General features: G+C 34.5%; 2 protein-coding genes and 1 long non-coding RNA gene across 6 annotated transcripts in view; 2 read left to right on the top strand and 1 right to left on the bottom strand.

Annotated features, from left to right (window-relative positions):
• Positions 1-8,640, top strand: part of LOC145690999 (uncharacterized) — a 10,652-nt gene extending 2,012 nt beyond the window's left edge. The window contains exons 1-2 of one of the 4 annotated variants that reach the window (XM_081766475.1): positions 1-1,764; positions 4,004-8,640. The exon at positions 1-1,764 is cut by the window's left edge and continues 1,036 nt beyond it. In XM_081766475.1, coding sequence (XP_081622601.1) covers positions 5,772-7,181 — 1,410 coding nt within the window. In that variant the 5' untranslated portion in view covers positions 1-1,764; positions 4,004-5,771 and the 3' untranslated portion in view covers positions 7,182-8,640. Of the gene's footprint in view, positions 1,765-2,957; positions 3,932-4,003 lie in introns of those variants that run through there. The other 3 variants (XM_081766474.1, XM_081766476.1, XM_081766477.1) reach the window with 3 other exon arrangements.
• Positions 8,641-79,442: 70,802 nt separating this feature from the next.
• Positions 79,443-96,727, bottom strand: LOC145690998 (uncharacterized). The gene is made up of 3 exons (XR_014132317.1): positions 96,631-96,727; positions 85,065-85,202; positions 79,443-80,384 (listed from the first exon to the last, which is right to left on the bottom strand). It is a non-coding gene; the product is annotated as an uncharacterized LOC145690998 (long non-coding RNA).
• Positions 96,728-102,835: 6,108 nt separating this feature from the next.
• Positions 102,836-138,134, top strand: LOC145690997 (uncharacterized). The gene is made up of 2 exons (XM_081766473.1): positions 102,836-103,458; positions 137,340-138,134. The coding sequence occupies exons 1-2, from the start codon at positions 103,094-103,096 to the stop codon at positions 137,350-137,352; spliced, it is 378 nt and encodes a 125-aa protein (XP_081622599.1). The 5' UTR covers positions 102,836-103,093; the 3' UTR covers positions 137,353-138,134.
• Positions 138,135-144,179: the final 6,045 nt, after the last annotated feature.

The raw sequence follows: 144,179 nt of genomic DNA, 5'->3' as shown, positions 1-144,179 counted from the left end.
AAAAAAACGGTAAAGAAGAAAGTAATACTGAAACCATGGGAGTGAACCTATTTGAGCTGATGGATGTTGATTGGAATCCAGCAATATCAAGATTAAGACGACAAGCGCATATCACGTGTTGTCCAAGGTCTTTGTAGATTGTTTGGCTTTAAGAACGAAATCAGACACTTGACTCCTTTGTTTTCTTTTTAAAAAAGTCCAGCCATCCACGTCATAAATCACGTCCATCTGATTGCGTTTTCCACACCATACGTGTCCCCTTTCGCCTTGACATAAACAAAATACATTCTCATGTATACACCCTTTCTATCAACGTTGAGTTTATTATTAGTTTAACGTCCTTTTCAGTAGCGTGCCTATATGAGACAGAACCCACTGATTAACGTGGAATCCAAACCACATGAGCTCCTGCCGGGAATCGAACGCGGGTCTCCTATGCCAAAGGCCTGTACACTAACTGCTTAGCCACGAAATAGCTCTTCCTATTAACGTATTTACTCTCCAAAATACTAGGTTTCTTTAATGCCACTTGTGTATAGTCAGGTGCTCCGATAGCACCCGGAAATGTGTATTGTTCTTGCCACTCTGCCTTTGCTGTTTGTATATTACGCACACTTCAGGAAACAATCCTATTTCAGGTAGTCATAGACAGTACTTTTAGCTACACCAGAATCCCCTGACATTCCGACCTGGAATCCCGGATGACTCACGTAACGCAAGAAAACCAAGGGCACCGATTTCTCTGTAAATTTGGGGGGGAGGGCATTCAGATGCAGAAGGTATATATATATCAGGATTTTAAGAAAAATTGCACTCTAATTATGCCAAATATTGTATATTCATAAATACAATAGGGGGCCCACATGAGCTCTGGGGGCCCCGGGCCCCCACAGGATCGGCACCCTTGAAGAAAACCCGCATCTTTTCATCATTTCGTAGCCCACCACCCCGAATTTCGGTTGATCCTCCTTAAAAAATGTTGTGCTAATCACTACATTTTCTTTCATAAACTTATAATGCTTTTTGTAATCTCCATTTCTATGCAGCTTATAAGTTTTTCTACGTAGTAAAACAATCATATACTCTGCCATATTTCGCACGGAGTCACCTATTTAGCTTGCTCCACAAATTTGGAGAAGTTACTAGCATCACAGAGGAGTCTTTGATTTTTATTGATATCAAACGCGGAGTAGTTACTTGGCTCGAGAATAGAGGTGTGGTTACTTCAAAAGGGCGGGGCTTCACCAATGCGAGTAATTACTTCAAAATTGGGCGTAATGAGTAACTTCTCCGTTTTATTGATATCACCCATTTAAACGTGAAATGTGATATATTGGAACAAAAACTACGGACGTTTGTGGTTTTACTCAGGATCTAGATCGAATGAGTCTAGCCTCACTTTTCCAGAGAGCTTCGAAAGACATTAATAAAATACAACATAAAAGTAAAATTCAAACCAACAATGGATGTTCAGTAATTGTACAGGTCCATACATAAATTCATTTTATGCTCATTTTTTTTTTAAAGAAAGTAGTCGTTTGGATTTTCAGCAATCATTTCCAGGGTATGGACGTCCATTTCTCCATACAGGTTCAGTTTAGGTGCTTAGAGCACGTACACGATAGAAGGATTGTTGTACAAATGACATGTGCTAGAAGGCCGGTAGAAGAACAAGGTTGCTATGTAACTTAGGGAAGGGTGGAGGATGTTGGTCGTACTGGAAGCAAAGGAACGCGATGGTTACGATAAAGCGTGTCACCGAAGGTAAATATAGGCTTACCGGTAAACAAGGATATCGCAAAACACTGTATATAGTATAGACATACATATCTTGCGTGTTGAATATATATTTGTACGTTCCTAAATATCTTATAAGTAACTTCCTGAAATGTTTTCATTGCTTGCATTGCTTTTTTAAAACGGAACAAGAAAAATTAGTTTGTTTAACTTATTTTTTTTTTTGTTTAAACTAGGGTTTTTGGTTTAAAAAATTTGCTCTAGGTATTTATATGACATATGGACAGAAATGTGTGTGTTTCGATTTGGTGTAGAGATGAGTAAATTCCCGGGATGATTTCCAAAATAAGAATTTTTCCGGGAATTTATGTACAATCACAAAGAAAAGTGCAATCAATTACTATATTAAGATTTCGAAGTTAAATTCGTTTTTTATCACAGTATATTAACTTGTCTTCAGGGAATTCTTTAAAATATATATATTCTGAGCGGTACTATATTGCTTTATTAATATTTTATTTTGTTTAGATAATACGCATACATGTATATTTACTTACAATGTGCTGTATGAAAGTAAACATGTGTAAAAAATGGTATAGCAACTCCACATATCTTTACACTGCTAAACAGTTTAAATTTATATGTAAGTGGATTTTCTATACTTAACTCTACTACTGATATTATAAATTAAATTTTTAAATGTTATATACAAATTAGATTGGGTAACTGCCTTAAGATACATGTCTCACCAATTTATCAACATTTGGGCATACGCATTTATGTTTACAAAATTTGCAAGACACTATTTATCTTTATAATTTAGCACGTAACATTGCCATACACGACCTTTCTTCCTACCTATTTCTCGAAATTTCATACATTTATTCACATGTAACAGAAGTCCGAATACCTCTTCAGAAATAAGAGCCAGATAGAAGTGACAGTCCAAGGTCTATTATTAACGGTGGTTCAGAGTTTATTAATAGTAGTTCATCTCTATTTCTACATAATTCTACTTTAATGTACAAAATGGTTTCTCTTCATCATTTTAAAATTAGTACTTTACTAATTATGGCTATTGTTTAGCATTGGGGGGCCAGCTTTTGCACCGACTTTATTGCGATATTCTATTCCGAAGCGGTTGTTTTATGGCTTCAAATGATAGTTTCAGCTTCCTGTCTCTTATAATGTGATCCTTATTTTTTTTCTTTTTTTTTCAGTTTTTGGTATTCAGATTGTAGCATTTATCTTCACACGCCACTTTTCACTTTTAACCTTAGAAAACGATAATGACGGACAATGCTAATAATACTTGAGGAACATTGTTTGGAAAAAATCATGTAAAACTAGATTTCAAACCTAGTAGAGAATTTTGATTTCTCCGAATGGCATTACACCAGGTTATGAGAAATTTAAATCCCATCGTTTTAGCACAAAGATACATTTACTAGTAATATTCTAAGGGTGACGAAGGTGCAAATGCTTGTCCACATTACTAGACCGTGAAATTCTTGACTCATGATATCATGTTTTCAAAAAAAAAAAAATAAAAATAAAAAATAAAATAATAATAATAATAATAATAAATAAATAAAAATAAATAAACAAAAATAAAAATTACAAAAAATTGAAAGCTCTATGCTTCTCAAATGTATTTATTTAGTAAGTAGGATTAAATATTATCAAATGTAACCATGTAGCTATATATTAATAAACGCAAAGATTGTAATATCTATTAAACTATTAGTCTATAATAGAAACGCAGCTAAATTTTTTAGACTGATTGAAATGATGTATTTTTTTTTCTTGGAAAAATTCAAAAGTTGTTATACCCTTCGTTTGTTTCTTTGTCGTGATAGTGAGGATTTTTTGTAGCTGTAATTGCTACAACTTGTTGCGATTGTTACATTTTCTGACACAAAAATTGAGGATATATAAATATTTTTAGTGACAACGGATCACTAATTTCATTTATATAATGAAATGTTTATTCGACAAAGCACAAAATATGTATGTTTGTATGTACTTGAGTTAACTCTGATATCGTGTATAGAAGTGATTGTACAAATTGACATGTTAAAAGGAATTTACGTTCTTTTATTTTGAGCATAGGGAGATATGGAAACTCCTCGATAGTTCTCGGTTATATATTTGTACAAAATGTCATGTTAATAGAAGAAAAATATGAAATACAATGAACAATTCATTTCTTAGTTTGTCCTTATTAATTACCTTCATTCACACTTGTTTATTGAATTTGTTACAGGCGCTATAACGAATTTGCTCTTCACAACGAAGCGAACACTTTTATTACATTAGTAGAAACTTTTTCTCATTCCGATGAGAAATCTCATACTTCGAAACAGTTTGGCAATAGAGCTACTCGATCACCTTTGTCAATACAGATGCTAACACATAAAAGTGGAAAGCGTCTTACGTACCCAAAGAGAGATAAACGTTATAGTCAAAGATCAACTTTGTCAAGCGGTAAGTCAATACATACAGCTGAGGAATCTCACATCCGCGGAGAGTTTGGAAAGTTCTTTAGTGTACGTTCAAGTTTGGATCCACATATTTTAACCCAAACAAAAACAATACTGCTCACATGTAAAGAGTGTGGAAGGCATTTCATAAACGTTCAAATTTGGCTAAACACATGCTAATCCATAATGGAGATAAATCTCTCACATGCCAGGAGTGTGGTAGAGCATTTATTCAACGTTCTCACCTTGCAAAACACACGTTAATACATACAGGTGAAAAACCCCATATTTGCACAGAGTGTGGAAGAGGGTTTGTGTTACGTTCAAATTTAACTAGACACAATCTAGTCCATACAGGAGAAAAACCTCATACATGCCTAGAGTGTGGAAAGAGATTTAATCGACGTTCAAATTTGGCTACACACATGTTAATCCACACAGGGGAAAAAACTAAAAAATGCCAAGAGTGTGGGAAGGAATTTTCTCGACGTTCATATCTCGCTGTACACATGTTAATTCATACAAGAGAAAAACCTCACGCATGCCAAGAGTGTGGAAAAAGATTTACCCAATGTTCAAATTTGGCTGCACACATGTTAATCCATACAGGAGCAAAACCTCACACATGCCAAGAGTGTAGGAAGGGATTTACTCGACGTTCAGATTTGTCTAGACACATGTTAATCCACACAGGGGAAAAACCTTACAAATGCCATGAGTGTGGAAAGGGATTTACTCAACGTTCACATTTGGCTGCACATATGTTAATCCATGCTGGAGAAAAATCTCTGACATGCCTAGAGTGTAAGAAGGGATTTACTCTTCGTTCAAATTTGTCTAGACACATGCTAATCCACACACGGAAAAATGCTTACAAATTCTGAGAATGTGGTAAGCGCTTCTGTGTACGCTCAAAATTTACTACGCGCACGTTAATCCAGACAAAAAAAAATGTCACATGCCAACAGTGGGACTGGTATTTAGTGTAGGGTTAAGTATGCTGCTGACATGTTAGTCCATACTGGACAAAAACCTCATGCATGCGATGAGTGTTATAACAAAATACTTTGGTTTGAGTAATATTTACCTGTACCTTGGGCAGAAAGTACTCATACATGTGCACTATACTTAGTAGAACGTTAATTTCATATTAACAAAAGAAGAATGTTTTTAATATATGTAAGATTATTATTATGGGATAGTTGTTGATATGAACATGTTTTATGGTTACCTAGTCAGTGAGTTTGTGTACTTAACAGTTTTAAGAAAAGGATACTATAAGTTATATCAAATAATAAACCAGTTTAACACCGTTTATAGACGTTGTCATTTTAATTAAAAAGGTGAGATTAATGGTATTTAAATATCGAAGCTAATATTTTAATGCCAAAGAAATACTACCACTTCGAATTTTTATCTCAGCAAACGAACCAGGTTTACGACTATCATTTTGATAAGTCGTTATAAAAATTTTGGTTTACCTCACCCGGGATCTTGTAAATTCAATTCCCGAAGAAGAGTAAGGTTGAATTTACTTTTATACTACAGTTAATGAATACGAACTTAACCATATTGCGAAGTGGTAAAGTAATCATAAGAAAAATGGACAACGAAACAATGCAGCAGGAATCAAATACTAGTGACAGCGATGAGACTAGTGTAACACCAGGTTTGACATGGGAGGATCGAATCTTGTTAGCTTTACAGCGACAATTAATGCAGATGTCAACCGAGATAAAGAAGCAAAATGAAGAATTAAAGCAGACCATAGAACAGAAGTTCAACGAATTTAACAAGACCATGGAACAGATGTTCAACGAATCTAACCAGACCATGGAACAGAAGTTCAACGAATCTAACAAGACCATGGAACAGAAGATAGAACTGAAGTTTGACGAAGCTAACAAGCAATATGAAGAAAGTTGTCCGAAGAGTACTGATGAGCGAAACGTAGATGGTGCGACGACACAGCACGTCATGGATAGGAACTATCACTCAACAAAAACAAGGAATGAGAAAAAGAAGGTAAAATTAAGTGTTAAAATGAGTGAGATTCGAGCTATGAGCAAATTCAGTGGTAAGTGTAATGAGAATGCTACTTCTTTCTTAGAGAAATTCCAAGACGAATGCAATATAATGTGTATCGATCGATCACAATATATGAAATTAATACCCCATGTATTACTCCCACCTTGTTCCTTATGGTTTAAAGCAATACGTGATCACATTAGTTCATATGAGGAATTCAAAGCGGCATTGATCGCAAATTATGAAAATGACTTTTTGCTGGCAAATAGAGATGCCACCCTTAGAAATCAACACTTCAATCCTCGATTGCACAAATCTATTGTAGAGTTTGTTGCAAATGTCTACAACGAATTAAAGGTTGTTAATCCATTACAATCGGAAGCGAGAATAATAGCATCGATTCGAAATTTGCTTCCATTTAAATTGCAACAGATCTTATTTTCCACACAGTGTATGAGTTTCAGCCATTTATTGATGCTTGTCCAATGCTACGAAACTCAATACCATGCCATGAATCCACAATCAGGAATAGGTAAAAATAAGAATAATTCAGATCATTTGGTGCCTGTTCGGAATTTAAATATCCGAAGTGTGAATAATACGAAACCTAACCTAAGCCGAATATACTCTAGCAATCCGAATGAGCAAAATAGACAAGGTTATGTAGGGAATCCGCCTAACCTAATTAATCGTAACAATTCATATGTTAGACCATATAGTCAAAATAGGTTTAAAAATCGACGTAATATATGGCGAAATTCCAGAAATACAGCGAACTACGTGGATAGACGTAATTGGAGATCAAGAGATGGGACTTCATACCAAAATCAGAATCACGATGAAAGACATGTACAACATAATGTAGAACCTAATCATGATTGCGCAGTACAGTGTACTTTATTAGAACCGTATGCCAGTTCGAATGTAACCTGATTACCGTTAATGAAATTAGGTTAAGTTCATATCAGTTATAGATTCTTGTAAATTTTTAAGTTTATGTGTTAATATCAATAATGAAAACGATTCTTAAAAATACTTGAAACGCTTAAGTAGAGTTTTAGGTAGACTGGAAAATTAATTTTCAAATGATTTTTATTCTTTCTTGTTAATATGAGGAATTATAATTCGATTTATAATTAATTAAAAGCAAAGATTATTTATATTAGATTGATTTGTGTTGAAAACTTAATTGTCAAAGATTATGTTAAGAAGAAGATCTATTTTATAAAACTAATTATTCAACGACTACCTTGTAGGAAATTCTTCTTTATTATAACATCTTAGTGCTACGATGTATACCTTTAAATGCAACATCTAACTTATTTATTATATAATGCGCTCTGGCTATTTGCAACCCACGTTTGTCCTTTACGATTTTTGAAATCGCAACCTGCGACGATGTTTTTAATAAGAAAATGTATTAATAATATAGTGGATAATAATAAAATAAATATAATTAATGTAATTAAAGATAAATATTGATGAAATGAAAGATTTGTTATGAATGTATTTATATATATATATGTGTGTATATGTGAAATGTAATGAATAGATATACAAGGTGCGATCAAAATATGATGGACATATGTAATGTATGAACATTAATGTAAACGGACCAGTGGTTCTTGAAGATAAAAGCCAAGCCAACTCATGACTTTTATATTCAGTCCCTTCGTGGAGCGACATTTTTATATAACAAAATACTTTGGTTTGAGTAATATTTACCTGTACCTTGGGCAGAAAGTACTCATACATGTGCACTATACTTAGTAGAACGTTAATTTCATATTAACAAAAGAAGAATGTTTTTAATATATGTAAGATTATTATTATGGGATAGTTGTTGATATGAACATGTTTTATGGTTACCTAGTCAGTGAGTTTGTGTACTTAACAGTTTTAAGAAAAGGATACTATAAGTTATATCAAATAATAAACCAGTTTAACACCGTTTATAGACGTTGTCATTTTAATTAAAAAGGTGAGATTAATGGTATTTAAATATCGAAGCTAATATTTTAATGCCAAAGAAATACTACCACTTCGAATTTTTATCTCAGCAAACGAACCAGGTTTACGACTATCATTTTGATAAGTCGTTATAGTGTGGAAAGGGATTTAGTCTACTACAGACGGCGAGAACTATTTGGTAGTTACGTCAGCGCTCTCAGTTGCAAGCCTACCAACTTACGCTTTCACAAATCTTGCTTATATGGCACACTAAACGCTTCACACGTCACGTCGTAACTGCAGTTTAAAATAATGCTGGTAGCAAACTAGGGAGAATTTAGATAACAATGTATTTGTATTTATATAATACTAGTAAATGCGTATATTGTTATGACAAAGAAAGAAAAAAATAAGATTACGCTAATAATTATTAGAATATCTTAAAATGTACGCAAGAAATTATAACAATAAACGTAAAAATATTTTACTCCGAATTTTAGTCTATGATTGGTGAGCACTCGAAATCGTCTGAATAGTCACTACTAGTTCCAGGTCCGTCTTCTCAATCACTATCTGTTAAAGAACTATCGAGATCTGAATGGCTTCCAACATTCACAATTAAATTGTCAACCTCTCCGTCCATAAGACAGTCCCTTTCCCAGTAAAACTGTTCCCATTTACGCGAATTTTCAACAGCCATCTTAGGCCCGTATCCAGGGGGGTCTAGGGGGACCGCCCCTTAATTTTTGCGGCCCCCTAAAATTTTCACGGTAGGTTTGCAAATGAACTATAATATGGTTGGATCGTGCTCCCCCTAACTTCAGCCGGCATATCTACCGGGGGTCTAGAATCTACATTTCTTTGTCTTTTTTTGTATATTTGGTTTTGCTTTACCGGGTGTTACGATGGGTTGTCCTGTATTTACACTTTTCTCCTCTTTGACAATTTGCCACACGGATCTCTCACTGACACATGTTGCTCGGGAGGTTTTACGAAGACAGATTTATTTTTGTTTGCTGCAAACAAATTGTAAACATTAAAAATAATGTCTCTTCAATCACTATGCAACGGCTTGTCCTTCTTTATGGGACTATCACCCATTCTTATACATAAAATTTCAAGAAATAAAACCAAACAAAGAATCGGCAACTCTCAAGTCACCACACACTGTATAGCCCTATACAAAGAAGAGACATGCTTTTCAGTTCATTTCATTTCGCTTTTGTTTTCTGGTTTGTTTGTGTTCCTGGAAGCAATGTTCTTGTGTCCTATCGGTAAATCTTATATTCTACGAAGATATTCACTATCCCCCACGCTCTGTTTCCGCGACCAGGAAACACGTTCACATATCATCCTCTAACTCAAAGACCGTGATAGGTAGAGATATGGAAATTTCTTTAAAATAAACGTTGGACTTCCCTTCCCATTTCGTCCACAGCATGCTTGTGTCTATCTTCAACAAAACAAAATTTGTAGCATGTTGAAAAATGAATATTGTAAGAACAGAATAAGGCATAAATGGCTATCATTTAAAATTATTTTCCACATATTTATAATATAATATTCAAATATAAAATAACCATATTCTTCACGAAAGTTATATAAATATAATAGCAAAAAATGTGGCATTTATGTCTCCTCGAACTCCAGTTATCGTTATACAAAGATGACAAGTATATTTGTTAGAAACGAATCTGCCATATTCAGTTCATTTCCTTTCGCTTTCTTGTTGTAGAGAACGGAGCTTGCTTTTAAGTTGGTATTGCTATTCGCGCATTTTCTCTTCCCTGGGATTGGACGTAGGACGAAGCATCTGCTTTAACCAGTGGGATGGCATTTGAGCAATACCGGTGTCAATGTCACTGCCAGGATAATTCTCGGGACTGTATCAAGATTCGCTACGTACATGTAAATCCATAGAAGAGCAGATACTCACATGTGCCAAGAATGCGTAGAAAGATTTAGTCATCTTACACACCTTGTAACACACATGTTATCGCAAGTGATGGACAAATTTTCGGGAATATTCCCAAAAATGAGGATTTTCCAGGAATTTGTTATCAAAAAGACAATTGCATTCTATTACTACGTTATGATTTCAAAATTAAATTTGTTTTTATATCACAGTGTATTATTACTGTTGTCTCCAGAGGAGTCTTTAAAATGTATATTCTTAACGACGTTTTGTTATTTTACTAATATTTTATTGTATTAATTGAGTACGCAAAAATGGATATTTATTTACAATATGTTCTATGAAAGCAAATATGTTTCAAAAATGGTGTAGTAAGTCCACATACTTTTAAACCGCTAAACAGTTTAGATGTACATCTAAGTTGATTTTCTAAACTTGGCTCTACTACTGATATTATAAACATATAAAATTTTAAATGCTATACACAAATAAGTTTAGGTAAGAAGACACATTCCCAACATTTTTTCAATGTTTGCGCATAAATATATATGTTCGCAGAGTTGCAATGTTCATATGGAAGAGAAGTTCGAGTATCTCTCCAGAAATTCAAGTTTAAGAGAGGAGACAGACGTTTATCACTAACGGTGGTTCAGGGTTTATTAATAGTACTTCATCTCTATTTGTACATAATTGTACTCAGGGCTGAGCGCTAACCACCATCCCTTTGATTATTGGACTCTTGCGCTTCCCAATTGGCCGCGGGGACGATGAATAAATCGTCGCTATTAGAGAGATATATTCTTGGGGTCTTTCTAATTTGGCTAATTTCGATGCTCTTCTAACTTTATATATTCGACAATAACCATTTAGGATCAGATACTATCCGCTCGCCTTTTAATTTTATAACAAAATTATGCATGTCTCTACGTTCTTAAATATTCACTTTCAAATGATCGGCGACAACGACACCTAAAAAATACAATTCTTTATCCCTAACTATGCAAATAATTAACTATTCACAAATGTGTGAAAAGTTCATCTGAATTTGTATTCATCAGTTATGTCATTTCTTTCTTCTAATTTTATTTTCCAAATTTGATGCATTCTTTTTCAAAGCGATTGTGTACTAGGACAGAAATTGGAGTACAAAGCGCGATAAACCGTTGCATGTTACTGCGCATGAGCAAATGCAAACAGCTGACTGCCATTCGTGCGTCGCAGCAGATATCAATTATTTGCCATATATATGCGAAAAAGTCTGCACCTAAAGAAAGTAACTCCAAACATGAAAAATATATGTTCCAACTAACGACATAAAAACAAATTATTACAGTGCGAAATTAAGCCAGGTACATAAATGCAACACTTGTGGTACATATTTTCAAATACCAAGTAGGTGAAACAAACACCTAAAACTTTAGGTAACTGAACAACATATGTAGCTTATGAATACCATATGTACCAAGTGTCCGACACCTAAAAAGTAGATGAGAGATCTAAATGTCACATGTCTAGCACATTTTGTGCTGTGACGGCTGTAGCAGAACACTCGCCTCCAGCAGGAAAACCTTTGCGGTCAGGGCTATATAATTTGTTATACTAAATATTAATTACAAAAATATGCCATGGTCTTATAAAAATCTTTAATGCAAGATGTCAAAAGTTGCCATTTTTGCCATATTACATAGGGGTTGAAAGGTGTGAAATTCAACCACTCTCTCTTTTTTATATAGCTCTGCAATGGTTAAAAAAGTGTGCTAGTAGCCTCTAATAATAGTCTGATATAGTTTTGTTAAATATGTTCGCAGTCTGTTCATGTGCAATTGGAACCGGAACTGGCATTGTAACCGAAATTAGAACTATACATACGCCTCCAATTGCTCCGTAAACCATGTATGCATTTTTTTAAAAAAAATTTACGTCTCATGGGTATGCAAAATAGGCTAAATAAGGCGGTAATACTTAAAAGTGGGAATAAGACCCACGCATACCCCAGTGAGTTGAAGTGCAATTGAAACCAGAAGTGGTCCTGGAACCGGATTAGGAATTGGCAGTGAACCACTGAGCCAACGTTCTGCCCCAGATTTATGGCGTTATTATTATTTTATTTCTGCTTCATTATGTTAAATAAGGTTCCATAGTCTCTTTTTTCACACCAAAACAAGTGATCGTAAATTGTGAACGACATTGTATGTTATTTTTGCATAGTATTTTATAAAAATTGAAAAACTCCGCCGTTGATATCTTACTCGTTTTTATATGTTCGTATTCTGTTGCTGGTCCTGTGTATTGTCGGAACCGGAACTGGAGTCGGATTGGAACTTTACTTTTTCTGTACATATGTGTAACTTCTACTAAATTGAAACTAATTTTACTGCGCATCCACCATCAAGTGCTCCGTAAACTGTATATATGTGTGTGTTAATATCTGATTCACTGTTTTCTTACTAGAAGAGTGAACGAGTAATACGGGCAAATAATGGATGTAATTTAGGTCATAGTCTTTTATAATGATTGAAAAAATTGCTCGTGACAGTTTACAAATATGTCACCGCTTCTAAATTGGTTGTAATTTCTGCATTTTCTGGTATCCTTTCTAGATCGGATGTAGGAATATGTGTTTATTGTATCCATCTCTAGGGTTGCGAAATATGTCATAGGTTTCTGCACGTTGTCATAGCTGCTGCTGCTACTGTATTCAACTGGAACCGGAGGTTTGAGTTGGAACTACATTTTTTTAGCATCCGAGTAATTTCTACTAAATTGGAACTGCGCATTCGCCACCCAGTGCTCCGTAAACCATGTGTTTGTGTGTGACCCTAATTGCAATTTTTAAATTTTACGTTCCACGTTTATGCCCGATAACTAATAGGACGACACGCGAAGTGAGAGCGAACCGCTGACAAACCGCAGATATTATATTTTAAAATCTCTGCTATTATGTTCCCATAGTTTCTTTCCACACCAAAAACGAGTAATATATATAGGCATTGTATGTGATTTAGCGAATGAAAAAGTTATCGTAAAAGGCTATAAAGATTAAATGTGTTATAAAAGTGTGTATGCCTCGTAAACTATAATGTCTAGATAAAAATAAGTATGATATTCATAGTCAGCATGATCGAAAACCCCTATATGACGAGCTTCATCTAAATCCGTTAAGAGTGTCATAAAGAAGACGTATTTTACGTAAACTACAAGACCTAGGTAAAATTAAAATGATATTCGTAATCAGAATGTTTGAATAGAATAGAATAGAATATTTTATTGTCATTGAGCTTTACAAGCAATAGACAACGTCCGAATGAAATATACATAGCTATAGATACAGATATATATATAAAATAATCATTACATACAGACAATCAGTTATTGGTTAATATTATTATGAACAATCTAATAATATTTGAAATAAAATGATACAGCAAACTAGGACACAATGTCTTGACATTCAATAAACTCTTGAATCGAGTAAAATGGATTCGTTATTAACCAGTCATATAACTTTTTCTTAAAAACCTTAAATGGCAGCTGTTGTATGGAGGATGTTAGTTTATTAAATAGCTTTGGTCCTATAACTAAATAACTATTTTTGATCTTCGATAATCTAGTGAAGGGTATATCAATTTTCTTACACAATCTAGTATTATATGTATGTACTTCATCTCTGAGTGTCATATTTGCCAGGTTTTGCTTAGTGTAAAGTAGCACTTGATAAATATATACATTAACTACTGTCATTATCTTAAGCCTGATAAATAGTGGTTTGCAGTGTTCTTTATCATGTGTTCCAACAATAATCCTGATGGCTTTCTTTTGCAAAACTAGAACATCATGTGCTTGGCTACTGTTACCCCAAAGCAAAATCCCATATCCAATTATGCTGTGGAAAAATGCAAAATATGAATTCCTCAGATACTCATATGGAACTGTATCTTTCAATTTTCTTAACAGAAAGAGCACTCGGGAGAGCTTTGTACATACATATTTGACATGTTGTTCCCAGGTTAGTTGGCTGTCTATACGTATACCAAGAAATTTAACCTCAGATGCATCATAGTTTCCTCTATCATTGCAGTGATTGAGACTAAAGGTTACTTTTTTTGTTTTATCTTGATTTAGCACAAAACCATTTCTTTTAAACCAGGTCGCTGCCTCTCTTAATGCAGCTTGAGCTTCTATATACACTTCTTCAAAGCTTGTATTTATGTTAAGTAGCGTAGTGTCATCCGCGTATAGAATTGATGTGGTGTTAGTATTTAGAGGCAAATCATTTATCATTATTAAAAATAGTACCGGACCCAGAACAGAACCCTGCGGTACCCCATATTTCACTTCTAAGATGTTTGAATGCATGTTGTTAACACTGACTATCTGTTTACGTTCCTTTAAATTGGATTTTAGAAAGTTTAAACTGCTACTGTGGAATCCGTAATACGCTAACTTATCACATAGAATTTTATGATCTACACAATCAAATGCTTTACTTAAATCGCAGAATGTAGCTAGAGCAAAACCCTTATTTTCAAAAACTTCATATATTTTTTTCGTTAGTGATTCTACTGCATCAATTGTGGATTTCCCAGATCTGAATCCAAATTGAGCTTCTAGAATTATGTTTTGCTCAGTCATATATTTATATAGCTGATCTTTAACAATAGTTTCCATAATTTTAGAAAAAACTGGAATAAGGGATATTGGACGGTAATTAGATGAACACGATCGATCTCCCGTTTTGTGTATAGGAATAACTTTTGCTATTTTAAGTGCTTTAGGAAAAAAAAACCTTGAGAGAAACATTTATTGAAGCATATTGCAAGGGGTTGCGCAATTTGATTAATGATAGCTTTTATAAGGTTGTTCGATATGTCAAATATATCCTTACTGTCAGAAGTTTTCATTTTTTTTACTACCTTTATGACATCATCAGGGCTAACATGGTTAATAACAAAAGAACTATTAAATGGACTATGTTGACTTAAATACTGATACATATTTACATTAGTATCTGCATTGTTTTTCTTGATTTCCTCTACGGAAGTAACAAAATACGTGTTAAGAGTATCAGGCGACAGCGTAACATTATTTTTGTTATTATTATTACTATTGCTTACCTTGTTGATTATCTTCCATGCAGTTTTGCATTTATTTGATGCTAATTCAATGCAATTTTCATTGTATGTTGCTTTCGCTACCTTTATTGCAGATTTATATTTACTCCTTTGAGACTTATAAATATCACTGGATTCACTAGTCATTTTATTCTTATATATATTATAATACTGCATTACTTTAGCTTTCATAGCAGAGAGTTCTGGGGTATACCACGTTCTTTTACCTAACTATGTTTTCTTTGATGAATTATATCGGACCACCCTTTTAGGCACACACATATCAAACATATTTAGAAACTTTGTTAAAAAAAGATCAAGTGTATTGCTGGCATTTAAATTATCATACTTAATGTTTACTTGCCAGTTTATACACGATAATTGTTGAATGAAACTTTGCAAATTAGTTTCTGTGATGGGCCTAGTTGCTATAAGTTCGGTGGTGGGAAAACTAAAGTTGCAGGATTCTACTTTTGTTGTACTTAGATTGACTAGCAGGGCATCATGATCTGAGAAAGGAAATTGACATACATTACTGGTTAAATATTTCGTTTTTACATTGGTAAATGCATTATCTAAGCACGCTTTGCCTCTTGTCGGTTTACGATTAACCACTTGAAGATTATGTTGTCTGAGTAGATTAAGTAACTCATGGACAGTTCGTTTGTCAGTAGTCACATCCTTATATACCTAGTTTCATCGAACCCTAGGTTAAAATTGGAATAACAAGAGTGTATCCCACATAACTGTAAGACCTATGTAAAAATGAATATATTCGTAATCAGCATGTTCTAAAACCTCTATATGCAGAGATCCATCCAAATCGGTTAAATTAGTTATAAAAGGGTGTATTTCACTTAACTGTAAGAACTAGGGGAAAAAACTAATCAGCATGTTAGAAAAACCCTATATATTGAGTTTTTGCAAATTGGTTAACTTCGGAAATCTGTATATACCGAGTTTTATACTAATAGTTTAAAATTGTTATAAAAGTGCGTATTCCACATAAACTTTAAGGTACAATAATATCTACTCCGCCGTAAATATCATTTACCGCAACTGAAACAGTAGTCGAAATCAGAACTGTAACGTTTCTGCCCTTGCGTGTTATTTTTTTTTACAAAATCGGAACTTCAATTTTATTAGCCAAACGCTACCAACTGCTCCGGGAACCATGTGTGTGAGTGTGTTTGTTTGTTTTAATGTCTGCTTCACTCTTCTCGTAAAAATTGAACGAGTAAAACGGATAGGATTTTCTATGTTATTTAGGGGCCGGTTCTGCATATGGTATTAGCCTTTCTAGACTAAAAGTTGGAATATGTGTTTCGTAATCTGTTGTTGATCTGCCCTAAATTTTCTTGCGTAATCTTAAAAAGGTTGTTGTGCTCTTAGACGGGTGCAGCTTCTCCTGTGTTGTCTATTCGGACCCGAAACTTGTAGTCCAGCTTGAGTCGGAATAGTTCGCTCATGCATTTCCAAGTGCTCCGTATACCAAGTATGTGTGTGTGTGTGATCTGGAAAGGAAAACACAAGCAAGCAGGGAGCGCACCACTGCTCTAATGTGTTCATTAGGAGTTGGAATATGTGTTCATAGTTCTATGTTGTAGACTTTGTAGTCTGCTGCTGCTGCTGTGTTCCATAAGATCAAGGAGTGGGAGTTGGAACTGTAGGCCTACTTTTTCTCCGCATGCGTGTAATTGCTACTAAATTGGAAGTGCGCATGCGTAATCAAGTGCGTGTGGGGGGGTGATTGTATGTAAGAATGAAATATAGGTCAGAGTGTTTTATAATGGTTCAAAAAAGTGATCGTAACAGACTATTCGTTGCGTAGTCTGCTCCGGAGGAACCGGTACCAGTACTGGAACTTAAGGCGGAAGCAAAGTCGGAACAGGAACCGGAACAGTTTGTCCATCGCTACCAACTTCTCCCTGAACCAACTATGTATGTGTTCATGAGCTGGAAAGGAAACCACACGCAAGCGGAGTGCGAACCGCTGCTCTACCATGTTCAATAGAAGTTGTAATATGTGTTCATAGTCCTATGTAGTAGCCTTTGTAGTCTGTGATCATAGTCTTCTATGTCTGTGTTCAATCAGAACCGGAAGTGCATGATGGAACTTAATTTCTACTACATTAGAAGTGCGCATGAGCAACCAATGTGTGTACTTTGTTATTTAGGGAAAGAAAAATAAGTCAGCCTTTTATAAGGGTTGAAAAAAGTGGTCGTAAGAGGCCATTTGTTACGCGTAGTCTGCTCCGGAACCGGAACTGATGTTGGAACAGGATCCGGAACAGTTTGCGCATGCGCTACCGAGTGCTCCAAAAACCAAGTGTGTTGCGTATGTGACAGAAAGAGAGAGCTGGAACGTTATGCCGGCAAGGCTAAAGGCAAATCGCACGCAGGTAGGGAGCGATTCACTGCTCTATTATGTTCAATAGGAGTTGGAATATGTGTTCATTATCTTACGCTGTAGCTTTTGTAGTCTGCTGCTGCTGCTGTGTTCAATCGGAACCGGAAGTTGAGACTGTATTTTTTCCTTGCATGTGTGTAATGTCTACTAAGTTGGGAATGCGCATGCGCAACCAAGTAGGTGTACTATTTCTTTAGGGAAGGAAAAATAGGTCATAGTCTTCAGTGTCGTAAGGGTTGAAAAAAGGTGGTCGTAACAGGCTACTGGTACTAGAACTTGAGTCGGAAAAGGTGTCGGAGCATGAATCGGAACCGGAATAGTTTAAATATGCGCAGTAGGTCAAAAAACATTACTAAGTGTGACCACAATCCAAAGTTTCTCGAATTCGAAATAGGGCCTTTTGAAATTTGGGTTTCTCGCGAACGTAAACATCTCTAGCTTGAAGTTATGCACTTTTCCCCACAGGTCTATATGAACTTTTTTCTCTTATTTTGATATGATGAATTACCTCTTACAATTTGTCGGTATAGTTTACTAACAGCCTCTGTGTGTATATATATACCAAAGTGATAACTATATGAAGTGATGTGAGTGAGAAGAAAGGCAACATACAATCAGGACACTGGCTGATAATCGTGACAGACCAAGAATGATTTTTACTTTGCAGTGAATAACAGATGTTTATTACTTTTTGACTTACGGCGAATACGGTGTTTAAGTAAGTACAATGCAGTGCCATGAATGCCATTTCACACTTATTCGTTATAGCTTAAAAATGCAAGTTGACAGTGAGAAAGCCCAAGGAATGTTAGTAGATATATACGGTTACTTATATATTATGGTGAATATATAAAGGATGAATATTTATGTGGCTGGTGATTTAAAAAAAAAATTATATAGGCCTACACTATAGCATCATCGAAGTGCGAAATGAATAGTGTCATCAAGGTTTACAGGGTGTTAGGACGTAAGATGATAGTGCGTCGTGACCTCGGTCTTATGGTACAATATCTAATAACGTAGAATGGCCCTTATAAATGCGCGTTCAATTCTACGGAGTAAGAAACTTCGAGATGACACAATAGGAGTGTAAATCAACTAGATCTTACTCTAACCATATTGGATGTGTAAACTCATACGATGTGATAAGGTAGGAACGTGCCTCTCCAAGGCAGCGAATTTCTGATAGAATATTGACTGTGTGCATGTTCAGGCAGTGTGTCATACATTAAGATACTTCGTATGAATACCATATACGTACAACGTATTGTCAATTTTTTTAGCCCGACTTACACAAACTAAGAGCTTGAGTAGGCGGATCCGATCTTTCCAGTTGGACTAGTTTCTTAATGAGATGTGGAGTCCAGGTGACGCAAAGGTATTTGATGCCAGGACAGGTGTACGATCTACGTGAAGGTTTCATCAATTCTGATTTTTGTATGAGTACATGCCCTACCGGGTAGGAAAATAATAGCCTGTGTTTTAGTATGATCAATTCTTAATCACCATATGTTAGGGTAGGAAACGAATGCGTCATTTGTTTTTTGTTTTATTTTTCATGGTCTTGTGATGGACTGCGCTATATGGACCATTGGAAAATGGCAGGTATCGTCAGCGTTCTGAAATATGGTTGTGGTTGGTGAGTGTGTTAAGGCTGACTACGTACAATAGGTATGAAATTGGAGGCAGTGAGATGTGCCAGATTGTGGGAAGAATTGAAGAAAGAGGGTTCAGTTAATAAGGATAGAAGGTAAGTGGCCTAATAAGTAAGAATAGATGAGTCGAATATAGAAACATGATAGATGATATTTACGGAGTTTACAGAGTAAACCAGGCTACTAGACTTTCTCAAAAGTACCTCCTAGACCAAAGACTGCCAGATAGGAAGTAAAACCTTTATATTACTGAATACAAACAGTTACGACTAGTCATCATTATTGATTCAATATACTAAAATGAGGCCAGGAAATTTCTTGATGAATATGAGTAGGTTATGAATTTAAACTGGGTATGCATCTGGACTACTAGGAATCGTTCAATATTTTTCAAAGTAAATTGGTGAGTTGAACAGGACTGGTAGATGTTTTTTCTTTGTATTACATTGGCAACACTGATTCACTCAATGTATCGGTTTTCTCAGTACCTTCCTATTATTTAACATTACACATATGTTTTTTAAAAAAAAGATAATGCTTTATACATGTCCGTGTCCCACAGACACTCCTTTCCTGTAAGCGAAGAAAATAGCGTTTCCTGTTAAGGGTTAATTATTGTTTTCTAAAGAATGGTTACTAGATGACAGAGATATAGATGGAGGTTTATTGAATATTGTAAGCGCTGCAATGCTTGATCCATGTCAGTGATGACACTGTATTATAATGATAATGAACAAAGGATATGGCATGGCGGAATCTGTGCGGGTAAGCTGATGGAATTTTCGAAATTATTTACTAAGATGTGTTCACTTCTAAGTACGGCAAAAGTTTGAATACAATAGTGTTTCTTATATGCAACAATATAATTATGTATAATCCTAAGATATTGGCAATAGATCCGAAGAGCTTATATATGCTGGTACATACTTGTGATATGCCCTACGAGATGCGGATAAGAAATGTGTGTAATGTGGGGGAATTTTAATTTATTCAACTAAATTTATGTTGCTGCAATAGAATGCTTTACAGCACCTTGAATGGATTCAGTATAAGCAGTGATTATGTGACCAATATCGTAGTATGTAGTACGAATTAGCAGTGATTCAACTGCAGTATCAAGATCAATACGATATTGCTCCCAATTAGCTCCTTTGTGACAGAAAATTTTCTATGGAAGTAGCTTAGGTTGAGGCTCAGGAAAATAATTAAATGCATATTTAATAGGTCCATCATCACTACCTAGAAATTATGTATACTCTACGCGAGAGATTTCGATGTGTGATAAGATTAGGGGTAGTATTGATGACGGAGCGTATAGGCTTTTGTGGAACTCTCTAACTACTCCAATGTGAAGAAAGACGGGAAAGTTATTTTGTCACCTGTGACTTGTTACGAATATTTGGGTCCACATTGTAGGGGAGACCGGGGCTTGTTGTGACAGGGGCAGGTTGTGACAGTTATACACGATCTGACGACGCTGATTGACGCCTACAGTCACGAATTCACAGTCTATTGTTTCCCATCAGTGTGAGTCGCGCCGAGCCAGAGCAAAGAAGAATGTTGGTTTTGTAGAGGTCTTGATCTATATTTGAAAGTAAGTTTGATTTCTGTTTTCTTCAATATAAAATAGTTGGAAATATTAATGGTATTTTCTAAAAACTAAGGCAACTATAATACGCATTTAAACGGTTTTGTTTCTTAGTAAATTAAAACTGAGATACTAAATTGCCAATAAAAGGCAAATAAATACCCATTGGGGTTAGTTGTGACAAACTGCTAGGGGTAAATTGTGACAAATGTCACAACTGACCCTGCAGAAAACCAGACAACGGAAGTTTATTGTCTAATTAATTTTATTAATTTTACATAAGGCATATTATTAAGGTTTTGTTAGAAAGTAAATACGTTATTAGTATTGGGAAAAAATTTCCGATTTCTAACGCATAAAATCATTAGCACAATGTTGATTGTATATGCATCAATGTTTGCAGATTTAGACTGGTTTCTTTTGCATATGTCTCTTGTGGATGAGTGTACTCAAGGGATCCCGGGTTCGATTCCCGGTGGAGACACAAATGGTTCGGATCCCACCTTAGTTTTAGATCCATCCTTAGGACGTCATCACCATCCCATGGAAAAGAAAGGCAAACCGCCATGGGTTCACCATGCCCAGATACTATGAATCAAAGACTGGCCTTTGGACAGAACATCACATCATCATTAACAATAACATCCTTTTCCATGTAATTTGCAGCAATTTGAATTTGCATTTTAATGTTTGCCTCAATCTTTCAGGTTGAAGATGGTACGAACATATAAGAGAAGGAGAAAGACCAGATACCAATTGAAGTGCACATAGATGCAGCACGAGCATACCACGAAAACAAGGGATCTTCAAGACAAGTGCAGCACAATATGAGGACAGTCATTGTACAGATTCTACAAGAAGCAGTTTGTTGCAGGTAATTACAACCTAGGACTAAGCTTAATTTGCATGGAGAAGAGATTCGACCGACTTAGATTTCATGGTAAAGGTCCTACTGGAAGTATTGCAGGAAATAATCCATCAGGTTGGATGGCAGGAGACCTGTTTGTGCTATTCATGGAGCATTTTGTCAAACATACAGGCAGTTCTCTTCAACATCGTGACTTTTTGTTGTTTGATAACCATGAATCTCATATCTCAGTGCAGGTAATCAATTATGCCAAGAAAAATGGTGTTATTCTTCTGTCATACCCACCTGAAACGTCCCATAAGCTGCAACCCTGGACAGAGGAGTATATTCTTCATTTAAAAAGTTAGTTGCAAATGGAATGGATGCATGGATGGAAAACAATCCTGGGTGTGGATTTTGTATCTATGACATTCCGACTATTGTGAAAACGGCATTTCCTCTTAGTGTAAATCCATCTAATATTCCTAATGCATTCAGAATAACTGGTATATATCCCTTTAATAGAGACATTTTTACAGATGATGATTTTTTGGAACCGCAGGTAACTGATCGTTACATTGAAGAAGATGATCACATTATAAAGTTGAACTGCACTAGGACGTACTTCGCTATCACATCACTCAAGTTCAACAACATCCTCATCCTCAACGAACTTTTCAGGTCATAATGAAGAATAAGGACCAACTAACATTAAACAACCAAAAGGGAAAACATCATTAAAAAGACAAGAATACTTTTATCCAAGATGTGAAATACAGTAATTAATGAACTGAAATGAAAGTAATATTGGCCATGATATACGAGTAAGGAAAAGACATAAATGTGTTCTTAGAAACGTTCAAAGTAAATTTACAAATACTTATTGAAGATATACTACTCTTCTTTTACGTTTTAACGAACTAATAAGTAAACAAACAAAAGAAATGAATGAAGAACGAATGTCTTGCTCTCGAAAAAAATATAACAAATAAATGAAAAATAAATGTTTACACAAAAATAACACACTAGTACTTCATGTAGTCACCTCCAGAGTCAGTAACTTCTTGAAGTCTGGAGGGAATACTAGATACAAGTCTCGAGCAATATGACGTTGTGTCAGGTAAGTGTTGCCACAGTTCCGTAAGTTGTTTTTGAAGAAACGTTTTGCCTCTGTCGTCACTTCTCTCTTTCCATTCTTGCACCGTCTAGGCCCACAAATGTTCAATTGGGTTCAAGTCTGGGGATAGAGGGGTCCACTCTATACAAATTAACTCCGGATGTTCACTTAGCCACTCTCGTGTTTGCCGGGAAGTGCAAACAACACTGTTGTTATGCATAAATATATACTCTTCCTGTTCGGGGAAGTTTCTTTCTAAGAACGGTAACAATGTATTTTCGAAGATATTAACGTAAACAGTGCTGTTCATTCTCTCGGGCACTGCAACCAAATCTACAGGACCAGCAGCCATCATGTATCCACAAAAGTGTGCTAATATTCGTTCTGAACAAGAAGTACTGATATTTTGTTCAGCATTCCTGGTTCAGCGTGGTCTATACAATATAACTCTGCCTTGCTGGTTAGACTTGAAAACTTTCTCGTCGGTCCAGATGACTAAGTCTCAATATGACAGAGGTTGGGTTGTGTTCTCTCTCCCATTCCATTCGTCTGGTCTTTTGCGTTTCAGTCAGAAGAGTCTTCCTAGCGGGTCTTGAACAGTGGAGAGCTGCCCCCAATAATCTTCTTATTGTTTCGTGAGAACAATTATATTCCATGGCTTTGTCCAAAAGGATCGACGCGTGGCGTAGAGGTTTATTGATTGCTTCTGTAACTAACGTTTGCTCTTGAGCTGCAGTTGTCGCTTTAGGCCTGTCACTTCTTGACCGAGACCTGAACCATTCACCACCTTCTTTATGTCTATGAATCCATTTCTTGGCTGTTTTCTTGTCACAGCACAGATTCCTAGCGATGTGAGGCAGAGTTTGTCCCACTGTTGCTCGGTCTATGATTTCTCCTCGCAGAGCAACAGACAGTACTCCACAGCCCTTGTAACGAGGCATTTTGACAACCTGTTAGAAATTTGAATTCTGACTTGTATGAATAATGTCGGTAAAGTGTATCTTCCTGTTTCTACTGCACATGCACCAGTGAATTTTTATGAAACTCATAAATAATCATGATAATTGCTTAATATTTACGAACTAATACGTAATAGAGCCTATATAAACAACACATATCATTCGTCAAAGTAAAGAATACAGTTAACACAAAAAAATTTCAATACACATATTGCACCAGGCCAATATAGGCTTAAACTTCAGGTAACACAAAGTAAATTTCATACTGTAATGAAAGGTGTAAGATGAAACACGCTTACTACAATCGTAACTGCTTACAATAGTCGAGTGGATGCCCTCCCCGCTGATCTAGTGGCTTGCACTTGCCACTTTTGTGTAAGGGCTCCCGGGTTTGATTCCCAGTGGGAGAGCCTTTGAAATTTTAACTTTCCTCGATGTTTCTGTGCTCATGTCCCTTTCGTTTTAGGTTACTGGTAAAGCAAATTAAACAAGTAAAAAGTGAATAAAATTAACAAGTAACTAGTAACAAGTAGATAAAAAAAGTGGATTAAGACATTGGACTGTAGATTTTCGAGGCACCACTCAAGGGTATTTCGAATCTCACCAGACTAAAATTTTCGTTTTATTTCTTCTTGACGTTTCTATCTGTGTTCCTGTTGGAATCGATTAAATATAATTTCGTAATACGCTAAAATATACGTAATATTTCGAATTCTTAACCTCTTATTATTACATTTTTTAACCTTAGTTGGGAAGAAGGAGGAAAAATGAAAGTACAAACATTTACAATAAATTACTTAACATTTAGTGACATTGTAATAGTGGGTATTTCTGAAAACGTATAGTGAACCAAAAATATATTTAGTAGGTCACATGTCTATATTATTCTATTCTAACTTAAAAGTTACAGTTCAGGCAGTGACGTATCGAAGTCATGGGACTAAGGTGTTGCAAGCCCTCTCATTGCAATTTTTGTATTCTATTGAGATAAAAAATATTTATACTACGATTTATCAATTCCAAAGTGTAGAAGATGTGGCTGGATATTGTATATTATCATTCAAGAGATATAACAAAAGGAAGGGACTTCGTAAAACCTTCACGCCTCCCCAGAAGGAGGAAGCGCGCCTCCAGGTTGAGAACTACTGCTTGCGAGCGAAACATTCTAACAATCTGTTAGCATTTCCTTCTTCGCCTTCTCTCTGTACTGCGCATGCACCAGTCAACTTTCATGAAAGATAATACATAGCCTTGATACTTTCTATAGTATTTATGAAAGAACGTGTAATAGAATCTATATCAACAACATACATCATTCGTCAAAGTAATCAATAACGTGTTCATAAAATAAATTAATGGACATATTACATAAAAGTAAATTAGGCTTAAATTTTAACCAATAGAAAATACATGCTATTCTGTAACAAGAACTGCTACTCGAAGCCATTGCTACAATCACTAGTTGCTATCATGGCCAAGTGGTCTAAGGCGACCCTTTTTGTAAAACACCCTAAGAGCTTAGTTCGAGTCCCAGAGAGTCCAACGCATTTTTTCTTTCTCTTTTTACGAGTTCTCAATGTTTCTGTCTGTATTCCTGTCAGATTCGATTAAATAGAATTTGGAATAGAGACCAGTATGTATGATAAATGATAATTTATTTGTGAGTCTCCACTCGTCTAATATACATTTTCGAGAGTTTTATTTTGGAAGTGTATATAATATGGAATAGTGAAAATAGTAAAGTAAAAAATATTCTTATAAATATAGGTTAATTAATTGGAGTTGACCATGGCTTTCATTTCAGGATTATATAGAGATGAGTTACTTTCAAGTGCAATGCGAAAAAAAGTGAGTTTTAATCAAACACAAAATTGTAACTTACAGGATAACTTTTACGTGATTACTATTATATTTTTTATGTTTTTATTATAATTCTGTATAAGTTATGATACTACTATTTCAAAATGTGGAACGAGAAAGAATTGTAATATTATATTCGGTTACGAAAAGCTTTTAAGCTGTGATAATTTCAGGGAGTAATCTGAGGAAGAATTTGAGACCCTTCTGAAGCTAAAAAATTTCTGCCTTCGGGACCTATCTTCGATCATGCTTAATGTGGATTACCAGTGAGTATACCCATCACCCTATTAAAATTCCCCCGAGGATAATTTTCTCAAATCACCACTGTTTATAATTAGTTTTTTGTTACAAATCAGAGGATAATAATGGGAAAGCATACTTTATATTTTGTTTTCAGATATGGATTTTAGTTTTGCAATTAATATATTGTTCCGTCTTAACCGAATTTGAAACAAAAGAAGTTTCCAATGAGTTACTCAAATAAATGTTTTCCGCCTCCAAATGAAAATAGGAAGACACTTAGAAAAACTTATTATCGGGTTTTAACACACAAACATATGATTGATAGAGTATCGACCTAAACCACTCGACCATTATGCATGCTTTTACAGGCTTTCTTTTAACTTTTGTGAAAGAAGTTTACTGTTCCATACTCGCTTTTGTTTATTGCGATACGACTATGAGTTCTCAGTGAATATTTGGACGTCACAGCTCTTGTAATGTATAAAAGTGTTTGTAGAATAAATCACATTCAATTTTACGTCCTAGTAACATACGTAAATCAGATTGAATTCATGAAATGATTGAGGTTGAAGTGAGCGCCTTACCTCAGGTAACTGCAGTTAGTGTCTGATGAAGAACACGTTACGTTTTCGAAACTGTTACACTGGAATTTAGTTTTTAATAAACAAGTGTTTATATTCTGGTCAGAAGTGTTTATTATATCTTGAAGTTCTTAACAGTGCTTCTTATATTGGAGTCTTTGTAGATAGACTGCTCCAGAATATTTATTTTCTTAACATATTGAATAAGATTGTAATACGAGTGATATCAATTTTTTTTATACTTGTTTGTATATCAATTATTGTTGTGATTATAAAAGGCATTATAAAAGCATAATACTTTTACTAAAATAAATACTTTAAAAAAATAAGATTATTTTAACCTAGTGGAAGAAAATATATACTGAACCTATTTAGTTTACATAGATATATGAGCATATAATATTTAACCATTATATTACATTACACCCAATGATTGAGTGACACCTCATGAACTTCTTTCTTCCTGCGCTCCACTTTTCTTTTCTCTGAATTTAAGAAAATGGGAAAATTAATTCCAGGTATAACCAACATCACAACGATAAATTAAAATCAGATTATGAGCTTGCTGCTAAGTTTCTTTATGTATAATTTTAAAGAGTAAAAATTACGTGACTGGGACCGGGATCGAACCTAGGACCTTCTGACTTTAAACTGTACAAACGAAACTCAAAGCTTTACAAAGTTAAAATTTCAAATTCCAAATTGAACTAAAATTACAAAATGTATTATTATTGCAATATGTTTACTTAAGCATAATGAAAGATTAAAAACTTAAAATAGCATGTTTGAAAAAAAAGCCATTTCTTCTATACAATATGAAGAATGTGTTGACATAAATAAATATACAACGTTATAAAATCATGCCAGGTGAGTGAAAAAAAAAAGAAAAATAAACCGTACCATGAAAAACAGTTGAAGAACGCCTGATCTTAAGTTTTTCCTCTTCTGACAAACTAGAATTAGATATTATAGTTGTTGGAAGAGAGGTGAAAAATATGTATAAAACCAAGAAGAGATTCGAAGTTTTCTACCGTCAAATAAAAAACGAGCCACCAGGAAGGGAAAAATACCCTCTGAAACGTATCATAAGTTGGTGCAACACTGCATGCTTTCCACTAATCTAATATCTTCAGTGTTCTTGCAGTAATCAACCTCCAAAGCACCCATAAAATCATTCTAATTATAATGTTTATATGTAATTCCTAGACTTTGGATCTTAAAGTCCCAGAAAGTGTACATTAGAATTTTAGAGAAGTGCTTTTGAGGGAGTTATTTTAACACTTCGTAAGAAATTGCACAATTCAAACTTTGCCTTCCCAGAATTTCTTAATGAATTTCAAGCTAACAATTATTATAAGGAATGAAAAAAATCGTTATATCGTTAATGGTAGGTGAAATCTGGTGCAGCATAAAAGAATATTTACTAGCCTATAAAGCTTAGCCTATTTACTTTTCTAGAACTACATGGAATATATTTTTATTGAAAAAGTCCTATATTTGATATAGTGTAGATCGTGACATCATCATTTCACGGTCTGAGATGACACTGAGAAAGAAATATTTTGACTTCTGTTTATTGACCAAACCCACCACAAATTACAAAGTAACATAACGCTTGGAGGGAGTGTTATCATTGTGATGTGGAAAACAGATTTACCATAAAAGTTTACGATTTTTATTTAGTGTGTTAAGAAATAATTTCGACATCAAAAGCATTTAAGCCATTTAGAAACGTGAAGGATTTTAAAATCAAATTTAGGATATTTTAGATCCTAATATCCAAATTAGTACGTTTTATGTTTAGAAAATTAGTATATTTTTATTCATATGAATTTTAAATGTAAAAAAAATACAAAATTTTTATATTAACTATAAAGGAATAAAAATAGAACCAAATTTAATAACCAAAACCCCATCTGCATTTTTCAAACCTTTTTCAGTTTCTTCTGGTTTCCCTGCCTGAAACCCATTTCCTTGACTTTCCAGAATATGGACACCATACATTTTAAGAACTCGTATTTCCCAAAATTATCAACATATCGGAACCAAATTTTACAAAACATGGGTATTCGCAACACCTTATTTCGGTGAAAATCAAAATCATCTATTAAAAAAGTTCAAAATGGTGGCCGTTAAATCTTTTCGATTCGCAATCCCGAACAAATCAAAATCTAATTTAGAACAAAAGTGAGTATTACCAATACCTTAGTTTACAATCAACATCAGCATTCTGAAAAAAAAAAAAAAAACAGCAGCAGTTTCAGGCTTTCTGAAAAATCTGTTTCCGGTAGCCTTGGGCCACAAAATGTACTTTCTTTTCATACTTTATTTAGTTCAAGCAGATCACTTCAGATATATATAGTTGTACTAGTTTCAAGACAATTGCTGCAAATTGTGATTAAGATATGTAGAAAAATTCTGAAACTAGTGAGGTACAATTCAGAATATAAACTGCTTGGGATTTAAAGACTATTAAAGCATACGAAACACAATGTCTCATTCCGATTACATTTAGGCAGAACCTGGAAATAACAATGCAAAACATCTTCTAAACGTCACAGGTGATCACTCCATGAATGCAACCGGAGTGGTAGATTGTGTTTTCTGTTTTAATAATATTAAATCGCAAGCAGTTAATATTTTGACCTTACCTCGATCACTAGTTTCAGAATTTTGATACATATTTTAGCCTTATACCAAATTTGCAACAAACAATACCTTCTAAATTTGCTACAAACATTACCTTCTAAATTTGCTACAAACATGACCTTCTAAATTTGCTACAAACATTACTTTCTAAATTTGCTACAAACATTACTTTCTAAATTTGCTACAAACATTACCTTCTAAATTTGAAACAAACATTACCTTCTAAATTTGAAACAAACATCACCTTATAAATTTGCAACAAATCTTACTTTATAAGTTTGCGGCAAACATTACCTGATACATTTGCAGCAAACATGATCTTGCGATCGTGAAAACACTTTCTGCAATATTGCTGCAAACCTTTTAATATTTTCACCAAATTTATCAGCTCATTTTCGGAAATTTTGTCAAAGAAAATTTGCACAAAATATTTGCAGCAAAGTCCTGGCAAACTTTCTTGCTGTGCAGTCGCAAACATTTCGTTTGTATTGGCAAATGTTTTCGTTTTCTGAGGCAACTTTGCTGCAAACTCAGCCAGCGTCAACTTCGTTATTTGCATTGAACTTTCGGCAAATTTTCCCATTTGAAAAGGCAAGTTTTTTGCAAACTTTTTAGTTTGACTTTGCAAATTTTTAAACATTTTTAAAACATTTTCTGTGCTATCTGGGTAGGTACCCACTCGGCATTTGTCGGGTATGATAGCCACCTGGGATTGATCTCAGGCCCGCCTGAACGTAACGAGATCGTACTCCTGGGTGTTTCCAGGGTTTTTCCTCATTGAGACCAAGATTGTTGGGATGATAGCTTCAAAATGTAGGCCCTGGACGCTATCGTCCCTCATCATTAACTTCGTTACTTCGGAATTCTCTATTTCATCCATTAATTTGCTATTCTGTACATCTTCCTTCTGTTACATAACATCCTGCCAACGTTGTTTCCGAATTTACTTTCGTCATGAATTTAGTCAAGTTCTACTTACGATATGTCTCACCATCAGTATGAGCTTGTGATCCATACTACAGTTCTTCCTGTCAGCTCATTACATATCATATTTCTCTCCCAGCAACTCAGCTTACGTAGCAGCCATGTTACCAAATGTCATTAACTGTTGCCTAAGAACGTGGTTGAATATTGAGCACTTCTTTCAACTCAAGCAAAATCGAACCTTTTTACTATTTCGCATTATGAACCTGCCACTCAATAGAAGAATGCCCGAGACACCACTGATTTTGAAAATTGCATTTGGTTTCCGTATATGCACTTTTGTGCGTTGCTGTAACTTCAATTATTTAAACACCTCTGGTTCAATCCCAGCTCGCACCGAGTGAACATTGTGGTGGACAAACATCGTGTGAGTGGGTTTTCTCGGAGTCCTCCTGTTTTACCCCGCTTTCTTGATTCTAGCATTCCATTCATTTCTCATTATCACCGTCTCCTTTAGCCTAGCCGGAATAATAGTGGGACGCAAAGCTTAAAGATTATATTTCATTTCGATTGTTTACTTTTTGAGTTGCACGTGCGTAAAACATCGTATTAACCTATTCATGAGCTGTAGCTGTCAAACGGGAAGAAATATGCCAAAGTGTTTCCTCTCAAAGTTGTTCAAAATGTAGCGATTGTTTCGATGAAGGCAAAATCAACTGCTGTTTTCATTTAAAGTTCTGAAGATGCCCCCGGTAGAAATATCCCTAGACGCCCCTGATACGTATGTATAATTAAACCTCCACTAACATATAGTTCCATAGTATTATGGGTCAGATCCTGGACGAAAGACGAACTAAATTCACAGACACTCAGATGGGTATGGACCCCCTCCGTAACACGATACTAAGATGCTATATTACTCTTCACAACGTACAGGAACTATTCTAAATTCAGATATACTTAACACAGAAAACTTCGCGTTTCTACAAAACTTGACAGACAATTTCGATTTGGGTGTGTTTTTTTTCTGACAGAAAACATAACTGGTTTGTTTCACTTCCAGTGGCATAAGAAGGCACTCCACTATCAGTTTGGAATGCAGTGTAAAGCAAAAAAGAAAAGAATCTTGATAGTAAAACATAATTGTATCTGATAAGGAGGAAAATGCACAGTTTACAGTTTGTATTGTGTATGATTATTTCATGGCAAAAATAAGTACGTAATAGAAAATCACAAGTATTTGTTTTGTTACGTTATTGCAGTTTAAAAAACGATATTTCTCTTTTCATGGAAACTCTGACAAATTTTGATTAAGTCTGCCATACCTTCCGTAAAAACGGGACGTACCGATTTTGGATCTAGTGTCCTGCTTCCCCGGGACGGGCAAATATTCCGCAATTTAGTTTCTGCTCTCAATCAGTGTTTCAATGATGAAGAATAAAGATTGTGGTTGTGGTACTCACAGACACCTGAATAGTTTTAAAACTAGTATACGATAAATTGAAAAACAGCACGCATATATTCCTGAAGCTTTAGTATGTTCTGAACTGCCCACAATAAAGGTGAAAAATAGGTAACATCATAATATATTGAGTTTAAAAATTAAATCTCTATTGAAGGATATGTATGGATCTGACGAACCACCTAAAGATAGTTTTTTGTTCTTATGTCGACACTTTGTACAGTGTATCGTATGATTATCTAATTTCATGGGGAAATCAGTTTTCAGATCTTGGAACATTAACTTGATGTATTTTGAAATCAGAGTTTGAATGGCCAAGATCAAATATTGAAGCAAGTCTTGATAATTAATAGAAAACGTAGATAGTATGGAAATTGATAGTACAATACTCTTTAACAAGTTTTTTATTTAAGGTATTGTAGCAAAAGAGTTAAATAAGTGGATTAGCTCAAATGTCAAAGCACACGATTCATAGGTGGCTGTGTTCAGTATCCCTAAGGAAAGATTTATAAATGTAACAGTTCCCTTAAAAGTGTCGAGTTTTTTCTCTGCATTCTAGAGTCAAATGCAGGACTAAAACAAAAAAAAAGTATTTTTTCTAAACTGAACCACTTCTCGTCAAGTGAGAAAACAAATATTTTAGAATCCATCACAGCAAATGCTTTAATTTTGAAGCAAAACTTGCACTTTGCATGCACTAAAATATATGATCAATTCCTCTGCAATAAAAATCTATGAAGAGGTCTATTCTAGTGATAAATACAAGTACGTTGAAGGATTCCTTGTTTCTTATATAAACAATATGTGCTAAAAAAATCATTTTACATACAATTGAAACTTCCATGTTACTTTTACTCTTCTTAGTAAATTACATTGAAATATGGTACGTTATCAAAATCGATATTCTTATATTTCTTGATTGTTGTCATGAATATTTGATACAACAAGATCTCACGTTCAGTGTTTAAGAAAATAATATTACATTTCGTACAATATATGAATACAAATCTATGTACTAGACCTTATTTTCTTTCTGTGTATACCCTATTTTTACTTTTTCTTATTTATTTTTGTAATAACAACACTTAATTTTGTTGCGTCATTGTAGAATGCACATGATTAGGTCTGTGTGGGACATTGAAGGTGCATGTTTTTCTTTCGTCTGCTAAATTCTTCAATAACATTATTTGAATAGCATATCCAGATGAAGAAATCTCACGTAAATGCAAATCATTCACAGGAGTTCCGCAGAAATGTAAAGTTTCCGAGAACAGTACAGATTATTCGTTACTTCCTTGTATCTATTTCAAATTATGCAGTCAAAATGTTTCCAAAAAATGTAGTGTTGAAAAATTGAGGAGAGGGGTCAAAGGTGTCCCGTATTCTTCTGGAGAAAAATATGGTAGGCTTAATTTTGATCCATGTTGCTCTTTTCCTAGTTTTGCCTCTGTATTCTTCTGTAGCTGTATTCCAAATTTTTGAATTTTTTAAAAATATCTCCGATAAATAATTCTACATCGAATTATTCAGCCACGCTTGCTGGAGCCAGATTGTCGCTCACCTGCATTCAACAATGGCAGCCTGTGTACCATCAAGCGCAAAAATCTGCAGCAGTACTGGGGATCAACTTGCGATATTGGAGCGAACATTTGTGTCCTTCTGTGACCATTATCTCTCATGTATATCGCACAAAGCTACTTAATGTCCCGTCTAATGACTTACGCATTGTGTTGAGCTGAAGGTTTGGAATTTAAATCTTTCCTTAAGCAAGAAATTGGGAAAACTTAATATTTCTGGATATTATACCTAAGTTACCCTTTTCCTAAAAGGAAATGAAATTGACTTCATGACTAAAACATGAAGTCCGTCCTTCCTTTCTTCCTTGACAAAACACTTACAATCTAGTACAATAATTCTGCACGACACATATTGAAATTATGGTTGAGCACAGTGTGAGTAAGTGGAAGCTAGTGCAGTTTTTGATTGACCATAGCATGGTAGAAAATCACACAATATATCTCAAACAATTGGCAATCCTATTATAAACATTTACAAATAAGGACCTCGATGTTTTATTTTCGTGTAATGTTATTGCCTGTGATGAGCTATTGGACAAACGAAGGACACATACATTTTTAGAGGGTCGGCTGTTTTTCATACAATAAATGATAGTTTTATTATGTTTGACTTATATTACAGCAGAGTGTGTGTTTTGTTTCTGTTTTCGTACAAATAAAACTTATTTCAAGTAAAAATTACAACTAACAAGTAAAGTTTTACCTTTCTTTTTTTTTTCTAACTAATGTTGATCCAACGCAAAGCAAACAGGTCGACTAACTCTACTATTATTGTTTGCTAGACACAATGAAAATTCTCTTTTCAGTTGAATTGGATTTACAATGTTGCTAACTCTTCAAAAAACAACGTTGCCTATTCTTACTGTTTAAAATTAACAATCATAACAAAGAACTAGCCTATAACTAAAATTTAGCGGGAAAAGCGCTAAATTGGAAAACAGAATATACTTGCATACCCAGACGCTCAAAGAAGAAAGCTTGAGCCACATAGCAAATGTATGCAATAATACAATTTTCTGACATGATATTGGTTATGATACTGACGTATAAAATTTCATATACAGGATGCTTTAAGATTATAGGAGTTTGAGTAGAGAGCCTTGATGACAATCAGGGGGCAGGAGTAGTCACCAGGTTCGCTCGTCTCCTTGCCCCTCTGGCGTCGTCCCTCCTGCAAGTTGCAGTTATACTGATTTAACCCCTTCGGTTCCTACGGCTACATTTGTGGAAGCACATTAACCTTCCGTGGTCACTCTGGGGTCTGACAGACCCCAGATGAATTATTTTTTATTCTGATTTTTTTCTGTTGTTTTTTTGAAAAGTTTTCCATCCAAGTAAATTCAATTGGTAACACTGCCTGTTGCTATGGCTTGTAAACTGCGTCCATTGCGAGCTTTGTGCTATACAAGACGCTTGTAAAGAGTGTTTGGGATCCAACGCACCCCAGTGTGACCGGCGCGTAAACGTTTCCTTCTTTTATTCGCTTTTTAATTCCACCTGTTTTCCTTTATTTCTGACATTTCTATTCATGAAATATGGCTCAGAGTAACTTTAAAATAGATGAAATACTTGAACTTTCGCTTGACAATAATGACAGTGGTATACAAGATTTTTGTATTTTTTTTTTTTTTTTTTGAAGTACAAGGGCCAAAGCGTTGACCTCTTCAGGACCAATTGCTCGAATGGTGAGCCAGCAATTTAAACCTCCGTAGTTCGGCTCCTCATTAACGTAGAAGGATAATTTAGGTGTCTGTCTCTTCAGGAAGGATAACCCTTTCCAATGGCGTGCGTTTCATTCACATAAAGGTCTCACTATAAAGAGGTAGGGGAACAAATTGAATGCTTTTGTTCCCCTCTCCCTCAGCATTTAGAGGAGAAACTCTCTCCCCAAAGGAGATACAAGCATAAAAAGTGGCATCAAAAAAGATAAATGAACATACTAACTAGTGATACCATGTGTATAGCCGTTCGGCTTGCGAGGGGGAATCAGAGACATATTGAATTTACCCTTTTTCCAGTATAAATTTTTATAAAAGTAAAACATATTACCTGAAAATTGTGGGATGCTGCCAACACTATTATTAGCAATACGTCAAAGAATAATATCACATGTACGCCAGACATTCGGAACAATCATATAAAAAATGAAAAGATGAAGATACAATAGCAAGGGAAAAAAAAATTCGGAACAACGTACCTATGAGAATCATCCTGTATATATTTATATATAGTCGTCTACCCTGACTTTGGCAACCCTAGCGACGTCCCTAATTGTCACAGAGATGAGAAGAATACCTCGTTGAAAAACTTATGGGACACAGATTCTAACGAGGTAACTTTTGTGCCTCCCGTGCCCAACCCGTGAATGAAGAAGAATGTAAAAATCGAAAAAAATACACTTTTTCGAAGTTTGTACAGCTATGGCAACACCAGGATCCGAAATCCCGGGGGGACGGGAGGAATTCCCCCCCTACCAAAATTGTTATGCTTGCATTTCCCACCACCAAAATCTGTAGGGGGGACACCTTAATAGTAGACTAGAGGGAGAGATGGAAAGCAAATTTCATAAATGAATAAAAATTTTAAAAAATATAATCATGGTCACAGCTTCTAAAATAAATCTGTAGCTTATCTATGAAACAGATTTAATTGTCTTATAGGCTGTAAGGGGTTTGTTGCTTGCAATTAAGATATACACATAAAACTGTGGCAACTGTGGCTAGGTTTATTGCTGATCAGTTGCGTGCAGAATTGGTAAAACTTCTCAAACAAACAGATTGTTTTTCAATTTCAGTGGATGAATCCACACACAGGTTTGCAGATAAGCACTTGCTGTTATATGTGGCATATGTGGGTGAAGAAAAAACTCCTTGTTTTATTTATTTATTTATAAATTAGTGCCATTTGAAAATGCCGATGCAAAATTCTTGAAAAGAAAATTATTCAAGTATTTTCCGAAGGTAGCATAGATTTTTTAAATCTTAAAGAAACGTTTGTTGGATTTGCTTCGCAGGGGCTGCAACGTTCACCGGGAGAAATGAAGTGTTGCCGCTTGAATTAGAAGAAGTGTCAATCCATGCCTAATTAGCGTACACTGCATAGCTTATCGAATGGATCTTGTTTCTGAAAGAGATTGTGGGGTTGCGAATGCTGTTCACAACTTTTAATATTTGTTAGACGAACTTTACAAAGTGTTCAGTAAGCCAACTGCAGCTGAAAAAAACTTTTTAAGTATCGCATTAGTCACAGATGCTGCAAGACTGCTAACAATAAAAAGAAATATGTTTTACATACGTAGGATTTCAAATGAAAGGGACGCATTACTGACAGTCTTGACAGATTTTTCTTGTACAATGTAATTTCTACTTTCGAAGCGTGAAAATATTGACCACTTCATTAAAGACCGCTCTAAACTTTGTGGTATTTGAAAAAAAAAACTTTCGGAGAAAAAAAATATATTCCTAGGTATCCTGGATATTGCGTTCATTCTGTCTATTATTAGTAAAACGATGCAAAAGGAGTCAGTTTCGTACAATGAAATAGAGAAAATAAATTCAATCCACAATCTCAGCTCTGAGAGAAATGCATGTGAAAGATTATGTCTACCTCAGTCTTTGTAAAGGAAAGCATTTAGTGCACTGCTGAAACCATCTGATACAAGGAGTGATAATAGTGAGTTTGATCAAATAAGGAGTCAGGGTTTAGTAGACAAAGTGGAAAGCATATTTCCTTCAAATAATGTACTAAATGTTTTATAGTGTTTGAAAATAAAGATCGTAATAGCATGAGTTGTTCACACGGTAACGTAGACGTATATAAAGCAGCTCAACTGTTGGAATTGTTGCAGTATCAGAATGGAAAGAGTACAAGTCAAGTTCTACGTTGGTAAATGACTTTCCAGTTCTTAAAACCTTAACGCCAAAGTTCGCTCAGTGCCATTATCAACTGCTGCCTGTGAATGTGGATTCAGTGATGGTGATAATATTAAAAATTCCGAAAGAAACCGTATGTTGGCGAGTACCTTCCAATCTTTATTGACAATAATTAAACTTAATGGATCTGGTTTGAAATTCTGGGATGCTGTTATTGTGATTGATACGTGGCTTTCACCTGGATAACAAATGTCCAACTCACGTTACACACGGAAACAAAAAGTGAAGAGAAGTTTAATTATTCTCTAACGTAAGATCACTGGCGCAAAATCCCGGAGGGATAAGGGGGACATGTTCCTCCAATCTTGGAGCTGGGCGACTGTCCCACAATAAACCGATTTGAAATGTCCTTTTTGCGAAAAACATGTATTTTTGTGTCCGATTCCCACAAAGGAAAGTGAGATGAAATTGATGTCCCTCCAGAATAAGCCTCAAATCTGCCCGCCTCCCAATGTTGAAGACACCTCTGCTCTCTGATCTTCCACAGGACTGCTTTTCAACTTCACAAATATTTCGAGCATTGCTTAACAATAAAAGAAAAAGAAACGTTCTTACTTGTTTCCCCCAACGTTGAAGACAGTTTTGCGCCGCTGCGTGAGATACGTTATTGCAAACTATATTTTACGTTTATAAATACATTACCACAATCAATCAATACTCGTATTATTGTGGCTCTCCCCGCTGGTCTAGTGGCTAGCACGTGCGACTTACAAAATCTTGAACGACTACGGTGTTTAGAATTCCACATCTAATAGCGTCGCTGCTGAAAAGGGAAGTTAAACTTATATCAGCAAATCAATCATATTATTGTGCTTGTGTTTTCATCTTATAAGTTAACGATCTACAAATACCCGCCAAGGCTAAGCAAGACGGTCACGATGAGGAGGGTTAAGAACGTGGAAGGAAAAAGGAGGACCCCGAGAAACCCCACACACAGTATTGATATACCACAAGCAGAGCCTGGCGCCAGCTAGGACCCATCCAGGTATGCCACACAACTGAAGTGAGCGCTATACCGCTGAGGAAACCCGGCTTTTCGTTGTGCTTTCAAGTACTTGTATTGAAATCATATCTGTTATTTATAATATAGTCTATTGTTGTTAATAATACAATATAGATACGTAGTATTATTTGGACTTACATAGGTGACTGGATATCTGAACGATCAAACTGAAACACTAAATACTTAGGGAAGAAACAGTAATTTCATAAAAGTAATAAAAACTTTACTCCGGCTCTATAGCTCATGGGGATATATGACTCGCAAGGTGGAGAATTTCAACTATGTAAGTCTAATGATTGGTTAGCACATCAATTCTCAGGTGTTATTATTTCTGAATTTAGATCTCATATTGCTATTTTCGTGAATGAGGTCCTCAATATATGGTAAACACAAGGGGACTGTACTGCCACGGGAGTCTAATCCTGCACCATCCGCACCGAAGTGCAGTAGATATTGAATGCAGTAGATAAGTTTACCAATTAGGTGAAAAGAATAAATAACATTATGAAAGTATTTTAAATAACAATAACGACTTGTTCTAACATTTATTATTATTATCATTATTACTATTAGTAATAATAATAATAAAAATAATAAATATAATAATAACAATAATAATCATAATCATATAATGACAATAGCAATCATAATTAAAAAAAAACTTGTAAATAATAACAAGAAAGGTAGGCAATAGCTGACTAAATTTATCCACTAAAATGACGTCGTAGTGCAGAGTTATATGCAGATTGAGAATTAAATAAGTCAATGGGTGTATGCGACATCTCGTTGTATTAGTTTAGGAAGCCGGTAGAACAGAGAACGTTGAACTATTGAAAGTCTAGATCGTATTATGTGTTACGGTTTTCTCTGAAGGGAATTCGGAAATACGTCTATAACATAATAATAAATAGAATACCACCAGCAGTGCACCCCGGAATATTTTTCTGAAGAAACGACTGATCTGCATTCGTATGGTGAATTGAACATCAATACATCCCACCGCCGTAACTTAGATTTTTTTCGGGAGGAGGGTAGTAAGCATTAATATTTGTGCCCACTAGAAAAACATCGCGTGGGCCCTCCCTCAAAATTCGAAAATAGCCCCTTTTTTCATCTTTCTCTTCTTCTTTGTGGGCCTCCCGGAGCCTGTGGACCCTCCTGCACGGCAAGGTCTGCGGGGCCGATAGTTATCCTTCTGGGCCTGTTCCATACATGACAAATTAATTCAGGGGCAAAATTGACATATCTCAAAGACGTACGAATAAATAAAACTTCTAGGGCTACTACTAATAGGGAGTATTTTTAACTGAAATTGTCCCACGACTCATTTTTGTTTGTGCTGTTTTGTTTATGTAATATAGTGAACCTGTTTGATACTTCATTTATAATTTCATGTTCGTATCGTATATGGATTAAAAATATTTGTCTTCAATTGGATCCCCCTCGAGCGGCGGGAAGCTACCCTGGGGAGAAATTGCCCTCCTGCCCCCCACAGGTTAAGACCCTAATAGAATCCACTATTTATGAACATTGTTTCTAGCATTTTCATTTTATTTAGTGAAGGTATAACTAACACTACAATTTTTCTCTTTCTACATTACTCAAACATTATTTCTTGCTTTTCACATGAGTGAAAAAAGTTTCCTGATAAATGTTGTGTGCTGCTGCGAAGACTACATTTAAGGTGTTTGTGTCGGTTTATATGTGGCGCAAGCACGTACGTTGAACAATAATCACGTTGCTGTGAGGGCGGACAGGCTATTGTATACAGGATCAAACTTCTGAATTCCATTTCATAGTTATATAAAAAGGAAGAAAAGCAACACCTACAGGTTTCTTTCTTTTGTTTTTCCTATCTCTGCGTAGCATTTAATCATGACTGAATCAGTGAAAGACTTCAGCGTCTTTTAAGGCAAGATCTGCATACAGAGGCCAATTAACCAGAATAAACACCTTTGTTGAGGCTTTTGATCCAAATGAAGGGAGAAGCCGCGGGTGCTCAGAGATAGAATGGGGTCCCTGGTTCGATCCCAACTCGCACCATATAAACTTTGTGGTGGACAAACACCGTGTGCATGTTTCTCTCGGGGTTCTTCCACTTTCTTCATTCCACCATTTCATTCATTTCTCACCATCATCGTCTCCTTTAGCCTAACCGGCATAAGCGTAGGACGTAAAACTCAAAGATTTCCAAATGAAGGCACTATCGAAGAAATGTGTGCACGCTTAAAACATCTAAATAGCATCTTGTCAAACAGGAGGAGGTGCAAGATACTATTGAGACTAATCAAATTGAACCCGGAGCACAAGAAAACGTCCATGCAGTGATTGAAAATACTGTGTATACTGTATATTTCTTTAGAGACCTCAATACAAGCACTTGTTTAAAAGCATGAAAATAAATTCTACTGTTCCGCAAAATTTGATCCGCCATATTGGATCCACTATTTTGAAGATTTCAGTTTTGATAAGAAGTACGTGATCAGTGAGGTCAAAAACAACAGCATGCCCATTTTTGTACACTCTGAAAGTGATTTTGAATTTTGGGCACGTTTTTAGCATTTCGTAGCACTGTGCGTTTTCGCAACACAAGGACAGCTCTTTAAAAACAGTACTGTACTGCGAAAATTAGTACGTCTGGTCACCCTATGCTAGTCAGACCAATTTCGTAACAGAGAATTTGGTGCAATAATTGAAATTCAAACAGTATAGACAATATACTCCAATTCGAGGTATAAATCAAGCAATATCTAATAGAAAGTCCTCTGTGACATTCATATGTTAACACATTTTCATTGAATATAAATTGTTCAGTTTTCCTTCATATTAGCGGTAGTAAAGTTGGGGTGAATGCCGTAGTAAAGTGGAGGTGAACATAGGTTTATAGAATTTTAACAACGGCAAAAAAAAAAAAAAAAAAAAAAAAACGCAATTACAAACACATGGCGACCATGACAGGACAAAATAATCAATCTTCGGATGTAATTGTGCCCGAAGATACTACAAATTTACTTGGTAAACCCGACAGTATTTAGAACATATATTCTAGTGTTTGCGTATAGAATCCAGAGTTTGAGTCACGTAGTATATGTAGCAGACTAGTTAAATTTAATTTCCTTGGAAATTGTTCAAACTTGTGAAAAAGGAAAGAGAAAATAATAAGCAGGCTTTAAATAACATAAAGTAAATTTAATTACTATAGAAATATTACTAGTATAAGTTTTTCGTAAGACATTAAAATATAACATTTTTATCTTTGTTCGCAAAACTTTTCTCCCGTCAACTTCCAATATTACGCAGAGATGAATACACACCAATCAGCTGATCACAGCCGAACACACACCAATATAGACATAACCTTCTGTTTGCACCTTTATTTATACTTATGCTAAGAATATTGTGAGGAAATAATTATAGGATACGTGTTAAGATATGTTAAAATAATTTAATAAGTTTTGAGAAGTGTCAAAAAAGAGAAGGTTTTGTGCAATTGAAATAATGACACATTAGTTTCAGAAAGTTGTTTGTTTACACTTTGTTGTTGAAGTTAGGCGTTCGTATTTTTCACTTTTATATTGTGAATTACTTGTTTGTAACTTAAAGAAATATAGAGAGTAGAATTACATTAGAACAAATTCAAGTATTGTTAGAGAAACAGTCTGCTAAATTAGAGCAGAAACTAGAAAATAACAGTGAACCTTTAGAACATAAAATTGAAAGCAATAGAGAATGAGTAGATGAATTAATAGGTGATGCAAACAGTCAATAACAGAATCAGCAAATGAATGTAGACAGTGCATATCCAAATTAGCGAAAGAGTGGACGTAGAATTGAGTTGAATTAGAAAGTAGACTTGATGAGTACGAAAGTATTGTAGTACGATTACTGATTACTGAATTCAATGATACGATTACTGAAATACGTTTGGAATTAGCTAGATTAACCAAACGCGTTGTATCACTTAGCGAAGAATATAGTAAAAGTGTTGGGCAATTACAGGCATCCATACAAGCGGTAGAGATAGAGTGTAGGCAGACCACCGAGGCCCAACAGCGTGATATTGATACTTTGAAAGAGGAAGTGCAAAAGGTAAAAGGCCAATTAGAGAAAATAGAAGGACACCAGGTACTCACAGACAGAAAATGCGAGATTGTTAGTTTTTGTATGAATAGACAGGAAAGTGCCGTACGCGAATTAAACGGATATGTAAAGGAACTCAAGGAAAAGACAGGTGAGATAGGTGAAGAAGTACAAGGGCAACGGCAAATTCTAAAACTTAACAGTGAACGGTCAGATGGAACCGAACAAACCTTAGAAAGTTTCAGTGAACACCATAAAGCTACTGTTGAAATGATAATGGAGCATTTTGAGAAATTGCCCGCTGTTATCGTAAAATCCGAACATGATCAAGATATTACTCAGGAAATGCTATAGATTAGAGAGAGTAAATCGTGAATTATTAGTACGACAGGAACATATTGATAAATTGCGACAATTGGATATTGATACACGTACGTCAACACGTAATGAGAATCAGTTCGATCATGAGTACCACGGCTCACAATATCAAAGTGAAGGTTTCGAATCCGACGGCCTCTAGTGTGTTTATGAATATGTAATATTTGGCATAATTTGAATGAAATTAGTCGTAACATCCTCATATATATATATATATATATATATATATATATATATATATATATATACAGTGTGCGAATTAGATAATCTATATTGGGGGGGATAAAATTAGGCCAACAGGACAAAGTCTGAAGGTTCAAATTTCAAAATCAGACAATAAATGCCTTACCCCCCATATATATATGTGTGTGTGTGTGTGACATCTGTAATAAATAAGAGATTTATTAATTTAATAAATCTACCGACAATAACTATGCACACATATATTGTCTGACATACACACACCCCACTAAACCGTTCAGGATGTGTTTAAATGGTGTACTCCCTCCTGTGCCCGTAGCTCTCTAAGGTTTATTTAGTTAATAATTCGGCCCGAGCGATAGCCATGATCACAAGCATATGTTAATTTTTCCACTCATATTGAAAGCTTCCCCTTTGCGTTATTACATACAGGTTGCGAAAAAAAATCTACTTCAGTCTTTCGAAAACCACTAAAATTATCAGTTAAACCGGACATTTTTTTTTAAAAAAAAAGAACATCTAGATATTAACTTATCAAATAAGAAATGTATTGTTAGTGGTCCTGATTTCTGACATCAAGGTCAAATCGAAGGCCAAATATTTAAAATCTTTGAATTCAAATTTGTGCTTCTACTTCCTAAAGCTGTGCTCATCACGACTTTTTTCTCCAAATATCGATTCCGTGATGGGGCACAGGATGTCAACACTTAAAATTATGTTACTGTTAGGTTGCAGATGAGTTGATTCACTATGGGCTACGTTATTCAAATAAAGTAAAACATTACATTGAAGTTTTTCAGATAACATTATTAGTGTGGACAGCAAACTGTACAATGAAAAGATGAAAAATGAAGGGTTAACTCGCTCCAGTTGAAATGCTTATACAGGCACGGACAATGACACGAAGAACCAGTAGTATTAACAAATGCTGAAACAAATCTTCAATTATGCGCTTATTTACCTAAAAATCACCTTCACTAACATGTCTGCTCACTAGGAGCGTATCCCCAGGGGTACGTTAACATATACTTACGAGAGAATACCTATATCGCAGATTTTGAGTACAGTTTCAACAGTTCATTTCCGTAAACTGTAAAAGGCAGTGATTACTATGCTAATTATCACAAATTAAATGCAACTCTTGAGTTGCATACACACAACCTACTAGGGAATGAAGACCATGTGCTAACAAAGCGTACACTGGAAATTGAAATAACATGTTATAACAAAAATCAAAATAAGATGGTGGAAGAAGGTATTTGTTTACTTCTTCTTGGCGAACCGCTAAAAACATTTATAAATTGATATGTAGCTTTCTTATACGCAATTAGTACATTCAAATTCACAAACGATGACGAACTGAAAGGTACGAAGGTACAGTTGCAAGTAACAACCGTAGTCATAATAATATAGTTCAACTAAACAACGTTGAAAATAGTGGGTAATTAGGTGGTAAGTAGAAATTACCAAAACTGAATAGTTTACATCGATCATTTCGAAATACAGCTAGAAGATTAAACTTACAAGAAATGACAAAATCAGTGAAATTTGGAGTTATACTGAGCATAGTTTGGGGGGGGAAGCGAGCATCCCCGGTGGGGATACTTCAGCTGACTTCTTTGGGAGGGATCAAAATGTGATTGAGGTGGAGAATCCCCCTTATCCCCCCCGGTAATTTGCACCCTGTATATATATATATATATATATATATATACCTTCTGCGTGTGAGTGCCCCCTCCAAATATACAGAGAAATGGGCGCCCTTGCGTAGTACTATATACCTAGGTACTTCCTAGAATTACAGAAGGTTATTCGCTTTATACCCACCCATTTTCGGTTCGGTGCTGCCACCTGGTGTATCATACTGGAATTATGGTCTCCTTACAAGGGCAGTATTTGTCTGACCTCGTATACTAGCAGATAAAGTTAAAGATGCTTTAATCATGGAATCTGGAAAGTCCTCAAAACTGTCCCTTCTCTTCTTTGAGACATTTGTTAGATATTTATGACCCCGTTACCTGAAAATAAACGATGCTACTTCCCTCTATTGTCCCTTTATTTTATCTTCCATTTATTGCTTTTTTTAAATGCAGAATTTTGTTCAGTTTATGAAAGGTTACGGAAGTACGGCAACATTGAAGAGAATGACATCGCACGTGCTGCTTAAAATCAGCCCTGGGTTGTGTGGTGGCAAATGTGTAGTGTTTGGGGCAAGAGATCTCTAAGTTTGTCTCCAATAGTTACAGTAGGTGCGTGAGTGATGGTACCCACACAGCAATGAAATATTTTCAAAACGTTTCTAAAACGTACCATCATTTTCCTTCAGAAAATGTATCCTACTTCCCTTAAGGAAATATATTCCATATGTTGTTGAAAACATTTTCCAAATAATACTGAAAATATTTTCGCAATATACTTAAAAACGTTGTAGAAATATTTTATACGCCGTTAGAAAAGTTTTTCAAAGAATGTTTTCTGTACCATTTCCACACATTACTGAAAATGTATTTGAAACGTTTTATACAATGTTAACGGAATGGTTTTTAAAATGTTTCGCATGGAATATTTTAAAATCATTTGCCAATAACACTGAAAATCATTTGTCTAAAATAAAGAATTTTTTTCTAAATATTTTTACAATGTATTGGGTACTTAGTTGAAATGTTTTCTGAAGATTTCTAATCTATTTTTAACAAAAATTAATGTTCTGTAAAATAATAATTTTAAAATATTTTCCACTCATACCAAAAAATATTTTCTATACATGACAAAAAATATTTAGTGAATATTTTCTGTACATCACAGAAAATATTTAGAGAACATTTTCTGTGCATGACAGAAAATATTTAGAGAACATTTTCTGTGCATGACAGAAAATATTTAGAGAATATTTTCTGTACATGACAAAATATTTAGAAAACATTTTCTGTACATGACAAAATATTTAGAGAGTATTTTCTGTACAAGACAGAAAATATTTAGAGAATATTAGGTAGACATATAAAAAACATTTTCAAATTAGTTTCCTTGGTGTTTTGTAACAGTAGAAAACGTTTAGAAAATATTAAACTAGTTTCAGATATGAATTTGTGCTAAGAAAGAAAATATTTACGATTCATTTTTCAAATAGCAATTGATATGTTTTTGATTTGTTATTGTATGTAGTTTCAGAACGTACTTAAAATACTTTCTAACGAATTCTGGTTTTCACATAGAATATTTTAAATTCTTTCTGAATATTTTTTCGTCATTACCACGATAACACCTACAGTTTGAAATACATTTCTTTCTTCAGAACTGAAGGAAATGCATACTGAACAGTTTTCCAACTCTTGTGTGTTAAAATATCTGGATTTCATTTTTACGAATTGATGGGGTGGTAGAAGTCTGTGTATGAAGAAACCGGTTTAGAACACCCGGAAACTTCTATCATCACATAAATTTGTGGAAATAAATTCTAGTGTTCTAACTTATAGGTTGAACAAAGAAATGCATTTCAAACTGTAGATGTTATGGTGGTAATGAAGGAAAAATATTCAGAAAGAATTTAAAATATTTCTCTGCGAAAAGCAGAATATGTTAAAAAATATTTTAAATACGTTCTGAAACTACATACAATAACAAATCGAAAACATATCAATTTTTGAAAAATAAATCGTAAATATTTTCTTTGTTAGCACAAATTCGTCTGAAACAAGTTTAATATTTTCTTAACATTTGCTACTGCTACAAAACACCAAGAAAAGTAATTTGAAAATGTTTTTGTTATGTCTACTTTATATTCTCTGAATATTTTCTATCATGTACAGAAAATATTTTCTAAATATTTTGTCATGTATCCGGGATCCCTTAATATTACAAGGCGATACCACAGGGGGCACTGTGCAGTATAAATGGAGAAAAATAAATTATCTCGGACACACTACATTATATCAATGCCAATATTCATTGAAAAATGATATGGAGGAACAATAACAATCGGAACAAATCACATGCATTTTGTGAAAAGTATTCTTAATGGAACTCCTAAAAAAATACTATAGTACAGTTTCTTACAAAAGTATTAAAAATATACGAAACTTACAAACACGTGTATATAGTGAGTTTTTCTTATAAAGAATCACTGTAAAAGGTGATCATATCATCATGAAACCATTTTATTGCACCATCACTCTTAACACAAGGACGACAGTAGGGGTGGGATGGGGATTCTGCGCCACCTCATCATTTCCAATAACAATCTAGCACACCATCAATAATAATAGCGCACTCCTAATAACAATAGCGCATCCCCTACCTCCAAATAACTTCTAAACTACCCCTAATAGTTTCTACCGCACTCCCTATTTCCCAAATAACTTCTATCACCATATCAAATAACTTCTATCTTACTCATAATAACTTCTAATGCATTCTATCACTAAATCTATTTACAAAAAATCACTAAATCTGGTTACAAAAAAGTCACTAAATCTAGTTACAAAAAATCACTAAATTTGGTTATAACCGGTTTTGACTTCAGAAATCATTAAATTTGGTTACAAAAATCACTAAATCTAGTTATAAAAATCACTAAATTTAGTAAAATAAAATTACAAAACACTTTTATGATTTTACCATAAAAGTTAACTAAATTCTACATAATTACATAATACTTACAAATTAGTATATTGATTGTTACAAGTTCGGATACTGATAATGGAATCTTCTGCTAACCTAGTTCTCTATAGGAAACAATGACTTCTTAAACTCTGTCCACTGATCATAATTCAAACTGAATAGACAGCCGTTAATATCAAAAACCACTTGAACTTCGGTCTGCACATTTTTCACAATTACATTGAAATTATTAGTAAGTATAAATTTCTTTTGAGGATCCATTCTATTCACTCCATTTTTTACTTCTGACGACATATTTTTGATCATTTTTATTATTCTTAGGATTCACATACAGAACTCAACAGTTGGATAATTATCTTTTAAACCAGTATATTTGATTTTTATTCCATCTTTAACGATCTCATCAATCATTTTATCTGTTAAGTGTTTTGTAAATCTAGGTGGAAGAAATACCTTAAACTCCTCACACTCAACCAAAATGCTCTTTCCAAACTTAGTTTTAATCTTTTCCATTTTCACAATCTTATATTCTGTATTTAATTCTAATTCTCTTAATCCAATAACCTGTTTTTGTTCAAGACTTCCAAGTTTATTTAAAAGTTCAATATGACTCGCCATCGTATTTATTATATTAAATTTTTTAAAAATCAGTTTCTAATAGCCTCGAATTTCGTTAAGTATGTCATTGATTCTGTTAACAATATCTCTTATATTTTCATCTGTTAATTCACCATTCATGAGCTTAATTACATTAAGCTCATCTTTAAACAGCCGAATTCGATTCACCATATTTTTATAATATTCTTTCTTTGAAGCTATATTAAACCGTGTTGGTAGACCAGTGATAACAGCAGAAGCCGAAGCAAATGCAGTTGTAATAATTGAATACACTGTAACAGGAATAAATACATTGATGAACCCTGTAGAAGCTGATAATAGAATTGATAACGTAATAAGAGTAATATAAACACATTTTATTCTCTTGAACTTCCTTTTGTTTTTCATTAATAACTTCTCAAGATTTAATATAGTATCTTCAATTAACACAATTAAATTCTCACGTGGAGTGTTATCTGGAATAGTCATTTTATTAAATAAGTTTTTATGATAATATCATAAAAACACTTACAAACCAAACTAATCTAATAAACATATAATTGGTTTATATCTTCTCAATTATTTTTTCTTTCTCAACATCATACTCTAAATTTTTCTTACCAATCATAACAACATAGCAAATTGTTTTATCTGGTACATCGCTTTCAAAATTAACAGTCAGTTTCAAATTAGTTCTATCACTTACAGTTACTGATTTATGCTTGCTTGTGTTAATTACGAACATCGGCCTATTTTCTAAAAATTCCTTAGGATAATAAAACATCTCAGTATTTCCAATTGTAGCTCGCTTATATACCGTATACATTTCATAAACTTTCAAATACTTATGTTTTGCAAAATCTAAGTTTAAAGATTCTAATGGGAAAGATTCATTTCTAGAATTACGAAAATGGATATTCTGAACTTTACAATGATCAAAATAGCTTGAATCTCTTTCTTGATTATCATTTCTATCAGTTTGGAAAAAGGCAATTACAAAATTAGGCATATCAAATTCACTTGAGTTAAATTGTGTGGTTAAATCGAATTCTAAATATTTACCACTAACTGATTTCTGTAAACATTGATACGTGTTGAATGAAATAGGAATCTTACCTTCTTTTAACATATTAGATCTTAACAAGGTGGCATAGTTAGGTTCATAATTAACAATAGGCATTCTTAACTCCATATTTGTAATCTTAAGTTTACCTGGTTGTGGTTGATCATTCTCAAATGTTCCATCCTGCTTTTTTGTTTTCCAAATAGCAAATGCATTATCATCAGAACCACTTCTTTTAAATGTATATTTCAAACCTCCTTTCCACATAATATCTTTAAAATCTGAACAAAATCCTGGCAAAAGTCTGAGCAAAAACACTATTTCTTCATCTGTTCTTGCCCACGTAATTCCTTCCCATCCACATTCATCATAGTGATTTGCCTCTGGTTTTGAAATCGTACATGTGTTTACAGCTGTTGAAGTTAAACCAGGATAATCAATAATATCCAATATCTGTCCATGCTTACTAATTTGAATTTGAGAAAACAAATGTGGGAAGAAATTATTAATAAGTCTAATATTTTGACCAGTAGTATATTCCCCATCACCATCTCTACCTCTAATTTCAAAAGTTACATAAATATCAGCATAATAAGGATGTATAAAGCCATCACCCACGTCAATATCAAATTCAATAGACCTGTTTGGCTTATTTAAATTCTCGATTGTTTTTTGATTAGGTTTAAAGGATTGTAATTCATATGATTCTATCTTATCCATATTTATTATAAAAATATTTATAATCGTTTTATGAATTAAGCTCATAAATTAAACCCATAAAACTTAAATATAACTTCTCCAAATATCCTTATTCTTATTCACCTGACTAATAATTTCTGAAAAACTATACCCATCTGTAAACATTTTTAACACTGTAATGCATAAATGTCCACAAATTACCTCGTTAAAATGTTGTATACGGCTGCTATTGTACTCTATATTATGACCAAGATATTTTATGAGTGTTTTTGGTGGATTACCTCCAAATGAATCAAACACATACTTTCTATTTCCTTTTTTCCAATAACAAATCCAATGCGTTCCTATATTTTTAGACGTATCAAAATTAACAATACCACACTTATTCTTCCTTGGTTGTTTAGGTAATTCATCACTCATAAATACACCTCTAAAGTTTCTTAAGTTTTTTAACAATTTGTATTAGATCTAAATTACTTAAAGGTTTAATTTCTTCTTTTTCTTTACTGTTTTGGAGTTTACGTTTTTTGAAAGCTTACCACCTTGTTTTTCTTCCATTGCTAAGTTATGTCGCTTTTGTTCCTCTAATTCCATTTTATTCTTTTTTGCATCATCTACAGTCTTAGCAATAGCAGCCGCACCTCCAGCAACAGAACCTAGAGCACCTGTTAAAGCTAATATCGTTGGAATAGTAAATATAAAACCACCATAATGAACTTTATTATCATTTGCCTTCATTTCTTTGTTTATTTTCTTAAGTTGTGGTATAGAAAGAGATAGAGACATACATTGTCCTTTACTTAGTTTTGCCTCCTTTTGTTTGAGTTGTTTGTTAGTTAAAATGTGATCTATATTTAATTGTTTAACCCGGCAATTCCCATAGCGTTATTTATAAAGATTAAACGTTCTCGCAAATAAAAGTTTTTATTTAGGTACTCCTTAATACATATTTCGTATTATTTTGAGAAACTCATACCCCGGTACCACGGTACCATGGTGTCACCTACAGGTGACAGTGGGCAATACGTGTACAAACTGACACCATGCGTAAACTTAATGAGAGTGGAAGTTTTATTGTAAGTATATATGGTTTTCGTGTATATATTTTGAATGCAACAAAAATTCAACCTATATAAGAGATTAAACACACATTACAACAAATATCCAGGATAAATTGAGGTTCAAAACCAAAGCAGTTCATGAAACAGTTTGAACGCCATCAAACTGAGAGTTTGTTTGCCTTTTCTGCCAATCTTGCGTTCAGACTTGAAAAAAAAAATCATCGATTGGCATTATGGAACTTATACCAGCAATGCTGATGTAACCCAACCTCGCACCTTCCACACATTATTCTAGTTCTCTTGTGGCAGAAACCGCATCTTCTTTGGGGACAATCCACAAGGTCGTGATCTTCAACACTTATACTATTTCGCTGCTCCAATGAAACTCTCGATGAAACAGGTGATGCACACACAACAATTTTCTTAGCACGTTTCCCATATTTTTGGCAACAGGCTTGCACTACTGCTCTCCTGAAATCACAATATGTAATTCGACTCCCAGTGGTTGTGGTTCTAAATATTAGCCAAGCATTCTGGCACGCTGCGTCGATTCCGAAAGCAAACAGAGGGAACCACCACTTTTTACCCCGGTAACCTATGCGCATACGGTGAACATTTTCGTCAAACCTATCTACCCCTCCTATGTATCTGTTATATTTTTGTATAACTGACGGGCATTCAATTTGATTCTTTCTTCTTTTCGATTCGATCATTCCTATTCTATCAACTTTCGAAATTGGGAGTGGTGAGTGACAGTTAGATAATTAGTCACTACACTATTATCATTCCACTTGACAATCGTAATGTCTTTGGTGCACTTGAAAGACATGGATCCTCGATTCATTTTCTTTAGCAGATGTGTGTCTTCGACAGGACATTTCTGAGTTCTGTTTTCCCTAATATTCTCTGTTCCACCAGTTACGGTTTGAAAGTTCTGTTAGAAGGGGCAACGATGTAAAGAAGTTGTCAAAATACAGATTATAAGGACCTAATTCACTAGGAAGACGTGATTCCATCTCGAGTACAACAGCAACTCCCAAACCGAATTCGTCTTGCTTGGGTAAATGAGCAGATTTAGATACTTGATAAGGCTCAAATATGATCAGGAGTAGTAGAAAATGGATCGATCTGGAACAGACCTGAGCCAACTTAGGACAACTCACAAGCCCCCGAGAAAATGATCACCGTGCACCGTGAGCCCACGGCCTTTTACGACCTCCATTTTAGGGGTGAATTTATTCCCTTTTATGACCACTTTTTAGGGGGTGTATTCGTTCTCTTTTACGAGCACATTTTAGGGGGTGTACTCGTTCCCTTTTATGAGCATATTTTTCAACTCCTATGTTAATTACGAACACATAGAAGAACAGATAACACATAACACTACGTAACACACAGCAGAACAGATATCAGATAAGAATATGAAACATAGAAGGGGTGTATTCATTCTCTTTTACGACCTCCATTTTAGGGGTGAACTCATTCCCTTTTTTCAACCCTTATTTTAACATAGGAGATAACACATAAGATTACGAACGCATAAAAGAGAAGATAACACATAAGAGTACGTAACACACATCAGAGCAGATAATACATAGCACAGCTAATAAAAGAACATGGCTTATTTTCAACCCCTATTTTAACATAACAGAAATTACACTGAGACATGAACACACAACAGAACAGGTAATACATAGCACAGTTAATAAAAGAACATGGATTATTTTCCAACCCCTATTTTAACATGACAGTGAATACGAAACATAGTGAAGATTAGATAACACATAAGAGTACATAACACAACAAGGGTGTATTCGTTCTCTTTTATGAGCATATTTTCCAACCCCTATTTCAACATGCCAGAGACTACGAAACATGGCGGACATAGCACAAGGGGTGTATTCATTTTCTCCACCTCTAATTGAACATAGCAGAAATTACACTGAGAGTACGTAACACACAACATCCTCCATTTTAAGGGTGGACTCGTTTTCCAACCCCTATTTTAAGACAATGAATACCTATGTAACATAGCGATTGGATACGCTCTTTGAACCGATTTGGATAAAACTAGGCATATGGGGGTTTTCGACCATGCTGAGTACGAATATCATACCATTTTAGGGGTGAATTCGTTTTCAACCCCTATTTTAACATAACAGAAATGACATAAGAATACGTAACATAGCAGTGGGCCTATTTTTCCACCCCTATTTGAGCATAGTCCATTTTTAGGGTGAACTCGTTTTCAACCCCTATTTCAACATGACATAGACTACGAAACATAGCAGAGGTGAACACACAGCAGATACATAAGACTTGTTCCACCCTATTTGAATCCATGGTCTTTTAGGGGGGTGAACTCGTTCCCTTTTCCAACCCCTATTTTAACATAACAGAGAATACACTGAGACTATGAACACACAGCACAACAGATAATACATAGCTACGGAGGGAGGGTGAACTCGTTCTCATTTTTCAACCCTTATTTGAACATAACAGATAATACATTCGAACCCTATAGCAAAGATTCTAACCTATATTTGAACATAACAGAGATGATTATTTAAAGAATGCGAAACTTCCGTGTTTTGTTATCAGTTACATAATAACTTCCGCCATATGTAGATAATTCTCATTACGTCATTCATCCTGATTTGAAAAAACATTGACCTAGTTTTCTCTTTAACAGACAATAACTTGTCGTCATTCAACGATAGGAATCCCTGAACGTAATGTAATCAATCACAAAGGTATAAAAAAAAAGAGGGGAATTCCCGAGGATGACTCATACTATTGCGCAACATGACGTAATACTGTCAGACAGGTATAAAAGACTGACCGACATGTTTTTTTGTAATCACTTCATGTTTACCGTGTGAAGCGTAAAGTTCAGATATTTTTTGTGTGTGTGCGTTTATATTATTAGTGTGGTTTATTAATAGTGTGGTTTTGTTTTCTTTTGTAAGTAAGACATTTTATAATAATACTATTAATATTATATTATAAAAACTCAGTTCAAAATTATTATAGTAACTTTGAAGAGTTAGTTTAAAAAAAAATGGCAACAAAAAAGGTTAAATCAAATATTATCAATTCTGATACTCTATTTAATAATAATTTAAAAAAAATTATTTTAAAATGTGATACTGATTTAAATGAGGATAGTGGATGTTTTTTAAATAATAAAAGAAAAGACTGTTTAGATATATTACAACAAGAACAAATTAAGACATCGTTTAAAGTAAATTTTTCTTTGGGTACAACTTTTGTAAAACCAGTAGATTTAGAAACATGTAGATTCTTTGTAAATAGTGGTAACGAAATTATTTTACCGAGTACAGATTTGAATTCTATAATAGAAAAATTATTTAATAAAATTTTAGTTGAACAAGAAAATAGGGCTATTAAGAAATCAGGGTGGTCTTTATGTTCTGAACCAAACCATCACTTAGAAATTAAAATCAGTAAATATGATCCGCTTTCCGCTTCTTCTTTTATAAAATTACCTCAATGGATTTTATCCAAAAAGAAATGTGTTATAAATATTCAAAATAATGATAATAGATGTTTTATGTACTGCATTCTAGCTGCGTTGCATCCAGTAAAAGAACAACCAAATCGTGTGAATAATTACAAACAATATAGTAATACTTTATTACCATTATTTAAAAAAACCAATATACAATTTCCCGTCGAAGTAGAACACATAAGCAAATTTGAACATATGTATAATTCCGTATTTCCTAACGAACAAATTTCCATTAATATATATGGCATTAACTATGATCATGAAACTATTTTCCCATTACATATAAGCGAAAACACAGCTGTAGGTAAACATATTGATTTACTGTATTGTGAAGAAAATTGCAATAGTCATTATTGTCTTATAAAAAATATCAATGCGTTATTGAAGAGTCATAAAGAGAAAACTTATGTAAAATTGCCTCAATGGATTTTATCCACAAAATGTGTTTTAAATATTCAAAATAACGATAATAGAAGTTTTATGTATAGTATTCTAGCTGCATTGCATCCCGCAAAAGAACATCCAAATCGTGTGAATAATTACATACAATATAGTAATACTTTATTACCGTTATTTGAAAAATTTCCAGTCGAAATAGCACACATAAGCAAATTTGAACATATGTATAATTCCGTATTTCCTAAAGAACAAATTTCCATTAATATATATGGCATTAATTACGATCATGAAACTATTTTCCCATTACATATAAGCGAAAACACAGCTGTAGGTAAACATATTGATTTATTATATTTAAACTCTCATTATTGTCTAATAAAAAATATCAATGCGTTATTGAAGAGTCATATAAAATTGCCTCAATGGATTTTATCCACAAAATGTGTTTTAAATATTCAAAATAACGATAATAGAAGTTTTATGTATAGTATTCTAGCTGCATTGCATCCCACAAAAGATAACCCACATCGTGTGAATAATTACATACAATATAGTAATACTTTATTACCGTTATTTGAAAAATTTCCAGTCGAAATAGCACACATAAGCAAATTTGAACATATGTATAATTCCGTATTTCCTAAAGAACAAATTTCCATTAATATATATGGCATTAATTATGATCATGAAACTATTTTCCCATTACATATAAGCGAAAACACAGCTGTAGGTAAACATATTGATTTATTATATTTAAACTCTCATTATTGTTTAATTACAAATTTAAATGGTTTAGTCAGACATCAGTTAGGTACTCATCAAACATTTATTTGTAGACGATGTTTAATATCTTTTTATAACAAATCAAAATTAGATGAACATGACAAATTATGTAAAGAACACACTCCAACCAAAATTAACATGCCGAAACAAGGAGAAGTTTTAAAATTTCGAAAATTGAAATTGTTATTACAGAATGATGTGATAATAATTGCAGATATGGAAAGTTTATTAAAACCTATAAATAAACAAAGTGGATCTCATACAGTACAAATTCACCAACATATACCATGCAGTTTTGGTTATATTGTATGTTGGAGTAACAACTATATGAAATCAGATTTAGTTATTTATCGGGGAGAAAATGTATCGATGAAGTTTATGTCTGCTATGGAGAATGAATTAAGAAAAATCATAAACATATTAGATCAAGAAAAACCATTAATACCATTAACTAGTTCTCAGTTACAGGAGTTTAACCTATCCACTGAATGCTCAGTTTGTGATAGTAAATATACGAGTGACAATAGAAAAGTTAAACATCATAACCATTTAACTGGTCAATTTATTGCCACGGTGTGCAACAAGTGTAATTTACAAATTAAGCGTCAAAGTAATTTTATCCCTGTCTTCTTCCATAATTTGTCTGGGTATGATGCACATTTATTTGTGAAAGAATTAGGTTGCACCCCGGGAAATATTTTTGTAATTGCTGAAAGCACTGAGAAATACATAACATTCTCTAAGCACTTTAATTTTAATGGTAGACCTATCGAGTTACGTTTTGTAGACTTATTTAAATTCCTACCGTATAGTCTCGAAAATTTGGTGTCAAAATTAAAACCTGAGCAATTTGTCTACACAAAGCAATATTTTTCCGATGAAAAGTTTCCTTTAATTCTCCGTAAGGGAATTTATTTTTATGAATACATAACAAATTTAGATACATTTAAAGAAACTGAATTTCCTGGAAGAGAGGCGTTTAGTAGCAAATTGAATGGAACACAAATTTCCGAGACTGATTATCAATATGCAAAACTGATTTGGCGTGTGTTTAAATGTGAAAATTTAGGGGACTACCACGATCTATATTTAAAATGTGATGTACTTCTCACAGCAGATGTGTTGGAGAATTTTAGAAAGACATGTTTAAATGCTTTTTGTATTGATCCGATTAATTGTTTTACTGCACCTGGGTTGGCATGGCAAGCCATGTTATATAGAACAAAAATTGAACTTGAACTTTTATCAGATATCAATATGTATATGTTTGTAGAAAAATCGATTCGCGGAGGTATTACTCAAGCTGTGTTAAGGTATGCCAAAGCTAATAATCCTTACGTACATGATTTTGATGCGGAAAAAGAAAAATCTTATTTACTGTATATTGACATGAACAATCTGTACGGACTATCAATGATTGACTATTTACCATATGGTGGTTTTCGGTGGGAGGATAAAATTGACAACTGGCAAGACAAACATAAAATTATCAATTGGCCCACGGATAGTGAATGGGGATTTTTTCTAGAAGTGGATTTAGAGTATCCAACTGATTTACACGAATACCATTCTGATTTTCCGTGTGCTCCAACTAATGAAGTTCCATCGAATGGTAAATATTCAAAATTACTATTGACACTTAAACCGAAATCGAATTATATCTTGCATTATAGAGTATTACAATTTTATCTAAAACAAGGTTTAATATTGGTAAAAGTACATAAAATATTATGGTTTCGTCAATCTAAATGGCTTGCATCTTATATTCAAGAAAATACTCAACGCCGTGCAAATGCTACAATTGAATTTGAAAAAGATTTCTATAAGTTATTAAATAATTCGGTATACGGAAAGACAATGGAGAATGTACGAAAACGAATTGATATAAAATTAATTAACAATGAAAAAAAGTGTAAAAAATTAGTAGCGCAAAATCAGTTTGAAAATTGGGTAAAATTGGCTGATAATTTGGCATTGTTTCATATGGTAAAAAAATCGGTAACCCTTAATAAACCAATTTACGTAGGAGCGACAGTTTTAGAATTATCAAAATTAGCAATGTATGAATTCCATTATAATATAATGAAACCGCGATATGGAGATAAAATTAGAATTGCATATATGGATACTGACTCTTTCATTTACCAAATTAAAACTAACAATATTTATAACGATATAAAAGATATGAATGAGTATTTTGACACCTCAAATTATCCTGAAAATAATTCTTTATATAGCATAAAAAATAAACACGTTTTGGGTAAAATGAAAGACGAATTAGGTGGAGTTCCTATGATTGAATATGTTGGGTTACGAGCAAAAAATTATGCTATAAAAACTGGTGAAAATAAAGAATTGAAAAAATGTAAAGGGATCAAGAAAAATATAGTTAAAGAACAAATTACGTTTGACGATTATAAATCATGTATATTTAAAAACGAAACGATCTATAAAACACAATTTGAAATTAAAAGTAAATACCATAATTTAACAACAAATCAGGTAAGAAAATTAGCATTAGATCCGTATGATGACAAAAGAAAAATTTTAAATTGTAATATACACACTGTTCCTTGGGGGTATAATAATAATAAAGATGTAAAATGTACGATTTGTATATTGTAAATACGATATAATTTTTTTTTGGGTATATTAGTATTTAAAAAAAAATGTCACAATCAGTTCGAGAACAAATAGTTGCAGAATTACATAAAAGTGCAAGACGAAACTATCCTCGAATACCCGTTATAACGAAAGGGATTCATGATTTATGGCAAGCTGATTTAGTTGAAATGAACAGTGGAAAATTGAAAGGTCTAGCAAAAATTAATCGAAATTTCAAATATTTATTAACTGTGATAGATACATTTTCTAAATATGCTTGGGCTATTCCTGTGAAAAATAAAACTGGGAAAGAAATTACACAAGCATTTATAACAGTACTGAGAAAAGCAAACAAAAGCCCTAAATTTTTACAAACTGACAGGGGTCGAGAATTTTATAACTCAGAGTTTCAGAAGGCGATGAACCAAAATAACATTAAACATTATTCCACGTACAGTGATGTGAAAGCAAGTATTATTGAAAGATTTAATAGATCGTTACGTAACATAATGTGGAGAAAATTTACACTGCAGGGAAATTATAAATGGATTGGCATTCTGCCAGAATTACTACATAAATATAATAATACTATTCATTCCACTATTAAAATGAAACCTATCGACGCTGTTAAAAAAGAAAATGAAAAACATCTATTGACAAACATCTATTGCAAAAAGTTTTCTGTGATAAAAAGAAAAAGTAAATTTAAGATAGGTGAATATGTAAGAATTAGTAAACTTAAGCGTCCTGGTTTTGATAGAGGTTTTACACGCAATTGGAGTACAGAAATTTTTCGAATTGCTAAAGTTTTCTTCACTAATCCTCCGACATATCACTTAGTAGACTCAAATAATAAACCTATTGAGGGAAGATTTTACGGACACGAATTACAATTAACGAAATTTCCAAACACATATTTAATTGAAAAAGTGTTGCGAAAGAAAAATAGTAAGGCCTATGTGAAATGGTTAGGTCTGCCAAAAAGTGAAAATTCTTGGATCGATTTAAAACATACTATATTGTAAAAAAAAGAGAAGTCAAGAATTTATAGGTGAAGCATGTCGTCACAATATCTGTAATAGAGATGGAATGGAAAATTCCTTTTACATGTATGGTAGCAGGTCCTACAGGATGTGGAAAATCATATTTTGTTAAAACATTTCTTGACCATTATAGCAAGTTATTTAAAAATATTGTATGGTGTTATGGTGAATGGCAACCGTTGTATGATACTATTTCAAACTGTACGTTTAAAGAAGGTTTACCTCAAAATAATGAATTTCAAGCACACGAGGGTCCACATCTTGTCATTATAGATGATTTAATGCGTGAGTGTGACCATCGGATTGTAGATATATTTACTAAGGGTAGCCATCATAGAAATATAAGTGTAATATTTATCACACAGAATATTTTCCATCAACAAAAAGGAATGCGGGATATTTCGTTAAATTGTCATTATATTGTTTGTTTTAAAAATCCTAGAGACCAAGCTCAAATTAATTATCTCGCACGACAATTGTATCCAGGTAATACAAAATTTATTCAAGAAGCATATCAAGATGCAACTCGAATTGCTCATGGTTATTTACTCTTTGATTTAAAACAAAATACTCCTGATGAGCAGCGAGTTCGAACAAATATCTTTCCAACAGATTCTTTTAATTATGTTTATGTACCTGTAAAAAAATAATAATTGTAATATGGTTTATATTCTAACAACTATTTGTGCTTTAATAGCCGTAAAAAATGATTAGTAAGGAAAATGCACTTTTGTTAAAACTTTTAGCAAAGTCAAAACCGAAAGCACGTAAGGCAATTTTACAAAATGCAGATCCTGATTTAATTCGCTCTATTTGTGAATGTTCCTATAACGTATTACAGGGAAATGTTCCATTAAATAAAACAGAGATAAATAAGCTAAAAAAATATAAAAAGGAACTGAGATATTTGGTGAAAAAAGGTCCGTCATTAAAACAGAAGAAAAAACGAATAATTATACAAAAAGGTGGTTTTCTTACTGCTTTGCTTGCACCTATTATTGGAGGTATACTATCTAGTTTAATTAAATAATTATGCAAAACGCACAAAAACTTATTTTAATCACACCAGAAAAATTACATCATTATCAAACGATATTTAATCTTGATGATGAAATGAAAGAAATTTTAAATAATAAAAGTTTAAATGTAGAAGATAAATGGACAAAATATAGAGAAGTCTTACAAAAATATTTAAATATAATTCAAAAACCGGCAGCAGTTACAACAACAGCAACTACCACTACTACTACCGAGGAAGAACAAGGGGACGAGGATGAGGAGGATGATGATGAAATAATATCTACTCTCCCTGAAATTTGTAAACGTAAAGCGAGACCTTTATTACGTAAATTGAAACAAAATCCAAATATTCAATGGGACGATAATGGAAATGTGAATATTAATAATAAATTAATTCCAGGTGCAAATATAGTGGATTTGATATCCGATTTTGTTAGATGTCGTAAGAAAAATATTTCAGTTGCTGGCTGGAAACCTTTTGCTACATTATTAGCAAAAGCCAATATACCTTTAGAGTACATTGGTAATCCTCAACGAATAGATTATATTAGAAAACTAACAGAAGAAGACGAAGAAGACGAAGAAGAAGATGGTCCTCCACCCCGTAAACGCAAATGGTGTACTTATAAGCAATAATAATAATAATAATCTATTGTTATCTATTGATATTTTTAAGTATATAGAAAGAAAGAAAGAAAGATGAATGAGCCCTATCTCAATTACTACATACACCAAGCAGGAAGTGATTATAACGTGTATAGAGGTGCACCATATCAAGAAGGTTATGGCATTGGTAGTTTTCTAGGAGGTTTATTTCGTACTGTATTTCCTTTATTAAAACAAGGTGCAAAAACTGTTGGTAAAGAATTGATACGTACAGGAATTAATGTAGCAGGAGATGTACTAGATAATAATAGACCTATTGAAGAGTCTTTACAAGATCGATGGCAAGAAGCCAAAACAAATTTAAAAAACAAAGCTCAAAATAAATTAAATCAGGTGTTGGAAGGATCTGGAAGAAGAAAAAGAAAGAACGTTCATTTTAGTGGTGGTGCTGGTGTGAAACGGATAAAAAGATCCAAAGATATCTTTGATTGATTAATTATGGAGCAAAGTGATAGTTTTTATCTCACACTTCCTAGCAATAGTTCTATGAAATATTTTCCTCAAAATACTCTTGCTTGTTATACTACTAAATTATATCAACCTATTGTACTGGAGAAAGGAGTGTGGGAAACAGCTGTTGTTGAAGTGCATTATACAAGTTCATTTCAGAATGTTTCCAAATATACAAATAATATTTATTATCGTCTCATGAATACAGAAAGCTGGAACATAACTAAAATCTTACCAGGACACTATTATAATGTTGATGATATTCTATCTCAAATTAATCATAAAAGTGATATATTAAATTTACAATTAAAAGTCAAAGCATCAGTGAAACGAATTGAGGTTAATAGAGTAATAAAAGATCAAGAGAAGCATATAGAAGTACGCCTATCTCCTGAACTAGCCCGAATACTAGGTTTTGATCATATTCAACAAGAAGATATTGCAGTTGTTCATCATGCTCGTTATCCACCTGATTTACAAAAAGCGCTACCTACACTTATGTATATTTACAGTGATATTGTAGAACCACAAATGGTGGGTGACACCGTAGCTCCATTGTTACGTATTATAAATACAAATATTACAGAGCATGGTATTAATAATGTACATATTTTTGATAATCCTCATTATGTCACTGTGCAACGTAAACAATTTGATCAAATTATTATTGATTTAAGAGATAGTACAGGTAATCCACTTCCTTTCCAATATGGTAGTGTATGTGTAAAATTACATTTTCGTAGACGTAATACGGTATTGTAAATTTTACCATGTGTGAATATAATAGTAAGAAAAGAGAAAAAAGACAAAAATGCAGTGTGAGTGTATGAAATCAGAATTAGATTTATTTGCTGGTTTACCCACTCAAACCAGTATTATAGGTAATAAAATAGTTCCATATAAACCTGTGGCTTCATTAGCTGATAATGCACCAATAGAATTTGTAGTCCCCGGTCATGGGGATGACTATATTGACTTACCGCACACAATGTTATATGTTAAAGGTAAAATTACTAAATCAGATGGTTCTAATTTAACTTCTGCCGATAAGAAAATCGGCCCTGTAAATGATTTTCTCAATGCAATGGTCAGTGAATTGCAAGTATATTTAAATAATCAACTTATTTCCTACTCTTCACATACATATCCATATCGATCGTATATTGAAAAACTACTAAATTATAATGCTGAAGCTAAATCAACGCATCTTCAAACATCAATGTGGTTTAAAGATACTGCAGGGCATATGGACAGTGTGGCTGATGCTAATGTAGGATTTAAACAACGTTTTCTTCTCACTGCTTTAAGTCAGTCATTTGAATTATTGGGTTATATTCATGCTGATATTTTCAATCAGGAGAAATTTTTACTGAATGGTGTACAATTGCGTATTAAACTAATTCCAGCTAAACCTACATTTTGTCTAATGGGCGACGCAGATGCTGATGGAAAAGTTGTAATTACAGATGCAACATTGCTTGTGAAAAAGGTTGATGTATCACCGGCCGTTAAAATAGCACAAAATAAAGTATTACAAAATCCTAAATTTAGAGTAAAATATCCTATAACAAAAGTGCAAGTGAAGACTGAAACTCTGCCACAAGGAATTATGGATAGTACACTTCCAGATCTATTTTCAGGCCTAGTGCCTAAACGTATTATTATTGGTTTTGTTACTAATACTGCTTTTAATGGTAATTATCAAACAAATCCATTCAATTTTCAACATTTTAGTATGTCATTTTTTACATTGTATGTTGATGGAAATCCAGTCCCCTTCAAACCATTACAAACGGATTTTGATAATAATCTATATGTACAAGCATATTCTACGTTATTTACAGGTTCAGGTATTTATTATTCTAATCAAGGTAATGATATTTCACGTGCTGAATATCCTAATGGTTATACTCTACTGGTGTTTGATTTAACTCCTGATTCAAGCGCAAGTGCTGCATTTCATACTAGTCCACAACGGCAAGGAAGTGTACGTTTAGAGGTTCATTTTAAAGAAGCACTGCCATCTCCTGTAACAACAATTATTTATGGTGAATTCTCTTCAGAATTAGAAATTGATTTTCAGAGAAAAATATATATTAATTAAAGAAAGAAAATGTTAAATACAATTGAGCTTTATGAAGCATTACAACAAAATTTGCCTAAAGATCATTTTATTGGTGTGTATGCTGCTGATGAGTTACCTTTGTTTATTCATACATTTCCAGCCGCTATAATTATAAACACTGATTCTAGTGATAAGCCTGGTGAACATTGGGTTGCTGTTTATATATCTAATATGTGTGTGGGAGAGTATTTCGATAGCTATGGTATACCTCCCTATATACAACATCATATAAGGTTTTTAAAACGAAACTGTCTGTATTATACATGGAATAATAGACGTATTCAAGGTGATTTATCTCAATTTTGTGGACATTACTGTTTCCTATATTTAGCATGTCGTGCATCTGGTTATTCGATGCAGGATTTTTTAAACAAATTCTCACTCACTACTATTGATGCTAATGATATTATGCTTCATTCATTTATGAGAGTATGATGATGATGTTATTTTTTTAAACTCCGCCATTTCCGGTCCCAAGCCCTGGATGAGAAAGGAGGAGGGTTGGGGGTCTTGCTACCCCCGTAAAAGAAAATATGCTCATAAAAGAGAACGAATACACCCTTGTTGTGTTATGTACTCTTATGTGTTATCTAATCTTCACTATGTTTCGTAGTCACTGTCATGTTAAAATAGGGGTTGGAAAATAATCCATGCTCTTTTATTAACTGTGCTATGTTCAACTGCTGTGTGTTCGTAATCGAGTCCACCCCTATTCTCTGCTATGTTCGTTATGTTCACCCCTGCTATGTTTCGTAGTCTCTGTCTGATGTGCTATGTAGTCTGATGCTAAGGGGTTGAAAAAATGTGCTCATAAAAGAGAACGATTTCACCCCTGGCTCTGTCTGATGTGCTATGTTATAATAGGGGTTGAAAAATATGCTCATAAAAGGGAATGAATACACCCCCTAAAATGGAGGTCGTAAAAGACCGTGTGTAATTTCTGCTATGTTAAAATAGGGGTTGGAAAATAAGCCATGTTCTTTTATTAGCTGTGCTATGTATTATCTGTTCTGCTGTGTGTTCATAATCTCAGTGTAATTTGTGCTATGGTAAAATAGGGGTTGGAAAATAAGCCATGTTCTTTTATTAGCTGTGCTATGTATTATCTGTTCTGCTGTATGTTACGTAGTGTTATGTGTTATCTTCTCTTCTATGTGTTCGTAATTTCTGCTATATTAAAATAGGGGTTGGAAAATAAGCCATGTTCTTTTATTAACTGTGCTATGTATTATCTGTTCTGCTGTGTGTTACGTAGTGTTATGTGTTATCTGTTCTTCTATGTGTTCGTAATTAACATAGGAGTTGAAAAATATGCTCATAAAAGGGAATGAGTTCACCCCCTAAAATGGAGGTCGTAAAAGAGAACGAGGTCACCCCCTTAAAAGTGCTCATAAAAGGGAACGAATTCACCCCTAAAATGGAGGTCGTAAAAGGCCGTGGTCTCACGGTGCAAGGTGGTCATTTTCTCAGTGGCTTGTGAGTTGTCCTAAGTTGGCTCAGGTCTGTTCCAGATCGATCCATTTTCTACTACTATCAGGTATCACTCGCGTGTAGCAGCAGACCACACTTTGTAACCAAAGCGCAAAGGCTTGCCATGGATATGCTGTTTGGTGCCATGGCGACCAAAATAAGGAATCATGGTTTCATCTATAGATATATGAGAGGAACTTACTTTTTTGAAATTATCAGTAAATTTCTTATTTAGAATTGTAAAATATGCCCTAACTTTGCCAAATTTGTCATTTTCTGGAAGATTTAGGTTGTTTGACAGATGAACATACTTTTGAATTTCAAAAATTCGATTTCTTCTCATACTAGTTTCAACCATCTTGTGAGTATCAGCCTTGATTTCCCACAACTTACGTAAGTATTTTGGTGTCAGATAACCTGTTAAAAGCAGAATCGCAATATAAATCCTAATCTCATCTGTTGTTACGTCGAGTGCGTGATTGTTTTGTGAAGCATATCTATTTGACATCTCACAAATGTGTTCAATAACTTCATTAGAAAAAAAATTAAAAGCACTCCGTTGGAGAAATTATCAAGTCCTTGTTATGAGAAACGACTTCATCTTTGTCTCCCCGTCCACATTGGTTTCTGAATACCTCCTGTCTTCCGGACCACTCTCTACGTTCAGAGATAAAACTGGAATATTTAGTCACTGATTTACTCGTTTGCTTCCCTTTCTTGTAAGGTACATCACCACTATTATAAACACTTTTCTCCCTGTCAGCATATTTTGTGTGTTCATCTTCAACTTCTTGTGAAGTAATGTTTACTTCAACAGAAGACCTCAAAATCCTTGGCGGTAGTCGATTCATATCAGCCACATCTTCATCTCCGCTGTCTTCTTCAGTGTTATAGTCATCTTCAGGAGGAATTAGAACTATTTCTTTTAGGTCAAGATCAGATTCGTTTTCTTCCAAACAGTCGAGAATTTCATGGAGCTTCAAGCTGAAAAAAGAGAGATTTTTTGAATAAAGTAATCTTGGAATCACTGTAACAAACAGTTATTTTGTATAAAATAGCAGTGAATTCGAATCTCTAAAATTCCAAAATAATATGAAATGGCTGTGGGATAAGTAATATTCTCGCTCTACAAAAGGTGCATATTCCTTGCAAGAAAATTCTGCACCGAATGAAAACTAAATTTATTAATTTATTGGCGGTAAATATGACTAAATTTTTTCTACCAATGTAGAAGGTAACTAAGTGTGTATTTACTTCTGTACAAGGAACAAAATATCACCAAACAGCAATCTTGACTTCTTATCTTTTATCACATAAGTAGACTAACTTTAGACTAACTTTACCTAACACAAATAGTAATATAGAAAGTGGGCCCTTTTTTTACCCTTTCTATTGCCACAAGTGAATAAGTTACGTACATCTCTCTCTCTTTCTCTTCCCCCCTCTCTCTCTCACACACGGGCGTATTCACACACATACACAGACACACAAAAGCACAATATTCCAGGTTATACAATAGTAATACCTATTACATTCTTCAATACAAAAACTAGCTCTATATCCCAGTGTCACCTGTAGGTGACAACGGAAATTCAACTGGTCATAAGATAAATTAGAGTTTAGATTTCTTTTCTACAAAACAAATATTATCACTAACTGGTACTTGAAAAAAAATACTATAACATTTTTATTACACCCACTCACCTTCTGTGACTGGTAGAAGCGTCATTTCGGGCACACCTGCTCATCTTGCTAACATTCGGTGACGCCATTCTGGAAACATCAATGCAGAAGTTTCCACTATATGGCTTTAGAGTTCTAGTGCCACTCATTTGTTTGTTTAAGGACAGTTCTTCACCATTTAACAATCGAAACTAAGTTTCAAGAAAAAGAAATTAAATTACATGCATCCAAAGTAGTGCCACCTGTAGGTGACACTGGGAACTGCCGGGTTAAGTTCCTGATTAGGAATCGTAAATGTAAAACCTTTTAACTGCATATTTATTATATAAATTAAAAGCTTTTTATGAAAAAATTCCTAAAAAAGTACATATAAACCTAAATCTAAAAAATACTCATAAACCTAAATCTAAAAAATACTTATAAACCAAATCTTACTTTCATTACTTATAAACCTAAACCAAATCTTACTTTTGTATTCATCATTAAAGCAGTTCCAAGAGCAGGTAGTTTTTCAGTTATTAAATTAGCATCTTTAGCAAAAACTCTTTCCCAAGCTTTATTTTCTAATTCCTTATCTGCAATGTGTCTTGATTCTGTATCTTTATTATCCCTATAGTATATATCATGTTCTTTACAAGCCTCATCTAATTTGTTAATACCTTCATCACCTCTTTCTAATCTTTCTTGAAGATTTGTACCCGGACCACAATATTGAAATCCTGGAATATGCAACTCAAATGGAAGTTTATTAATCAAATCATTTACTAATCCTTTTCCATACTTTTCACTATTCCAAAATTTTGGTGGCAGCGTATTCAATATCTTTATCAAATAACCTATACCTTTTGGATCATTAGGTATAAATTGTGCAAGTTTAGAATTAATCATATCCATAATACCTACTTTCTCATTATAAAAGTTATCATTTCCAGATTTTTCTTCCCCATCAATAACAATCAAGCGATCAATCAGTTTTCTCACATCATCCATCCATACGTATTCTTTTGATAATTCGTTATATACCTTTATTCCTTCTCCAGATTTTGGTGTCTTTTTTAAAGGTGTTGTTGGTTTTATATATTCATCCCAAATAGGTTTGATAATCTCTTTATATTTTTTACCATTACTAGATTTTTGTTTTCTTGTACTTGGATCATTATTATGAAATGCAACACTAGAATCAATTACTATTTGTTTATATTTTTCTAGATCATCATCATTATAATTTGTTGGATTATGTTTTGTCAATAATTCCCATAAACCTTCTGTTCCTGTATAATGTCGATTATTAATAACTAAATCATCACCATGAATTTTAACTTCCGCATTTCCTATCATATGTTTAATTTTCCCATCTTCATCATATGGTTGTATTCCAAAACTTTTATCATCTCTAGTTGCATAATATCTTGAGGCAATATTACCAAAATGAGTTGTTGCTAAAGATTCTATTCCTTCTACTTTATATTTAATTTGTTTTTTCATGTGTTTTTTTCTTCTGTTATAGGCGTATCACTTTCATTTATAGAACTATCATACATAGGTGGTGTTTCTAATAAGCTTGAATCCACTCTAGCACTTTTATGTACAACTGGAACTAACTCTTGAATTATATTTTTATTTTCTTCTTCTACTTTTGATATATCTTGCCCTAAATCTTTAATTGCATCAATAACATGCTGATCTTGTTCTTTAAATTTTTCATACTTACTTCGATTACTTTGTTTAATTTCCTTAAATCTTTTAATAAGTTCTTCTTTTAACTTAATATACTTCTTAGCTTTATTAAAACTAACTAACTAACTAACTCTATGGCCTATGGAACCCGGAGGTTCAGTGCCGCGTTCACAAAAGCTCTCCACTGACTTCTATCCTTAGCTAATTGCATCCAGTTTCTACTTTGTATTCCTATCTCTGCGAGAACATCCATTTATTATATAAAGAAAAAAAATAAAAACATAACATAACATAACATAACATAATATATACGTTCACCTGCATTCATATACGTTTAGTTTACACTTTTAGAAATTCTTTAATTTTATTTCTATATTTACCATTATTCACCTTCCTAGTCATATCTATTGTTAAGAAACCATGTTCTTCACTCCAACACTTGCTACATAATAATTGTAATTTTTCAAACGACATATCAGATGCAACAAATTCATCATATATATGTTTTAAATTTACATTGTCCTGTCTAAATATACAAAGAAAGTTTAAGTTGTCCCTAATTAATTGTTTTGGCACTTTAGAATATGTTTGTCCAAGATAGAAACAGTTCAAACCCTTATGACGACCTCGAGTAAAATATTCTCTAACGTGGTTTTGTTCTTCTAAAATGAAATCATCAAATACTACCACAGAATAGTCCTCACATTCATCTAATAGAATAATCTCTTCATTGTTTCCTTTTATTATTGCTATTGTGTCTTTAATATTATGTTCTATATCTCGAAAAAGTTGTATTAAGTGTTGGTATTTAGGTTGATTTAAACTTTTAGAATATATATACACATTTGCATATTTTAACCATTTAGGTGCTAACAAAAAATTATCAATCATTAACGTCGTTTTACCACAACCACTAGGCCCAACTATTAAACATCTTATATCATCAGGTAACAACTCTCCATTCCTCTTACTCTTCGCCGTTTCTTCTGTTAACCTTACTTTAATATCCCAATTATCCATATTAGTTATTTATTATATAATAAATGAAGGTATTTAATTTAAATGGTTATTCATCTGTATTAAACATGTCATTGCATTACCCATTTGAAAACGATTTAGAAGTAGCTGTTGCAGGATTTTACACAACATACTTAACTCCAAACATTACAGAAAAAAATAATAAATTAACGTTTTGCACTTAAGAACCTGAAGTTACAAGACAAGCCATAGTTCAACCTGGTCAATATAGTTTAAAAGAATTAAAAGAATATATTAAATCAAACCTTCCATTCTACACTGATGAATTCAAAGATACTTTTGAAATTACGGAAGACAGGAAGAGAAATAGAGTTAAAATATTTAGTGAGGTTTGTGATATAACCTTAGATACCATTAATTCTGTATTAGGTTTTAGTGATAAAAACTTGGCTAATAACAGAACATATTGGAGATAAACCACCAAGGTTTCATCCGTTTGATACTATAAATATTCACTGTGATTTAGCAGAAGGTATGATTTTAAAACACAATGATACAACACACAACGAAACAGACTTAATTGCAACATTTAGAACAAATGCAGAGTTTAGAGAACCAATTATATATGAACCTAATGAAAAGATATTTTTCCCAATACATCACAATAAATTTAATAATTTCAAAGTTTCAATTAAAGATGAGAATGGTGATTTGATTGATTTTGGTGGAGCTCGTATAACTGTTCTCCTTGCTGTTAAATAACTCAAATTATTATATAATAAATATGGATATTTTTGGTAATACTAAAAGGAGGACTACAAACCTCAATCATGTAAATGAAGTTTTTACATCAAATATAACATGGGTTGATTTCAAAAACAAAAGACTTGTTAATGTAGATGATGCAATTGACCAACTTTACAACAGCTAGATTTAATAAATAGTAATGTTAATAGTAAATTGGAAGGTGATAAAAACAAATTTGAAGATGTATTAAAAACATTACAAGACACATATATAAAGAAAGATGATTTTCAAAAGATTAGGATGGATACTACTAAATTGATTATGCAGAAAGAAACTATACCACTAATATGTCGATTGAGAGTTAAAAATGTTAAGGAACCAATCTTTAGAATATTTAATCTCTCTAATGGTTACAAATTTCTATATAATGGGAAAATAATGCACATGGAATTAAATTTGGATAAATACTTTCTAGAGATATATTTAGGTGATACTTTGATTGAAAATTTACCTGTAAACATTAAAAAGGATGATATAATTATGTTTCAAGCAAATAAGAATTCAGCTATGGAAGAAGGGCAACCATTGCAAGTTATTATGTATATAGAAAGAGAACTTTCATAAAACCATTTGCTATATTCAATCTATATAATAACATTCTAATTCAATCTATATAACAACATTCTAAATTGAATTATACAGATGAATTATAAATTGTTATATAGATTGAATTATTGTTCGAATTATAGATTAAGTTATAGAATGTTATATTGATTAAATTATATAGATGAACAGTGTTTGAATTGTAGAAGTTATTATATAGATTGATTATAGATTGAAGTTCATGATCAATTATAGTATTAATCAACAACAGCATTAATTATAGTATTAATCATCAAATACCGACACCTGTTAATTATAGTATTAATCATCAAATATCAACACCCGTTAATTATAGTATTAATCATCAAATATCGACAACAGCATCAAACAAACATATGCTTAAATTATAGTTTGAATTAGGCTAATCTTTAGAATTATATTGTTAGTTGAATTATAGTCTGAATTAGGTTGATCTTTAGAATGATGTTGTTAGTTGATATAGTGTTTCAATTATAGATTGAGGTTAATAATTTTCCATATAATAAATAATGATGATGTATTGTGTTAAGTGTAAGAAATCAAGAGATACAAAAATAGATAACATTAGAGTAGAACAAACAAAGAATGGAAGATATGTTAAGAAAGATAAATGTGTTGTATGTGGTACTAATAAATCCCAATTCATTAAAAACCCCGATTGACTATATGAAGGTGAAGGTATTACAGAAGACATTATAGAAGAAATTCATAAACCATCTAGAAAAAATTATCCTAGGTTAAGTGTTATTGTTAAAGGTATAGATTTATGGCAAGCAGATCTTGTGGAAATGGATAGTGGTGTGTTAAAAGGTGTTTCAAAATTAAATAAAGGTTATAAGTATTTGCTAACGATTATAGATGTGTTTTCAAAATATGCATTTGCTGTTCCTGTTAAAGATAAGAGTGGTAAGAATGTTACAGAAGCATTTGAATCAGTGTTAAAAGTAAGAAAACCTAATAATTTACAAACTGATCAAGGTAAAGAGTTTTACAATAAAGAATTTGAAGATTTGATGGGAAAAAACAATATCAATCATTACTCAACATATAGTGGTAAAAAAGCTTCTGTTGTTGAAAGATTTAACAAAACACTTAAACAAAATATGTGGAAGTAATTTAGTGTTCAAGGTAATTATAAGTGGTTAAAAATATTGCAAGGTTTAGTTGAGGAATATAATAACAAAGTACATAGAACAATTGGTGTGAAACCTGTAGAAGTGAATAAGAAAAATGAGCATGTGATATTGAATAAAGTGTATAAGAAAGAATATAAACGTGTTAAACCTAAATACAAATTAGGTGATCATGTTCGTATAAGTAAAATTAAAGGATTGTTTGACAAAGGATATACACCTAATTGGTCAACAGAAGTGTTTGTTATTAATGAGGTTATACCATCTAATCCACCAACATATAAAATTAAAGATTTAAACAATGAAGAAGTTAAAGGAAGATTTTATGAACCAGAATTATTGAAAACTAAATATAAGGATGAGTATTTGGTTGAAAAAATATTAAGAAAGAAAGGTAATAAAGTGTTTGTTAAATGGTTAGGGTTTGATAATTCACATAATAGTTGGATAGATAAAGAAAATGTTGTAGTGTAAATTTAATGTGTTTAATTTTTATGAATATTTTCATACAAGGTAATAAAGTGTTTGTTAAATAATTAGGGTTTATTAAATGGTTAGGGTTTAATAATTTACATAATAATTAAATAATTAGGGTTTATTAAATGGTTAGGGTTTAATAATTTGCATAATATAATATTATAAATGTTGCAGTGTAATTTAATGTGCTTAACTTTTATAAATATTTTCATAAAAGGTAATAAAGTGTTTATTAAATGGTTAGGGTTTAATAATTTGCATAATAATAAATAATTTGCATTAATAATTAAATAAATAATTTGCATAATAATTAAATAAATAATTTGCATTAATAATTAAATAAATAATTTGCATAATAATTAAATAAATAATTTGCATAATAATTAAATAATTAGAGTTTATTAAATGGTTAGGGTTTAATAATTTGCATAATAATTAAATAAATAAAAATAATATAACATTATAAATGTTGTAATGTAATTTAATTTGTTTAAACATGAAAAATATTATGAAAATGAATTAAAAAATCTGGTGAATATAAAAAACGATACAGTGTTTCTTCATATAAGGTGTTATTATATGGAAAAACACTGTATCATTTTTTTTATGTCGACATTAACAGCTGTATTAGAAAAATAAGTTGCTAATGTTGGTATAAAAATATTATGAAAATGAATTAAAAAATTTAGTGAATATAAAATTACGATACAGTGTTTTTCCATATAAAATGAGTATGAATAATGTTAATTTTACTGGTGAGGAGATGAAGGAGATGTCAATTACAAAACTAAAAATGTCATGTAAAGTCAATGTCAAATATGTAAAGTCAAGAAAATCCGCGGCTATAGTTATTTAAATAAGAGTGAATTAATCAAAAAAATCGAACAATACCAAAATTAACCAGATGAATTGAAAGTTATATACACAATGAAAGTTGATGAACTAAAAAAACATTGTAAAAGGAAGGGGATAAAAGGTTACTCTAAATTAAGAAAGGCTGAACTTATTGACCGTATTATAAAATATGAAGATGAACAAAACAGATCACAAATTAGAAACATATTTCCATTTAAAGATGTTTTTGAAGAATCCAAACCACAACGAATACCAATTAAAGTAGAAACAAAGGAAACAGCAATACAGAAACGATTACAAACTATCACAATTGAAAACATAGGAGGATATAAAGACCCAGTGAAGTTTTTAAATATAAGTGGGAAAGTAGTTATTAACAAAATCAAGGAAGAATTAAAGCACCATCCATTAAAAGTCAACCTTCTATTCATTTGTGATTATATTAAAGAGAAAGAAGTACAAGAACGCAATTTTAAAACTATGAATGAAAGAATATTACAATCAACTGACTTAGATGAATATATGACCAATGCTAAACAAAAACTATGTAGAGAGATGGAGGAATTTCAAGGAAGAGGTTCAAGATGGTCATTACATCAAATTAAATATTTAGAAATCAGATTAAATAAATATGTACCATTACGAGCTTCTTCCTATATTGACCTTCCTAAACCAATTAAAGATAAAAAAGCAGTGATTAATGTTCAAAATAAAGATAATAAATGTTTCTTATATCCTATTGCATGTTATTTAAAACCTATAGATCACCAATCACATCCTCAACGGCCTTCAAACTATACAGAAATTGTGGATGAATTACAAGAGAAATATTGTAAGGGTATTGAATTTCCTGTACAATTAAAAGATATAGTAAAGTTTGAAGAAAGAAGTAACATATCCATTAACGTGTATACCTATGATGATGAATATAATATATACCCACTTCAAATCACAAAAAATAAGCAGGATAAACACATCAATTTATTATATGTAAAAGATGAAAATAATGATCACTTTTGTTGGATAAAGGATTTATCAAGATTAATAAGAAGTCAAGTAACAAAGCATAAGGAAAAATTATACTTTTGTGATAGGTGTTTAACAAGACATTTTAGAAATGAGATACAATTACAAGAACATGAACTATATTGTAAGGAGCATGAATCTGTTAGAATAGAACTTCCAAAACCATATGACAATCAAATACAGTTCCAAATTATAATAGATCATTTAGAGTATCATTTGCGATATATGCCGATTTTGAATGTTTATGTAAAATGGAAGTAGACCATAATTGTTCTAAAACTGTGAAGTATCAAAAGCATTTACCAATGAGTTTCTGTTATTATATTAAATACTCAAATGGTGTGTATAAACGTCCTGTTAGTTATATTGGTTTAGATGCTGCAAAGGTGTTTGTGGAGAAGTTAAAACAAGAAGCAATAGAAATAAAGGAAATATATAACAAAAAAGTTAAAATGAATGGTCTAACTAAAGATGAAGAAAATAGATATAATAATTCCAATAGTTGTCATATATGTGACAGAAACTTGAATGATTTACCACCAGCAATTGAAAAACAAATAAATATGTTAAATAAGAAAATACAATTCGCTAAAAATAATGATGGCATGATTGAAAAGTTAGAAGAATGGAAACATGAATTAGGAAAATGTTTAAAGGATATAAATAAAAATAAGGCAAAAGTAAGAGATCATGATCATTTAACTGGGAAATTTAGAGGTGCAGCTCACAGTTATTGTAACTTAAGCTATCGAAATCCTAATTTTATTCCAGTATTTATTCACAACTTAAGTGGTTATGATACTCACCTGTTTGTTAAAGAACTTGCTTATGATAAGAATGAAATAAAACTAATTGCAAATAATGAGGAAAAATATATAACATACTCAAAATATGTGAAGGTTGATAAAAAGAATGGAATTAATTTACGATTTCTAGATTCATTTAGGTTTATGCCAAGGAGTTTAGCAGAACTAGCAAATAACCTTACAAAAGAACAATATAGAGAAACGTCAAAGTATTTCCCTAATGATTTATTAGATTTAGTAATTAAAAAAGGTGTGTACCCATATGATTATATTGACTCAATTGAAAGATTAGAAGAAGCAAAACTGCCTTCAAAAGAAATGTTCTTTAATAAACTTACTAACACCCACATCAGTGATGAAGATTAAGAGCATGCGGAAAATGTTTAGAAGTTATTCAATATTAAAAATCTAGGTGAATATACAGAACTTTATAACAAGACAGATGTATTAATATTAGCTGATATATTTGAAAGTTTTAGAGATGTGTGTTTAAAAGCATATGGTTTAGATCCTGCTTGGTATTTCACTGCTCCTGGTTTATCGTGGGATTCAATGTTAAAGATGACTAAGATCAAACTAGAAATGTTAACTGACTATGACAAAATATTAATGATAGAAAAAGGTATAAGAGGTGGAATTTCACAATGTAGTAAAAGATATGTAGAAGCAAATAATAAGTATATGAAAAATTATAACAAAGACGAACCTTCAAAGTATTTAGCTTATCTAGATGCAAATAATTTATATGGATGGGCTATGAGTCAGTACATGCCTTACAAAGACTTTAAATGGGTTCAACCTTACATAAACATAATGAATGTTCCAGATGATTCAGAAACTGGCTACATATTAGAAGTTGATTTAGAATATCCAGAATACTTACATGATAAACATACAGATCTACCATTAGCTCCAGAAAATATGTGTCCACCAGGATCGAAACATTCAAAATTATTAACAACGCTTTACAATAAAGAAAGATATGTTATTCACTACAGAAACTTAAAACTATATATGTCACTTGGGATGATATTAAAGAAAATTCACAGAGTATTGGAGTTCAAGCAATCAAACTAGTTAAAGGAATATATTGATCTAAATACAAATATGAGAACAAAAGCTAAGAATGATTTCGAGAAAGATTTTTTAAGTTAATGAACAATAGCGTATTTGGTAAAACAATGGAAAACATTAGAAAGAGGCCATCTATTACCTTAGAATGTGATCCAATGAGGGTGGAAAAGTTAATAGCGAAACCGAACTTTGATTATAGAACAATATTTACTGAAGATTTGTGTGCGATACATATGAAAAAAGAAAAATTGACCTTCAACAAACCTATATATGTTGGTATGAGTGTGCTAGATTTGTCAAAACTATTAATGTATGACTTCCATTACAACATTATGAAACCTAAATATGATATTGATATAGGGTTATGTTATATGGATACTGATAGTTTTATATATGAAATTAATACAGATGATTTCTACAAAGACTTAAAAGAAATGGTTGATCTATTTGACACAAGTGAATATGGAAAGGATAATCAATATGGAATACCATTAGTAAACAAAAAAGTATTAGGAAAGATGAAGGATGAAAACAATGGTAAAATAATGACAGAATTTATTGGGTTAAGATCAAAGATGTATGCCTTTAAAGTTGAAAATAAAGAGAAGAAAAAAGCAAAAGGAATAACAAAATGTGTAGTATCAAAAGAGTTACAATTTGATGATTATAAGCAAACCCTATTCAATGATGTGAAAACATACAAAAATATAAATCTAATTCGAAGTTGTAAGCATGATGTATATACTATAGCTGTAAATAAGTTAGCATTAGATTCGAATGATGATAAAAGATATATACTAGAGGGTGGTATAAGTACATTAGCTTGGGGGCATTATAAGATATAGTTAAAATGTATTTATGTGTAGTTTAGTTTTAGGTCATATTTAATTAACTTTTATATATAGTTTAGTTTAGTTTTAGGTCATATTTAATTAACTTTTATGTATAGTTTAGTTTAGTTTTAGGTCATATTTAATTAACTTTTATGTATAGTTTAGTTTAGTTTTAGGTCATATTTAATTAACTTTTATGTATAGTTTAGTTTTAGGTAAAATTTAATTAACTTTTATGTATAGTTTAGTTTTAGGTAAAATTTAATTAACTTTTATGTATAGTTTAGTTTTAGGTAAAATTTAATTAACTTTTATGTATAGTTTAGTTTAGTTTTAGGTCATATTTAATTAACTTTTATGTATAGTTTAGTTTTAGGTAAAATTTAATTAACTTTTATGTATAGTTTAGTTTTAGGTACAATTTAATTAACTTTTATGTATAGTTTAGTTTAGTTTTAGGTCATATTTAATTAACTTTTATGTGTGGTGTAGTTGATAGGTGTTAGTGAGTAATTATGTATAGTTTAGTTTTAGGTAAAATTTATATTTTTAAGTCATAAAAGTTGTTTTTGTAATTTTATCCTTAGACATAGGCAACCAGTAACGTGTTAGAAAAAAAATTATAAGAAAATAGAAACCATTTACCGTTTGAATTATCAAAATCGGATAATATTTGATGGTTACAGCAAGTTCAAAATTTCGGGAATTTTTTACGGGTTTATTTTTGAGTTTTCGGGAAAATGTTATTCTTTAAAAAAGTCTTAAAATTTTATTTTAATTATGGTACAATTTTTATTTTTTCGATTTGTTGAAATTTTGTGGAGATATTGAAAAAGAGAAAAGTATCCTTTGGGTTATGCAACCATTTATGCATTTTAAAAAAATTGGTTATGTTATTAGTATTCATTTACCGTTTGAATTTTTGAAATCGGTTAATTAGGAGCCGAGGAATTAATTAATAACGTTATTTGGGGGTAAAACTATCAGTGTTGCCAACTCATTTTTAACAATTATCATATTTATTAGTAGTGGGGTGAATTCATCCCTATATGTTTTAAAGCGATATCTTGAAAAATTAAAATCCTGGAACGTTCCGAAAAAAATATATTGGATTGGATACACTGCATGGTAAAACATTAGTTTCGTTGGCGGGTTTATTTAAACAGTTTCTCGTTCATGCTAGCTAAGTAACACGGAAAGTTTTTTAATTTGCATAGTTGAAGTTGTCCGTTCAAAAATTTTCTTGAGGAATAACCTTGAATCAAGAAATCGAAGACAGACACTCCGGCAAAGGTTTCATCTGGGTTAATGCTGGCGGAGTTGCTTATAAAAAGAAAGAAAATATGTTGCTACCTCTCTCAAGCAAACTGAATTGTAAATGTGTGTGTGTGGACAAACCTTCTGTGCTGTGTTGGGTTGTATAAATACAGGCGGCAAAATGCTAAATTCGTTATTTTTTATCCGATTTTGATAATTCAAACAGCATTTAAAAGAGTATGTATCAGAGTTTAAAACGCAATTGTTCATTCTTGTTAAATGTTGTTAGATTTAGTGATTTTTTGTTTTTGTAACTAGATTTAATGATTTTTTGTAACCAAATTTAGTGATTTTTTGAAGTCAAAACCGGTTATAATCAGATTTTGTAACTAGATTTAGTGATTTTTGAAGTCAAAACCGGTTATAACTAGATTTTGTAACTAGATTTAGTGATTTTGTAACTAGATTTAGTGATTTTGTAACTAGATTTAGTGACTTTTTTGTAACCAGATTTAGTGATTTTTTGTAACTAGATTTAGTGATAGAATGCATTAGAAGTTATTATGAGTAAGATAGAAGTTATTTGGTATGGTGATAGAAGTTATTTGGGAAATAGGGAGTGCGGTAGAAATTATTAGGGGTAGTTTAGAAGTTATTTGGAGGTAGGGGGATGCGCTATTGTTATTAGGAGTGCGCTATTATTATTGATGGTGTGCTAGATTGTTATTGGAAATGATGAGGTGGCGCAGAATCCCCATCCCACCCCTACTGACGACGTGGACCACTCAGATGTTCACAGTCGAGGTGTCTTAATTGTGCTCTTCGTTGTACGTTTTACACAACACTAAAACAGCTATTGTAGTGCGTAGAATAAATGACAGAGCACAAGAAAGACATCCCAGGTATCAACATGTAAGTGGTTCATGTCGTTCTTGTGTTAAAAGTCATGATGAAATAACTCGAGTATAAAGAAATCAGCTCTACTAAGTTAAAGTACATAATTACAAAAGGAAAGAAACTGCAAGAATGGACTAAGATTTGAACCTGTAATTTCAACTTACCGTGTCGATGCATTAACCACTAGGCTACTCACTGTTTCCGAATAGTCATTCATTCTACCACTCCTGAAGTCAGTGCTCAAGCAACCAGACCGCATTGACTATACAGCAACTTGTGAAGTACTTGGGCAACCAGTGTCTATACTACAGAACCCCACTGGTGGTAAGATTTATACATGATAAATGGGGAAAATAACTTATTTTATATCATGTAAATATTTAATGCGATATACAATCGATTATTTCCTTGAGTTATCGTATATAATAGAGAAATTATCCTTAAAATGATCTAAATTCCACCATCCTACATTAATTATGATTACATTACAAACCGAAAGCCAAATAAAGGAATGAACCTTTAAAAGAGAATACATAAAATAAAATCCTGTAGATTTATTGAGAATAATTACAGTAATAATTACTTAATTTTACATTAAGTATACATTTGTAGTACACAATATATTTAATGTGAATACATAAACAAAAAGTCTATATTAATTTAACTCTACTAATTGCATACCGTACATTATAATAGTTTGAAAAGTATATACACCTCATCAGTGTATCAATTTTAACAAGTGTTATATAACATTTAAAAAAAGCACTTACTTTGTAAGAAAAGCTCGAACAGAGTTGCACCTTACAAACTCTTCCCCACACCCTAGTATTGTAGCTCAGAAGATGACTGTACCAATCACCCAAAACCAAGCAGCAGAATCATGCGTTTACTTACGTCTCCCCTCCCCTCAACACATACAAAATAAGTTAAACTATTTCTTGAAAAGTCCTCTGTCACCTTCATCTAAGAATATATTTAACGATACGAAGTAGGTATATTATACATTACTTTAGAATCTGAAGTGTGATTTAACTGCCATAAATTAAAACACAGCATAATATGCACGCAAATTAGCTTAAATGAGTACCATACACATCACACGAAGCGAGCTACGCCAATAAAAAAAATCACAGTCAAATAAGAATTAATTAGATCTTCAGTCTAGATTTTTAAATTGATGTTAGGTTGACGCTATGAATTTTGGGCTTCCTACACTAAATGTCTCTATGCCAAACTCTCTCTATATAAAACGTTTTTCGCCGAATCTGCAAATTAAGCAAGCCGCGCGCTAATGATGGGAGGCTGATAGTTCATCACACAGGAAGACACTTTGAAATGCTAGGTGAGTCACAACACTTTCTTCCTTTTTCTGGGATTCATCCTTACTTACGGTCAAATTTGGTACCGTCTATGTAGTACCTGTGTGCGGCGTATCTTGAAATCATCTCGGTTGATAGCCTCCAAACACAGTGGACTCCTAAAATAAAGCAATTGTTGTAAAATTACTATTTGTAGCATGTGTGGCAAAATTTAAAAACGAAAGATATCTTACAAGGAAGGGTCACGCAATGGCTCCGCTGAGATTCGAACGAGACAATTATGTTTGCATTTGATATGTTATAACTAGATGAATCCCAAAGTTATACGTGCCACCGGGCGGAATATCGTGAGTTACAACATATTTTGTAATGTAAGAACTACAAAAAATTACCTGGCAGAATAGTTTGAACCGAGTCATTTGTTCGGAAACGGTTGGGTAAGTGGAAAACTCGGATAATACGTATTCCATCATTTCCAAGTACACACTTTTTTCGGATAAAAAAGTTTGCCCCAGGGTCCCAGACGGGGTCCAACTCAAAATTTTCAAATGGCAAGGGGTGTTAAGTAGCACATCGTTTGAAAGCTGTTGTAAAATGAAAGAAAATGCAGCAAGTCTCGACTCTCCACGACAACCCTGTGCAAAATGGCGGAGGGTCAAAGTGTAAACAAAAACTTAATTGAAAAGTCCATGGTCACCCCTATAAATCTTAAACGGTAAGAGAAATGTGAAAACAGGAAAGGAAGTGTGGCACTATTTTCAAAGTAGAACAATTTAAGTGAAAACGTCTTGTCCCAGGTGGTGTCCAACTAAAAAGTTTCAAACGGTAAGAGAGGCAGAACATCGTTTGAAAGCTCTTGTTAAGTGAAAGAAGATGGAGGACATCTCGACTTTCTACGACAACCCTGTCCAAAATTGCGGCGGGTCAAAATGTAAATAAAAGCTTAATTGAAAATCTATGGCCACGTTGAATCCAAGATGGTTGCTTAAAACCTATATCGAAAGGATAAGCATACCAAACTGCTGAAGCTAGGGAAGCTAAATTTGGCATTAATGTTGATTAGTACAGTAGGTGACGAAAATATGCGAAATGTTTAAAAACGCGACATCTTGAGTTCAAAATGCCGCACTATGTATCGAACGCATGTCCAGCTCACACTAGTGTTGGAGAAGCCAAATGTGGTATTTGCGTTTATGGTTAACAGTAGGTATCCACAAAATATTAAAGAGTATAATCTGTAATCCAATATGGCTGTCAGCGTAAAAAATGAGTTCGTATATAAATATGTTATTTCTTGGAATACTGTGACCAAACCAAAGAAGTTTGACGCAGCTCGATGTACTAAAATGACTTACACATGATTTAGTACTACTCGCCAATCTTGTTTTTTTTTTTTTGTATATTTGGTATTGCTTGAAGTATTGCGATCAAACCAACGTATGCCATGCAAATATAACCATCACGAATACGTTGCAATAGAGCCCCAACCTACTGGTCCAGCAAGTCCTTTATGCATGAACTATGTATGACAAAATTAGAAAAAAATACTCGAAGATATTCAACTTTTGTTTAGCAGTATGAGTAGGAAGTGAGAGTTGTGTGTTCATCGCATATTCGTTATATTCAAGTAAATGATGTCGAGAGAACCGTGACGAACGTGCATTAAGAACAAAACGTATGTGTTGTTACCGAATTAAAGAATAGTTGCAGTGAATCAAAATTCAATTCTTCCTTACTCTTCCTATTGTTTCTAAATACATAATAGAGAAAAATACGTACTGTTATGAATGACATAGATTTTAAGCGGCCATCTTGGATTCAAGGTGGCCATAGTTGTTTAATTAAGCTTTTGTTTACATTTTGACCCACCATAATTTTGGACAGTGTTGTCGTAAAAAGTCGAGACTTGCTCCATCTGCTTTTATTTAACAAGATCTTGCAAACGATGAGATACTTTACCCATCTTGCCATTTGAAATTTTTTAGTTGGACCCCACCTGGGACCCTGGAACAAGAGGTTTTAACTTAAATTGTTGTACTTTGAAAATAATGCCACACTCCCTTTCCTATTTTCACATTTGTCTCACCGTTTAAGATTTATCGGGGTGACCATGGACTTTTCAATAACGTTTTTGTTTACACTTTGATCCTCCGCCATTTTACACAGGGTCGTCGTAGAGAGTCGAGACTTGCTGCATTTTCTTTCACTTTACAACAGCTTTCAAACGATGCGCTGCTTAACACTCCTTCCATTTGAAAATTTTGAGTTGGACCCCGTCTGGGACCCTGGGGCAAACTTTTTTATCCGAAAAAAGTGTGTACTTGGAAATGATGGGATACGTATTGTACGAGTTTTCCACTTACAAAACCGTTTCCGAACAAATGACTCGGTTCAAACTATTCTGTCAGATAATTTTTTGTAGTTTTTACATTACAAAATATGTTGTAACTCACGATATACCGCCCGGTGGCACGTATAACTTTGGGATTCATCTAGTTACAACATATCAAATGCAAACATAATTGTCTCGTTCGGATCTCAGCGGAGCCACTGCGTGACTCTTCCTTCTCAAAATCAAGGTTAAGTCAAACGAAGCGTTTTATGCGTTTTTTTTAAAATATATATATATATATATATATATATCATACCTCAGGCTATCCAAAACACTAAAACATTGTTTCCTATACTTTTGAAAGTTATATACTAAATATCTTAATAACTGTCACTCAAATTTGGTACGCTGAATAAAGTTATAGTGTAGATATAGAATTCAAACTATGATCCAAACTTAAAATAATGACATTACGGAACACAATAAACCTAACTTAGGATGAAAATGGAAACTGTAGATGCATGAGTATTACTGAACGAAGGAAGAAAAGTAACTCAGCTGGGTTACGAGTTTGACAGAGTTCATACACAGAAATCATTCGGTGGTTTATATTTCCAGCTTCGACTTAAGAGATAAAGAAGATAAACTCACTTTAAAAAGTTAAAAAGAAAAAAAAACTTTTAAAAGATTTAATTTATTCTGAATTTTTGTTCAGTATTTGTAAATAAATAATGTAGAAAACCGACACAGAGCTTGCCCGCTGGACTCTGGCGCCCTAATCCCAACTCCGCTATTTGCATGCCTGCCATAAAATAATAGAGATATAAACTTTTTTTAAAAAGTGCAGATTTAACGATACTTACAGTATGGCGCTAAATTTGTCGTACAAAAGCAGAGGACTGTTTCCTAAGAGTAAAACAAACAAAAAAGTTCCAATAAACTTAGGGCGAAAAGCCCACCGTTCACGTGTTATAGGCTGCCGAAAACATGGAAAAAAATAAATTCTAAAGGTCCACAGTTCCAAAACTATGGGACCTACCAAAGTCGGGTCAAGACTTCACTTAGGAACTAGTATGTGCTCTATCTAAAAATAAATGTTTTAGAATCCTAAGGAATCACCCCTCTGCTTTCGTACACCGAATTTAGCACCATACTGTATAAATTAATAAGGTAGAACTATATGTGGTCCTTCTCACTATGCTCACTTATATATATCTTAAAGTAGTGATAAATAACACCAGCCCTCTGCTCCTATGCCACCCTGTGATACCGGAGCAGGACGTTTGGACGCAAAGCCGTATATCTAAATAGGTTAATCTACTTAAACGGGTTATAATGCATTTCATAAATAGAAACCGGATGATTAAGTACTAAAAGCCTTAAAAATAGGTACTAATATCACTAAAACTAAAACTGAAAAAAGTTGCACAACCTAAAACTAAGAAGTTCGGAAAGGTTAAATTTGATGCAAATTTTCTTTAAAATGTCATCTTCAAAACTCTAAATTTTCGTTACGTTATAGTCCTATGGCAAACAGTCACTAAAAGTCTCAGTTGCAACAAATGCTTAATTTAGTTCTATTTTTGTATAATGCAGAAAAAATGGGTCTAATTATTTTGTTTTTAGAATGATATATCCTAATTTCAGGAAAATCGGAGACAATGACCTGCAGAACTTTTTTTTTCAGCATGAATCTATATTGGGCTAAAATAAAATTTGCTGTAGGCATCCTACAACACCCCAAAGTAAACTTCTGTGAAGTTATCTTTACAATATCTCTAACGTAAAAGATATTCATAACTTCATAGCAATTCATAACACTGCATTACTGCTTATTAGTACGTATTTGCAACACAGATAATTGGAAAGGAAACAACAGTGAAACAAGAAGTAAACAGTGAAATCTAATATACCTATTGAATAATTTACTTTGTATTATGTTACAATTACCATGACGGAATTATGGGCCAAATCCAGCATTATTTTGCAATGTCAACAGTTTCAAAATTCTGCACGGCGAATTCTTCATCAGCTTGAATATATTTTCTTCTTTCAGTTTAGTTGATTTTAAGTTTAACGTCCCGTAAACAGCGAGGCTATACAAAACGTGAACCTACGGATTAACGTGAAATCCGAACCACGACGTGAGCTCTCGTCGGGAATTTTCTCCTTTTCTTGGGCGGATCGTCTTCTCGAAGCATTGCCTCGTGTCCTGCTTCTCTTTTTTCCTTCGAAATGCATCAATAAAGCGCCAAATCAACCAATGTCGTTCCTTTACGTTCGATATATTATAAAGAACAAAAGTTTGTTTATTTTGGGGTGTCATTGGCTGCCTACAGTAAATTTTATTTGACCCATTCTTCCTATTTAAATGTATAGTTAGTGCCTAATTCTATGAAAGTTTATTAATATCATAGTCTCAACTTTCTATTAATACAATAGTCTCAGCTATATGATTTAATGGGCATATCGACCCATAATAATAAAACATTCAATAAATACTCACTTTCTGAACTACCAAATACATAGCATAAAGAACACCATTTTCATTCCAAAACCAGCTCGTATTCATTTTTTCTGATCTCTTGGAACAGGTCAATACTTAATAAACATTTCTTATGTTTTGTACCACGTGTTTAATAATCTATTATAGAAAAAGAAAATGCAAAAAATTAAAATATGTACAGAATTTTACAAATTTTAACTCACATCTTTATAGTAACTAAAAATTAAAGAGAAACTTAAGTTGTTTATAACTTAAATTAGATGTCCTTATTAGATATCTGGTGCCTTCCATTTCAATTCAGGCAAAAAAATAAATAAAAAATAAAATTGTACCATCACCATCTCAGATATTGTTCAAACTTTTATTTATAGGAACTAGACATGTTTTAACTTTGGGACTTTTTTTTTTTTTGGTCGAAAAAAAAATCCCGCCAAGTAATGGGCCATCAAGGATGGGGAGTACAATTCATGAATTGTATAAAACATGGAAAATTGTCAAATTCGGAGCTTCACAATTCAGCTATGGAGACATGTAGAGTTATAATTCTTGTTTTGGTATGTACATAGGGATATGAATAAACTATATTTTATTACAGTTTGGTTTGCGCATGTGTATCTTTTTGTACATAAATTAACAAATGAACGTAAGTTTATGTGAAAAGTCGAAGTTTGTGCTTTTTTTGAGCACTTCCGGTGGTAAGGGCCGTGGTAAGGGTCTCTGCGACGTATTGAGGAGAGGGGGGGATAAGAATATGGCAACATGGCAAAACGAAAAACAGATTCACAGTATTAAACCTGCAGAAGAAAAATGAAAATGAAATGAAATCTTTGTTTTACGTCCCACAATTATGCCGGTTAGGCTAAAGGAGACGGTGATGATGACTAATGAATGAAATGGTGGAATGAAGAAAGTGGGAGGAAACGGGAGAACCCCTAGAAAACCCACGCACACGGTGTTTGTCCACCAGAAAGTTCACTTGGCGGTGGCTGGGATCGAACCCAGGACCCCAAGCACCAGAGGTGAACGCTCTACCACTGAGCCACCGCGGCCCCTAAACCTGCAGAAGAATTCGTGAGTATAGTGCAAGTACCAACTCCGGGTATTACTCTCGTCTTGTCGCCAAGAACCGAATTCGGCAATTAAACAAAAAAGTGGGAAAGTGTGCGGTATTTACCGAAGTCATCTTTCGCTTTTATTGCAGTAACGGGTCATCATGGACTAACTTCACGCTTTTCCCAAAATCGAGCTTCTGCAATTCAAAGTGTAGATTTAAGAAATCTGCAAAAATGAACTTTTGTTACATACAAATATGACCACCAGTGATGGATAGCAGAAATATTATCAATAAATCATAAATTACATGAAATTGAAGTGTTCTTTGTGTTTCCAGGAGGCGCGGTGGCTCAGTGGTAGAGCGTTCACCTCCGGTGCTTGGGGTCCTTGATTCGATCCCAGCTCGCGCCGTGTGGACTTCGTGGTGGACAAATACCGTGCTCGTGGGCTTTCTAGTGGTTCTCCAGTTTCCTCCCACTTTCTTCATTCCACCATTTCACTCATTTCTCATAATCACCGTCTCCTTTAGCCTAATCGGCATAAACGTGGGACGTAAAACTCCAATATTTCATTTCATTTTTTTTCTTTGTTTCCACATGGTTCTTCAACAGGGTACATGTTTCCAGAAGAGAATAAGAGAAGTGAATATATGTGTTTTGTGACTATCGACAACGTGCTACGAGTTGTGTGACTATCAACAACACCTATTGGAGCATCTGAAATGGTTGCATGCTATTAGCGAAGAAGACACTAAGCAAGCAAATAATTACTGCAGTGTGGAAAAAATCAGTGAAACTTTGTTTCCGAAAACCATTGTAAGTAAGTTTAAAATTTGTTTCTTAATCGTAATTTTCATCTGAGGTTACACCGGTTTAAGAAAACGGAGGAGGAGCAGGGGAGGCTCATCATATTATTTCAGAGAGCCTTTTTGATCAAAATAATAAAATGGAGCCAGGAAAAACATGTATCCTTTATTTAACGAATGTGAACCACAAACATCATCAAATTGTTGCACATTCATTGTTTTCAGTGTTGCCAACGGTGATATTAAAGTTAATGAAACTTCGCTAACTTCAAGAGGCTGTAGTTCATTCATGAAGCATTGGTCGAGAATGCTATTTGGTGTGTTTATTATTCATGTAAAGTCGAACAATTTGACAACATTTCAGGATTTTAAATTTTGGTAATTTCGAAAAAGGTGATTTTTGAAAATTTGACGGTTTCTCGAATTTTTTGCGACAAAACGGTTGCACACAGAAGCAATACAATTTTTTTTTTCGAGAAGCGGGTAACTAGGTCTTACCAACCGTAAAATAGAATTTTGAAATTCGAACCGCAAGTGCTCGAAAAAAATCGCAAACTTCGACTTTTCAGATAAACTGACGTTCATTTGTTAACTTATGTACCAACAGATATACATGCGCAAACCAAACTATAATAAAATATATTTTATTTACATCCCTATGTACAGTCATGTCCAAAATGATTGTCGCATATCTATAACCGTCTCCTTGTAAGAATATAATTTGAGAATGATTTTGCAGGGTACTATTGATACTGATACTACATGTATAATCGGGAAATGTATAGTCGTAGTAAATTTCAGAGGAAAAGCATTACAAACACGAAAATTAGAATGAGTAAAACAAAATGTTGCTAAATGGACAAGAAAGTTTCATTGTTCTTATTTACTGCTCCTTTGACATGAAATTTGCCACATACATGTCTTTCCCGATTATACACATACTAACATTATAAGAAATACCGGAAGAATTCGTTATCAAATTATATTCCTAAAACAACATATTTATAGACATGCGACAATAATTTTGGTCACGAGTGTACATACCACAACAAGAATTATAACTCTTTCCATAGCTGAATGGTGAGGCTACGAAGTTTACGATTTTCCATGTCCTCTAAAATTCGTAAATTGTACTTCCCGTTTTGATGGCCCATTACTTGGCGGGAAAATCTTTTCCGACAACACAAAAAATACGGGTCATTGAAAAAACATGTCTAGTTGCTATAAAAAAAGTTTCAAAAATATCTGAGATGGTGATGGTACTTTTTTTTTTGGCTGATTTGAATTGGAAGGCATCAAACAATTATGTTATTTATATGTTGATTCAGTTTGCAATAGCAATCTACATGTAACTAGGCCTATATATCGGAACCTTACATCTAATATAATATTTATCATAGGTAGAAATACGTAATACGTAATGCATAGTACTCCGTAACGAAGGTATTATGAACTCAAGCCATTATGTAAAGTGATTATGCAGAACCACAGGAGTGAAGTAAAGCTATATTAGATGTAAGGCATAGTTGTATGGGATATAAATTTTTTGCACTACCCTCGGTTACGTGCATATCCACCGTCGCTGACATGCCCGCTCCATACGGAATGACAGTGTGAATATAAGTAATCACTGTCAGTGCACACTGCACAGCATATTGAAATGAATCTTGAGTAACAGTGAAAGCATTGTATATGTTAGTGGGGTTAAGTTCCAAAGTTGGTCGTCCGTATCTAGTAAAATTTTGAAAATTTACCGGCAAGAAATAAATTTGCTTGTTCGTGTGCTTCATAATGTATAAGTAAAGCGAAAGTTGTGTTTATTTTCTTATATAAACGGTGTTAAACATAGAACTATTTGGCAAGCGGAGGGAACTACTTGGCGCAAGGTTACTTCATGGTAGGATTATGGGAATGTAATGAGCACTTGTTTTTGAAAACATTGCTGGTGCTAATCAGGAAAAGCCATTAAAAGTAAGTAAAAGTCATGGCTTAAAAAACCTAAAAATAAATTGTAGAGAATGTGGTAAGCAAATAACTATAAAGAAACGTGGAGAAAGTTATATTGTTTACTGCAACGGTAAGTGACAGCAATTGAACAAGGCAGCAATTTTCTAGAACACAGGCCCCTCTTCCCATTTAGCTGTAATAAAAACAGAAAACAACATGCCCTGCGGGGCACTAACCCGTCTCCACTCGCTAACGGTCACTCGGCATTATTATGTGAATTAAATGTAAAACTTTGGTAAAGAAAGGAACCAATTATTACACTTTTAGCCAAAACCTAGGTGGACGACCAACTTCGGAATAACTGCCTGTTAGTGTGCTATTCCACTATCATCGTTTATGCGCATAACCCACGTCGGCTTGTGTATAGCCCGCTCCCCCCAGTTCTTTGTTACCGGAAGGTCCAGAAGGACGTAAAAAACACAAAATTTACAGGAGAAATGAATGATGCAAGTACTTAGACGTAACATAACGTAACCAAATCTAACATAACCTAACATAAACTAACCTAAGCTAACCTGAACTAACCTAAACCTACCTAACATTATAGAAATAAGCGAAATTCTATCAATTTTTGGAAAATTATGCGGGACCGCTACACTAATTTAACATAAACTAACCGAACCTAACCTAAACTAAACTAACCTAAGCTAGCCTAAACTAACATAACCTACTCTAAACTAACCGAATGTGAACAGAAATTACCAAAATTGTAACATTTCTTTTAGAGAAAAGACCTGGACCCCTTCTGCTAAACATAGGCCCTATTCCTACTACTACTACTACTTACATCGAGAACAGAACCCAACCAACCCGTACGGGGCTTCTAACCCGTTCCTACTGCTAGTACTACTACTACTATTGCTACTAACTACCACTACTGATACTACTGCTGCTGTTGCTGCTACTACTACTACTACCGCTACTACTACTATTACTACTAAAGCTTCCTTACCACAAGATTTACATCTTTATAACATACGATTCCGATTCATTATGAACTAATATGAATCGTTAGAATCACTATGATTCGTTAAAAATCACTGGGGGGAGCGGGCTATACTCAATCCCCCACGTCGCTGACGCGCCTGCTCCCAACGGACGCACCCTCGTCACTCGGGTTTTCGTGCTGCACTCCTGGCCTGTCTCAGTTAGATAGCACTTGTGCTTTTCAGTGGCCACCTAGCACAAACTGGTTTGTGTTTTATGTATGAGTTAATTTACAACGCTCGCTCCAGCAGGTATACTCACTCAGAAAGGAGAAATTACACATTAATAATTTTATGAAAATGGATCAAAACTTACCTAACCTTAAGCTCTGCCGTGTCGTGACAAAACGCTGTAACTTTGGCGGAGAAGTTTTGCGAAAATGAGCCGTAAAGTTTTCAACCGAAAATGTGATCTGTATCGTGTAGAACCAGTGTAACTAGGCAATAATGATCAGGGCCATTCCATCGTCACGGGCAGGACATTTACACGACATTTTTGATGCTTTAAAGTTGTATATTTCTAAAAGTACAACATAAATTCTGCTAATTGTATGATATATGAGCAGTACAGACTTAGGAGTATATGTAGCTGATGTTTTCAGCATTTTTTTCTGTTTAGAGTAGAAAATATTAATTCCTAAATGTCTGTCACGGGTGGGGACAAAAAAGAGAAGTGACTTTCGACACACCAAGTGAATGTTACAAAACTCTGTGAATTCTTAGCTCAAAATGTTTTTATTTAAACGGAAATGTATAAATGATGAAATTTTAAAACAAACTTCACATAATAGAAATTTGCCAAATATTTATTTAATGAATAAACTAAACTTTACTGTGTCACGGGCAGGACACATGGTTGTCACGGGCAGGACACCGTGTGAATCAACACACAACATCTCAATAAGAATGATTTCAAAAATGAAATAAAATGGAAAATAAGTTAATTTCTGCTGTTCTGTTATAGCATTTTACATAAATAATTATATTTACTTCAGTTGAGGCTCGCTTTTACCACATAAAAATAATAATATGCCGTACAATTGTTTCTCACCACCTACACTTTAGGAAATGGTTTTATTTGCCCATTTACACCCACCTTGTCGGGAAATTCGTACAAAACACTGTCTAACAGTATATAAAATAGGTGCTGGTATCCAGTGCCCGTGCCGTGGAAAATCAGCGCCCGGGGCGAGAGTATACGACGCGTCGCGACGGCGCCCCCGTAAATATGAGATCGACAGACCAGCCGCAAAGCGTTACTATGGTTGGCGCGATGCGTAAGAAAATTTTCAAAAATAAACTCTGCTTTTCGTTGATTTTGAGCACTTTTTAATACTTGTTTTCCTTCCATTATATATATATATATATATATATATATATATATATATATATATATATATATATATATATATATATATATATATATATATAATTTTTTCCTCCTGAATTTTGCGCCCCCTTACTTTGACGCCCGGGGCCGTAACCACGCTCGCCCCCCTCCCCCCTGGGGCACAGCACTGCTGGTATCAAAGGTATTATTTGATCGAAATGCACGTAAGACACCTCTTCAACAGTCTTGAAAATTTTACCGCAATCGCTTACGGTCTTCATACGAATTTCCTTGAGTTCTTCGTCCTCTTTTACTGGGCTTTGTGCGATAGTTGCATGTCTATGTTTTCTTTTTCTGTCCACTAGAGAAAAATTCCATCAACAAAAATGTTTATTGTGTTATATCTTCAACAGCTGGTCTAACACAAGCCTTGTTAACATGCACAAGCCTTGTAAGTCGTCCCTCAGGATACCTTCATGGCTTTTGGAGTCACCATTTTCAGAATCTGAATAAAAGTCTGTTAGAAATTTAAAGATTTTATACGGATGAAGCTCTAATTTAAAAGTTCGACGAACTACCAAATTTTCACTGTCAAATTGCAGGAATAACTGTTTTGATTGGAGACATTCAATTGACAAGAGCATTTTCCCGTCTTTTATTCAAAACGTCTTTTTTTTTTCAATTTCTGCTGATGATAGTAGTAAAACAGATATATTTTGAAACGAAGAGTTTAAAGCTGCTACGAAATTAGCAGCACATTCTACAATTACTTTGTTTTGTTTCACAAAGTTCCATACTGGCCGTTTTGTACGTACTTCAATCCCATCTACTGCTCCCTTGAAACGAACAGAAAGGTGACACTAATGATAATATTTATATGACATTTATTTTAAGTTAAAACATCATACTGACAGTAATACATAATCCTCTATTTAAGTAAATAATGTTCATGCTTAGAAAACTTTATTTTAGTACACATGGAATAATTTTCTATCGTGAATAACCAATGTACACAAACTATCCCACGAGTGGCATGCCCACTGTCACGGGCAGGACAAGTTTTCAAATTGAAATAAATCGAAATATATTGTTAGCATTAGTCCAAAATTTGGTAAATGTGAAGTACACGTGAAAATTGTTACTTCTACTAAGTACGAACCACATTCACAAATTTAGTAATTCAGTACAATAACTTTTGGTAGTTTTCTGTCACGGGCAGGACACTCAAGTTGACGTTTATATCTTTAATGATATTATAAACAATTTTTATCCTGTAAACACTATTTCAACTGCAGCTTGTAGCAAAAAGAAGCATCTTGAATAGCTTGAAGTTACTTCAGCCAAACATGCACAATATACCGTAAAATGTTGCAGATAACAAGAATAAAAATTTTCCTCCCAGCTGACATGTTACAAATTCACAACTCAGACTTAAAATTTTACGTGAATAACTAACTAACTAACTAACTCTATGGCCTACGGAACCCGGAGGTTCAGTGCCGCGTTCACAAAAGCTCTCCACTGACTTCTATCCTTAGCTAATTGCATCCAGTTTCTACTTTGTATTCCTATCTCTGCGAGATCCATCTTAATATTATCCTCCCATCTGCGCCTAGGTCTTCCTAATGGTCGTTTTCCTATGGGTCTACCAGTCAAGACTTTGAAAGCGTTTCTACTTTCTTCCATTCTAGCTACATGACCTGCCCACCTAAGCCTCCTAGACTTGACGACCCTAACAATGTTGGGCAAACCGTATAAACTATGTAGTTCCTCGTTATGAAGCTTCCGCCATTCCCCATTCTCGTTCCTCTTGGGTCCGAATATTCTTCTCAGGATCCTGTTCTCAAATACTTTCAGTCTATGTTCTTCCCTCAGAGTAAGCGACCATGTTTCGCAACCATACAGAACAACAGGCATGATTATCGTTTTATATATTTTAAGCTTCAAATTCCTCGACAGAATTCGCGACGACAAGAGATTTTGAACCGAATATTAACACGAATTCCCTGCTTTTAGTCGACATTTAATTTCTTCGTGAATATGATTTTCGTCTGTTAATATTGATCCTAAATATTTGAAAGTATCCACTTTATCAAAAGTATTATTTAATATTTTAACGCCTTCACAATTTGCAGTATTACGGTCCCGACGCACTTCCATGTATTTAGTTTTCTCTGCATTTACTTCTAAACCCATGTCCCTGCAAGCGTTTAATAAGCTCTCTGCATTTATTTCTACTGTTCTCCTATCATCCCCTATTAAATTCACATCATCAGCATATGCCATAACCTGGTGAATGCCGTTCAACTCTAGGCCCTGGTTGCTATCTTTGATTTTCCTTATGGCGTATTCCAGCACAAAGTTAAATAATAATGGCGACAACGCATCTCCTTGTTTCAGACCATTTTCGACGTGGAAGCTCGTGGACAAAAATTTTCCTACCCGGACTTTACTTTGGGATTCACTTAAACATATCTTAAATAATCTAATTAGCTTTCTCGGTATTCCAAGTTCTGTAAGAACGTTGTATAATGTTTCTCTCCTAACCGAGTCGTAAGCCTTTCTAAAATCAATAAATAGTTGATGTACCGGGGTATTGTATTCCCACTTCTTTTCGAGTATTTGGCGAATGGTAAATATTTGGTCGATAGTTGATCGATTTCGTCTAAATCCGCACTGATAATCTCCAATAATTTCATCTGCGTATGGGGTCAATCTTGCTAACAGAATATTTGAAAGGATTTTATAGGATGTTGACAGAAGAGAAATGCCTCGATAATTATTACAGTCAGTTTTGTCGCCTTTCTTGTGAATTGGAACAATGATTGACTCTTTCCACTCTTGTGGCAATTCTTCCTTGTTCCAGATAAGGAGAATGAGTTTGTGTATCTTGTTCCACAATTTTTCGCCTCCAGCTAAAATTAACTCAGCCGGAATTTCATCTACACCCGGAGATTTGTGTTTCTTTAATTTCTTTATAGCGGCTTCCACTTCTATTCGATTAGGTTCTGGAATATACGGTTCTGCGGTGTGTATCTCCTTTTCTCCACGCACATTAGTTTTTGGCTGCGTGTTCAGCAAATCGTCAAAGAAATCTTTCCATCTATTTAAGAGGCTATCCGTATCAGTGAGAACTGTTCCGTCAGGTTTCTTTAAAATATAAGCACGAGGTTGATAGCCTTTCTTAAATTCGCTGATCCCCTTATACATGTCCCGAATATTTTTATTTTTACTATTATCTTCAAGTTCCATAATTTTAGCTTTCAAAAAATCCCGTTTCTTTGTTCTAAAAGTTTTGGAAGTTTCCCGCCTGATATCTGCGAAATTTTGTGTAGTTATTTCATTCGGATTTTGTAGCCACCGTAATTTTGCCTGTTTTCTCTTCTCTGCTAGTTTAATGCATTCTTGGTCGAACCATGGTTTGTTCCTACGTATTTCCGCGTGTCCCAATTTTTCTATTGCTGAACTTTTAATGCTATCTCTAATTTCAATCCAAGTATCTTCAACACTAGTGCACTCCGAGTCTTCTAAAACCGAGAATCTATTCGAAACTTCAACCTGGTATTCCTCTCTTACCTGGCTCTCTTCTAATTTCTTTAAATTAAATCTCTCCGTTTTCGGACATTGAGTATTACCTTTATTCAACGATAATCTCTCCCGTATTATCGCTGCTACCAGGTAGTGATCAGTGTCACAATCAGCCCCTCTAAACGACCGGACGTCAATTATGCTAGATTGTCTTCTTCTATCTACTAAAACGTGATCAATTTGATTATGTGTTTTTCCGTCTGGTGATGTCCAAGTGTATTTATGAACGTCGCGATGTGGGAATTTTGTACTTTTCACGATTAGGTTTTTGGATGTTGCAAAGTTCACGAGTCTAACACCATTATCATTACTTTCCTTATGCAAACTTTCGTTCCCTATAATCGGTTTGAAAATATCCTCTCGTCCTACCTTCGCATTGAAATCCCCTAATAGAATCTTCATATGGTATCGCGGGAGTTGGTCAAATATACGTTCCACTTCTTCGTAAAAACTATCTTTTATATCGTCACCCTTATCTTCAGTTGGAGCATGTACATTTAAAACAATAATATCACACCACCGTCCCTTAAGAGTAATAAAAGAAAGTCTGTCAGTAACAAATTCAACCCGTTTAATTGCTGGTAATATTCGTTTGTGAACGAAAAACCCTGTTCCTAACTGATGATTTTTATTTCCTTCCCCGTAAAAGAACGTAAAATTTCCGGAATTCTCAGATCCATTTCCTTCCCACCTAACTTCCTGAACTCCTACTAAGTCCATCCTGTATTTCTCTAACTCACTCGTTACAGATTTTAACGCGCCTGTCCTATAAAGACTTCTAATATTCCATGTTCCAAATCTCATGTCCATTTTCTTTTGCTGATGTCGTGCCAAGTTATCAGTCCTTGTCCGAGGCTTTTGTGAATGTTTCTGAACAAGTACCTTTTTTTACAGGATGAGGGTGTTAGCCTTACCCAAACCCCCAAGCTGGAGGACCACTCCTAGTCGTCTGTCCGCGACTGCTTATTCAGTATATTCGCAGCTAACCTCTATATCTAGAGGCCTTCTCCTCGATCCGCAACCTGAGGACGCGCCATGCCGTGGTGACAGGAACGGATTCTAAGTATAATTCGTGAATTCTAAGTATAAATAAGTTTTTCTTTGTGAAAAAGTAAATTTCGTTCTATTTACTTTATATATACGTAAAAATGCATTGATTTTAACAGTTTTCGAAAATTTGGGTTCAGGCTCACTTTCGCGTGGAATGGCCCATCAACCAATCAATTTTCACCAAATTTAATCACACATCATACATTTACGTAACATTACATCTACATGTAACCACGTGTTTCCAAAGTCAAGATTCACAGGTTCTACACGATACAGATCACATTTTCTGATGAAAACTTTACGGCTCTTTTTCGCAAAACTGCTCCGCCAAAGTTAGAGCGTTTTGTCACGACACGGCAGAGCTAACCCCTACCCTACCCTACTTATTTATATCTTACTGTACTTTACCTTACCCTACTCTACTATATTTTTTCAAAGGGCCCTACTTATCGATGCGCAGTTGGAGCGTGTCTTGTAGTGCTTTCGTGGTAACCGCTACTATTTTCACTTTAAAATAAATTAACTAAATAAAATTAGAGATTACAGAATCAATCTACTTTCTAAGAAACTTTTCTCCATGAGTAAAAGAAACCGTTTTTGCTATTTCAAACATATTTGTCAATAATTACGTATATTCCTAAAATCATCACTTGAGGAAAAAAAAGGAAATATAAATTGAATAAAAAGTTGGGGTTCATGTATTAATTAAATCTTCATATTTTAAACACAAAACAAAGAAAAATATACATAATTTCCACGCCAAGTTCCTTGCGTCGTCTGCTTTCACGCAAAACAAAATTTATTTCTCTCGTAGCGCTTAATTCCTCTCAAGCGTTGCCAGACAGACAGCTCGGAATTATTCCAAAACCTGATCGAAATTATGCTAGATTCGGTCAAATTATGCTAGACCCTCATAATTACTAATTCAGGAGTTAAAAAAAAAAAAAAAACGAAACTGAGATACGATAACGTAACTTAAAATATGCAGAGCGCAAGAATGCGTGGATAGAACTCAATACTTCACGCACCAAAGCTTTAACTCAACTAAACTAGTGCAGTCGTTGCCAGACTCAATGGCGTATATATCGTATAAATGAATGCAAAGTGTTTGTTTACATATTTTGGAAGAAAATTACTTCGCAGCATAAGCGGAGTTGGGAATTGTCTTCCTGGGGGCGGGGGGCAGATTTTTGGTCGGTCTCGGACCTTTAATTTCAGGAATAAAGATGGTAATGAAGTCAGAAATAAAGATGGTGAAGTTGCCAAAAAATTGAGGGGAGAATGGCTCCCATAGCTCCGCCCATGCCTCGCAGTTAAAGGATGAGAAAACCCTGGGTGGAGCTACAAAAAAAAAAAGCCGTTTCTGATTTACTCCGGAAAATAAGACTGCCTGCATGGTTTACCGACTATATGAATCAATGGAAGAGGATGCATTTCTGCCGTTCTTTTTCTTCCCATGACCAACTTCTTTCTCATCTCCAGGTTTTACGGCTTTTTGATAAACTTGCTGAAATTATGCTAGATTTGGGCAGGATGCTAAAAGTAAGATGCTAGATGCTAAAGAGTTACAAATTATGCTAGATCTAGCATCATTATGCTAGATCTGGCAACGCTACCTCTACAGACAACTCTCCTTCGCACGTATTCGGACGAACAATCCCAAGGTTGGGATCATTCGCATCTTTTCATCGGTTTTCGCAATTTGCTGGTCGGAACTATTCGAGGCCTCTCTAATTTATTTACACGTGCTGGGAAATTCGCATTCGCAATCGCATTCGAAGTAGCGTACATAGAGGCGCGGAGTGGCGTATTAATAGAGGCGCGGCTTAAAAGACGTCCACATGTCGTATCTCCGTTATATTTGTTACCATTATTTAACGTAACAAATGACGCCATATTTCTTCGCTTGACGTCTTTTGGAATTTAAGGACCAACATTTGACGTTGTAATGACATAAGTGTGCTACTTGAGCCGGGTTCGATTCCCAGCGGGAGCTCATTTAGTTCGGATTCCACGTTAATCAGTAGGTCCACGCCTCGCTGCTAAAAGGGACGATAAACTCAATATCAACTCAACAATATATATATATATATGTGTGTGTGTGTGTGTGTTTTTGTGAATTTGTTCGCGTTTGTATGGTTAGCACATACGCCTTGAGGACGGGAGACCATGGTTCGATTTCCGCTGGGAGCTCATGTAGTTGTTATACCACTTTAAACTGTAGACCCATGTCTCAAATGCGCACACATATAAAGGCTTTTCAGGCTATGCCTTTGGTACACTTATGTTCGTACTTGGGAGCCGTCGGAAATTTCGGAATACAGAGTCCCGTAGACCGAAAAGTAAGAAGCATGGGTACAGTAAAAAACTGCCATGGAAAAAGCTTTTTAGGCTATGTTAATCCTTCTATATAATGTACCTAGCTTGGCCGAGTTAGAATGGAGGAAATGCAATCACCTTCAATACTCTCTGATAGAAAATATTCTCCAGGTATTATTATCCTCCTCTCCTGCAGAATGAAAGCCCTGACGAAAACGCAATATCATTTACGTATCACCACAACCATATATTGTGTAATATAACAAACAGTGGCAGTTAGAATCCAGTGTTTTTTTTCAGAAATCCTTCCGAGGGTTAGATTTCATCTCCCCCTCCCCCCAAGGACTAAACTAAATAAACATAGGGATTACTTGTTATTTTTGTACAAGGGATGCAATTAAAGTCCCAGTTCAGCACATTCACACTTAGACTTTGATCCTGGAAGAAAACCTGTTAGTATTGTCTCTTGGTTTCTCATGTGGTCTCACATACATAAAGTACAAGAGTGTAGAACTTCATATGACATCGTTAACGGAATTTTTCCTGAAATCAGGAATTGTTATACGGATAAAATTAAAGGATGGAACATGTTTAGAGGACTTACACGTGACATCCAACTATAGTTCTCAACAAATGTGTTACAGATGGAAATGTCTGTATTGACTCTATTTTGTGGTACTTACGTTTTATTTATTTACTTTCCTCAAATTCATTGGGAAGCAAGTAAAGACTGTACCTGTAAGCGTGATAAAACGTAAATGTACCGTATAATTAAGGGATTTTTTTTTATTTCTTAAAATAAAAACTACAATTTTAGTCCATCTCATATCTGCTAAGGAGGTAGCGGACCAAACATAGAAACTGTTTATTAAAGGTCGTTAACAGCAGGGGTTTCATTCAGTCAGAGGGAAAAAAAAGAATAATTGGAAGTTTCTATATTCAATATAAAAAGTTAAACAAGTTTCTTATGTTTGGTTGGCAGTAGAAAGTTGATAAGCCTAACGTGGTTGAAGCTATAAAGGTTTTTCTGAAACCTATCAAATTCATGAGTCTGAAAAAAGATAGCCTAAATCAGCATCCTCGTATATTACTAGCAGTGAGTTACCTAAAAATTACCAAATAAACTGAAGAAAATTAAATATGAACAGATAATGACGTACCATGACTTTATTTCAGAAAATATAAATAATTTGACTGATAAAACACATAAAAATGTTGAAGAAATATAAACATTTTCATTTTCATTGTATGTATGCGCTTCTTGCGTAAACGTTCAATATAATTATGAAAACTGTTCAATAAACAAACAAACAAAAAGCACCAATCACAATCATCGGTAAACGTCACATATGTAATCGTCTTTGTCAGCTCCAATACATTCAACATGTGCCCAGTCTGAACACATAAGACGCATAACTCACATTTCATCATTGTCTGAACAGAACATGCATGAAACATCATTTTCTGGTGAAGCAGTGTATTCAATGAGAATTTCAAGTGTTGAAAAGAGAGCTGAATTCTGAGATACTGAGCGTTTTTTCATCACATTTCCTTCGATCTCACAGCAGTTATGGCCTCAGTCATATTTTCTTTTGGCCAATTGTGATTATAGTGCGTGGTTTTCTTTCCGTTTTCCTAATTAAAGCGGCTTCTTTTCGGCGCTGCAACAATGAAAAACTCCCTCAGAACTCGAGCAACTCTATTTCATTTTATATAGGACTATAGCCTACAAAGATTAGAAGCTATAGGGTCTACTAATGACATATATGCCATTAAAGAGGGTGCCGGTTTAGGACACCAAAAGGGGTGCCGGATTAGGATTTCAACACATGGCGGAAACAAACGTAATAGTCTCGCAATTAAAGTTTATAATGCATTACTAAACACGTATTTACTAACTTTGTAGTTCTTTAATTAGCTACTATAATGAAAATTTTGCCTACTCATACTCATTTATCGTGAAACTTCAGATTTCTCTGACACTACCAAAACTTGCAAGTCACTCAAATCACAATGCCTACTGATTCTCAGCCCTCAAACTGTGTAGGATTACTTTCTAATATCAGCGCCTTTTCTTAATCGGAGTAATTAATGTGCCCAGCACAACACTTGGCTGTTTACGCTTCAGAGAGACGCTAGAGACTGGGGCGCCGGATCAGGGATAGGGGGCTGATATTGGTAACTTTCCTCTCTCTCTGTCTGTCTGTCTCTCTCTCTCTCTCTCTCTCTCTCTCTCTCTCTGTATGTACGTATGCATGTATAATCTCCAACATATTTAAATTAGAAAAATGTTTCAGAAACATTTCCGGTAAAATTCATTTTAGGTATAACAAGGAATATGTACTTTTATTGTAACTGAATCATATATTATGAGAATAATGTAAAAGTATTTCTTTGATATATAATAAAATACTATTAGCTAAAAGCACAAACTATATTTCATAAACATGATAGTAAACAGTTTCTATTCATTTTTAATATCTGTTTTAACTTTTTTAATTAAACATTAGATAAAACATTCTGAAAATAATTCTAAAATACTGTATGAAAATATTTTATTTAACCCTAGGAAGTCCAAGGGAGGGGGCTTCTTGAACCCACTCGCTTGTATTTCTTGAAAAAACCCCGTCGTAAGTCTTGATTAAAATATTGAGAATTTTATTTGTTGTCTATTATTACTTCTTTGATAAATCCACATCATCAATGTGCGTTATTATTTAGTAACGTGTAAATTAAAAATTATTTTTAAGTAGTGGGCTCATCGAACCCCCTCCTTGGACTTCCATGTGACATATTTTCTACAAGTATATTTCCTGAACTTAGATTTTTTCGTTTGTATTTAACAAGGATTGTGTTCTTATGTTGGGAAACAACATATCAGCCACGAGTAAGTTCTGAATGCTTATTCTATATTCATTTGTTGTTAGATGGCATTATGTGAATTATAGTATGTTATACTGGGGGTTCGAGGAGCCTCCTCTTGGACCTACTTGAGACAAAAAACATTCTTGGACTTCCTAGGGTTAAGTTACAGGAGAAGGTAACAAAAACATTTCCATAAAAAATTAATAGGCGTTTTAAAAATATTTCTGGAAAATATTTCTCATATTACGAACGAATTTATTTTTAAAATATTCGAAACATTTTTAAAATTATATTTCATACGTTTTCTCGTAACAATAAAAAAGATTGCAAGTAACACGTTGGACAACATTTGTAAAATCTATGGAATATATTTCCTATTTTTTTTATATCATGTATGTAAAACATTTTCAGTATTACTTTGAAAACATTTTCTCTCTCAACATTGAAAACATATTACATTACATTCAACACAATAGTAGAATTTGTGAAAATTTTCCTTAGATTATTTTCCTTGTAACGTTCTAAAAATATACTTATTGTACTTCATAAAATGTTTTCCAATCATTTTTAAAAAATATTTCCGGTAAATATTTGGGATATTTCTCAGATATAACAAGGAATATATTTTCTCCAGTAACGGAAGGGTATATTCTGAAAACATTGTAAAAATATTTCTATAATATATCAGAAAATGTTGTTCACTAAAAACACAAAATATTTTCTAAAACATAACAGAAAACATTTTCTATTCATTTTTAATATGTTTTCTTTTCCCTGTTTTAAAGTTTTATATTCAAAATTCGAAAAAAATATTCTGGAAATAAGACTAAAATATTGTATGAAAATATTCCGTTTAAGTTATAACAGAAGGTTACCAAAATACTTTTGTTAAAATCAAGTAAACCTTTTTAAATCATTTCTGAAAAATATTTCTTATATTACGAACGAATTTATTTTTTAAACATTCTAAACGTTTTAAAAATATATGTTCAATATGTTTTCTTGTAAAAATAGAAAATATTTCAAATAACCTATTAGAAAACATTTTTCAAATATATGGAATATATTTCCTTTCATTGTTTCCCATATCATATATTAAAAACATTTTTATTATCATTTCGAAAATATTTTCCTTCTCAACAGTGAAAACATATTAGATTACATCCAATAAAATATTTCTAATACATTTTGTGAATATTTTCCTAGATATACTTTCCGGCTAACATTCTCAAAATGTACTTTCGGTAATTTCTAAAATGTTTTCTAAACATTTTTGGGGAAATATTTTCCGGAAATATTCGGAATACATTAGGGAAACCAGCATGGAAATCTCCAGAGAAGGAAAATTTTTTGGAAACCAAGGAAAATATTTTCTTTTGGTTGAGAAAATATTCCTTGCTGTGTGGGTAGTGACTGTTATCAAATGGCACCGAAAATCAACGTCTTATTCCACGAGACGCTTACACATACACACAAAAGCCACGACCAGTTATTGTTCTCAAGTGGAAAAATTGTGTTAAAATATTAAATATTTCGCACTAACTATCTTAAGTCGCGGAAGAAGTCACAATCAAAAGTAGCACTTGAAGCAATAATAGGACGTATATTAAATAAAATTAGTATACGAAACGAGAGTTCGACAGTCAATCAAACCGCAATGGCATACAGAAATACAGGAATTGATATTCCCGTTAAAACGATAAAGATAGATGGATTCCTTCTGAAACACGAGAATCCCGGTATGTGAGAGTGAGCTACACTAGCGACAAAAGATCTCACTTGAACGAAATCTGAACTAAAACAGTATACATCCGGCTTCCATTTCACTTTCCTCCGCTTGCTACGAACAAACAATTGCCGAGAGAACGATCGTGGCTAAGGAAATAAGAAACTGCACAAGAAGATGATTTTAAATATAAAATTGCTTTTGTGAACGTTCTTGTATATCATTTCATTAACACTGGCAACATAAAATATACGGGAAGTATAATAACAGTGTTAAATTCTTATTATATTTCAATTCACAATGGCTGGTGAGGCGTCTGTTAAGTTGGAATTGATGTGCAAAGAAGAAATTCCTTATGACTTACCTCAGGAAGATCCACTCGAAGGGAAAGGGTGGACATACGAACTGATGACTGACAAGAAAGAGTTAATATTATCCACAACGGAAGGAGAGGAAACAATGGACAAGGATACAGCTATGTGTTCTTTGGATGTGAATCTAAACGTTGATAGGATGAAATCAGAATTAACAGTAGAAGAAGATCCTGAATTTGAAAGGAATATAGAAACGCCTAGAAAAATAGTGGTTCAGGAGACTTGCGCGTCGTACTCTAATGACTCCCAACAATTAACAACAAGAAGTTTAAATTCATTTCCCCCAGAAAGGTAATGTCCAATTTTTCATATGCTAATTGGCTGAGATTGATAATACGGTTACATGCGTTCGGAAAGTTTGTTGGTTAAAAGCAATACTTCACGAAAAAAAAATTAGGTATGGGACATATCTCGAACGTAAGTTAGTTGTTGCACATACAGATCTTTTTTTTATGTGCTTTTGTTTATCAAGTTTTCGTTTAGTGACGTCAGGGTGAGTGACGTGTATTACCTTACGCCCTCTAGTGACAATACGTAAGGGCAGTTGTAGCGAGATGCACACACACACAGTTACAGTTCGTGTTATGTATGAGTGCTGTGCGCTGGAAGTTGCTGCTCTGTAGGAAGCAGTCGTATGCAACTATCGTAAAGTGCGGTCAACACAGATCGTGTGCTTGTCTAACACAGATCGTGAGTTTAAATAGTAAGTGAAGTGAATATAATTACGTGCTCCGGTGTGATTTTTATAGCTACTGGAAGTTAGTACTGCAGGAAGTTGGGACGTGTATAATATTGGACTCCAGCCTGTGCACAGGACTGACTGACAGTGTAAAAATCACGTCGTATCTTCTAGAAGATAGGAAGATCAAGGGGAGCATTACCTGTAAGAGAAGGTTTTTCCTTTTTATCCACGACGACGAACGGAAACCACGTTTGCGGAAATTGAGGTAAGATACTCACGTACTTTATTCAGTTTTTTTTTTTTTTTTTTTTTGTAAAATTTCCAACATACTGGTTATGGGCCCAGTGTGCTTAATAAGGCCCAGTGTGCTTACTGAAAGTTTTCCGAAATTGCTGTATCTGGTTTTAAGTGCTTGAATAGTGCAACGAACGGCTTACGCATTATTTTTAGGCGTGCTAGTGACATATGCATATTCTAAGTGAAGTGCAACTAGTGTGGTGTGAAGTGCAAATAGATTTATTGCATTTTATGTTTCCTAGTAGTAAAAGTCGAGACGCTTGTATTCAAATACACCTAGTAGGTTAGTTGGTCTGTGTCAGTTTTTTTTTTTTTTTTCTTTCTTTCTTTCTTTAAACACGAAGATGGATTTGTTAAAGAATATAAAGCCGTTATCGTGTGAGAAAGAGTGGCCCATATGGAAAAGAAAAATTAGGGACTTATTAGAATACCATGAAGGGACACTAGAAGTTATCGATGGCAAGTTGCGAAAACCGGAACTGTTAGAAGATTCCGCTTCAGAAGCTCAAAAGAAGAAATATAGAGCAGAGGCTGACGTTTACCGGAAAGCTAATAGTTATGCCAAGTCGATGATAACTAGTGCAGTAACGGATGAAGTCTACCAGAAGATAATGGAGAAAGATACGGCTGAAGAAATGTGGTTAGCTTTAAAGAAGCTATTTGAGGCAAGTTCCACAGATCAATTGTTCAAGATTTGTATGGACTTTTTCGCCTTTTCTTGGAGTGAAAGTGAAGATGTTTCCACACACATAGCTAAATTGAACAGTTTGTGGATGGAACTTAACAGTGGATTGAAGGACAAAGGACATACTGAATTACCGGATCTTTTGTTGATCTGTAAAGTGTTACATATCCTACCCAGTACTTTTGAAACTTTCAAATCAAGTTGGATGTTGCTGACCAAAGAAGTACAACGTACGTTTGACGAATTGACTACACAATTGTGTATGTTCGAAAGGAACTTTGTACAGCGGTCACCAGTAGGCAAGTACAAGGGTGCGTCTTCAGAGCAAGAAGCATTAGTAGTGAATCAACCGAAGCAATTACAGAAGAAGGTGAAGAAGGACGATATCTGTAATTACTGCAGACGAAGAGGGCATTGGGTTCGAACGTGCAAAAAGTGGATTGCAGATGGGAAACCGCCTAAGAATGAGAAGAAGAATCAGAAATCTAGTGAAACCAAGTTGACAATTGTCTATTCTGCGAACGAAGAATGTTCTACAGATGAAAATGGACCTTTCGTTTGGTGGATTGACAATGGTGCAACGAAGCATGTAACACACACACCCGATTTCTTCCTCAATTATCAGAAGTTTGAGAACCCGAGTAGTATTTCAGCAGCAGGTAAAGAGAAGCTGTTTGCATTAGGGAAAGGTGACGTCAAAGTGCTTTCAAAAGTGAAAGGTAAGAAAGTTGACTTAATCCTTACGGATGTGTGGTACGTTCCGAATATTACGAAAAATCTGTTCTCAGTTTTGGCCGCACAGGATAGGAATAGGAATAGTAAATTTACGTCCTCTACCACAGAGTGTTTGTTAGAAGTGGACGGAGTTGCTATCGTTCAAGGCAAAAGAAAAGTACAAGGGGCATTGTTCAAAGCGCAGTTTGAAACAGTACCCTCAAGTAATCGTGAAGAAGTGAATGTTGTGATGTCTGATAAAGCTCTTTTACAATTGTACCATAGCAGATGGGGACATCAGGACAAGCAACATATCAAAGATTTAATGAAGAAAGAGCTGAATATTTCTGTGAAAGATGAAAATGTTCTCTGTGACTCTTGTGTTTACGGAAAAGCGCACAGACTACCGTTTAGTAGTAGAAAACCTTCATCTTCAGTGGGACAGTTATTATCAGCAGATGTCTGTGGTCCCTTTAGTGAATCGTTTCAGAAATACAAGTACTTAGCTATATTCAGAGACGATTATTCAAAGTACAGGTTTGGTGTTTTTCTACATCAAAAATCAGAAGTGAAAGATGCCTTGAAACAGGTATTAGCCAGTGCCAAGGCAGAAGGACATACCATTAGAGAGTTTCTTAGCGACAACGGAGGAGAGTTCGATAATGCCGAAGTACGGAAGATACTCAAGGAGTATGGCATCAATCAACGGTTCACAGCGCCTTATACACCGGAACAAAATGGGGGTAGTGAGCGTGAGAATAGAACCATTGTGGAAATGGCAAGAACATTCCTTTACTCTAACCAAGAAGTGCAATTTCCGCAAGAGATGTGGGCAGAAATGGCCTCAACAGCGATCTACATTCTTAACAGGACCGGAAAATCTTCACAAAAAGGTGTCAGTCCATATGAACTTTGGAAGAAGAAGAGACCAAGGATTAAGCATATGAGACAGATCGGTTGCAAGTGTTACGTGCACATTCCAGTACAAAAAAGAAGAAAGATGGACAGGAAAGCCAAGCAAGGATATCTCATTGGTTACAATGGAGATGAAGCATATCGAGTCTGGATTAAAGAAGAAAGAAGAGTTATTATCTCCAGAGACGTCATTTTCAAAGAGAGTACACTTGAAGAAACGTCTCGAGAAGAAGTGCAACTACGAACAAGGGACGTTCAGAGTAGAGAACCGGAAGAGATCTCAAAACCTATAGTCAAGCAAGAATCGGCAAAAATGAAAGATGATAAACCGCTAGTGTTTCCCAAGCCGAGTACGGAAGAGAAACTTAATGGTCAGGGCATAGTGTTGCGAGACCGAGCTACTCTGAAGAAACCTGCAAAATACGACGATTATGTGATGGCAGTAGAAGAGTTAGTTAATGACTTAGACAGTCCCAGTTCCTATGACGAAGCCATACAAAGCAAAGAAAGTTTTGAATGGAAGAAGGCAATGGACAAGGAAATGGAGTCGTTGCGCGAGAATGAGACATGGGAACTATGTGATTTACCGCAAGGAAAAAAGGCAATTCCATGTAAATGGGTCTACAAGGTGAAGAATAACCCAGATGGTAGCATTGAGAAATACAAAGCGAGACTAGTGGCGAAAGGTTTTAGTCAGAAGAAAGACATCGATTACAAGCAGACTTTCAGTCCAGTGGCAAAACTTGGTACAATAAGAGCCATGTTGAGTGTAGCAGCGAATGAGGGACTACATCTACTTCAATTTGACGTATCCACAGCTTTTCTCTATGGAAATCTAGAAGAAGAAATATATATAAAGCAGCCAGAAGGGTACCAGGATGGCTCAGAAAAGGTGTGCAAACTTAAGAGAAGTCTGTACGGATTGAAGCAAGCACCCCGTTGTTGGAACAGACGATTTGGTGATTTCTTGTTTAATCAGGGTTTTAAGAAAAGTGATGCTGATCCATGCCTTTTTATTCGGGAAAGAGATACGGATAAAATTCTCTTAATTCTTTATGTGGATGACGGCCTGGTCGCATTTAGTAATAAAGAAAAAGTTAATGAATTCCTAGCGACGCTGAAAAGCGAATTCAAGATAACTGTTCAAGAAGAGGCTCACTACTTCCTGGGATTGGAAATAGAGAGGCGTGACAATGGCGATATCAAAATACATCAGACAGCATACACCAAAAGACTGCTTCACAAGTTCCATTTTGATGCGTGTAGAGCAGTAACAACACCTGTTATTAAAATGAAAACATCTGAAGAAGAAAAGGTAAACAAAGACTATCCTTATCGCAAGGCAGTGGGTTGTTTGATGTATCTCATGCTAGGTACGAGACCAGATATTGCTTACAGTGTGAGTGTGCTTTCAAGAACGCTTGAACATCCTACAGACACTGATGTCATGAGACTAAAACGTGTATTTAGATACATAAGAGGTACTGTTGGGCTAGGAATTGTTTATCAGCATAACAAGAATACAGGTATTCTTGAATGCTTCAGTGATGCTGACTTTGCTGGTTGTGAGAAAACAGGGAAGTCAACCACGGGAGTTCTTGTGCTGTATTCTGGAGGAAGTATAAGTTGGTTGAGTCAACGTCAAAGTATGGTAACAACCTCAACCACAGAAGCTGAACTAGTAGCAGCTACAGAGGCGGCGAAGGAAGTCATCTGGCTAAAACGGCTTTTCCAAGAGCTTACACAGCTGGAAAAGATGCCCGTCATTCAAGTCGATAACAGCGCAGCGGTGAGACTTGCAGAGAACCCGGAATTTCACAAGAGGACCAAACATATTCAGACCAAGCAGTTCTTTATTCGCGAAAAGGTGACACAAGAAGAATTAGGGGTGAACCAGATCTCAACACAAGAACAGCTGGCAGATTTGCTGACAAAGCCTATCATGAGAAATAGGTTAGCATTACTTTGTAACAAGATAGGCCTTGTAAATTAGAACATAGTTAGTTGTACATTAATTGTATATATATGTAAGTACCTTTGATATTATCCATGTATCATAATATTGACGAAAACTTGTCAACAAGGGAAAGTGTTGCACATACAGATCTTTTTTTTATGTGCTTTTGTTTATCAAGTTTTCGTTTAGTGACGTCAGGGTGAGTGACGTGTATTACCTTACGCCCTCTAGTGACAATACGTAAGGGCAGTTGTAGCGAGATGCACACACACACAGTTACAGTTCGTGTTATGTATGAGTGCTGTGCGCTGGAAGTTGCTGCTCTGTAGGAAGCAGTCGTATGCAACTATCGTAAAGTGCGGTCAACACAGATCGTGTGCTTGTCTAACACAGATCGTGAGTTTAAATAGTAAGTGAAGTGAATATAATTACGTGCTCCGGTGTGATTTTTATAGCTACTGGAAGTTAGTACTGCAGGAAGTTGGGACGTGTATAATATTGGACTCCAGCCTGTGCACAGGACTGACTGACAGTGTAAAAATCACGTCGTATCTTCTAGAAGATAGGAAGATCAAGGGGAGCATTACCTGTAAGAGAAGGTTTTTCCTTTTTATCCACGACGACGAACGGAAACCACGTTTGCGGAAATTGAGGTAAGATACTCACGTACTTTATTCAGTTTTTTTTTTTTTTTTTTTTTGTAAAATTTCCAACATTAGTAACCTACAATTTGGAAATTGCATGGCACAGATAGACAAGCGCTATACCAAATAAAAATAAGATCGATACGACTCATACAAATCTTATGTAGTTCAAATCTTGATATACTAATTATCTCTTTATTATTGATTACACACTTCTCACTAATGATTGCATATATTTAAAGTATGGGTGCTCGACAATATTGTTTTATTTATATAAAGACTTATGTAAAATAAGAAATCGTGAGAATGGTATTTATCCTAATATTTTCCAAATTTAAACGTGGAATGTTTTATATTGGAACAAAAACTATGGACGTTTGTGTTTTTACTTAGAATTTAGCTTAAATGTGTCTAGCCTCATTTTTCCGGAGGGCTTCTAAAGACATTAGTAAAATACAAGATAAAGAATATTTTAACCATCAATGGATGTTCAATAGGTAATAGTATACAACGGGTCCTCATTATCTCCTGTGGCGTAGTTTACTTCCAACTGTTGCACTACGTATAAAAATGATTTTATTACATTTAGAAGTAGTAACAGAACATGCAAGAAACCCAGATCATTTTGTATTCCCACTCCAACATGAAGTGTGAATACACCGTGATCTGCGTTTTTTATGTGTTCCGTTACCACTTCTACATCAAATAAAACCATTTTTATTCGTAGAGCAACAATAAGAAGCATCCACGTGCACGTGACATGCGATATGTGTTTCAAATGCCCCACATATACTCATACACTATGTACCATCATCATCATCATAGGTATTCTGCCTTTATTGGCAGGTCACTTGCCGCAGCTGAGAAGCTTCCATGCTCCACGGTCCTCCGTTAGCCTTTTCGTCTTCGCGTATGATCTTTCTGATTTAATATCATCCATTAATTGTAGAATACTATGTACAAGGTCACATTATTATTCCTCGCATACCATGTGAAAAAAAATCTATAAGTACACGGGGCATTTCAAGAATGCAATTAAAAAGTAATGGGGCGTTTACACTTAGTCGATTTGCGTTCGATTCAGTTGAATTGACGTCACTTTCAACTTAATCGACCGTGTAAACGGGAATTCAACTTAATCGCTTGTTGATCGATAGCGACTAATCGACTGGCAATTGAATTGAAAGACGTTCTATTTTCTGTGGTTGAAATAATTGAACACACCCATCGATCTGATTCGGCCTAGTTGCTTCGATTTAGTGGCAAATGCAGCGAGTCGATTTAGTCGTGCGACTAAATCGACCAAGTCGTGCGACTAAATCGACCAAGTGTAAACGCCCCCTAAGAGAGGGAGTAGAAAGCGAAAACGCGCACAGAATAAGGACTATATTATGTGTTAATCAAGAAATATAAGCACTGTAAAAGTTAATGCCTAGAATGACCTACTAAGTAGTATAAAAGTACTTACCGCAGAAGTTATGACTTCTTTATAAAATGTTTAATACGCAGTCGACACAAAAAAACACTCCTTACTTAGAATACTTTCAAGCACCAAAAAAAAAAAAAAAAGTCACGCACGTGGTTCGGCATCTACGCAGCAGCCATTTTCTCCTTCTTCCTGCTAATACCATTGTGCTCCCACGTACCTCCAGAAAACAACGTACAAGCTACGTCAATGTATGCAGAACCAAAACAAAAATTGCACCTCCACGTAGGCGGAACCTCTGGCTAGAACTACAGGACATTATAGGGCCCGCAAGAAAATTCTCGAAAATGCAATTTACCAAAAGTGAAAGTAAACAACAGAAAAACAAACTTCGAGTTGTGTTCAGCTCACAAAAACCTCTACACAATGACCCCAAACCTCTACGGAATAAACCCTCAAACCCGTTCACAAAAACCGGTGACCAATCAGAGCAATCTAGACCTGCTACTACTACATACAACTCTCAAACGGTTGAAGAGAATTCGCCGTGGATCAAAATAAACACGGAGTACGATCACAAAGGTGAAATACATATGTTGCTTTCTATATTCGTATCACCACGAAAGTGAACAACACTCGATTTGTTACCCCATTTTTAAGTTCCTAGATGTTCAATGAATAATCTGTAAAAGACTGCACTTCGTGCGTCCTCGGGAAGTGACGAGGCGTGACATATACTATATCCATTCATTAATTGTAGAGGTCCGTACATCAAACCATTTCATAGCTGCACTCATTTCTTTCAAGGAAGTCGACTTTTTACATTCCCAGGAATCATTTCTAGAGTATGGTCCTAAATTTCTCAATATATAATCACTTTACGGGCTTAGTGAACGTACATGATATGTGAATTATTGTACAAACAAAGCTAACCAGCATGTGCTAGATGGCCGGTAAAAATAAGATTGCTATGCAGATTAGGGCATTACGCAGAATGTTGGTAAACGAGGATAGCGCAAAATTCTGTATTTAGGATAAACTTACATGTCTTACGTGTTGAATGTGTTATTGTACGTTCCTAAGTATTTTATAGGTATCATCCTGAAATGCTTTCTTTGCTTGTATATTTGTGTTGCAAATTAACATAATATATTAGGGACGTAATTCCTTAATTATATGAATTCCTTCCTTCCCAAACGTTTTTCTAGTTTTGTGTCATGATTTGCCACCTTGAATTTTGATATTTCATTTCGCTTACAGTGGTAACTAGCTACCGTAACACGGGGTTACTTTGCACATCGGGCATTACTTCCCACAAAGTATGAAAAGAGATTCAGTCATTTGTTAGTAAAACCATGAACTGTAAACAGATTGGTGGTAGTTCATATCTTTCTCACTGGGTGTCTCTGTACAGTCATATCGTACTCTGTTACTGCGGCGTTATATATTCTGTCTGCTTGTAAGTATGGAATGCGGTGAGCGATAAATTGAATTTTTGTTTCATGGCGACGATCGTGGCAACTATTCTACAACCAACTTTACAGAATAAATAACAGTTCTTTTCATTTTTAGTAGTTAAGTTTAAGAAATTTGGATTTGTGCTTTTTACATGTTAGAAATTTATAAGATCCATAACGAGGAACTACATAATTTATACGGTTTACCCAACATTGTTAGGGTCGTCAAGTCTAGGAGGCTTAGGTGGGCAGGTCATGTAGCTAGAATGGAAGAAAGTAGAAACGCTTTCAAAGTCTTGACTGGTAGACCCATAGGAAAACGACCATTAGGAAGACCTAGGCGCAGATGGGAGGATAATATTAAGATGGATCTCGCAGAGATAGGAATGCAAAGTAGGAACTGGATGCAATTAGCTAAGGATAGAAGTCAGTGGAGAGCTTTTGTGAACGCGGCACTGAACCTCCGGGTTCCATAGGCCATAGTGTGTGTGTGTGTGAGAAATTTATAAGAACATTCCTAGGTAGTGACTACAAAGACAGTTTCAATTCGTTCTATTTCAAGAGCTTTCAAATTTGATTTTTTTTTTTTTGCGCTGCTCTGAGCCTATCGTACAAGTATGTACTTGACAACCAGCTATTCCTAGTAGAAGAGGCAAGTAGCTGGCTATTTTTTTTTTTTTTTTTTTTTTTTTTTGTAAAGAAGAAGGAAGTATTAATGTCCGTACTGACAAACAATGAAATAAAATGTATTCTTAGCATTAAACTTGTTTGAAACTTCCTGATCAGAACGGCTTCTACTCTGCGGATGGTATAATTTGAGATCGTTTCATTTCTTTTAGACGAGTGAAATGAATTGAGATCTTATTTGAGAATATAAAGGAACGTAAGAATATCTCAGGTACAAAGCATGAAAAATTTCCCAACCATTCTATTTTTAACATCTTTCAAACTTTAGCTGCTATTGCCAGTTATTTTGCTTCTAACTGCAGTGAATGTAATTTGAGATAACGTCTTTCTTATTAGGTGAGTTAAATAAATTTTGTTACTCTGCTTTTAGATTTTAGATAGAGTGAGAATGGCCATAGATACAAGTCCCGCAGGATTTTGTGTTTTTTATTTAAGAACAGTTTTGGAATAGAAGATTAAGAATAGATTTATCAATACAAAATAACTATGAAAAATATCTCTTTTGACAAAATAGAATCTTAATATGTTTTAAAAATGTGCCCGACGTCGGTTTCTTCTTTTTGGGTTCCCTTTAAAGGGGGGTGGTCATTATGACTACAATTCGATTTCTAAGTAACGTTAATATCAATTTTTGTTATGGTTTATCAGATAATATTCTCGTTATAGTTTTGAAAAGGGTATTTTATAAACGACTTTTCGTTCTTCTATATAGAACTCCTGTAGAACTTCTATATAGATCATCATTATTATTTATATTCATTTCAGAGCGATGTTAAATCAAATTTCATTGTGGGTTAATGAGATGTGCTCATAAAATGCCAGCGAAGCGTTATTTATTTATTTAGAAATTAGCCTTTTTAGAGTCCAGATTAAGAATATCATAAATACGATATTATTAAGTACATCCTGCTTTTCGGACAAAATTTCTTAGTATGATAGAAAACTACATCGTATAAGCTGCATTTCATTCTTGAATGTAGGTTTACATTAGTAAAGCACGATGATGGTTGAGTCCAAGTTTTTATGAGACGAAGATTTAAACTGCTTTAAGAAAAAATATTTTCCACTTTATTATATTTCTTACACGGGGGAATATATTCTATAATCCAATTGAAAGTGCAGGAACGTGAGAGTACAACGAACCAAGACAGACGAAAAGGTTATGGAGCTAATGGTTTATAGTTTACTTGATTATCAGTTTTCTGATATATTTTGTGTTTCCACGAATTTTTCCTTTCTTTAATTTGCCCTTTTCTCAATTTTTAAAATTTTTTCACACCATTTTAGAGTGAATTCCACCAAGATGTGAGTTTTCTATCATTTTGTCAGTACTTGTGTGTATTGATAGCTTTTCCCATAGTTCATACTGCCCTTTTGGACAGGTCTATATTTTTGCTCTTGTAAACGCAAAGTTGTAAACGCTGAGCTATTCCATATAAAATCAGGAAGTTCACGAGTGAAGCCTTAAAAATTAAAGTTAGATTTTATGTTTCAAATTAAATTTAAGTTTGTTCGATTTGCACTTGCTGATCGCTCAAAGCTCATGGGATAGAGGCGTGGGTGTCGTTTTTAAGCTTGTGCATCACCCTTTACAAGAATTTCCATTAAGAAACCTGGATATCTTTAATTTGTACTATTGTTTTCTTTTAAGATTTTAGCGAGCATTCTCCGTTTTTTGTTGACTACTTACAGTCTTATCACGGACACTTGCGTAATGCCTTTTTCATCCTTGTAATTGTCTATTTCCTTTGTTTTTTTTTTTTATTAGTTATGACTCAGTAGGTTACGAAAATGCATTTTAAATATTGCATCGTCTCTGAAGTTTAAAGTCAATATTTTTCTCCTTCGTTTTCTTTTGTTTTTTAACCCTTAAGAGGAAATATGTGTATGTCAGACGCCTATGGTTTTTCTTTGTATTACATTGGCAACACTGGGGCCGCGGTGGCTCAGTGCTAGAGCGTGCACCTCTGGTGCTTGGGGTCCCGTGTTCGATCCCAGCCCCGCCAAATGAACTTTGTGGTAAACAAACACCGCGTGCGTGGGTTTTCTCGGGGTTCTCCCGTTTCCTCTCACTTTCTTCATTCACCATTTTATTTATTATTCATCATCACCGTCTTCTTTAGCCTCACCGGCATAACCGTGGGACGTAAAACTCAAAGATATTTCATGTTTACATTGGCAACACTGATTCACTAAATGTATCGGTTTTCTTAGTACCTTCCCATTATTTAGTTGTATGTGTGTCACAGTAGTACATTGTTGGTGTTAATGTCTGAGTGAACATTTGTCGATGATTTTAGAAAACCTACGGTGTCTGAGAGCTACACATTTCCATTATCGTTTATATTTTTGCGTGATTATTGGACAGTTTTTCTGAAGAGAGTTTTTCTTTCAAAAATTTTTGTGGTTTACTTCATTTACCGTGAAATAGAAGCTATAGAGCTCTTGAAACATACTGTTTTGTTTGTATGAGGTTTTATGTATTTGCAAAATATAGACCTAGTACCTCGAGAAAGAAATTTAAGAATGAAACTGTAAGTACAGCAGATCCTTATTTCACGGGAAAAATTCCAAACATGCTGAAAGTACAGAAGGACTTTATATTATTGTCTTCAGTAGATTCTGACTGAGACGCCTAATTTTTTCCTGAAAGTCAAGAATTACCTACTGACAGTGAGGGCGATACCAATTCTGATACAGTGCCAGGTGTAAGCTCAAGTAGTAACAGAAGTGTCAATGTGAGCAGCCCTAGTCAAGTTTCATGTGATAACGAAGGCCTTAGATACAGAGGTAAAAACAGGTTTATTTGGAATTGAAATGAACCACTAAGAAACCGAAGGATTCTTCATCAGAACATAGTCAGAGGGATGCCTGGTATAGTCACCATGTAAGAAATCTGGGGAAAAAAATCCTGTCTACCGTATGTGATGATGATATAATTCAGGAGATTTCAATATGAAGTTGGAAGAAAATCGAAACAAATTTGAAGTAAATTAGAGCAAAGTCAAACTACAGATCTATTGACTTATCTGAAAATAAAGCCCTTATTTCTTTCCTAATATTGTGTTCTATTTGTAAATCAGGATACGAAGATATGTATTCACCATTTTCAAGACACTTTTGGACGATCTCTATTTAAAGCTACCATGTTCGTTAAACATTTCCAAGCTCTTTTGGACAAATAGCACATTTGAACAAGGTAGCTGCATGTGGACAAATAGCATATTTTGCAGGGTAGTAATATGTAGAATTATACTAACTTAAAATTTGTCAGTTTTTAAATTTATGTACTATTTTTATTTAGATATTGAAATATTTTCCGAATTTATATTCCAATAAAACCGAATTAATATATGTAATTCTTGTTTATCATATTTTGCTCGAAGTACAAAATATAAAGTTTCATTATTCTACATTACACATACGTTTTTTAAAAAAGATATTGCTTTATACATGCCCGTGTCCCACAGACACGCACTTCCTGTAAGCGAACAAATATAACGTTCCCTGTTAAGGTTTAAGATATTTTTTGAATTTAAAAATTACTCTAATAGCATATATTTTACAAAAATGGAAATTTTAAAAGAGCTGGGAGTGAATCAAAAAACTACTCTCTCTTCTTTGTCTTCAGTTAAATATAATGTTACTATTTGGGTGAATCCTTCGCGATTAATTCTCATCAGTATTGTCTTAAAATCGATAGGATAAAGCGCGAGTAAAATGGAATTGAAACAAGAAGAAACTACTGGCAATCAACAGGGATATCATCTAAAAAGTTTGTCCTTGGCTTTCTTTTCATTCTTCCAAATATCTCTTTTCCATTTTGTCTATTGCCAAACAACATCTGGAATTACAAACATGTATTATAACGAACATTAACAAAACGGAAGTGATGTTCACTTGTTCCAGATTATTTCAAGGGAAGATAATTTTGTTTATAACAAGATTCCGTCTTCGTTTATAAAGATTTATAATTTGTGCTGAAGTAATGTATGATTTTTTCTTGCTTTCTTAGTTTTTTCTTCTCCCGATATTCTTCACTATATATTGAGCTAAGTTCTGGAATTAATTTTTTATCTTACCATTTGATGTTATCCCATGTATCTGCATTAGCTTTTTCTAATATCAATAATGTTCTCGTTTCTACGAGGGTCACTATGAGAAGCTCTGAGGAGCGTAGACTTAAAATCATTAGTAAGGCGCACTGACTGTAACATAGGGACGTTATTTCATATGCGTATTTTTTATTAAACAGGCTTATCAACAGTTGTATATGCAATATTATTACAAACTATCCTCGCAGACCGTTTAAATACTCAAAAATTTAAATAAGTAAAATGCAGCGAAATGATAACTATTTTATAATAAGTTACTAGGTTTGGAAACACCTGCTCGACACACAGGTACCGTAGTGAGTTATTAAAATTGGCAGAAGGCCATTTTATAACTTTTTCGTTTGTATAGAAAAGTTTAATCAAATATTTCTGATTCAGGCCTACACATCCGGGATAACAATGCTACCAGCTTGAAATGTGCAAAATATAGCTAGAGGACCAAATCTTTAAACATGTACAAATTTTGCCCTGAAATCCAATCTAAACGTTGAATATAATACAACTCAAAGATATGGTAGTCACACAGATTGATTATTTGATCTCTGTGGGTTCAAACTTCAGTAAAACGATCATATGGGATTTCACTATATTTGACCCAAAGGCCGTTGCTTGTAGGAAGCGCAAACCGTTGGCCGCTAGGTTAGTCCGACGCTGATTTCTTCCGAAGTTTGGTCTACCATGCAGTAACATGTTTAATCACATTAGGTATTTAATCTAATAGTATAAGCATTACAGGAACCATGACCTGTAAACATTTTCGTCTTTCTTTGTTTAATTCCCTTTTCCCTTTCCTAATGTTAATAGTCGATATAATTTTTTCAATTTGTGCTCTCTTGGTTAATTTTTACTATGATATGCATTTTCTTTTGATGATTGCGTTTAGCTACATAATAGGAATTGTTCCAAATATTTCTTAAATGTTCACGTATTTCTCTTTAATCAATTTTTTATTACTTATCCTAGTCAGCTAGCCACTAACATTTATGGAGACTGGCGTTCTAAGAAATAGTAGCTCCTTCCTCTAGTTGAATTCTTTCAGTTTATGTCTGATAGCTGGACACCGAACATGGCAACACGCATGCCTCGAAATATGACATGCCAGTATATTTCTCCAATTGAAGCAAGAAAGAATGAATATTTCGCCATCACTTAGAGACGCACTAGATGGATTTGATAAAGTACATTCACGTTGGATTCTAAGAGATGAAAATTAATGCAAACAAAATGAATATAATAATATGCATCATGCTGAGAAAGCATGAACAGGACAACGAAATTTTAACTCTTAACATTAGAAAGTCTGCATTTCCCATCTTTTTGGTTTTTGTTTTTCTCTTTCCTTTAAGGAATAAACCGCTTTTAGTTGCAATAGCGAACATAATTTACAATGCTTAACTCCCTGAAAAAAAACTGTAGTTCCAGGCTGCCATTCGAACGAAGATTAATTTGAATGAGTCTCACACGCTGTCTAATTGGGTGCACAATCTAAGGCGTATGCTCAAATCAGTCATAAACTCCACACTGCCATATAGTTGCCCCCGGTTCCATTTCAAATTTTAAGTTTATTTACGGTTTATAGATGTTTATGGGTTAACATCTAGCCTCAGAAAAAAAACATTGTATTTGTAGATCAAAGTCAGACAAATTTAATCCACTATCTTCAGAAGTTACTGTTACGTCTGCATATATACAGGGTGTTTAATAAGTAATGGTCATAAATTAAACCGTAGATAGTACACGCCAAAACTAAAAAAAAGTCTTAGTAAACACGTGGCCGCAAACGCTTCGTAACTGTAACGCCTCGTAACTTCGTATAGGGGCTGTTGAAAGTGTGGGAAAATGAAATTTAGAGACGAATATCTCAAAAAGTGTGAATCGGACAGGGCGGTCCAATGAATGACTATCGAAGTCAGACCTGCGCTATGCAGAAATGCATGGTTGATAACTATGTAATGCGCGCGCAAGGGATTCCCCAAAGAAACGGAGGGATTCCCGGAACGCGTGCTATAGGCAGTGGACGAAAAACTAGGAACGAGCACAAGATGTGTAGGACTTGCCGAGGGCGTATACAATGCTTTCGTATGGCACATTCTCCATGAACAGCAGCTGTACCCATACCTTCTGCAACGTGTTCAACCTCTGACCCCCACAGATTTTCCGGTGAGAATGCAGTTTTGTCTGTTTCTCCGAAGATAAATTACTGGCAATCATCATTTCATTGATGACGTCCTATTTACTGATGCAGCACAATCACCCAAGATGGCATTGTAAATTTTCACAAATCTCATATCTGGGCTACTGAGAATCCACTTGCAATAGTGAAGTTAGGACATCAAGGTAGGTTTTCCTTAAACGTGTGGGTAGCACTTAGGTGATCAGCTCGTAGTGCCATTCTTTCTTCCTAATGCATTAACTGGGATTCCATATTTGAGATTTCTCCAACACGATTTGCCCCTTCTACTCGAAGATATACCTCTCGATAGGCGTCAGCGACTGTCGTTTATGCATGATGGAGTGCCAGCACATTTCTTTAACCGTGTCAGAGAACATTTACATGCCCGATTCGGACGAAAGTGGATAGGACGTGGGAGTCCTATTGCTTGGCCACCGCGCTCCCCGGACTTAAATCCTTTAGATTTCTTTCTCTGGGGCCATGTGAAATCGCAAGTTTATTCTACCCATGTTGCAACATTAGAAGACGTTCGAGAAAGGGTTGAACAATGTTGCGGACATATTCAACAGGATGCCAACATGTTATCACGAGTACGTGGATCTTTGCGAAGACAGGTACGAGCATGCATTCGCATGAATGGACGACACTTCCAACATTTACTTTAATGATTAAGTAAGTTAATTTCTTATGCAACTCTTCTGTAGTTACACATCTGGGCATTTACTGTTTACCTTATGATTAATACTGTACACATTACCAACATGACGATTTCTGTTTGTTGATATGGACAAACACGACATGTCCATCATTTTTCGCTTGTTGTAATACACTTACGCGTTCAACATCCGGAATGTTTCATATTCGCCTTCCACATACTCGAATGTTGTAATGCTTTTCCCATTGCAACCCAGTTTGCGGATATTCGTTAACTGCTTAGCACACAATGCTTCATCATTCCCTTGCATACCGTTTGATTTACCTAAGTGCTGCTACACTTGTACGTATGCATTAGTTGTCGGAATTCTTCCTGGAGCCATTTACAACGTACATCACCACACTTCGATTGCCTCCCTCATTTCCTGCTGGTTATGCAATCACACACGGCACGTAAACATTGTCCGCCATTTTGTATCTTTTCTAACTTTCGACCTGGTACCACGACTTATGAATTACTGGTGGATAGACTCGCTCTCGATGTTCATCTCGAGCCCCATTTCCTTGGACAATTTTCCGGGAATCCCTCCTTTTCTTTGGGGAATCCCTTGCGCGCGCATTGCAGTTATCAACCATGCATTTCTGCATAGCGCAGGTCTGACTTCGATAGTCATTCATTGGACCGCCCTCTGTCTGATTCATACTTTTTGAGATATTCGTCTCTAAATTTCATTTCCCCACACTTTCGACGCCCCTATCTCCGTTACGAAGCGTTTGCGGACACATGTTTACTAAGACTTTTTTGTTAGTTTTGGCGTGTACTATCTACGGTTTAATTTATGACCATTACTTATTAAACACCCTGTATAGGATCAATCGAGGATTTCCATTGAGAAAAGCCAAAATATCTAAAATAGAAGCACTTTGAATGTGGTATTGGCGCACAATGTTGCGTATATAATGGACCGAAAGAAAAAGAAATGAACGAGGACTAAGGGTTGCTAATGAAGGACAACAGATCATGAAAATAATAGGAAAAAGCAGAAACAGCATGCTTTGCCATCTTATTCGGCACTCCGATATGATCACCATGCTGATAACGGGAAATGCAATAGAAATACCAGGAAGAAGAATACCAAGGATACAATATATAGGCAGTTACGAAGAAGAGACGTTATCAAGTTTTTAAACTCATCTCCCAAGATAGAGAAGAGTTTCAAAATTTCCATGTTGCCCACCTATTATGGTTGGGGTGAACAAGATGGAATCGACGATTTAAATAGTGATTTCCCTAATTTACTATATTCACACTAGTTCTCTAAGGATAATTAGAACGCTGATTTCGTAAATCTACGAAGCCAGTTGTACCTCTTGAAGGAGGTGTACTCACCAGTAATCCATGCGGGAATGACATTTTTAGCTTTGTTATGTAATGTTCGGGCAGCGTAAATAAAACTTCGAAAATAATATTCGCAACCTCCCGCATGAGGGAGTTAAGCATTGTAAATTATGTTCGCTATTGCAACTAAAAGCGTTACATTCCTTAAACGAAAGAGAAAAACCCAAAACAGAAAGATGGAGCAGGAGGGAAATGCAGACTGTCTATGCTTAAGAGTAAAAATGTCGTTGTTCTGCCCATGCTTTCTCTGTCTCAGCATGATGCATATTATTATATTCATTTTGTTTGCATTAATTTTCCTCTCTTAGAATTCAACGTGAATGCAACTTACCCAATCTATCTAGTGCGTCTCTAAGTGATGGCGAAATATTCATTCTTTCTTGCTCCAATTGGAGAAATATACTGGCATGTCATATTTCGAGGCATGCGTGTTGCCATGTACGATGTCCAGCTATCAGACATAAACTGAAAGGATTCAACTGGAGGAAGGAGCTACTATTTCTTAGAACGCCAGTCTCCTTAAATGTTAGTGGCTAGCTAACTAGTACAAGTAATAAAAAATTGGATTAAAGAGAAATAAGTGAGCGTTTAAGAAATATTTGGAACAATTTCTATTATGTAGCAAAACGCAATCATTAAAAAAAATGCATATCATGGTAAAAAAATAATTATAAAAGGACAGATTGGAATAATATATACCGACCATTAAAATTAGGAAAGGGAAAAGAGATTTAAACAAAGAAACGATGGAAATGTTTACAGGTCATGGTCCCTATAATTTTTATACTAGAAGATTAAATACCGAATATGATTAAAAATGTTACTGCATGGTAGACCAAACGCCGGAAGAAATCAGCGTCGGACTAACCTAGCGGCCAACGGTTTGCGCTTCCTACAAGCAACGGCTTTTGGGTCTAATATATGAAACACCATATGATCGTTTTTTTCTGAAGTTTGAACCCACAGAGTTCAAATAATCAATCTGTGTGACTACTCTATCCTTGAATTGTATTATATTCAACTTTTCAATTTGGATTTCAGGTTAAAATTTGTACATGTTTAAATATTTGATCCTCTATCTATATTTTGTACATTTCAAGTTGGTAGCATTGTTATCCCGGATGTGTAGGCCTGAATCAGAAATATTCGATTTAATTTTTTTTTTTTACAAACGTAAAAGTTATAAAATGGCCTTCTGGCAATTTTGATAACTCACTACGCTACCTGTGATTCGAGCAGGTGTTTTTCCAAACCTAGTAACTTATGGAATACCTATCATTTAGCTGCGTTTACTTATGGAGAAAGAAGTTAAGATTAATACTGTGTAGAACTTGTACCTATACTGTATGAATAATGTATAGAAGCTGTACCGTATAAGAGATGTAAAGAGTATTTACCAACCTTATCTTTTAAGATTTGTGTGTTTGTAGGATTGCTGAAGGCAATGGTTTCATGGTAAATTCAAGGTGAAAACATAATAGTGTCTGGAGAAAAGTAAGATCATTATGTCGTTTCATTACGTTTCTGGTTTTAAGTTTGTGCTGGCATGTGATGGTATTATTGCCACCTCGCATACAGTTTTGATATTTCGTGACTTTTCACGTCACACTCAGTTAAAATAAAAATTAATGGTTTAACAAATTGTTCATTACCATAAACAAGTAATAAAAATATCATTTAAATTACTTTGACGATTCTCATAGTGCTTGGATTCAAAATTCAAAATATGTATGTTGCATCCGTTAGTGCGCTCTAGTTCTGAAACAGTTGTTGACCACGAGGAATATACGTGGCATTTCTCACCAGGTGTTGACAATAAGGTAACACTGGTTAACAAAAAGAATGTCATTGTAATCCACAAGGAGCGTAGCAGATTGGGTCTCGCGGTAGCGGGAGGTTGTAGGTGTAGTAGGGAGTTGGAGAGGGGTAGGTGCCGAAGAAACCAGGAGGCGGCATGCGTTTTGCTGTGACCAAGTCATACCAAACCATAGAATGTAATCGTTCTATTGTAACGTTATAATTAAATTTAACGTATTTTTCGTCACATTAGTCCAGTTCGAATACTAAGATAAGTCACCACTATCAGGCACCCTTAATTTATAGGTATATTTGCAATAAGTAGTGGTTGCATAACTTTCAAATTAGACACATCACATTCACCACAACTACTTTTTATTCGGTAATCTCCGTTAATAAATACCAGTTGCCATAGCAAACCGAAACAAAAATTCTATTTTATTACTGTAAGCACAAATACAGATTATCTACCTAAAATCAACATATATTCTATATGTTTTTTCTTCTTCTTCTTAACAACAGATTGTGCATTTGTAAGTAGTGCCTTTGCTCAAGATAGCTACAAGAAAAATGGAAGTAATTCACAATAATATAATATCGTTTCATGATCTGAATTGGCATGTCATGAAATCAAAGAATACAGAAGAGAAAAGTTTCAGACCGTGTGTTTTCACTGATGTCCTTAACAAAATCATTCAAAGTGTAACTAACCGGATTTCGAAACACGAAAACCTTTACCACGACTTTGTGTGTTTCGATCCAAGGCGGATTTCTGATTTAAAAGACGTACTACCCTCAAATGCAATGAAGAAAATCTGTGGCATAGATAAAGGGAAAACTATCGAAGAACAAATTTTATGCAGATATTTAGTCCAAGACATCGCAAGGAGATGTTGTGAGTGAATATGATATTGAATATATAAGTAGTGAGTATGAAGAGAAAGCATGTTGAAGCGATATTGAACCAGGGATGTAGGAAATCAAAGGAAACTTGCAAGTCCTGCCTTACTTGTGCGTTCAAAATTATATATGAATATCAAATGTATGCTTTATGTTATACACGCCTCTTTAAAATTATACAAGTTCCTCCTTCTCTCCCTCTTACACATGTAGAAAGGAAGTTGTAAATATGCTTTTCTTGAAACTCAATGTTATAAAATAAGGATTAAGAGCGAACCTCGGGAAAGACAACCTTCAGTCGTTTATGTTAATGCAGTATGAAAGGGATATACTAAACAAAGTGAATAAATTCTTTCAACAAAATGCAGAATTGAAAAGATTTCTGATATAAGGTAAGGATGTCCTTTCTTCTTGTCATGTAAACAGATCAAAGTAATAAAAGTTAAATGCTATATATGTATATGATGCACTGCCACTATATATATATATATATATATATATATATATATATATATATATATATATATATATATATATATATATATATATATATATATATATATATAGTGACAGTGCATCAATAGTAATTAAGTTGTCTGAAACCAAAGTGAACTATCATAACTCCATTTTCGAGCTGTCAACAAGTATGTGTAAAACTGGAAACCCGGGATGTCAAATACCACAAAAATTGTACATTGCCACATTTTTACATCACCTTTTCATGTGAGTTTATCCACCACTCTTTCCAAAAGTGATAATTTATCACAAATTATGAAAAACTACAAAGTTTAACCTGGTTGCTGATAGTTTGAAAATGGATTTAGTTCACTGTTTTAAGAAAGCTCAATTGAGGTCCCCATAATAAAAGGGATTCGTGTTATACATGACGTTTCCAATAGGTTTTATTTATAATCGGAAAACCACTTCCGGATCACAATATACAAACTTCAAGAACCTCATCACACTCCACTCGAGGATCTACCAATGAGTGAATTGTGTCGTGGTTATCCTCCCAGCTTATATACAGATGGTGATAAGAAAAATGGAAACACCTGTTGTTGGCAACACGTCAGATGTATGGGTTGGCAGTGATGTGGCACCTGCAGCGCCGGACCGCTGGTGGTGGTGTGTTAGGTCGGTCTCCATACTACTTCAGGCGCAGTGGAACAGCAGTGTCCAGTGGCTGCCGGAGCTCCTCTGTGGCTAAGCGGTTAGCTTTCGCGCCTTTGGCGTGGGAGACCCGGGTTCGATTCCCGGCGGGAGCTCATGTGGTTCGGATTCCACGTTAATCAGTAGGTCCAGGTCTCATATAGCCTCGCTGCTGAACGGGACGTTAAACTCAAACACAACAACAAAAACAATCCAGTGGCTGCCTGAGACGGAGGTAGTGTAAATTGAGAGACCTATCAGATTTTGAAAGAAGACACATTGTTGGTGCGCGGTTATGTGGAGTGAGTGTGACGGCAGTGGCTATTGTGTTAGGTGTGTCGCGTGGGACAGTGTCGAAGGTGATGACGGCCTACACAACACAGGGGAAAACCACATCGGGGAAGCGGGATAAAATCATGAGTGACAGGTCACGCCGGGTATTAAAGCGCATTGTCACCCAGAACCGTCGTGCCACTGCGGAGCAAGTGGCGGAAGAACTAAATCAGCAGCCCCCCCAACCTGATTCGACAATCACAGTCCGCCGCGAAATACATGACATGAACTTAAGGGGTCGTGTTACACGTGCCAAACCGCACATCAGGGACTAACGCTTTCACATGCCGCAATAGGTGCCGCGACCATGCAGCTCTGACCGTTGAGGACTGGAAACGTGTGATATGGTCGGTTGAGTCATCCTTTACCCTATTCCCAACCACGGGCCGTGTTTATGTGTGGAAAACACCCAAAGAAGCTTATGATCTGCAGTGTCTCCGCCCAACTCTGAAATATCTCGGCGGCTCGGTGATGCTGTGGGCCGCAATATCGTGGTTTTCATTTGGTCCTATGGTCAAACTTAGCGGACGAATCACTGCCAACGATTATGTCGCAATTTTGGAGATCACTTGCATCCTATGGTCCGGATGTTGTTCCCGGACAATGACGCCATCTTCCAGGATGATAATGCACCCACTCACACAGCTGGAGTTGTTGCAGAGTGGTTTGAGGAACATCGGGATGAAGTTCAACACCTCCCCTGGCCCGCAAAATCACCAGATCTCAACATAATTGAACATCTGTGGTCCGTGTTGGAAACACGACTCCGGCGACGATTTCCACCTCCATCCTCTTTCACAGAACTGGCCGATGCCCTGCTCGAGGAATGGTGTAAAATTCCACTTGCTAGCATTCACGACCTCTATGCCTCCATCCCACGTCGCATCAAGGCTGTTCTGAAGGCGAAAGGTGGCCCGACACAATATTAATCTGGTAAGTTGCAATTTCGTTCAGGTGTTTCCATTTTTCTGATCACCATCTGTATTTCACTGTGGAGTGTCAATTTTGTAGACAAATTTATCTACTTCAAAAGTCACTTCCCTTGCCCTCCAAGGTCTTCATCTTATGTTTGATGTAGATGTATTATTGAGTGTAACGGAATAAGATTATGTGGTTTTGAAACTTACAACTTTGAGCGTTTAAACGGTCTGCGAAGATAGTTTGTAATAATACTCCACATACAACTGTTGATCAGCAAGTTAAATAAGAAATACGCACATGTTATAACGTCCCTATTTTACATTCAGTGCGCCTTATTAATGATTTTAAGTCTACGCCCCTCACAGCTTCTCATTATGACCCTGGTAGAAATAAGAACACTATTGATATTAGAAAAATTCATAGGCCAGGCTAATCCAGAGGCATGGGATAACATCAAGTGGCAAATAGAAAATTAATTTGAGAACTTAGCTCAATATATAGTAAAGAATATCGCGAGAAGAAAGAACAACGAAAACAAGAGAAAAATCATACATTACTTTAGCACAAATTATAAATCTTTATAAACGAAGCCGAAAACTTGTTATAAACAAAATTAACTTCTCTGGAAATAACCTGAAACAGGTGAACATCACTTCCGTTTTCTTAATGTTCGTTATAATGCATGTTTGTAATTCCAGATATTGTTTAGCAATAGACCAAATAGAAAAGAGAAACAAACATAACAAAATGATATTCGGAAGAATGAAAAGAAAGCCAAGAACAAACTTTTAGATGATATCCCTGTTGATTGCCAACAGTTTCTTCTTGTTTCAATTCCATTTTACTCGCGCTTTATCCTATCGATTTTAAGACAATACTGATGAGAATTAATCGCGAAGGATTCACCCAAATAGTAACATCATATTTAACTGAAGACAAAGAAGAGAAAGTAGCTTTTTGATTCACTCGCAGCTCTTTTAGGATTTCCATTTTTATAAGGTATATGCTATTAGAGTAATTTTAAATTCAGAAAATATCTTAAAAAACAGAACGAAACGAAGGAGAAAGGGATTGAGTTTAAACTTCAGAGACGATGCAATATTTAAAATGCATAATCGTAACCTACTGAGTTATAACTAACCAGAAAAGAGAGGCAACGAAAATAGAGAATTACAAGGAAGAAAAAGGCATGAGACAAGTGTCCTAGATAAGACTGTAAGTAGTCTACAAAAAACGGAGAATGCAGGCTATAATCTTAAAAGAAAACAATAGAACAAATTAAAGAAATCTAGGTTTGATAATGGAAATTGTTGTGAAGGGTGATTCATAAGCCTAGAGACGACACCCAAGCCTGTATTCTATGAGCTTTGAGTCATCAGCCAGTTCTACTCGAACAAACGTAAATTTCACTTGAAATGAAGATCTCACTTTAATTTTTAAGGCTTCACTCGTGAACTTCCTGATTTTGTATGGAATAAGTCCGCGTTTACAGCTTCAAATGCAAAAAAAAAAAAAAAAAAAAAAAGGACCTGTCCAAAAAGGTAGTATGAACTATGGGAAAAGCTATCAATATACACAAGTACTGACAAAATGATAGAAAACTCATACTTTGTTGGAATTCAATCGAAAATAGTGTCTTAAAAATTGAGAAAAGTGCAAATTAAAGAAAGGGAAAAATACGTGGAAACACAAAATATATCAGAAAACTGATACACAAGTAAACTATAAACCATTAGCTCCATAACCTTTTCGTCTGTCTTGGTTAGTTTTACTCTCACGTTCCTGCTACTTTCGATCGGATCATAGAATATATTCCCCCGTGTAAGAAATATAATAAAAGTGGAATATAATTTTTCTTAAAGCAGTTTAAATCTTTGTCTCATAAAAACTAGGATTCAACCATCATCGTGCTCTACTATTGTAAACCTACATTCAAGAATGAAGTGCAGCTTAGACGGTGCAGTTTTCTATCCTACAAAGAAATTTTGTTCGAAAATCGGAATGTACTTAATAAATTCTTATTTATGATAATATTCTTAATGTGGACTTTACAGGGCTAATTTATAAATAAATAAATAACGCTTCGCTGGCATTTTATGAGTACATCTCTTTAACCCACCAAGAAATTTGACTTTACATCGCTCTGAAATAAACTTAATTAATAATGATGATCTCAGCCTACAGGAGTTCTATATAGAAGAACGAAAAGTCGCTTTTAAAATACCCTTTTTAAAAGTACAACGAGAACACTATCTGGTAAAATGCTGCTGCCCCATAACAGAAATTGAAACTAACGTTACTCAGAAATCGATTTGTAGTTATAATAACAACCCCCTTTAAAGGGAACCCAAAAGTAAGAAACCGACGTTGGGCACATTTTTTAAATATATTAAGGTTCTATTTTATCAAAAGAGATACTTTACATAGTTATTTTGTATTGATAAATCTATTCTTAATCTTCTATCCTAAAGCTGTTCTTAAATAAAAAATACAAAATCCTGCGGGACTTGTGTCTATGGCCATTCTCACTTATGTCTAAAATCTAAAAGCAGGGTAACAAAATTTATTTCACTCACCTAATAAGAAAGACGTGATCTCAAATTACATTCTCTCCAGCTAGAAGCAAAGTAACTGGCAATAGCTCTTAAAGTTCAAAACATGTTTCAAATAGAATGGTTGGGAAATTTTTCATGGTTTGTACCCGGGATATTCTTACATTCTTTTATATTCTCAAATAAGATCTCAATTCATTTCACTCGCCTAAAAGAAATGAAACGGTCTCAAATTATACCATCCGCAGAGTAGGAGCCGTTCTGATCACCAAGTTTGAAACAAGTTTAATACTACGACCAAAATTTCTTTCATTGTTTGTCAGCACGGACATTAATACTTCCTTCTTCATTAAAAAAAAAAAATACTCACGAGTTACTTGTCTCTTCTACCAGGAATAGCAGGATGTCAAATATGCATACTTCTACGATAGGCTCAGAGCAGGTTAAACAAATGTTCGAATTCGAAAGGGCTTGAAATAGAACGAATTGAAACTTTCTTTGTAGTTTCAAGGTAGGGATATTCTTACAAATTTGTAAATTGCATAAAGCACAAACTCCTTTTTTGTTAAACTTAATTACTAAAAATGCAAAAAAAATAAGTTATTTATTCCGTAATGTTGGTTGTAGAATAGTTGCAAGGAAAAGGTACAAATCCGATACAAGTTAGGAAGATATTTCCAATCCTTCTTCTTGATATATTATCAAACTTGTGGTTGGTAATAACTGTTTTTCCGCTTCTCAACACAAAGGATATAATTTGAATTTGTCTTATCCGTAATAAGTGAGGGAAACACATTTGTTACTATATGATACAATATAAAATATACAACTATGTCCGGAGATAACAGAAACTAAAATTATCCGTTTCTTCTATTCTTTACGTACTCTAAATTTTGGCCTCTCATTTACGCTCTCTGAGGAACTGACTTGGAAGTGTTTCACTTCAGATCACGTTATCGCTATCCGATGAGTGAAATAATTAGTTATTTTCTACAATCTATTAAAGGATAAGAATATATGGTAAGGTAATATGGTCAACCACTTGCACCTTCGTTACTTTCTGATTATTGCTAATGCTCCTATGTTTATGCTCTCAACATAGAGCTTATCATAACCTGCTCTAATGCTATTCACAAAAATCGAAATATATAGCCTACAAGGTTTGGAATCCTTCTTTTACAGAATTTTTGCAAACAATGCCTCTCGTGTGTTATTAGCATCGTGGAACATTCTTCATTATTGCTTTTTCGCTAAAAGTAAAAAGGGCATGCGAAGATAAATACTACACTCTGAGTACCGAAAAATTGAAGAAATATGTTATGCATCACATTCTAAAATACAGAGAGCTGAACTGTGTGAAATAAATATTTAATATGTTGAGCGTGTTCATTTAAGTGGCATTTTATTACGTTACGTCCATTCAAATGGGTAACATAAAGGGGAATGCGGCGTAGGATCGACACTGCGTACGATCGAAAAATTCAGCTCAAAACCTGTTTCGATCCTACGCAGTTTCGATTGTACGCACTTTCGACGCTACGCAGTCTCGATCCTACGCAGTTGCCCTGAAATAATTTAAGTTTTAATCATGCGCTAATAAAATATATATTTTTTCTCTCTCTTTAATTTGTTTAACCTGTGCAGCTATAAATTAGGGTTATATTCATGGACTCCACACGACCTAAACTGCGTAGGATCGAAACTGCGTAGCGTCGAAACTGCGTAGGATCGAAACTGCGTAGCGTCGAAACTGCGTAGGATCGAAACTGCGTAGGATCGAAACTGCGTACGATCGAAACTGCGTAGAATCGAAACTGCGTAGAATCCAAACTGCAGGTAGGATGGACAAGTTACAGGCGCCCCCCCTAACCCTCGCAAAACCGTCACTGCTGGTAATTAGTAATAATAACGATTTATAAACAATAAGAAATGAAGTCAGCCAACTCACAGTACACGCACTATTTTTACTTCATAGATGGAATGAAGAAAAGTTTTGTCAGAATGGTCGAATGCTGAGTTGGATTCCGGACTTCTCGATAGAGGCGCAAAAGCTCCAGTCAATCATGTTTGTTGTGCAGTTGTATTTATCTTAACTTAAATATATTCCGTAGTCCTTTTATTTGTGTGTGTTGGTGGGGTGGGGAGAGTTCCATAATGATATGAAGGGTGTGAGCCAAGAACATGGTAACTAACAAATTTTCAATTGCTGAGTTACGCAGCATCACATAGGCAGCAACGCATACCGCTTCGTTTAATCCCTCATGTATAGACTTACGTGAAAAATCAGCTTTCCGACTTTCAAAATGGATTGTGCAGCAGAAAATTTCTAATTTCTTAAAACAGAAAAATTATGGGTTACCATGTTCTTATCTCACACCCTTCATGTTCAATCCCTCTTGTTAAAAATACAGAAAACTTGAGGACTGAATAAACAGTAATGGTGCTTTCGTGTTTATATAAAACTGTAGAATTTCAAGAATATACAAAACCAAAAGCTCTAGGTGTGCAGCCTTTAAGTGTATCATATAAATCTAAGTATTTTTCTTATGTTTTATTTTAATTTTATTTTGTTCCAAATAGAGGGTATGGAATATTTTGAAGTAAAAATACTACATAGAATTTTGCTACTTATTTGAGTATTTTTTTTAAAGAAGTATTTACTTTTAGGGTTGGCTGGTTTACACCAGCTGTTTTTCTTCTTCTTTTTTTAAAATAAACAACTGGTTTAAACCGAAAAAAAATAAAAGGTATTTCTGCATGCCTGAATGCCTGTTGTTTTATAAAGAAGCCAAGGTTGCTTAAATATACTGATATAAATTGACAAAATTTATCGATTGCCTACGTAGCTTCCAACATTAGCTTGGATTGTACTTTCAATGATATGTACGCACTAAATTTGTAATTTAATACCTCAGTTTTAGCGTACTGATTATGATACGTTGACCTTTAAATTTTACATGCAAAGCAATAACAGGACTTTTTCCGTTATTGTTTTACATTTAGAGTAATGACGGGATTTTCCCGATGGCTAGGGCGGGAGTTTCTCAATTTAAGAAATTTACTGACCGGACTTCTTTAAGCTTACGTCAGCTCTTCCAGCATAACCCCGTTGTTGCATAATAACACCAAGGCGAAACAAACTTATTTCTGTCAATATGTAATATAAATACATAAAACAAAATATGTAAACCCAAAAAAACCTGGTTTAAACCAAAATAGCCTAGTTTAAACTCCCCCCAAAAAACGGGTTTTTGGCATTTTCAAAAACAACCATGGCTCTTGCCAACCCTGCTTACTTTTGTATGTAGGAGGTTAAAAAAAAATCTTATTATATACATTGGGTAATCCTTTGGTGGAAGTCGTAATGTAAATATGTTGAGAAGTTAAACTGTTTGAAATATCTTTTCGAAATTCATGGTTTATTTTCGAGGTTTTATATTATTATCGGCATCAACCACTAATTAAATGACTTTTTGTATTGTAGAGAAGCGAAACAAAATCTGGTTTATCAATTTAAAGCAGAATTTTCAAAAAAGCCCAAAATTTCCCAAGCAAAAAAGCGAAGCAGAAAAAACCGAGTTTTTTTTCAAAAAAGCCGGTTTTTTCCGAGCCCTTGCATCTCTATTATTTCGTAAAGGCTGTCAAAAAGTTAGAGAAACAAAACTCAGATAAAGATTCATATGCTGTTCTGTGTGTACTTGTCTGCGTAATATGAATGAAAATTTATATGATTTTATGTACAGCTTAACGACCTAATCACCAGTTATTCATATGTATGTCAACAACGTTACAATGTTGTACTTCGCTTTGGGAGTTTCTCATTTGTACAGTGAACCTCAATTCGATTTATTATTGGAACACGTACCCGTGGGAGTAGGAGCATTTCAATGTATTCCGTTACATTTCACAAAAATATTTTTAACCGTAAAAGATTCCAGAGAATAAAATTACGAAAGTTTACAATTATTACTGGAAATCAATGCTGTCATCCATTTTGAACATTTTAAAAGAACATAGTTTCTAATGTATTGAAATTTCATTTCTTATGAATAGTTTGAAACGTTGTAAATAGTTGTAAAGAACCTGAAGAAAATTCGTCAAAATCCTCCTACAATGGGGAAGTCGTGTTAGACATGGAGTTAGTGGATGCAGATGGTGGCATTGGAAAAGTCCGGGTCTCCTGAGCACAGTGGTGATATCAGAAACCGGGCCCCAGCCATGAGGCTCCAGAAAAATGGGGTGCCGAAGTTTTGGGCGCGGGTTCTTTCTATACGCCTATTAAACATGGAATTGTATGTGGGTGGTGAAGTTGGAAATGTTCGGGTCGTCTGAGCACAGTGTTAACGTCAGAAATTGGGCCCTTGTCTCAAAGGTCCAAAAATGGTGTCCGGAAATTTTGAGCTTGGCTTCATTATATTTTTCTTTTAAGCATGGAGTTATTGGATACATATTGTGGTGTTGGAAAGCTCCGGGACCTGAGACTCCAGAAATGAGATCCCAAAAGTTTGGGTTCAGGTCTCTTTTATTTGCTTATTTAACATGGTGTTAGTGTTAGCGTTTGAAAGGTCGAGGTCGATTAACGAAAGCGGTAATGTCAGAAATTGGGCCCTGGCCTCGAAGCTCCAGAAAATGTGGTTCCGAAATGTTGGGCTCGAGTCCACTCTATTTCTCGTTTAAGCATGGAGTTGTTGCATACAGATGGTGACGTTGGAAAGATCCGATTCCCCTCAGCACAGTGGTGGTCAGGAATCGGGTCCCCACCATGGGGTCCCAGAAATGGAGTCCCAATGTTTTGGGCATGAGCCCCTTCTATACGCCTATTAAACATGAATTGTTGTACGAAGGTGAAAAACTTGTATCCTCCTTAAAAAAAACTTATCTTCCTTATAATTATTAGATAATAATGTCAGCTCCTAAACACATATAAAAGATACCGAAGTTATATTTCAGCAAAAAAAATTACCATAAAACATCTATTTGCATGTATAATGACTGAAATGTATCATACTTTGCTTCCCTCCCAAATAAATTCATTTCACCATTCCATTTATTCTCATCATCTGCGTCTCCTTTAGTCTACTCAGGATGACAGTCGAACATAAAACTTACAGATTGCATTTTCATTTTCACATTTGGAGACCCTGTATCTGTGTTCCTTGAGTGCTCCAAATGCTAAATAATAATGGGTTGGAAGGCCCATGAAGTTTAGTACCTGGTACACCCATTATCTCAACTTGCCCAAAAAGTTAAGGGCTCACGTTAAGTTAACGCCCCAAAACTTTGGTTTTCACACCTTATTAACTATATTGGCCCAAAAGATGAAATTTGTTAGCCCGTCGATCTTTATCTCGACTAGCCCAGAAAGTTGGGAGGCTCTGGTGAAGTTAGCTCCCAAATTTTTGGCGCCTATATCACATTAACTATGGGAGAACGAAAGCTGAAATTTGGTAGCCCATCCAGCCCGTAGACAGTACTATGTAGGCCATTCATCCTATGGACCAGCCCAGAAACTTGAAGGGGAGGGCTCACGTTAAATTAGAGCCCGAAATCTTTGGCGCGCATATCTCATTAACCCTTTCGGGACAAAATCGATTTTGGGGTTTTCGTAGACTTTCAGTTAATGATTTATTGCCCAAACACTGTTAGCCCGATTGATATCGTTTACATCTTGTATTTTAGAAGAGGGACATGGCTATTTTTTGGTGTAAGTTAGATTGCAGTGTTGCTAACGGGAGGGATTATTGAAAAAATTTAGGAGTGAAAATTAAAAAAAAATCCCTAGCCGAATTTCATGATTTTTTCTAGCTGGCAACACCGAAGCCGCATGGGTTCAAGTCACCTAAAAATAATTTTATGGTATGTTGACAAGGTACAGTAAAAACCTGAAGTCGCAGGCTGCCATACAAAGAGAGAAAGAAAAAAACTCTCTCATAATACACATGAAATTTTGGCACTTCTTACGCGTCAGAAGCAAAAATCAGCATACATGATGGTTCACCGGCTTCCCTAATTATCCAATCGTGCTCCTCTATGGTGCGTTTTGTAGGCCAAGAATGATTTCAGACAGTTGTACGTTGGTTTGAATATAGCCCAGGACACTGAAATAATAGGGGGGGAAAGGATAAATTTCCCAAATTTTTCACAAACAATTACAATTAACATTAAATTACAATTAAAAAAAGTTTTAATCATTTGTTTTAAATAATTTGTTTTAAACAAAACAACCCTGGAAGTTAGTAAATTTGGGACGAAGCCCAAACTAGCAAAAACTTGAACTAATTACATTAACCTTCGATTGTGCCACCTGCAAAGTCTATAAAAGAAGTGACAATTCACAGCAACTAGGTAACTAAGAAAATGTTAAGCTAAGTCAATTGAACTTAACGGCAATCTTCTGAACAAGGAATTTGCCAACTTGATCAGAAGTAGTAGCTTTTGGGGGGAGGCTTTTCCTTTCTCCCTGCTGAGACATGTCTTAGCTTTTTTGGTCCTCCTGAATAAGTCATAGTCCCCCAAGAAAAACTTCCTGGGTACACCCCTGTATGATTATTTAATTATATTTGTCACTATTTTATTTGTCAGTTTCGTTTCTATGCAGTTTCGATCGTACGCAGTTTCGACCGTACGCAGTTTCGATCGTACGCAGTTTCGATCCTGTGCAGTTTCGACGCTACGCAGTTTCGACCGTACGCAGTTTCGATCCTACGCAGTTTCGACGCTTCGCAGTTTCGGTCGTATACAGTTTTGTTCCTACTCCGGTTTTTCCCTATATAACTCCCAAAAAATACTATTACTTAATATTCTGTGATTATAAAATAATTGTTTTTTTATTGTTCGATCATATGACCTTATCTGTTTTCGATCCTACGCCGGTTTTAGTTTCGATCGTACGCAGTGTCGATGCTACGCAGTGTCGATCCTACGCATGTAACCCAACATAAAGACGGGAACAGGATTAAAACTGTACGTCAAATATTATAATCTGAGTGGTCTCTGTTGTTAGAGAAAGGACAGTTGGCACACTAGCCTTTTTACTTTTAAAAAAGTGTCGCGTGCAGCAGTGTTTTCGGAAATAAATATTCAAGAGAGAGAAGACGAACAATCTGCATACTGTACCTCAGTACAAAAAATTTGACATCAACCTAATCTGGGATTAGCTACAGGAATGGCTGAATCGATTCATATTAAATGTTACATGTCTGCAATTAGCCAGACATGTAACTCATTTAGAAAACTTTTTATTTTTTCTTACGTTACTGTCACTAGAATGAAGATCCTACGAGTAAAAGAACAGATTTAAATTTTACGCTAAAAACGGTGAGTGGATTATGCTTAGGAGGTTTCTTTAGGCCATATCAGTGAACAAGTGATCTACGACTTACGAGATGAAAAGGGCAAATTCCGCAGATTCCGCCTTAATATGCATTTATGAATAACAGACAATGTTTTGTATATAGTACTAGTTTATATCTGTGGTTATTTTATGTTGAACCACTTCGCAAAGTGTAATCTGAGCTGTGAATAAAACAAGGATTGGTTGTTAATGGTCGTAATATCAAAATTCTTAGTGTTTCGTGTTTTAAGTGCATGTTTCTTATTTTCGTATCAAACTGAGACATTTATATTTTTGTACTTTGAAATAGTTGCTTTTAACTCATATCAATATGGAGGCTAGTGTTTTAGAACAATTTCAAGCAATGTTGACAGAGGAATTAGAGAAACAATTAGAAACCATTGCTCGGAAAATGGAATTGAATATTGGACGTCTAGGACAAAAAATAGATGAATCTGTAACAGAAGCGATTTGTAAGCGTAGGAAATAGCGAATTGAATGCCAAAGCAGACAGTTTACGTAATAATATCAAAGTAAGCCAATAACTCATTAACTGAGGTACGCTCTGAATTAGTTAACGCGGCCAATCATATTGATTCAGTAACTGCCGAGTTTAAAAATAGTGTAGTGGAATGAAAGAAACGTCTCACTGAGAATTGTGAATATATGCGAACGGCATAAGTTGTGTGTTGGCAAGCCACTAAAATACAACAGTGCAAGGAAGTGCAAGGCGAAAAAGAAACCGCAAATATTCTTGAATTCGAGCCGGCCCACGTTGCGGAAGATATGTGCGAAATAAACCAGAAAGTTGATTTCAGTCAGGAAAAGGAAATATGCAGTGTAGAGATAGCGAAAAAGGAAGAATCGTTATGTGTAACTGTAGACAATTATGTTTCTAATGTAATTGTTTAGCCGGCAAGTCATGCCTATGTTTCACACATGATGAATGGTAGAGCTGAGGTTGAGCGTACCTATCCTGTCGAAGAAGCCAGGGAAGGCTTGAGAGTTCAATTGTTGGTTTTGTGTGGTAACGAATTTACAGTGTTGTCGTTTTTGTGTCGGAGCTAAATGGTTTTGCGCGACTTAACAAATTCAAATTTGTCTTCGTAGCCGTGTATGTGGAACGTGAGTTGCATTTTAGTGCTGCAAATCCATTCCGACTTCATCATCGGAAATGCAGTATTAAATAAGTTAAGAATAATAGAAAAGTGCTTTGGTAAGCGTAATTCGGAAGGAACTCAACTCGGTGCAAGACCGGATCTGTGCTTACTAACACAAATCTGTAAAATACCAAATTGCTGGAAAAAGCTTGAAAATTGTTCCTCCACATACGAACCTTGGTTAATAAAGTTTAAAATTAACATTGTCCTATTTCTTTTAAGGTCCAAAAAGTGAGCCTCACGTCGGTGATATCCTATTGTTCCCGAAGAAGCGAGCGAACAAATTGATTCAATTGTGAAGAGAATTGCGGCCGCCAGAGGGTTAATGGTCTTTGTTAAGTATCACTGAAGAAATCACTATATTGTGGAACATCCTATATATAGGTTCAATTCACTGGAAGTTCACCATGGAAATCGGTATATTGGTATTATCTGTCAGGAAAGTAAATGTACACCTATTTTTCGAGTCTTGCATTCCTGGGCTCCATCCGTGGAGAGTATGAAAATTAAATCAATCAAATGTTTACTGCTTGGCAAAAAGAAAAGTCTAACCTGAATAAGACATTGCAGAAGGGCACAAGCTGTGAATACGAATAGTGCATACTGTAAATAAAGGATGACACAGAAAGAAAAAGCCAGAAACAGCTGTTAAACGAAAAAAAAAGACTAAAAATTGTCGAAGTGGGAACAAAAAACCCAAATACAACAAATACGTCGACAACCAAACGTTCACCACGGGATGATCTTGGTATAGTGATTAAGGTGCTGGCTCACAAATGCAAAGTATGCGAGTTTGAATCCCCGGAGAGGATGCTTTTAAAAATGTTTGTTAATAATACATACAGCTCATGAGAGATGGTGGAAGAGGTCGTATTTAGTCTTTCGTAGCAATTATTATTGATAATTTTTAGTATTGATAATACTTTTAGTCTTTGCGTATTGCTTTTATTTTCTTCTTCATTTTGAAAGGAAAGAATATCCGAACAAATGCCACCAGAATTCCTTTTATTTTGAATGTAAACGCCATTTGCAATTAGTAAAGAATAAAAATTGAACGTTCTGACGTACCTGCAAAAAGTAAAAAAAAAAAAACATGGAAGTGGAGGGGTTCGAATCCATACTCATGGTTATTAAAAATACATTTTTTACTTCCCTTACACCTCTCGACATCCCTTACATCCCTTAAACTTTTTTACATCCCTTACACCTTACGTTTCTACGTTAGTAAGTAAGAGGCTTGTGTTTAGGTTGGGCTGGTCAATATGTTGTCAAAGAGGACCGGTTTAGCTCTGACGTAGCACAGGTGCGAGAAGGGAGAAAGAAGCAAATACCTTTTTCTCTCTCCCTCTGTGTGTCTATTTATCTATCTATCTGTGTATATAAAACGCTATTTGTGAAGGCCATAACCACCCTAATTTTCAGCGGATTGAGAAGAAACTTGGCACAAGCATTAATTGTTGAAATATCTTGATGAGTTCGTTAACCAGAATAATCAGATGAAAATGTTCTAAATGGCGGCCCTTCAAACACTTAAAAAGTTCCAAGGGAACCAAATTTCGCCCATACATAGGTATTCAGAAAGTTCGAGTAAATTTCGAAGGAACCTACCCACAATGAATTATTTGGTTTTACTACCCCGAGATGAGGCCGAATTATAGAATACAAGGTTAAAAATTTAAAATAATAAAGAATGGGATTTACCAAAATAGCGTACTCCGAGCATTAAAAACATGTTACATTACCCATTACACATAGGGGGGGGGGACCTCATCTCCATGACTTGGCATATATTTTTGCTAGTTTTTCCATTACTTCGGAAAATAAAATATCAACGGCCATCTGGAAGTCGCATAGCGGGTCACAGATGCCTGCATAAATCATGAAACAACTTTTCTTTCTCTCTTTTTTTTTTACATTCCTTGTACTTTCTCATTCAATAACACATAAGGATTTTGCAAGTTCCAACACATCAGATGAACACAGGTTTTTACAGTACAGAAAATTCAAATACTTGTCAACATCTAGCAATTTCTCTAAAATTTTATGTATTCGTTGGTTGTTACTTCTTGATTGAACACTTTGAGACAAACATACTGGTGCTGTAGTTAATGCATTGCAAAGAACAGTTTCAACACTACTTTCTAAATCTGAATTTTTAAATTCGCTTGAAATCATGTCATGGTACTTTTGAGAACTATGTTTTACTGCTAGGTCTAACCAGATTTTACGAGTTTGTTTCGTAGGTTTCCACACCTTAAGTCTATCCACTGAATGTGACCCAATTGATTTACCAGTTAAAGGATCTAACAATTTGAACACCTTTTCTGAATTGGATGGTTTGTTAACACAAAGATAGGGTCCTTTGAACACATTGAAAAATTTTGAAATTTTCTTGTCTGTTGCGGAACTTAAGTTTATCTGTTTCAAAAAAAACAGATCGTTCACCTGTATTTTGTGTTTACTCTCCTGCTGTGAGTTATACTTTTCATTTCGCTTTCGGATCACTTCTTTTCTTTTAAAATCAGCCATTACCAATTTATTGTCCCAACTCTCATTATCGTTTTCGTTCGTATCATTCGTAAAAATGCCAAAATGTTCGAAAATTGGTTTTTCAGCCTGAATGTTCAAATATAAACTGGCTGGACTCGCGCCAAGACTGCTAGATATAGAATAGTTCAGCAACACTACAACTTGTGGTATAAACTTCTCCCAAGAACCATGATCATCTTTACAAAATAGTCTGAACAACCTGTTCGTCTTCCGATGGATTCTCTCCACCGCGTTCGACGCCGGATGGTAGGGCGTTGAATAAAATATCTTAACACCATATTCTTCCATTTTCTGTTTGAAATTTTTAGAAATAAAGCAACTACCATTGTCCGCCAATATAGCTGAAGGTATTCCTAAGTGCACAAAATACAATGTTTCCAAACATTTAACTACGCACTTCGTAGTAGCGTTCCGGATTGGATAAAGAACAAGGTAGCGAGTAAAAACGTCCAAAACTGAGAGTATAAATTTACACTTCGAGGGAGATGGCACAAGAGGTCCGATAATGTCAATTGAAATTAATCTCCTAGGGCCTTTCACCTGTATGGTTTCTAAAGGTCTAGCCGGGGGCCGAGTATCAACTTTAGTTCGTTTACACTCGAGACAATCGTTAATATAGTTCATCACGTCTCGCCGCATAGATTTCCAATAACAGATCTCGCTGATGAAGCTTACAGTTCTTTCGCACCCGAAATGTCCACGGTTGCTGTGCATTTCTTCAATTACCAGGTTTACTAAAGATGGTGGGATGCAAATTCTCCAACTATTGGGAAAGTGAAAGTTCTTATACAACAATATACCATTTCCTAGTTTGTAGAATTTTTCTACATTTCTGTTTTGCATCTTACTGTAGGGATCGTTCGGTTTCTCTAGAAATTTGATAATTTTACTGTACTCAGGATGTTCCTTTTGTTTTTCGGTTAACTCTCCTGGTGTGAGGTTTCTAAAGAACGATGGAAGTATTTCTAAGTTATTTATATCCAAAATTTCACTAGGAGGGGCTAAAACTATCCTGGACAATGCATCACTGGCAACATTCTCACTCCCTGAAATGTGCATTATTTCTAGATTAAATCCCTGTAGTTCAAGACTCCACCGAGCCAAACGAGAGTTCCAATGGCGAATTTTATTTAAAAACACTAACGAGTTATGGTCCGTGTAAACTTTCACGTGATGGCCATATAATAAATGTCCCCATTTACGTACGGCTGTAACGATTGCATACGCCTCTAATTCTGTGATTGTGAAATTTCGCTGTGCACTATTCAAAGTTTTACTGTAAAAACCAAGTATGTGTTTTTCACCGTTAACTTCTTGGAATAATATACTTCCCACTGCTACCAAGGAACTGTCTGTCACTAAACAAAAATCGTGATCTAACAGCGGATGATTTAACAGCACTTCTTCGGCTAATGATGCTTTTAACTGGGCAAAACTTTGCTCACATTCGTCAGTCCAAACCCATTTTTTATTCTTTTTCAGAAGTTCAAACAATGGATTGGCTAAATGAGCGAAATGATATACAAATTTTGAACACCACTCGAACAAACCTAACAGTCGCTTAAGTTCCTTTACATTTTTCGGACGAGGCAATGTTCGAATTGTTTCTACATACGACGGATCCTTTTTCACGCCTTCAGGTGTGACTACGAAACCAAGAAATTGAAAACTCTTATTGCAAAATGAGGATTTCTTTGAATTTACAGTCATATTGGCTTCTTCTAATTTTGTAAATAATAGGTTTAAAATTTCTAACTGTTCATCAAAAGAAAATGTTGGTACAGAAATGTCATCGATGTACGTAACTAATTTATCAAACAATGCATGACCTAACACAACCAAAAGACAAGCCATTAATCCTACGCCTCCGTTTGCGTATCAAAAAGGAATAGATGTAAATCTATACATTTTCCCATTCCATGAGAATGCTGTGTAATCTCTACAATTTTCAGAAATTGGAACTTGTGTATAACTTCCTACTAATTCAATATTTGATACGTACTTAGCACCCTGAAACTTTAACAACAGATCATCAATTTTATTTACCTTTAATTGTTTTATTTTTACATGCTTATTCAAAACAGTTAAATCGACTACTACTCGCATTTTACTAGTATTTTTCTTTGGCACGCAAAAGATTGGGTGTGAATGGATTGACACACAAGATTCTATTACGCCACATTGTAACCACTCATCGATTTGCGAATCAATATGCTCTTTGAATTTATATGGTAATGTATATTGCCTTTTAACCAAAGGTTGGTCTGTATCTACCTCAATTTCATATTCAAATTTGGTACAACGTCCGGGAATATTTTTAAAAATTTTTCTATGTTTCAGCAACAATTTGAACAATTTATCTTTCTCAAAATCAGACAATTGAGCTTCCCTAACCTTTTCTCGTATTTCTGAAATTGACACATATTCACTTTCTATTTTACTATTAAATGTGTTACAGACTGTAACTCTATCCAACGATTTACAATGCGATTTTTCGATCTCACAATCTATTTCTGACACTTGCTGTGAATAGTGATCAAACAAAAATTTATCTTCATTAGCAACCTCTAAATTTAACACTTTCATTTCCTATTCATTACTACAAGAATTACGGATTTTATTATAAGCTTGATCAGAAAGAACAACATGATTAACCCATTCTTTTTCTAATTTTTGTTTTTCACTTACCAGATTATTTACTATGGGACACTCTACATTCACTTTTCCAATCTCAAATAGAATTTCTGATTCATCATCACTGTCGTTAGTAGCGTTTATTTTAGTATCAATACCAACTTGAGATACAAAATTTACCTTTTTCTGTACATCACCTTTAGTCAGAATTTTTGTGACTTTCGTATTGTCAGCTTCACCACCTAGCATAGGTTCGTTAACGATTTCTCCTTCCTTTTCAACCGTAATAGAATTATCACCAAAATCTATCTTTGCCTTGGATTGTGTGAGAAAATTTCTACCCAATAAGCATTCAGTATTCAAGTCAGAGACAACTAGCACACGTACGTCAAAACTAACCTTCCCTATTTCAATACACAATATTGTTTCACCTTGCACCTGTTTCTTTCTCTTACCTGAAAAATCCAGCAACAAAATATGTGGAGCTGGTCGCAAGTGAGGGTGGGAGATGATTGACGCTATACGTTTCCATGTCTCTAACGACAAAATGCTAACAGAAGCTCCAGAGTCACACAAGGCTACTACTGGTTGATTCAAAATCTGTACTTTTATTTCAGCTGACCTAGCTTGACTATTAAATTTCTGTTCTTCATCACTACTTTCAGATGAATCAGTGTCCCAACTTACAACATTCACTACGTTCTTTCCAATTACAACAAACTCGCATTGCGAATCATTTTTGAGGGCATTTTGACTTTCAGTACCAAAATTACCATTTACATTACCAACTCTACCAACCGCACTCGCGTTGGAGAGCACATTTAGTTTAAAGTTTGATCTTTGTTTTGAGGAAACACAACTCTTGGACTATAAAACGGAAATTGTGGTGCAGATTGAGTATATGTAGGCATTGGCTGTGTTCGGTTCATACCTTCATCATGGTTACTATTTACAAAGTTCACCCTTTCGCTTTGATTTGAATTCTCATACTCGTGATCATCTTCGTAATTACTACGATTACTACCTTGACCTTCATTGCGATCATTATCTCTTCTATAATTATTCTTACCTTTGTTCCAATGAAACTTTCTCTTGTTCGGAGTTCCCTTTCTTTTGGGTCCGTCAAACTTACCTCTACCTGAATTTTTGCGGTTTTCATTACTATAATTTCCCCTTATATTAAAATTCTCGTAATTCCCTTGCACTTCATCTACCTGATTGACACGTACAGTTCTACCATGAAAGTTGTTCCTGTCGTTAACGCTTCTGCTATCATAATACAATGCTTCAAGATTTTGTATGGCTGTTAAAAATGAACTGAAATCTAAATTTGGGAACAACGCTATTTGTCGTCGGTAAGAAATAGGGATCAACTGTTTAATTTTATTCACAATGAAAGTATCTGGTATATTAGGTGATAAACCTCGTATCTTATTGAAACTTTTGTGAACAAAATCAGTAACAGTACCATTAGTTTTTGGGTTGAACGCTTGCGATTGTAGCACTGAAAGTTTATTTGCGATGACTTGTTCAGAACCAAATTGAGCTTTGAATTCTTTAATGAAATCTTTAAATGAACGAAATGTACCTAATTTTGACTTGTACCACTCACGAGCGTTACCGGTAAAAATAAACCCTAGTACATCTAAGTATTGGGATTCAGGTACGTCTACAGCGTGCGCTGCAATCTTAAACTGCTCTAAAAACGAAGTTGGTGACTCATCATCCTCTAAACCAGAAAACTTGGGGAACATTTCAATGTCACCATGACGCAATATTCGTCGTTTAGCCCTTTTTACGTCACCCCTGTCTGATTTTCTCACTTTAATACGCTTCTTTAATTTTGTTGTCTCACTAGCTGTCGAAGAGCTACAATCT

Source organism: Thermobia domestica, chromosome 7 (genome assembly GCF_964235325.1).
Source record: "Thermobia domestica chromosome 7, izTheDome1.hap1.1, whole genome shotgun sequence".
Classification (NCBI taxonomy): domain Eukaryota; kingdom Metazoa; phylum Arthropoda; class Insecta; order Zygentoma; family Lepismatidae; genus Thermobia; species Thermobia domestica.
Note: the sequence above shows the minus strand (reverse complement) of the source record. Positions and strands in the feature narration are given on the sequence as shown.

Excerpts from the sequence above, each read along its gene's own strand:
- LOC145690997 (XM_081766473.1), top strand. The coding sequence starts at position 103,094 with ATGGCTGGTGAGGCGTCTGTTAAGTTGGAATTGATGTGCAAAGAAGAA.